Source organism: Diadema setosum, chromosome 17 (genome assembly GCF_964275005.1).
Source record: "Diadema setosum chromosome 17, eeDiaSeto1, whole genome shotgun sequence".
Taxonomy (NCBI): Eukaryota; Metazoa; Echinodermata; class Echinoidea; order Diadematoida; family Diadematidae; genus Diadema; species Diadema setosum.
The window spans coordinates 20926597-21035978 of record NC_092701.1 but is presented as its reverse complement, the minus strand read 5'-3'; the positions used below and the strand labels follow the sequence as shown (position 1 = coordinate 21035978).

The following is a 109382-nucleotide window of genomic DNA, read 5'->3' as shown; positions in this document are numbered from 1 at the left end:
TGTTTTGGATATCGCAGCCATTTCAAAACCAATTTTCATCAAATAAATGCTGAATTCCTCTTAAAATTACATGCTCCTTCATATTTTATAAGAGGTTTTACATTATCTCACCAAGAAAAAAAAAAATTGTTAAAAACCTGAAGTAAGGTCTCAACCAAAACAATACAATCCCTTTAAATAGGGATGTTATGGCTTACAATAGTGCCTTGCTGTCCTCATGACATATTGCACATTGCTCACAGCTCACAGCTACAGTGCACTCCTGTTCTAACAAACACAGTTATAATGACATTTTGGTTACTACAAACTGAAAATTCAGGCTGCAACATTATCCGCTCTCTGTATTTCTATTGTTTACTTGTTTGGTTATAACAAAATTTCGATAAACAAAAGAAAACTGCCGGTCCCAAGCACTTTGTTATAACAGCAGTCCTCTGTTTATGTTTACAAATCTTTCTGCATTCACAAATCCAAATAATGTGTATTTCAGGGGGACTCCCTCCTCAACTAGTATACAGTGTACACTTTATTTGATTCTACACATTTGTTTTTCACACAAAATTTCACTAATTTTTAATTTTCTCAAATATTTTGGCACAGACAGTATTTGTCCACTATTGGGACATGCAAAATTGTATTATTCTTACTGTACCAAGCACAGACATGGAGAAAAATTTTCTCCTGTGAATCATTTGTGTGACTTTTTGTGTACAAATGGAATACAGAGCTCCTCCATATCTACATTGCACAGAGTTGCCAATTTGTCCTGCTCTTAAAACTTAAAAAGTTGAAAGCGTTTTTTTACTGTCTATTTTTTTTTTCTCAAATTGGCACTTCCCTACTTCTCTGATTTTTTCTGTTTTAATACAAAGCAACATCACGATGGAATTCCCCTTTAAAATCCAAGATTACGCAACTTAACTTTGCTTCAGATGTCTTGCTGGAAATGACCGGGTACAGTTGCATGCATCAAAAAAATAATACAGTACTGTACATTCTCATACAGCGTTGCCATGCGACTATATGATTTGAAATCACAACACTATCTCACTAGTCAATATCAGAAAGGGCCAAGAGAAACAAGGATGGTGGAATGGGAACAATTTCAATTGAAACAGGAAGAAGACGGATAGAAATAGGAGAAATGTTTTTTCAGTCTGTTAAAGTAAATATGAAAGTGCCTGCTAATGGGGAGCAATATTTTGAGTGCTGATTAAAACCATTGCATTGTTAAACTCCAGACATAACAAACTCAAATGTAATGAGAACCTGCCAAATCCAAGCTAAATAGCCCAGTCTGAAGGGCTGGTTTCTGTCTACAGTTTATTACCTGCTACTAAGTATACGTCAGTTTTAAGAAAGAAGGTATTTGATACTTAATAGTAACAGGTGCACTGTTTGGCCATTTGTTTTTCTCCAATCTTGCAGTGTTCTTGCAAATTTAATACTACCTGTATTATTGTTGTGAATTCACTGCAGTGTACTCCAAGGTTTGAATAACAACAATGCACTTTAAATCTTTAAAGTGTTTCGACAAAAATAATATGAGCCAGGGCCTCAGTATGAGTCGAGCCTTACGAATACTTCCTCCCACTTCACATTATATCGTCTAAATTTAGTAAAGAGGATCACAGAAAAAACAATCAAACATGATTCCACTGAGAATTTAACTGCTTCATGATTGTATGATCAAGACATAGTGATCGGAAATCTCCCCCCACCCCTCCAAAAAACAAACAAACAAACAAACAAACAAAAACAAAAAAAGCAAGCTACACTTACAGGTTTCCTGTATGGAAAGAAAAAAAAATGTTAAACACAGCAAGTTTGCTGTAGGAGCTGCAGACAGACTTTGTCAAGACTCACAGCCAATGTAGGGCACCTGGACAATATATTAGCCATGTTTTACATCACACATCCTTGGACAAAGAAAGCAGAACATACAATGTAGTGGGTTGTCTGAATATTTGAAATGCTATCATGCATGAAGTAACCACATACAGCTTTGAGTTTACATGGAACACAATACTATTTGTCCAATAAAATTGCAAATAGGAGTAACCCTGCATGAATTATCTACCCAACGCAATAAGCAAGTTTAATGAATAAGCAATGTAATATGATACATCCATCCTGCTCTACTGTGGACAGAATACAAATGAGAATGAATCAATGTTCAAAACTGAATAGTAAACACGTGGCTAGGACATGAAGTAATTGTGGGATGTTGAATGTCAAGATACCCAAATCTATGCTACTAGGAACACCAAAAATATTACTTTGTGCATATCTGTCAAAGTTGAAATTGACTGTAATGAACTCCTCTGAGTAAAGGGATATAAACACAACAGTATACTTAAGCGTTGGGATGGATAAAACTATGAAACGGCAAAAACAAGTTAAAAAACTTAGCAGTGACATAGCCACACGACTTGCATTGCTGAGACAATGAGATTTGAAGATAATTTCATGAAAATCAAGTTTTTAAGACACTTCATGGCAGCATGTCTGCATACGTACGTGCAAGAACATGTTATAAACCTTGATAATAAACTCTCATATTTTATGGGAACCACAATCAATACTCATCTCATACGTAATCCCGCAATCTAAAATTCATGCAGGAAAAGAAAAATTTGTTCATACTATGCTGCACGTCTTTAGAATCAACTCCTTGCATAAGCTGAAATGCCACTTCCCTTCAAATATTTAGAAGAGGATACTAATTTCTCTTACAGCATAACATGCTGGTTAACATCATATCAACCAGTACTTAGTGATACTCACATAACACAGACTGTAAAGTATATGTGAAACAGAACAATTAATGGCCACACCATTCTACAAGCTCAAATTCAAGCAGGAAAAATCATTCTCACATGATACTGTATGTCCTTGGAATCACCTCTCGGCTAAAGCCAAAATGCCCCTTGCCTTCAAACATTCACAAGAGGATACTTAGAATGATGAAGCTAGTAAAATCTATCTATATCCCTTCATCATCTTAGGGTATCACTCTCCTTTTCACAATAATATACTTTCTCTTTAAGTTTCAACGGCTCCTTACTTTGCATTACTTGTACACACAATTTCAACATGATTGGCGAATTGCTACGTATACCAGTGTCTGGATATTCTTGATTTGTTATTTTATCTTGCTGAATTAATTGTTACCACGTTGCAGGGCCCATCAGAACATCAGAGAATACCCTGGGTAAAGCATACAAAATAAATAAATGAACAATTAGACACCCAAGTATCGCAAGTGCACCTTCCACGCATGAGTTAAGAAATAAAAAGTTTACATTTGAGGCAGAGTAATTTGTTCACATTTTCAACCTGCAATTTCTTGAAGGAAGTATTGTTTTCAATGAGAAGCTCCAAGGAGAGATCAATTCTATACACAAGCTTAAGAAATTTCGCTGTATGGTATAATAACAAGTACAAAGCAGCATGGGTCAATAGACAAATGAGACGAGGCTCTTGTCCTTTTTTTTGTGTCCATATCCTTCTATGTCACCCTCTTGTGTTCACTATCCACATATGCTCGTGAAAAAAGGACAAGGTAACTTTTGCACCACCCCTGGTTCTAATGAGGTTCATTGTCCCCGCCCTGTGGTTTGTCAGTCACGCGCATAGTGTCCAAATATGGCTCACGTGTACATGCGCTCTTCATGCTTTACGTGTGGTACATGTAGGTCACGCTTGGTACTGTTGACAGGCACTTCAGAGAGCCAATGAGAAATGTTCCTGTAGAACTTGTAACTGCCCACGAATATTATCTGCATTGCAATCTTGATGCAAATTATCCAAAATGTACTGGGTGGTATTTGAAGCTGCCCTTTCTGTTATTGAGATACAGAGGGCGTTTATTGCTAAGTGGGGGATGGAAAATACTGCCCAGGCAGCGGGCTATAGACACATTGACTCTGTCTGGTGCTCCCCACTTTCGACATTTTGACATTATCAACTTACACAGTACATAAAAACTGCATCGCAATCTTTAGCCTCTCACAAGGAGTACAGAATGTTGTTAAAGAAGTACGCTACATGTGGGGGAGTTCATTCATTCCCACTGCAATAGGACACTGTACCATTACACTATCCTTGGGTCGAATGAGAAATTGCACCATTATTGGACTCCATTCTTCAGTTCTTCTTTATACTGACCCTTTCTGAGCAAGGGATTTTGGACAGTGTGTTCTGTGCTTGGGATTTTCTGTGCCTATCAGCTTGGCACACGAAGCACACGAAAATTAATGGGAAACTCCCCTTGACAGCATTCCTGCAGATGAGCACCATCATGTGTGGATGAAGCAGGAAGGCCATTCTGAAACTTGTACATCTCTAGCTGAAAGGTTACAGCAAGAGAGCGCATCACACTACACAAGTGCAATGTGCTGTTTAGATGGACATAATGCTGTGTTCCAAAGCTTGTCACCACTAGTCCTCGTCCTGACTGAGAGGTTGAAGTGGCAGGTCCTCTCTTTGGCCAATGCTTCTTGCAATGCACTCATCAGTGACTCAGGGTATCAACCACTAGCAGCAGACATTTGTGGTGGAATCAACCCTGCATGCATTCTGATGGGTGGTCCGCTTGTCTTCTACACATGGAAAAGAAATTCCCCAGTTCATTCTCTCTGTAAAAGGCGTAAATTAGGGTCCACCTCCTGCATCAATCGGACCGCCTCCCTCCCCTGGCTGACCGGTATCAGCTCCGAAGGTCTCACCAGGGGCTTGCAGGCCTCAGTGGCCGCAGCAATGTGGTCAAGTTTCCAATGCTTCTTCAGCAGGGCATTGTCGAGACTGAATGGACCGTCGCGTATCCTCCGGACCTGGAGTGCCACGGCTGATGACTTGAGCTCCTGGCCAATGTCGTGAACAACTTTCCGAAGGTACTGAGCAGAGTCAGCATAGCTGTGTATTTCTGGCAGAAATATACAGGGAAAGAAAATAAAAATTCAATTACCCTACCTGTGGAAATTTTTGTAGTGTGGTACTTTGCATATTGTACTCTGTGAGATACCACTGCAAAAATGAAGACATTGTACAAATCACAGTACTTAATTTACTATAACATGTCTACATACACTGTAAATGTATGCTATTGCTAGTAAAACAAATGCCAACATCAGTAAATCTAAAAGTACACAGACTTTGTCTAACAAGATCGAGAGCAAAAAATCAATCTCATAAAAATTTTCACTTTCACAGTGAATGGTAATAATTTTGCATGAAATGGACGGAAAACAAGGCACCTAAGGATGGGCTAGTTGAAAGCTTGGACTTACCTAACTCAAAGTAGGGAGGTTCAAACATGGTGCAACTAATGTCTGTGAGTAGAGGGTTTGTCTCCCCGACAGGGTGTAAGAGGCCTCTCACTGCCAACTCGTAGGCCTCTTGGCTCTGCATGTCTACCCCAGACTGCCTGATCAGCTCCCGCTGGTAGCTGCGGCAAATATTGGATATGACCCAGTCCAGCTTCTCCAAAGTGATGTGGTCTGTGGCAGGACAAATACAACAAACATATCTGCAGACTATTGAAGCGACCGCTCCTCTTGAACGCCCATGCAAATGAAGAAGCAAACTAAAAACATCTTAAATTTTGACAAACATGTGATACTAGCCACAGACAGGATGTATAATGGTTTAAACTAAGACAAGTTCCACATTAAAATTCATGAAATTCTTCCGTCTAGATGTTTTCATTGCAACTGATTGACAAATTGCCCTACATCCACGTAAATAAGCACTGAATTGATCAGTGTTTTAGTAGTAGCCATGATAAGAAATCATGGGTGATAAAAAATCCTGCTCGAGTATGTACGCCCATGATTTTTTATCATGGCTACTACTAAAAAACTGATCAATTCAGTGCTTATTTACGTCGATGTAGGGCAATTTGTCAATCAGTTGCAAAGTTTCACATTGCTGATTACAATTAATGGATACTGTTCACGCAAAAATAGGTCAAATACAGAAGCAATTTGCCAAAATGTCTGGATCCAAATTCTGTTATTTCTAAATTACATGTACAGTATCTTGAAAAAATACTAATCATGGACTGGAAACACTCAAAGTATAGATACCGGCATGCCTGATGACTTTGTGTCACTTACCATAGGTTGTCTTCTGCCAAATCTTGCCCTTGTCATCATGGGAATCTGTAGCTACTCCAAAGCAACCTCTCACTGTGTATTGCCGTGGTAACCGGGCATCCTGGTACTGACTGATAAGCTTGTTCCCATCTCTCACAGCAAGAACTTTGGAGAATAACCGTCCAAACAGAAAAGGCAATGAGAGGAAACTATTTAGGGTTTGATATTAAACAAAATTTGTGCAAAAGTGCCGAATGAAATGCACCCTGATGTATTGTATTTTTCCAACATGGAATGGCTTCACTTAATGATAAGTTGAAAAGTTTTGAGCAATATGGAATATATGTAAAACATTTCAAGATGAATATACCACATTCCAATTCATACCATTAGTCCAGGCGCAGCGACCCAGAAAAAATGACTTCGTTCAACCCACCCCGCAGAAAAGGTTTGACTGCATGGGGTGGTCGGTTGGACCCTCTGGAACACCCCTAGGTAGTATGTGATATCAAATTGTGGTATCAATGAAATTTTACAGGCCATTTTAGTTGCGACATGACCATATTCTTAGAGGAAGCGTCTGCGCACACTAAGACTACTACACGTACCACTAGCACTGCTACAGGCGCCAATGCCAGTGGTGCGTGTTATAGTCTTAGCGTACAAAGACTTTTTCCGCAACAAACATCGGTTTTTGCCTGCAAACTAACTTTTCACGCTAAGCTGGGGTCGGTGTAGTGTAGTTTCCAGACGTTTTTATTTCGTCTTTATTTCTCCGAGTTGAAGCAAGCCAAGTGAGAGTGCATACCCAGCGATTGTGACGCCCGAACCGTTTTTTGTGGCAATCATTGAGCATGCACCCTCACTCGGCTTAGCGCAATACAGCGGGCTTCTGCACAATACACAAGCTGTAACTCAGAGAAATAAAGGCGAAATAAAAACAGCTAGAAATTAAGACTAGGGTCGGTAACGCTTGTCGCTATTGGGGCACTGAAAATGACAAAATTATCACAGTTTTTGCATTTATTTCACGAAGGATTCATCGAAATGCATTAAAACTATGTGCATGTTGCTATCTAGATGTCAGCAATACAATGGGATACATTGTAAGGTATAATATTGTGCATGGTTACCATGGTAACCGGATGCCTACAGGTGATTGGTAACTCCCAAAAATATCTGGAATTTAGACAGGTTTGTTTCTTTTGCCTTTCGTGCACATCAGTCATTGTAGATGAGCTCTACACTGTAAAATTAGTCTGGATAAAAATGGAAAAGACTCCCAAGATTTAATTCATTACTGCACGTTTTGAATAAAATTTACATATCATGATATTTCATTTTATTCTATATATATATATACATGTTATGTATATACATATACATATATATATATATATATATTCCTTCTTTAGAAAGGAATTTATCGGTATTCTTGAATAAACTTCCTTTAAGAACATAAACAATCAATTGCTTTCCTCTGCTCTTTTCCAGGATTGTTTTGAATAACCATCGCTCTGTAAATACTCGAAAGAGCTACTATAGAATATTGGCTTTGCTTTCTGTATTCATCTTATTTTTAAGGGACATTTGTGTCCATACATTATTAAAAACTATATACATTTGCCTATGCTTTGAACTCAAATTTGTGTTGAAAGTACGACGGATGCAACTTTTTAATGCATTAATACTATTCGAAAATGATATCTTTCTTTCAATGGCCGTTTACTAGTATTATGCCTTTGCTACAAATTTTGCTGTAACTTGAGAATGCTTCAACATATTCTTCACATATACCTGATGCCGTACACTTTATGCAGAAGGAAGGACATGCTTATTGGGCTTTTTGAAATTGTGGGCTTTAGTTTTTGAGTTATTGACAACTAAATTCTGATTGGATAATACTGGTTGCCATGGCAACAGGGAAAACTCTTTTAACGAAAATCAATAAAAAATTGTGTGCTTTTTTTAATTGCATCTATAAGATTAAAAAAAACACACCAATGTTTGCAGCAGCAGGAGGCATTTTGAGGGTTACCAGTCACCTTTAGGCATCTGGTTACCATGGTAACCATGCACAATATTATAACCTACAATGAATCCCACTGTATGGATGACATCTCTAGCAACATGTACATATATACTTCTATGCAGTTTTGATGAATTCTTCATGAAATAAATGCAAAAACTGTGTGAGTTTGTCGTTTTCAGTGCCCCAAATAGCGACAAGCGTTTATCGACCCTAGTCTTAATTTCTAGCCGTTTTTTTCGTCCTTATTTCTCTGAGTTGCAGCTTGTGTATTATGCAGAAGCCCGCTGTATATATTGCGGTAAGTGGAGTGAGAGCACACACCCAGTGATTGCGATTCGGTCGTCACAATCACCAGGTATGCGCTCTCACTCGGCTTGCTTGAACTCTTGAAATAAAGACGAAATAAAGACGGCTAGAAACTACACTACACCGAACCCAGCTTGGCGTGAAAAGTTAGTTTGCAGGCAAAACCCTTGCTTTTCGAAAAAAAAGTATATGCGCGCTAAGACTACTACACGCAGCACTGGCACTGGCGCCTGTAACAGTGCTAGTGGTGCGTGTAATAGTCTTGGCGTGAGCAGACTCTTTTACGTTTGTTCCAACAAATCATGATGAAAAGTGGCCAGTAAAATTCTACTGACACCACAATTTGGAACCACATACTACCTGGGGATGTTCATAGCGGTCCCATCTACCACCTTGTCTGGTCAAACCTTTTCTGCGGGGTGGGTTGAACGAACTCCTTAATTAAGCCTCTTACAGGAATTAGCGCCTTGACTACATTGCCAGTGCTTCATTATTTCATTTGTTGACAAGCGCTCATTTAAAATGACTTTCCATCGTTCATGTAGGTCACTTTTCTATAAATGATTCTGATGAATGCTACAGTTACGTAACCTGGAAACAAGGAATGAATTAATATTCATTTATCTCACACAAGGTTTCATTTAGAATATCATGAGAAAGAGCTTAATATCATGCAGAGTCTAATGTCTACATCATCAAGATCAACAAAGAAAAGTGGACATTATCAAACTGATTTAATGTAATACACAATAAACTTTAATATCTCATAGTGACCTTTTCCTTTTTTCTGTAAAATCACACAGGAATGCTGTCATAATCAAATTAGAGGTGGATCTTATCATTGATAATACAGTCCGACCTCGATTTTCCAGCCCTCTCTTATCTGGAATTCTCTATCAACTGGGTGCATTCACACTGTGAAGATGAAAATGATTTCAAACTCACTTAAACCCCTTTGAAAACTCACAAGATTTACCTACATGTACATTTGTATAATATTCCCAACAGAAAACTATGATACTAGGTAGGCTAGCATACAGTATTCAACAGTTGCAGTGTGTGCTACCTTCTTTAAGCTACCACTGGGTGGGCCTACAAGTTGTACATAATATACATAAACTTTATTTCTCCCATTACCGGCAAAATGCCAGTCCGAACATGGCCGGATAACTGAGATCAGACTGTATCACTACTGCTGATCTACAACTAGCACCAAACTGTAGAACTCTCACCCATAACTCCACAGGACTTCCAGTCAAGGCCACGGGACACAACGGACACACTGATGTTGCTGTATGATGGACCCTTCACCAGAGGGTGGTCAGCAAAGCTAGGTACTTCCATCACCTTCAGTGCACCTGGACGTGCAGACGTGGCGGCTACTTCAGATGCGGCTACTTCAGACGCGGCTACTTCAGACTCGCCTTCTGGCACAAATTTGACGAGGGTCTTCTGTGGCCGTTGCTTGAGGCTATTCAGCTCTGATGACAGAGGTAAAACAAAATAAACCAAACTGAAAAGTAAAAAAAAAAAAAAAACAATGTCATGATGCAGTGTCACATGTGTGGGACTCTCAATCCTCAGTATTTCAGGCATCATCATTTAAGCAAATTCATCCAACAACAAAATAAATGAATGGTACTGGTCAGAAACCTTGTGGTCAAGACACACAAAAGAAGTTTGACTGCACTTCTGAAATATCCTTTGGAGAATAGAATAGAAAAATAAAAGTTTAAACCTTGCACTTTACAAGTCTGATACAACACATCACATTTGTTTTGGGTGTCCTCAAAATTAATCTGAGAGTCTGGAAGTTTCAGAACATGATGAAAAGTTGGTGGAATCTGTCACATAAATAGACATTAGTGGTGGCTGGATTACCTTCTAGGAGAGTTGTCTTGATTTTGTTTCTCACTCCTTTGATAGTGTGACCAGCTGGCTTGTAGACAGCAAACATGCCATTGAGAGCCTGCCATGCCTTGTGTGCATGCTGGAACCCTTTGCTACTGGCAGACATCTTGCAGGCTCATAAGAGATTTCTCCTGTGGTATACAGAGAAAGGTTGAAAATATGGTTACCCTTGGCACTTTAATATTCACATACACTTATCTCAGTATGTAAACCAGGCCATGGTGGTCAATGAGGGGCTGTAGCATGCCAATTAGTAATGTAAATTGTAATATACTATAGGTCTAGGGACATAGGGTCTATACATATAAACTATAATTTAACAAATTTTAACAGCAACATCCTACAAACAATGTGCAATGCATAATGGCAATGCATGCTCCATACTTAAAGTAGAACCCCCTAAAAAGGTGTGTGTTTCTAGCATTGCTAGTCTATTGCCATTGATTGTGGGCATTTCCTTTTTTTTGAGAGAGAGAGAGAGAGAAAGAGAGAATTATATTTCTAGTAAATTCTTCTAGTAAACAAACGGTTGTTCAATTGTGGTACCATGAAAATATCATTTACCGCTGACCATGTCAGTGCCTTCAGTAGATTTACTTTTATTTTATTTATAATATATGCCCTATTTGTAAATTTCAAAATAACTCTCCCAACTACCAAGCCTTTAAAAAGTACCTGAAGTGAAGGTAAATGAAGAAACAGATCATAGGATTGCAAAAAAGAAAAGAAAAAAAGGTTAACTACCTAGACTCTAGTCATTTCCGCAAATGGAGATTTGGGTTGTAATTTTCTTGTGAATGGTCAGGGCCATCTTTTAGTTTTGTAATCATGACACTATGTATGAAAGTATCATGCCGCTCTTTTTCTCTTTCTCTAGACCCAAGACATCTGCTACTAGTGCTAGATCTAAGTCTTATTACTTAGATCTACAAATGTAGTCACAATACAGACTGAATTAAAAAAAAGGGGGATATTACAGTTAATAGATCGCACATATGCATAGACTCAGCCATGTCGCTGCAAGTTACAAATGCAGTAAATTTATTACTATGTACGGTAGTATCGTGCATAACCCAGGGGGGGGGGGGGGCGTTTTTTTTTAAGACGGCACAGATTGGGGCATGGCGCGTGTTAAACCTATGGGAAAAATGTTGGGTTAGGGTTTTTGGTTATGGTTAGGGTTAGGGTTAGGGTTAGCCTGACCAGACACTGTGCTGAGCACAGGGTCTGACATGAGTTAGTGTTTCAACGTTGTAAACGACCGTCACTATTGACGGCAAAATCACATAAAATACCTTTTATTTTGTATGATTTTAAGAGTAAGGCCAAGTAAAAAAAGAAACCAGTTTCTCGTCCTCGCGCGCATCGATTTTGGCCGCCGCATCGATTTTTTTACTATTTACTATTTTCAAAATGGCGCTGAAAATACCAAGAAATTCATAATTTTCGTCCCAGCCCGCTCCCCACCCGCATCGATTTTCAGTTGCCGCATCGACTTTTTTGATATTTACTATTTTTCGGCCGCCGAAAAAAAAAATCGACAGTTCACCTACCAGTACCAATCGTGATGTACTAGTATACGCCTTGCGTCCTCTACTTAGCCGTAGTATAGCTGTAGCTTCCGTAGTGCGTATGTAATAACGCATGCATTTCATACTGCGAGCTCGGCAAGAAGGAATGACGCACAAATCACAAAGCAGTCGAACTGTAGTTGGAAGGGCGCGGGCGGGCGCGGGCCTGGGCTGTGATGGATACAGCGCACTGGGTACGTCGTGAACGCGATAGCAGCAACATTTCTTCGAACAATTGCTGATATTCCACGCATATTTCGCGCATTGTTCGTATTTTCCCCGTTTCTCATATTTTAAGCGGATGAATTGTACTGTACAAATGCTTGTGAGGATTGTATCGAGTTTGATGTTCGTGTCATTGTGACTATGTGCATGTGTGTGCAGTGTCGAGGTACGGTGCCAGTGCACCGTGGCCGTGCCGGTCGCGTATGGCATGCGTGTCTGCACTGTCTATAGGCCATCCCCTGGCCTGTCAGCTGTCTGCACGCACGCATGAACACAGCATGCGAATGTGTAGAAGCCCGTACACTCAGCTCTGTAACGTTACATCTGACGGCGATGACGGATTTGTTCTATTTTGAAGAGAAAATGAATGCGCTTTTCCAGCAAATGTAGAATTATTAAATGGGTGTATCCACAAAATAAATAACTTTTCCACGGATTCTGGTTTGTCTCGTATTTCTGCGGGATACATGTACTTTTCTTTACGATGTAAATTCAAGGACACGGCCGTGAGTCGTATCCCCTGTCGTGTGGTATACAATATCATTCATCAAAATGTCTAGAACATGAAGAAACATCTTTAAAGGTTTAATTCTATAATGCCATATCAGCAAGTATCATTTTGACATCCATCTGCAATATTGTACAAGCCAGTTTCCAGTTGAATGTGCTACAATATATTTGTACTGTGAAGAGATGCAGATATATACATACCAGCTGTGTGGACACAAAAAGTCACAAATACCAATGATAGATAAATCAGTGTTTTGAATATCATGGAATTTATTTCAGTCGTACATTGGTATTTTGTTGAAAGACATATTTTATACCTGTTTAAATTAATAGCACAACACATCAGAATTGCAAGCTTACACTGGTACCGGGTATCAGAAATGCCATTACAACACTAGGCCTAGATACCATTATTAAGATGTTCATTTTCCCTTGACATCTGTTGTGGAAAGAAAAAGCACATGTAATTCTGCATGCATGAAGTTTCATTTCAAGTATGGTAGTATATATCTATTTGTTTGAAAATGCACAGAGTGCAGGCAAGACATACACTTGGGACCCGGTCTCTCATAACACAGATACCAGAGTGATAGTCATTTCATAAATTGGATATAGAAAATAGTAAAGCCCTCTCTCATTACCTTTCTCAAAATTACCGGACGAGAAACACATATTACTTCCATTTTGACAATCCTCGAAAAAATAGTAAGATATCAAATAGTAAGGACCTCCCTCATCGCCTTGCTCAAAAAACCCGGACGAGAAACTGCTTTCTTTTTTTACTTGGCCTAATATAATTGCAACACTTATCTACAGCATATTTTCCTGATTGTTGAGTTGAATTCGGCGTTTTGTTGGTATCCAGACCTTATTGTTGAATTTTTCGGAGTATAGATCGTGCGGTGGCATCTTTTCCTTCGAGAGCTTCAAAAAATCAACAAACTACCTACGCCCGTGCGTTTCATGTGTTACGTAAAACTTGTAGTAGATCCGCGCGTGCTGCACCGGCAATGATTTGACCTTTTTTAGTCGGGGTCACCCGACTAACTTCGACTACCTACGTTGTAGTATACGAGAGTGAATGCCATTCATATAACACGCAGATGAGGAGTGAAGCAGTAAGGACGTTTACAGACCTGATTTCAGCCATAGATTTCGGTAAGTTTTAGACGTAATTAAACAAAAAATCGCATACCGGTTATTGAGTGATGGTCATAGATTACGATAATTCCTTATATTTTAGTTTTCCACGATTAATAAAGATATTCATGAAGGAAACAGTGAACGATAACAACGTCCGCGAAGGAATAGAGGTGCAGCGCTGTCGCGATTCGCGACAGCGGCTGCGTGTAGTTAGGTTAGGGTTAGGGTTAGGGTTTAGGGTTAGGTTTAGGGTTAGGGTTTGATGGTTAGGGTTAGTTAGGTTTAGGAATAGGGTCCCCGATAGATTTTTAGTTTCCCCAATCTGTGCCGTCTAAAAAAAAAAACGCCCCCGGGGCGCTCCTTGTACACAGTTATACTGTGGGAGCTACGCGTTGGGGCTGGTCGCAGCAGTTAGATCGCGCAGTGTTAAAGGGAAGGTAAACCCAAAGAGCAATGTGGATTGAGTGAAAGCAGCAATATTAGTAGAACACATCAGTGAAAGTTTGAGAAAAATCGGACAATCGATGCAAAAGTTATGAATTTTTAAAGTTTTGGTGTTGGAACCGCTGGATGAGGAGACTACTAGAGGATATGACGTATGAGTGGACAACAATACAAAGAAAATATAAAGGATATTCAACAAAAATTCACTTTTCTAGAATTATGAAAGAGCAGTGGACCAACCGCTTTCAGAAAGCAGGGGGAATAATTGCTACCCTTAACATATGTCAATATCAAGTTGATGGAATTTGTAATTTTCATGAAAAATGGATTTTTGTAGTATTTTCTTTATATTTTCTTGATATTGTAGTCCTCTCATACGTCATAACCTTTAGTAGTCTCCTCATCCAGCAGTTCCAACATCAAAACTTTAAAAATTCATAACTTTTGCATCGATTGTCCGATTTTCTTCAGACTTTCACTGATGTGTTCTACTAATGTTGCTGCTTTCACTCAATCCACATTGTTCTTGGGGTTTATCTTCCCTTTAACTGGTACAGCTGGTGTCATGGCCTGACACAGCACAAAAATCAACATATGGGACCACAATGCGATCAACAACTAGAACATGAACACTTTTGTCTGATTATGTGACTGGACGCTCACTCCACCAAATACTGCCGATTATATACGCATTTACCTCAAAATAGATGGTGCCAAAATTCAGTCATTTCGTTGATATCCACTGAATACCTAGATTTGCACTGTCTAACATCGCACGAAACGCAATGCACCACACAACATTTCACATCAAACAACTGAACCGAGGAGGCAATTTTGCATTGTATAGTAAGGGTACTAGGTCTCGCGCAGGGACCTAATGATCGCGCATAGCGTAACTGCGTATAGCAAGCGATATTACGCGTAGGACTAAGCGCAAAATTTGCCGATACGCCCATGGAATAAACATACCTGACTTACCGCTCAACATGAGAAGGAAGCAGGTAAGAAATTTTGATTTCCAACAAATTTTCCACTAAATTTCCAATTTTGTACCTTGAACAAACCTACCTTCCCTTAAAATCTGTTCTAAGGATGTTGTAGCCTAGACGTGTCGTCTCGCTTGTCTCGTTCGTAGTCGATAGAATTCGTAATTTGTTCGATCGATCGTTTACCACGTGATGTCATCATACACCAGAACAATGTATGCTGCCAGCTACGCTGAAATACTGTTAATAAATGTTGTTTTAAGTCAAATTTTAACACAACGATTATAATATTACAAAGGAATAAATATTTCAGTCTATCGAAGTTGAAGTGTGATTTTAATTTGAATTTGCTTGTGATTTCTTGCGCTAACTTGTGATATATTTGTGACAGGGGAGGGCCATAACCATAATGATACTGAAGAAAACAAATTAGATGAGAGTGTGACAAATGGGTGACGAAAATGAGAGGGTGACGAATGGGTAAGCACACACACAAACACACACACACACACACACACACACAATATATGTTCATAATTTAATTATTTTACTTTTTTTCCATTTTATATTACGTGTATATTATTGGTTAAAGTGATTAGAAATATTGTAAGAAAACTTTATAAATGAAAATCATTAACGATTATGACAATATCAATGATGAAAATAATGATAATAAGAATGATAAAATGATGGTGGTGGAAGTGATAATAATAATGAAAATGATAATGATGATAATAATGATTATGATGATCGATGATGGTGGTGGTGATAATAGTAATAATGATAGTAATAATGATAGTAATAATGATAATAATAACAATAATAATGATAGTAATAATAATAATAATAATAACACATATAATAATAATAACAATAATAATGATAGTAATAATAATAATAGTAATAACACATATAATAATAATAACAATAATATACACAAGTTAGGTAAAACTGCTGTTGCTTAACAGGGACAAATTTAATATCAAGTGAAAAAAGAATATTTTTGCACTTGATATTAAATTTGTCCCTGTTAAGCAACAGCAGTTTTACCTAACTTGTGTATATTATTGTTATTATTATTATATGTGTTATCATTATTATTATTATTATCATTATACGAAAGCCGGAGCACGTTACAGCCGCAGAGGGGCAGACACTTTCACGCATGAAACTACAGAGGGCAGCTGCGCGATCTTTACATACCCCGAGAAATAGAACGCATAAAAAAAAGTCCGACATACAAACGGCGACAGCGCACTACTCCGTCATCGTATCATCAGGAGATTCTGGGAGGTGATTTTTCTACATTTTCGTGATATTCATTGAGAAATTCAGGTACGATTATGGAATAACTTCTATTATAAGAGCATTTCAAATTTTCGTGCGCGATATCTAGACCCCTCAACCATACAACTCATTTTGCAGGATACTAGTAGGATATATTATAAAAAAAAAAAAAAAATTAAAATCCATTATTTAACATTTAAAACTTAAAGAAATAAAAAAATCTATCTTATTTTACATTAAAAAAAATATTATTTGAATAAAGGAAAAACAAATAAAAATTTCTAGCCCGTACCCGACCAATTCAAGTCAGCCACTATTATTTTGATATCTAGTACTCCGTACTCGACCTCTTTAATTCTGCTGCCTTCACAATAGTACACGTGAGGCGCGATTTCAAAGTGTCGATGCGATGTTCGGTGATTAGCTGGGTAAGCAAAGATCTATTTGTCACAGAATCCGGGTCTAGGATTGTCGACTAACTAGGGACAATGATCAAGCGAGGACCTACGAGAATCGTACTAAAGTTAGAGGACTTGGAGGAGTTTGATAATGTCAAAAAAGAACTCGAACAGAAACGGAGGGTGGAGCAAGTTGTCGGGTTGAGTCCCACGGAAAAGGGAGCACAGTCGAACGCGTCCAACGGGGCCGCAGCCGGGCAGGAAACCGTGGTGCCCGCTGGAGAAATCGCTGATCCACGCGCCCGGGATGAGAGGATTAGAGCGAGAATTGGATTTGATCCGAGACCAGTTCCAACTACATCGCATCGAATCGGAGAGTTTCGAGGAGGTGAATCATGATGGTATCGTTGATTAATTGCAGATTATCATCATTAGATTTACTCTTATCAAAATGCATGCTGATCGATGCAAGTGTGAATGCATGCTCTCCTGCTGATCCCGCGGGGGAGTCCCCGGCATCAGCACTCCAAGCATCTCCAGCAGCGACATTCAGTGTGACTCTGCTCGTGACTTCAGATGTTCGACGAGAGGGTACCGTGCTTGGCTGCGTGACAGAGACCGTCATCACTGTCATTCTTCTTGCGTATGCACCACAACAAATGTTAAACTGAGATCTGAGTCAGTAAGCCACTAACTCATAACTCATTAACTGTTACCACCAGCCCGAACGCAATTGTGTACAATGCAGCACTCCAAGGTTAGTAAGCCACTACTAGCTCAACATAAATTTACAAATTACAGCGTCTGTCATCTCTCTGCTGGGTTGCGAAAGCTCTGTGTGGTGTTTTGAGGATACAGTGTCAGTATGACACTCTCCCAATCTCCAAGTTCATTTATGGCTGTACCTTCTGGTTTGCTTTCCTGCAACACCACAAACACAAGATGAGTAGTGCCTCAGTCCCCTGTATTCTGATCAGCCAGTAACCAATCCAGACCTAGGTTGTTTGAGTGTAACCCCAGTGTTTGTTGCCATTTGTTGCTACTGGGAGCCCAGCCTGTATGCTTTAATGATGATGGGAAGCCAAGATGTCTAGTCGAGTCTCATCGGCAGATGATGGGAGGGTTTGGCGGAAGCGTTCATCCAAGATGGAACTCTTTGAAGACTGGTGCTGGAAGGATCTGCTGCACTTTTGATTTCACCCGGTGGAATGGGAAGATCATTCTACAGAACATAAATCATTGGCAAAACATTTCTGAGGGAAACACAAAGTTAGGCAAAATTGCATGCATTTTACAATAGAACCTCATTATAAAGAGGCATGATTTAACATCGCCCTCCTGTAAAATGGTAATAAATGTAGGCCCAACTCTGTATTGCTTTGTTTTTGTACCCTTAAATAGTGAGGAGCCTGATATAACAAGGTACAAGTAATTACCATGGTGTTAGCTCTTTGTTATAATGACGGTCCTCTGTATGAGTTTAATCAAATCAAGTTATTCGCTGTCAGGGCATTTGTGTAAGCCTCTGACCATGTACAGAAACCTGATGCAACCTAAACAGTGTAGAAGCTCTTATGGTGTAAAATGCCTGATAACTACCAGACCAGTAGGGCCCTATACCATACTAGAGCAATGTGTTTGCATGTTTGTGTACGAGACCGTGCAACTTGTGTGTGAGTCTATGACCTCTTTGTTTTTTTTTTGTTTGTTTGTTGTTTATTGTTCATTGATTGGCACAGACTCAGAGCACTCTATTCGCTGATTGGCATACATTGTAAATGTCTGTAAACCACCTGATAACTGTCAATGGAAAGGATTACCTAATTCCCTCATCCCTGTTGTGTCCCCATGGCCATTCTGCTGGACCTCAAGACTCACTGACATGCCTGAGTTGGCTCCCTAATTTTTTTACCAAGATCAAGTTTTGATTACTGGATGCTGATGAAATAAAAGCTTGATGCTTTAAGTGAAGTGCCTGTGCATATTAAGGGTTATACACTGTATAATGTGATAAAACACAACATGCTCTCATTACAAAGAACACTGATTTAACAGACTTGTTGCAACACATTTTTTTTTCTTGCTTTTAGTTCAAAGCTTCTGTCTATTTTATTGTTGTTTTTTAAAAGCCTGATAAAAGTTTGGATGCAAAAGAGAGATTTCACTCATCCCAAGGATTTTTGTTAAATGTGAGCCTGCTGTATAGAGCACTCTGGCATGATTGGAACATGTGGTACTCTTGTTGTGATACTTGTACAGGGAATTATAAATAGTGATTTTAATATACATGTGTAGTGTACAAATGTATTTGATAACACTGTAACTTCATAAATACTGGATATCTTAAAAGATGATGAAGTGAAATGCTGAAGCATACTGAGTATATTGTAAAACCATAAAAGGTGTTCTTTTTCCTGAATAATATTTGACGTTAGATTACATTAAATTGCAATTGCAGGGAGGTACAACCTTGTATATAGGAGAAATACTGTACTCCCCCTGCTTACTGTTCCTGTTAAAACTGACATCAAATTAGGCAAACCGGTCTCCTACCAATTAGAGAACATCACAAACTGCATGTACAATGTATTTGGTGGAATTGAGAAATACAGCCTACTTGCACTTTCAGAACTGCTAAGCACCTCCCATTGAGCGCAAGCCAGAGTTATGTACATGAGACTGAAGTGTCAGTGTCAATGCCATTTCAAAATACATATGTTTACATTGTAAATCAATGTCAGCTGTTAAGCTGAAGTGAGTGTTGCAAATGGTACTCCATGTACACTGTAAACCTTTATCTCACTGTAAAGAATCTTGAATGAGACATTTGCTTCACTTAGTGGGTGTCCTGTAATTTGGTGATTTTGTTTCACAACAAGAGAGAATAATGTTCTGCACTTTTTAATACACAAACCTTTCATTTTGATGGTACATGTAGGCATATCAAACATGAAATATGGCTTACCCTACTGTTTAATTAAGTATATTAAAATGGTAAATGTACCCCTCCAAAATTATAATGCTAAATTCTCCATGGAGTCTCTTTGAAAAATGTAACTGAGTGGTGATTATGTAGTTTGATTGTACAGTGTACTGTATCATGATTCAAGGTGAATGAACTCCATAAGTCAAAATGCAGGTCTGTTACGCTGTACCTGCTGTGAAACAAATAAGAATGCCAAAACAAAAGAATTAATTGTAAAGAAAGGCAAATGCATCTGCACTCTACCCGTTTTGTGTAACTTTAAACAGGGAAAACTGTGGTCCCATCTAATTTGTGTGCGTGTGTGTGTGTGTGTGTGTGTGCATAATGCATGTATTATTATGTACCTGTAAGCAGTGGGGGCCTGTGGCATAGTGGATAAGACTCCCGACTCCCAATCGGAGGACCCAAGTTTGAATCTCGCCTGGTGCTTATGCCCTCCGACAAAGTATTTTTACACACCATGTCCGTTTGGACCCAGGTGTTAGTCTGGTTTCCAGACGCTCTGCCACCTGAACTCCTTTTACAAAATGCGCCCTCCGCGGCAACGAAGTCGCCACCTGCTTAAAGGTCGCTGCCTTTGTCGAGAGACCATCCAGCTAAACTACTACTTCTTTTGTCGTTAGAGGGCGTTAATATTCGAGGAAGGAAATAACTACAAGCAGACGGTCTGCAAGCCAGACAATACCCATCTAGGTGTAAGAAGGGGTACCTATATAGCAACGCCAAAGGTGATGATAGGCCTACAGTGAACCCCCGTTATAACGAAGTCCTCTGAACCGGCAGTTTTCTTTCGTTATATCGAAATTTCGTAATAACCGAACAAATAAACAATAACAGAACATGCAGAACCGATAATTTTGCGACCTGGATTTTTATTTCGTTGTAACCGGAATTTCGTTATAACGGGCGTGCACTGTAATGGCATGGCCCTCTGTAGGCCCTATCAATTATTGATTGCAATTGATAACTTTCTGCACGATTAAATACTTTGTACAATAATACCGGTATTTCATTCCGCGCCGTTCGTGTGTAGACCATTACACATGTGATACAAGCAAGAAGCCCGCCCGTTTTGATAATGTAATTTTGACTATACTGTATACAGTATTATAATTATGGAGTTATACAAATGCACGCTTTTTCCAAACAGATATATTGCTTGCAATCATCATCACATCGTTCAGACATCAACGTCTGTACTCATCCTAGACATTGTGATCCATCACCACGTTTTAATCCTTTATCTTTTTTAATCACCTTGAATAATATGCTTGTTCCAGTTGGCGGCTTCAATCATGACAAAGCGGGATATAGCTTGCCTTTAAAAACAAAACAAAATAAAACAAAACAAACAAACAACAGCAACAACAACAACAATACCAACAACAACAACGACAAAACGAAACTACATAATTATGAATGTAAGCAAACTATGGAAATATAATTATTTCGGTAAGGCGCGCGCTGATACAAGTAGTTACTTTCTATGCGTGTTGAACATACCGCATTTAAAGACTAAGAGTCTCTCCCTCATAAAAAATAATAATAATGTTTTGAGAACTACACATGTAAATCAAGACGAGCATATGCAAGTGAAACGTTTGGTGTTGATTTTTTTTTTTTTTATGTCATCGTGCAACATGACTCGAATACAGTATGTAATGATTTTTTTTTTTGATGTGTGACACTCAACTTTGTTCAAATCCGCACACACCCAGCTCCCTACCCACGAGGCATTGTTTGCTGTATGGCAAGGAACGTGCAATTGTATAGCGCCATGTCACGCCCTCTTAAATGTGGAATGAGGTCATTATGACTTCCCGTAGACTGCCTCAGGCACACATCTAGCATAGCTCTCGAGGCTGATTTTATCCCCTGTGTCGGAGGTGTGGCTTCGTCACCTGCACTGTTCCATTATCGCCGAAAGTGCTCGTATACAAAATTTGTATCGATGGCTTGATAATCCTACTAGGAGGCAATATTGTTAGAGCGTGATTTCTTCGAAACATCAAGAGCATTGCATAATCAATCAATAATATTAGCGTTAATTTCGTCGAAACATCATGAGCATTGCATAATCAATAATATTAGCATTGTGATTCCAAAAGATATATGATCGGCGTTCCAAAAATCACGTTTGATGACTGATGATTAATCTCACTTGAGCCAAGGTTAGCGTTAATATATACTTAATTATATTTATATTAAAGGGATAGTACAGTATTGGTAGAGATGAGAAATGGGCTTTTGACTTTTTGCGAGATACCAAGAAAACACATGAAATAGTACAGAGCATACCATTTTAAGAGGAATTCAAAGTTTATTTGATGAAAATCGGGTTTGGAATGACGGAAACATCCAAAAACAAAGTAAAACAAAGCAATCGTAATAAAGTGTGGGTCCCACACTTTTTAGAATTGCTCTTTTTTGATATCTTAGCCATTTCCAAACCAATTTTAATCAAACAAATGTTGAATTCCTCATAGAATTACATGCTCTTTCATATTTCATAAGAGGTTTCTCATTATCTCACAAAAAATGTTAGAAACCTGAAATTAGGTCTCAACCAAAGCTGTACAATTCCTTTAAACTAAAGCATCTTTATTCCCCGTTAATTTCAAAGGTACAAAAATAAAGCACGATCTTACAGATAAGTATCCCTGTAACATGTAGTAATCTTCAAAAAGTAATAGGTGATGTGGTCGAAAATTTAACGGACTTATTGTTTTTCAGAATGATGGTACTCTCCCAAGATGTACGCGATATTCTATCTTTTCTAATCTTGCAGTCAATATCAGTTTCTGTGCTATTGATACACGCAGTCACACTCACAAGGAATCATATTCAGATAATATATAATTATGTATGTGTGTATGTATGTATGTATGTATGTATATCTTGAATATAGAATATTTATAATTACATGAGCAGAGAAACAAAACTGGGAAATATTTCTTTATGCAGTGTTTGTGTGTGTGTATTGCCCTCATTTCTGTGCTAGATAACCTCAAGTTCAAGGTATGCAAACTGCTGATAAAGCTGTCAGTATACACTTTTGAAAAATAGAATGTTTGTGCAGTATTGTGTGATAGACATAAATACAGATTGCTATATACGTGTATCCCTATCTCCCTCTCTCTTAACTCTCATTCCTTCTCCATTCCATTTGTCTCTTCTTCTTTTTTTGAATTTCCTAATATTTCGGTATTAGTAATTGCCTACGTATTACATCAATATGATTTGTGTTTGAGTAGTGCGGATGTCCTATATCTCGTTTGTGTTTGAGAGTGTTATGTTTTGTTTTCTTGTCTCCTGCATCTGTCCCTCGCTCCTCTCTCTCCATTCCTCTCCTCTCTTCTCTGTTTCTCTCTCTCTCTCTCTCTCTCTCTCTCTGTAAATCTGTTTTTGTTCTTGTGTATGTGAGTATTGTTTTGTCAAAGTCAATGCAAGGCCTTTTTTATTTTGTTTTTCTTTCTGTTCTTGTGTATAAGAGTATTGCTTTGTCAAAATCAGTACAAGGCCGTTTGTATTTTTTTTGAAGAAATATACATTAATGTTTTCAGACAGCATTAAAAAGTGCAGTCTATAATGTGGCAACATCTAACATGTTCAAAAGTCACTGGTTGAGCCGCTGCTCCAGTATGGGATCTTTGTTAGGAAAAGTTGCAATAGTTCGTGATGATCAGAGACTGTTGTGAAATATACCACTGTTGCATCATTCGCATTACAAACACTAATGTCATCACCACAGCATTCATGTCACGGACACTATTTACTCCATGATACAACATACCAGAAAAAAAAAATCGTCTCGTAAAAGAACAATAAAAGTCATTGCCAAGCGGACCATTCTACGTTCTTATTTTGTATTCATATAATGTCAAAATGCTACATTCACAAGTGGAAGATTCACAGAAGAGCTTGATAAATGTTTAAAAATGAGTCAAAAATACGATATGAATTTAGTCCATGTAGAAACTGGGGAGAGCAACAAAAATGTAACAGAGTGAATAGAAACTTTTATTTAGAAATGCATTATCAAAGCAATAACTTCATCTTAAACGCATGTTATACAGTTCGAAAAAAGTCGAAATTTGTAGCATTTTTATTCCAAAACAAATCATTGATCAACCTATTTTCCTGAATAACAATCTATTACAATATGCATTTCTCCAGACTCCATTGAAATCCATAGCACGGAAGCATTGATCTACCATTTTCTGCTTATACAGAATATTTATTGTTCGTTGACATAGAAATGTAAAATTACCTTCTTTTATCCGTAAACAAAATCTTATCTTATGTGCAAAAAGCAGTTATAAGAGCAGTTTCAGAACAAATGCCCGACACTTCGATGCTCCATGCCACCTACATGAGATAGTACTTTCATACTTGCAATATTATTATTTTTTCTTTCCTCACCACCCTTTATATATTATACATCTAAAATTTGGTTTGAAACATCTGAGCATTATTCTAACTATAAACGATAAAGATTTTTTTCTATACTGCCTTACTCGAGTATCGATCATGTCGATGGATTACCAAGGCTTGTTTCCCTTCTAACGTTTCATTACGAAGACAAAAGTTTGATATACTACTGCAGTAGCACGCCCGAATAGTTTTTAAAAGGACACATAACTTTTATCAAAAACTTACACCATTCCTTTTGATTGGCAGTGCGTCATTACGCCACCATTCCAAATTGTTTTTGCAAACACATTAAAAGAGGGCGTTGCTCATCAACAACTGTTATCAATCAGCGAATTTTGCATAGTGTGCCTACCACTCGTGTAGGCCTACATTAACTTGGTCAACGTACTGTAGTTAAGTGTTCACATGTCATGATGATATTCGATGGAACTTTCACGTCGTCATGAACATAAACAGTGACATATTTTCTCCGACGTTTGATATTTTTCTCTCGATGGTCCTTAATTTGTGTTGCTGGTAACAATGTAAGACGTAAGCGAAAATCATACATGAGACATGCTTCACAAGTGTAGTAGTAGGCCCTACCACAAAATAGGCCAATCACGCATCCTTATTTTCAAAGATATCTACGACACCCACTGTGCATAAGGCAATTAAAAGCGCTTTGAATACTGCTTACATAGCAGCATCACACTAACGGCTGTTATTTTTACATTTACACATATTTTTTACCAATTAAACAAGACACTCCCTCAGTATCAAAATTACTTTTTTTTCTTCAATAATATACACGACATAAAGCGATATACAATCGTATGGCTGCGTATGCATAGAGAACATAAATACCAGAAAACAATTGGTTTGCTTTCCATGTCAAGTAAAACTGAACATATATCTTGTTTTACAAACTACACTACAAAATGAACGACAAGTGCTGATCTAGAGAAGGCTCAAAAGCTCAACATCAATTACTTTTAGTGACAAGTACACTAACTGATGGACAATCATTTGTTCTATATGGCCGAAAAGTTATCATTATCAACGATTTCCACGGAATATTTCAGACCAGTGTTACTTCGTTTCGTTTCGACAAAGAAGTGCTCAGATTTTGCAAATCCCCCTTTCTCTAAGACGGTTAGAGTAGCTTTTAACTCTGGTTCTTTTTATGTTTTAGTGAGAAATAGAAATAAGAAATGACGTTAGGGAAAGATGGCTTGTCTCTCCAGCTTTCATTCACCTCAGTTTCTGGTGTTCATCGATCTACTGACTGTCGTAGTCTCATACTGAGTCTGTCTTGTCGAACTGCCGGTCTCCATAGGAGAGGTGCCGCCTTCTCTGACGTTCGGACTCGTCATTGTTGACAACGAAGACGACGACGATGTAGTGTTGACATCAAACTGCGAAGACGTGTCCGATTTCCTAGTCGGAGACGTCATGCTGCCCGCTACTTTCAGCTGTGTCGGCTCCGTGCTGATGCTGACATGCGATCCGGAGGATGATGTCGTCATCTCGACCTGGTGAGAGAAATCTCTGCCGGACACGACGGTGAGTGTTTCCGCCTCTTCGGTCAACGGACGCGCCGATGCCATCGCGGTGTCCGTGGAAGGTTTGGCCTGCGCCATGGTGGTCAGCATCTCGGGACCCTCAAACTGCGAAGTCGAGTCCTGGACCGTGAACGACGCCGTGCCCGTGCTCATGTTCGAGATCGTGGGGCGTGTTTGGAACGAGGCATCGAGAGATCCGCTAAGGACCACCGGTGGAGAAGTTCCGTTTTCTCGTGCGTGGGCCATTAGAGAGAAATCCAGCTGAACGTTCTTGGAGTCAAAAAACCTCACTTAGAGTCAAAAAATCTCCTTGATTGACTACGCAGGCGTTGATTATGAAAAATTTGATTTCGAATCTTATGGTCGTCGCCTATGTCTGCTCACTCTTTCCAGAGTGACGCTTGAGGAGACAAGTGTCCGACTTTGCATAAATTTGCACTTCTTATTTCAAATCTCTCACCGTCTAAAAAAGGGCAATTTAGAGTGAAACTGCAAAGTCTAAGTTACTGAAGAGAAGATGCGGTCTTCAAACACACTGAGTCAGCTCTAAAGCGATCTCTGTTTGAAATTAAATGCAGGTCCTGATGGGAGAACGTCTCGGTCAGTTTTCATTAGCACCTTTTGGGACCTGTGGGCGACGCCCAGTCTTTTCATTTTCAAGGTACCGGGAGAGTAGGCAGTTTTTAACGAGTGTTCTCAGGAGAATGAAAGAAACAATATTTGGATAGTGAGATGAGAACAGACTCGATGAACTCACCAAGGTCGGACCTTGATGGCGCTATTGTGTGACTAATTGTCTTGTCCTGTCCTGATATAGAGTAGTGTGATACACGCAGTCAGCAAAGGGCGGTTTCAGATAAAGATGCCCTTTCTTCCACTCCTAGATTTCTCTAGTTACCTTTCGAATCCAGTGATTGTGGTTTAAGAAACAACATACCACGCACCTGCTTGGCAGTATACAATGGTGTAGATATCATTCTTTCACGTTTCTTTGTTGTAAAATGTCTTTTACTGCTAATAATTATTCGAATGTTAGCAAAACTTACAGATAGGTCACATCCAAATGATGTTTTTGTGACTATAACAATTATAATAACATGCCATCATTCTTTCCTATGCAAGAATCTCGAGTCACTATAAAAACATTCACGATGATTGACTTGGCATGAATAAGTAATATCGGTATGTTTGTTTGCTTGTTTGTTTGTGTTTTGTGTTTGTACGTTTGTGTGATTGTGTGTTCATTCTGATCAGACAGATATCGGGTGTTTTTTTTTTTTTTTCTGGGAGGGGGGGGGGGGACGCAATACATAATACATAATACATAATACATAATACATAATAATTACATCTTTTGATCATATACGATGGATGGCTGCGGATTATTTAAAGTATTGTCGTATTGCCGTTGAAGTATTCATCTATCCCTGCGCTCGGGTGATTTACAACAGCAGAGTACTTTGATTGTAATGTAATAAATTGATTTATGATGTATTAGCCCCGATAGCGAGTGTTTATAGTAACTATTTACCCCTTTGTCAAATACTCTCAACACTTTATTATTCTCGGGGGCTCTCCTAAAGGTTTATATGGGGTTGGTGTAGTGATCTTGAATACATGTGTACAATTTCAGACACGGGAGTTTATCATCGTCAATTTTCGCGATTGGAGTTTGCATCCACCAACATCACGAAAAAAAAAAAAACCCACTACAGTCAGTGACGATGCCACCAGCATGCTTTACATTATTTAGATGTAATTACACTTAGCAAACTCGGCTTGAATATTAGCTGATCATTTTATTCAAAAAGCGATGTTGCAGACATCAGCAGATGAAGAGACGGACGCGTCCCCAATATTCTACTTCTACCATTACTACTACTACATGTACTATTACTACTACTACTACTACTACTACTACTACTACTACTACTACTACTACTACTACTGCTACGTGGCTACTACTACTACTACTACATGTACTACTACTACTACTACAACAACAACAACTACTACTACTACTACTACTACTACTACTACTACTACTGCTACGTGGTTACTACTACTACTACTACTACTACTACTACTACTACTACTACTACTACTACTACTACTACTACTACTACCACTAATACATTGCAATAATTATCATATTTTACACCCCCCGTTCATCATGGTGTGTGTTTGTATGAAAATGTAAAGTGTACAGTAGCTCTACATCATCTACATGTGCATTATCATAAAAAATCCTCAGTCCTCAAAAACATTTTGAACCTCGTTTAGACGAAGAAAAAGATTGAAATGTGAATGACATTTATTACTTGTATCCTCCAAGACAACAATGTTGATCCTGTCAGAACTACTGAAGTTGAATTGTTCTACATGTAGCATTATCATTATAATTTTATATAATTTCACATAATTTCATATCATGTATCATATCCTATCATATGATAGGATATCGTTATCATAATCATATCATATGTCATATTATATATCATATTGTATCATTCTGAGAATTTCATTTCGACGAGAAAAAAGATTGAAATATGAATGACATATCCTCCAAGACAACAATGTTGATTCTGTCAGAACTATTGGAGTTGAATCGTACTCCCTATATCATCATCATTATCATATGATATATTATGATATGATATGACTTTATATGATATGATAATAACAAAATATACCATATCATATCACATAAGAGCAATCATATAATCCTATCATATCATATCATATTATATATCATATCATATCATATCATACCATATCATATTTCATTTCATATCTTATCATATCATATCAGATCACTTTATATCATATCATATCATATCATATCATATCATATCACATCACATCACATCACATCACATCACATCACATCACATCACGTCATATCATACATCATAATATTATGATATCATATCATATCATATCATATCATATTATATTATATCATATCATATCATATCATATCATATCATATCATATCATATCATATCATATCATATCATATCATATCATATCATATCATATATAGGCCCTGTGAGTAAAGATGGAGATTTTGGAGCCACCAGTGACAGATTTAAGGCCATTCATATGGGGGTGATGTGGCATGTAATTGACTTGCTCAAGCTAAACTGCCTTCTCTTCACCCTCCTAATGCTCTTCACATTTTTTTTGAAACTCGCCTAGCTGACTTATTGGTGTAATTTCTTTTGCTTGAATGGAAACAAATTTCTTTCGGAGAAAGGGTTTTATGTTGTTTTGTTTTGTTTTGTTGTTTAAGCCTACATAACAGTGGAACTGACTGTAGACTGTCAGGCCAAATGCCATCATATTGCATACCAAATCGTTTGGCTGATCTTATCGAAATGAATGTAAAGCTGGTGTATTAATGAGTAAAAAGATGACCTGTTCCTGCGAAAGACAGCGGTTTCATCGACTCACAAATTTTTGTTTCACCAAATGAAAACAAAATAAAACAAAACAAAACAAAACAAAACAAAACAAAACAAAACAAGAGCCTACCACTTTTTTAGTCTAGAAAAGAGTTTACCGGACGAAATTTTGGCATGGGGTTGCAGGTCTGACATAACAGTCAATATCCAAGGCAACGGCTCATACAAAAGCCAAGAATTCCTGCCGCAGCCAAACAAGCGTCACCTCGCTTTTCTTTCGTCCAGAAAGTGGGCGAGAAGTTGGCATCTAACAAGGACACATTCAATAAAAGATTCTGTGTTTTTTTTTTTTCTCTTCCAAAGGTAGAGAACGCTGTCGCAATATTCAATAACATTGGCCACACAAAAGCGCTGGCATTTAATTTCGGTGCAGCACAATGGAGGCAGTCGACGGGTTCATGGCTGCGATTGAAAATACGAATGCCTGCAGGATTTTGCCATATTTTTCTGCCCTCCATGACTCTCTTCATGTATATATTGAGTACAGTGATTTCTCTGGTGCTGCAATGTGTGATAAGCAACCGGTGTTGTGAGCTGACACCATAGGCGCGACGCCATGGACTGTGGCATGCAAGGCCAAAGCCCTTTACAGCCAGCCTCTGTATAAGGTTAGCACCCTTCTTATGAAGCGAGGGAATCAACATCGGATTAAGAAGTGTTGAAGTTTACACAATGATGTCCTCATGTTACGCGTTGAGAAGTGAAAACACTTCATAAACCTCCCGTGCAAATACAGGAGTAGTAAAATTCAAGAGAGAGATTGGTCAAACATCATAGTTCATAGAAATCGCAAGATTAAATCACAATCTCATGTCCACTGTGTGTATACTCTGAAAGGAGAATTATGCCCACATAAATATATGAGAATTGTGTGAATGCATGCACCAATAAATATATGAGAATTGAGTGAATCCATGCACCAATAAAAGAACAATCAAATTAGTGAAGTTTTAGGAAAATCGGACGATTCATTGAAAAGTTATGATTTTCGATGGCGTCATCGCCGGGTGAATTCCCTGCTGGAAAGAACACAGTGTGAGAAACACAGTGTGAAACACAGTGTGAACACAGTGTGAAATCTCTTCACACTCTTAAATTCGAGCGTTTTAACAGTGTGAACACAATGCTGTGGGCCATCAATTCACAGTGTGAAACAAATCATTACACTATGTGAACACTCTGTGAAAACCACGCCACAGTGTGAACGAGCGTTTTCACATAGCCGACTGTGTGAACACACAGTGAACATAATGTGGGACACTGTGTTCTTTCCAGTAGGGAAATGACTATACAACATTTCGTGACGTCACCCCATGTCAATAATATAAAGAAAATATGAAGATGAGTAAACATGTTTCCATTTTTGCTAGCATTTTGGAAAGAAGACTTATCTTCCCTCGTTTAGAAAACAGTGAGTAACATCAAACCCTCAACATCATGTCAGTATCAAGAAGAGGGAGTGTGTACTTTTCATGTAAAATGAAAGTCTGTGAAATTCTCTTTAAATTTTCCTTACATAGTCACGTTCGTGCCGTTACGAATTGTGGTAGTCTTCTCATCAGGAGATGGCGGCACCAAAAAACTGTGAAATTTCATAATCTTTGACGGATCGTCCGATTTTCCTCTAACTCCACTTATGTGTTCTACTAATCATGTCCCATTACTCACTTTATAGTCTCAATCCATGTGGGCTTCACTCCCCTTTAACAACATTGACGGGGGGGGGGGGTAAAATCAAGCTGATAACAAAAAGGAAAAAAAAAAAGCACGAACTAAGAAAATGCCCGTCAATTTTAAAATTCACATGTGTAACCTATGTCCACACAGCACACAGATATAAGAGAAAGACAAAAGAAAAATATATAAATAAACTGCCAACAAAACGTGCAAACACTCAAGTGGATTTCAGTACTCTCCCTCCTTCTGCTTTAACCGCTCTTCCAATAAACAGGTTCATAATGAACGTCGCATTTTGTGACGGATGACTTGTCCGTTTTACATCACAACATATTTACAAGAAGCTTAGATGACTGTTTTAAGAGTTCTTTGGTTCTCTGTAATCTGTTTTGAATATTAGTTAACAATCATTTTAATTCTTTGGAAGGGGGCATTGAGGTCTTTGTTTAACACACGCATTTACACACACACACGCTTTTTTGTTTTATGATATTCTTTATTTGAGTTTCATTCAATATCAGGTCCATGTTGACAATGAAATTAATATGAACAACAACAAAAAGAAGCAGCTGTATTCTTCTTTCTGGTGCTGCTAAATCATTTTTTCCAACATACAGTACAATATATTTTGGTCTTTTTTTTTCAAATCATACCATGTTTACATAAGAGAAATGACATGAAATTCTGCATAACTCTCAGAAAAAGCTATCTTGGTTAACCTAATCAAGCCAATCCATATCTGCCTTATTACACACACAAAAAAAAAAATAGTTGTGCTGCTAAATCACCATAGCTTTCTTCTTTTTTTTTTCAGAGCACACGCTATATACAAAAATTATATCAAATTAAGCATAACTCTTAAAGAAAAAAATATCTTGATCAACTTGATCAAGTTAATCAATATCCGGTTCATTACATAAACTCACTTACACTCCTTTGAGAATACAGCATTTCCCAAAGCTTGTCATAGACTGAAAAGAAAATCATGCTTAAATTAACCAAACAAAATTCATCATTTTTATTTAACCTAAACCTACCCACTGTACAAAAGAAAAATAACCATATGTCTATATTATGTCCTGTCGAGACATACGCACGCACACACGCATTCACACACGCATTTACACATACACACGCGCGCGCGCACACACACACACACACACACACACTTGTAGCCATGCCAGAAAAAAAAGGTAGTTATCTAAAAATCTGAAGGAAAAAAATTACGATCCACACAGATCTTGTGCGTGGGTTACGCCAAGACTTGTTGCTAGTTTATCCCAACAGGGAAAAAAACAAAAACAAAAACTTACATGCGACGACTTGGCACATTAAGCTCGCAGAGAGGAAAGAGTTTCAAGGGGAAAACCAGTAGTGCCGTGAAGTAAGAAGGAGAACATGAAATTCAGAAGTGAAATATGACGCATGCGTGCACAAGGAGTAAAATGGGCGTCGCGAAATTCCACGCAGCGTGTCACGTGGAGGCTAAACTGTGACCGTTCTTTGGTTACCGTTGTTGTGATGGTGATACAGATGATGATGAATGGTGATAATTGCTATCTCCTTTTTTGTTTGTTCTTCACTGCAATGCCTTTGCTGGATTTTTTTTTTGTATCTCTTTTCTAGTCAAGATTAAACAAACAGTCTCATGGGACCAAACCCTAACATGATGCATTGTTACTCACTGCGTGGGTGGAACAACCTTGCAAGAATGAACTATTAGTGGAATGAATAGCTCGAATAAGTCGTTGTACAAGCTAGAGGGTTTTTTTTCGGTTTTGTCAAACAGTTAACGCATCATTTATTATGTAAAACCGCTCACCCATTCTTATCTTATTGTCTTTGGAATCCATTTCGCTCGCAGCAGGGCTCGTTCATGTAATATGAGTTCATGTTCGACATCATGGGGATTGAACTAGTGCAAAGAAATGACCTGTTTTCAAATACATTGTATTCAATTTGCCCAATCCAACTTCTGTGTTACGACAAGACTTGCCAAGATAAAGTTGCATACAAGTGCCGTCCATAGTCCCAAGGCTTCATGGTCTTGGTCAGTTTTATTACCATAAATGAAACAGAATGACATCCAGTCACCAAGTTAAATATTGTCTGCCTTGATGATTTAGATTATCGGCACGATTATGTCCTGTCGACAATGTTTGCCGTTATCGATATAGAGAGGAAGAGGCGGGGGGGGGGGGGGGGTGTTGAGAGACTATGAACTTGCACTTTGTTGTTCAGGGTGACGTTATTGATGATACACCCTGGTCTAATCGATACGATTTTTCATTCGTTATTCTTCCCATTAACGTCTATAATGGCTCAAACGGCGAGCAGTGTCAGCGCCGATAACTATGTCTTGGCTATTCCACGTGTTTTTTTTTTTGGTTTTTTTTTTTTGGGGGGGGGGGGGTGTGCGGTGATTACAGCAAATTCAGTTGCGTAGGCATCGTTTTGCGATTGAGAACTAAGCACACTGACAGACGGGGGTTAATGCGCCTTTTTGCCATCTCGTTCATGCGGACTCCATTCAGTTTTTCACGCTTGACTTATGCCGAATGGTTAACATATCGTATATTGCTTTTCGTCAACACGTGAATGTTTTGATAGGTGCAGAAAAGACGTTTCCTAGTCTTTCACTGATATCATTTGATAGCATGTTTTCAAAGAGTCCTACCTAGCAGACAAAAATTTTGTAAAAGGCCAGCCCAGTATTGTTGCTCTTAGAAATAACCTTTTTAATGATCATCAAAGTATGCCAAGTTGTACACTAATTGTACCATTGCACTCACTTGCAGTGAATCTGAAGATTTCTCCTCGTATCATCTCCTTTTCACACCCAGGAGAAAGCACACGCTCACACTAACACACAAACACCATTTCACTCACACACGAGCACACAGACGAAATACACATATTGACACACATATAACCATTATACATACACACACATATACACACATAAACTTATACAAACACACACACATTCCTATAATTATTCATAAGTTCGCAACACAGATTAAAACCAAGCAAGGCAAAACTACAACACCTGTATGTGTACGGAGGTAGACCCTTTCCGGGCATAGACATAATATCTGCCCTCTTTCGTCTCCCTGTACTGAGTAAAGGACAATTCTTGACGCTTGTATTGCGTAAGACTGTTGAGAAGAATTCCTTTCTATGCAAGTCTTTGTCGATATGTTAACGACAGAGTGTTGGCATGGCAGTCACACATACAGAAAGAAAGAGAGTACCAACTAAGGCCAACATCTCGGAGCAGTTTTGCAAAAATGTTGTGACGCCTCAGGATAAGCAATACGAGGCAGAAGAATAATAATATTGCATGTGATGTCGTTGCGTTGCGAAATTTAGGCACATGCTTGTCAATAGATTTATTGCTCGTTATAGAACAGTACTTCAAACTCATTCACTGCTATTGACTCATTTCTCCACCCCAACTCCTCCTAAATGCAGCGAATGTTTGTCCTAAATGCATGGAGTCTTGGTTACAGAAATCGCATTCGATACCTTTTGACTAAAACTCAAATTCTGATAAAACAGAAAAGTCTATAGCGGTAGGCCTACTAGTTAGGACATCCCCCTTTCGCCATAGAATTACCAACAAGTGACATTTTGGCCATGTCTGACTAAACGACCTCTCTCAATGGAGGAGACGCTGACTGCCGCGAAAGTGGTTTGCGCTCTCGTCAAGAAAGCGACTTCATGGAGACGTCTGAGACGTCCTCCAAACAAGATGACAACTTATTCGCCAGGAATTAGCGGGGACATCGCCGCGACGTCTCCGAGACGTCTTGTCAGTCACGGAGACGTCTCCACGACGTCTCAACATCGTTGCCGGCAGGTCGCCATGGGTCGATCTCCGCAAAGTTAACGTACGCGTCTCGGAGACGTCGCGAGCAAAACAAGTACATGTATCTGCAACTTGGCCGCAACTACGGAGACGTCGCGGAGACGTCGCGGCAACGTCGCGGCAACGCCTGCGAATCCAGCTGGAGACTTGATAAAGTCTGAAAAATTGTACATGAATCATGATTCCCTCACCACTTCTCTAGAAAATGTCTCCAGAGAGACTCGTGTCTCCACTACACGATTTTAAGACTGTGATGCATTTTTATATTTCATGAGCAGTCACTCATGATACCGCATGTGTTCTTATGTTTCCTTTGGTATACTTTACTGTAGATGTACGATTGATGAAAAGCGGGATTTGTTGAAAAGTTGAAACATTAAATATTTACTTCAGCCGTGTACCAACGCCTGAGGCATGGGTGATAGATCAAGCTCTTTTAGCTTCTATGTCCAAACTTGCCACATTTGGGTTGTTGTGTCATCTTGTTTATATATTGATATCATGTGTATACTGTACAAAGTAAATCTTGATCGGGAATCTTTTGCGAACGTGGAAAATCAACCCAAGTGTGCAGAGAAACATTTGTTGTGACTATCTATTCTACAAAGTGTTTTATCAGTGCCAATCTACACGATAATGCTACCTCGTCTAGTGTTTGTTGGGTGACAGGAAAATATTTAATCCTATTCAATCCTCTTCATACATACTTCAGTGTAGATTTAACCTACATTTGAACATATTGCTAGAGGTGACTCTTTTTTTCCAATTCACTCCGAGGTTGAACGGTAACAATGAAGGGTCGCTCTATCCTAGCACTAGATTCTCTTTCTCTCTCTCCTTTCTGTTCTTTTTCTTTTTCTTTTTTTTTAGTCCGCTAGATTCACAACACTGCTTTGACATTTTTTTTTTCTGCAGCAGTGAAATACGCACGGCAGTACCTCCAGCGTCTCCCCCTTCAGCGCCTTCAGTGTCACACTCGGTTTCTGATTGGTCAATTGTGCAGAAGCTACAAGTCCGTCTCGGTAGCTACCGAAAAAAAAAAGTCAAAGAACCTTCGCATTCGTATTGACAGGAGCGTGTACGCCGTCCACAGACAGAAAGTGCGACGAAACTCGGGACAGTGTGAAGCACGTACGGAGGCACGTATACCTGTGAACACATCGCCAGTCAAATTGTGAACTTGGCTGCGGTGGAGGGACCATGGACCAGACGTAACCCAAAACCATGGTACACCAGACCCGTCCTAGACAGTCGAAAGTCCACAGCGAAAGTTTTGGAGGAATGCAGTAAAACCGTGTCTTCTTCTTCGATCTTGGACAGGTTTAGCCTATACTGTTAGGCTTGGTCCCCCAAACTGACGCGATGCCTTCTTTTCAAGTGATCAGCACAGCGTAGAACAGATTGGTTGACATCTTAAAGAGAAAGGTAAACTCATGATTCTCATTATTCATCTATTTCTATCACTGTGTATATACTGTTATCTTTCAATGATCAATGCTCATAATCAATGATAGCACAACAAGAACACGGGAAGCATGGAAATAATTCTAAAACTTTCTCACAAAGTGTATTATCTGAAACTCCCGTGTATTGAAAGCCACCGAGTACTTATTGCGGGTAACCCCTTTGCACTATCTCACTGATGTTGACATTTCTTGACTTTTTTAAAACCTGTTTTTACATTGGAAAGGGAGAGAATTTTTCCATGTGAAAGTATTGATCCGTTGCCGGGACAATAATACATATTGGAATATACTCTGGACCTTCAATGTAACCTGATATCATCCTTATTTGGGGAAAGTGATCGTGCTTCGAGAAGACCTCCAGAGTCGCGTCCTCCTCCTCCCCTGTAGTTTAAAGCCGAAGGTTTTACTTCTTACTTGTTTATCTGCTAAATAAAACCATACGAAACCATGAGTGTGATCAATGCCATATGGTTTATGAATTGATTGAGTGATTGATTTTTATTTCTGCATTTCTTTGAAATGTAACACACAGTCAATTGAACAAAGTTGAGTATTGCTGAATGTAACAGTCGAAAGAGCTAAGTGATTAACTTTAGTTATTCCACGATGATACAACATGCAGAAATCAAGCCGAACTATACCGTATGTGTCAAAGAATGTGGTGGCTGTGATAACAGAGAGATCTATTTTTATATTATTATGAAATGAGGAGTGGCACGAGATGACGAGCCGCTGTGAGAATCTCGGACAAAAGACTGTCACGTTCGAATTATTTGCTCTAAACAGTGTGGAAGCGTCCTCCAGCCAGGCCACATTTGCTTTTGAAATCTGTCGCTGTCTGGAGTGTTTACTTGAATCATGACACCCATCTCACCAGAGAGAAGGGGGGGGGGGGGGAGTGAGAAGGAGAGAGAGAGGGGGGGGGGAGAACAGTGACTACTTCAAACTCAGACACGTTATGCTGTTTGTGTGGGGGCATATATAACATAATAATGAAGAATGAAGAGTTTAATCGCAAAAAGGATTAAGCACAATTTTTAAACATTTTAAAGAAAACCAATCATCATATGAAGCAAGTCAAACCTTTCTAGTGGTACCTCACTTGTTACATAACAAGGAATATTCTTGAAGTTACAAGCAAAGATGTATTTTCTTATTATTTTCTTTCTTTTCTTTTAAATATATAAATATCTCAATCCAACAAGAATTGAGCTGCCTTGTTTTTGCGATTAAATTTGTCATGTACAAAAAAAAATCCTCATTGTAGTGTCTTTTTTTTTTTCGTTTTCAATGAGTAATCTTAGTAGATGTAAAAGGAAGTATAAAACATACAGAAGACATTATGTGTAATTATGAGTTTCTTTGTGAAGGGAGTTATGCCATTAGCGTCCCCCGGGAACTATCTATGAAAGTTGGTTTCATCTTTAAGAGGGAGAGAGAGAGAGAAAAAATCTTCACTATAGATTGTTTTTATTATTTGTCTTTCCACTCTTCCGGAAACATGCCACATTCCTTATGGGTCACATCCCACCTACGAGCAAAATGCATGCTAAGGTTCAGTGTGTTTCATTGTTACAGCATTTGCATGAATATGTCGTCTCAAGCGATTTAATCACAGTTTCTATTTAAATTCAGGCTGAATTTTTGCTTTTGACTACAGCTACCTCATACTATATAAACACCCAGTACACGAGCAACATATGCACCTAACCACTTTGGTTTTTATTTGTTTGTTTTTTAAATTCATGTTTGTTTCTCCCTGCCCAGCAAGTCAGCATATTTAGAGATCTCATTTCATGAGCACACAGACAGCAAAGAAAAATTGATATCAATGCAGATGCGAAGAGATTGTGAAGTATCATACTTGCATGTATGTCACTTATAAACATGCGATTTCGGGTGCGTTTTACACCAGCTTCAGTCATCTCCAGTATCAAATCCAATAAATCCGCGTTACAAAGTTTTGGGTATCAGATCGACGCACTGCTTGATGATACATAATTATGTTGGCATGGTTGTGGTGACCCATAATTTCTCCTCGGAAGAACTTTGCAAACAGAACCGCATATGAAACATTCCACAGTCTCAGAAAAATAGATTCAACTTTGCACCTTTACCAGTGTCACACACATGCAGGGAGCACCTTTAATGGTGCAACTTTGGTCTTTTCAGACCAGTGTCACGATGGGAGATCCTTTAAAGGTGCATATTTGCACCTTTCTGGTTTGAAAGCTATAGGTGCAAAGTCGCACCATGGAGCTACTAGCTCGATGATTGCACACTCGTAAATGTGCTCTCCGTGTGGCGCAGGTAATTAAAGGTGCAACGTTGAATCTGCTTTTCTTAGAGGGTAGCGCCGACCAATAGAGATGTGTAAGTCTGTGCAGTCAGTGGTGTAATTGCAACGATGAGAGATACAGACAGAAGAAGAAAGTATTGCTTAGATGTAATAATCTGATCTGAACCAGAATATCAAACTATTTCACGCCATGTCGAATAAAATGCAGGGGAATGACCATGTTTCCTTGGAATTGATTGGGAATTTGCTGAGATTTTTGCTTTCACTCTCTTTGGCTGTAAAGAAAAGTGGACATTTCATGCTAAATCGCACAGAAATTCTACAGTTAGAAATCAGAGATCACTTTTCTTTGTACTGTATAAATCTATATTACTTGAGTGAAATCAAAAGCCATTGTGGCCCGACCTTGTATGTCAATACATTTTTGATACTATATAGGTCCTATATAGAGGAGTCAGATTGAGATACTTCCCTGGTGTATGCCGAAAGAATATATAGACCAATCTCCATTTCCAAAGAAAAGTGAGTCTGCTATTTAAAAAAAGAAAGAAAAAAAAATGCCATATACTGGTCACTGGTTATTGACCGTAATGAGCAGTGACCGTGTCTCCGAAAAGGTGTTGGGGAAGGATGAGGTAGTAATAGTGGTGGTGGTGGGTCGGGAGGCGGGGGCTGCTATCGTTATTGAAATACATGTAAAAATGATAATAAAAAGAATTTCATGATAATTACAAAACTTGTTTAACCTCGTGCTACCTTTCAATGATAATAATAATAGTAACGTGAATTGGCTGAAACTCAACTTAAAAAAAAATATTCTAATCAAGGTAAATTGTGAACTATTCGGATCACGTGGAAGAATCACGCCTCGTGGAATTTCTATACATTACAACACTCCTTCATGACATATATCATCTACTGCACTACCATACTTCAGCGATGGCAATTCATGTGCATGCGATGAAAAGTTCGAGTTCACAAATTTCACCTTCTAATCATTGTGGCGAGAATGTTTCCCAGACATACAAACTGGGAGCAATAGGTATATGCACACTCATCGATTCCTTGATCCGCATGGGGGGAGGGGGTGGGGGATGGTGGCGCGACTGACAATAACCTCTGACAAAAAAAAGCTAATATTTGCTTAGTTCCATGTAATGGACATCTAGAATAGCCGCGACACAGTTAGGAATTGTTAAAAAATAGAGACAATTTAAATTCAATACCATTTCACCCCATTTTCAAGTTAAAATAAATCAAATGAACAGAATGATAGCATTTTCTAATCAAAATTGGTTTTAGGAGAAAAAAAAAACTCATGACGGAATCTTAAGGTTTGCCAGGTTTTCAGCGAATACAGTGATATTGCTCGCAAATGATATACAATCTGGCTTGGGTTACCTGGTCGCCAAATCACAACACACCGCAACTCAGAGGTGTGCATAAAAATCCGTAAAAGTAAGGTTTCGAGTCGATATTAAAGTTAGCAACTTTAAAGGGGATGGCTAGTAACTGATCAGTGGGAATCATGTGTGAAAATTATTTGATTCAGAATGGTCTCATATTCAAGTAATGTGCAGTTTAATACCCCGTCACTGTACAGGTATGCTAACCTTACTTGAATATGAGACCATTCTGAAGCAAATAATTTTCACACAACAATAGATATATAATGTACTCTTGAATGAATCCCACAAGGATTGGAACAATCATCCCCCAGCATTCTCACTGATTCCCACTGATCAGTTACTAGCCATCCCCTTTAAACTTTTCCTCAGAGAGACATCCGTTCAAGGCAAATACAACACGAAACCGTGTTTCCTTTTTAATTTCATGTCAGAAAGGGACATTGGCAAAGATCATCGTGTGGGTGAATGGGAAGCGTATGAAGCGATGCCATCAATACCCCAAGTAGCCCTAATTGGAAAATAACCGACACCTAACTGATGGAAATTTTTAGCTTCCAATATTTTGTGCACTTCATTTTCTGGGGGGGGGGGTGTTTCATAAAGCTATTCTTAAAGTTACGAACGATTTAAGAACGATTGGTGATCAGTTCTTGTGCTGAATTATTGAAATTCTAATAAGTATAGCACATCAGAACGTGTTTCAGTCGTTCTTAAGTCGTTCGTAACTTTAAGAATAGCTTTATGAAACACCCCTAGGTCTGATTCTGATGAGACGTCTCTATTATCATTCTGCTTGCATGATATTACTACTTTATCAAACAATACCAGCTTGATGAAATGGTGGGGAACCGCATTTTAAATTGTTATGTGAGGCAGTTGATGTGTCTTATCAATATGTGAAGATGATGCATTGACCACAAAAGTACTGGTTTCTGCAGGATACATAGTTGTGATTCTTCATTGAAGAAGGCAAGCGATTTGACGACATACCGTGCCGAGATTTTGGCTCGAATCGTGTCGTAGATTTTTTTTTTTCAAAGTAAACTAGAAGGTTGTCCCATCTCAGAATGGCCCAATGTGAGAATTAGGTGTGCCAAGACTGAAATATTATTCGCAAAGTAGTACGCACGTAATACTTTTGTCTCCTGTTTTAATCTGTGGTAATCTGCTTGACTCACGAAAAAAAAAAAGAGTAAAAACAAAACAAAACTAAGCAAAACAAAACGAAACAAAACAAGACAAAACAACAACAAGACTAATATTCAACATCGATTATATGTGAGAACAATATAGAAGTAAGTGCGCCATGAAGGTCCTGTCTACAGAATAGAGACCCCATCATTGATAGGTCAGTGTTTATGTGAGGGGGGGGGGGGTGTATAGGCAGATGTAAGAGAATTTGAGACATATCATACCAACTGCAGGTTACAGTCATCAGGAGTAGCTGTACTATACACGTTATCCACCCTCACAGATCCCGGTGTAGGATAGTTGTCATGGTAATTATACACATTCCATAAACATACCCTTACACAATCGCAGCCTTCTCCCATGCCGTCTATATTTACCAGTCACTACTTCTTCTTCCTCTTCTTTATTTCTTTTGTTGTTGTTTTTTTGTGCGAAAAAGGTCGTCATAATGTCAATAACACTGACTATACTCCCTCACATCTAATATCCTTGCTACTATATCTCACTATCTGAACAAGTTAAACGAAGGAGCGCAATGGACTGTCTTGTGTGCATATTATCCAATTATAATAATATGTGACATCTAAAAGAATCGGGTAAAGGAGAAATTATCGTTCCCTTTTCCAGTGCTTCTCGATGAGAAAGCTGCTCATAATCATCTAATCAAGCCAGAAGACCTCGTGCAATAGATGCTACTTGACGTTTGGAAATGTGATAGGTCTCCAAAGTTGCGAGGAACAAGTTTGTCAAAATGAGAAACTACTTAATTATTTTCTCAGAAGAAATTTCATACTCACTGGAAACGGTATTCATTCACGTTACACGTTTGCTCTCCCAAACACTAACATTTGCACGTGGCATAGTTGCTATTGTTTACTTTTGGAGCCTTGTGTCAGTTGTATGAACAATGTTTCTCAATACCACAATAGAAAGCATGCTGTAAAGTGCCTGTTTATCCTTTTCGCTGGGATAAAGGGAACTAGCTTAGCACAGTCGTTAGCATGGGGAGTGATCGTCAACCAAGGCCAGATGGGCTTATGATAAGATTCAGATGTATTTGCGGAATTTACCCATAATAACGTCGCATTCATCTGCCATATTGGCACGATAACCAATATTCTAAAGGTTCTGACTTTCCAACTGATCGAGACTTGCGAAAAAACTGGTAGTCAGGCAAGATTGCACATTTTTATTACGCCCACACCTCTTTGCATGTGATGCATATTTATATAGACAGTGTGGAGTGACGTATCCTCCGTCCTTCTTTGAAGGGATCAATCTTATAATGGTTCTGGTTCTAGTTCTGGTTTGTTAATGTAATGCCCTATCTTTGGGCTATCACGTTGCAGGTATTACGTATGTAGCCTACGTTTGTTATGACCATTGTATGCATATTTACCTGTATGTATAAGCATATCTGTATGCATCAAGAATAGATCATGAAAGGTATAGGCCTACATATATGCTAGTAAGTTCAGTATAGGCTCTATGGATGTTTTGTACGATAGTATACACTCGTAAACGTATACATTTCAAATAATTATATATGCATCTCGCCTTTTCTAAAGAATACAATAATTGATTTAGCTCTCACTATTGTTTTTTTTTTTGGTGCAAAACTGAATTTTTAAACGCTTCTATGTAACATTTTAAGGAGAACTCCTGGGCATTGTATAGCGTCTTTACGGATGCTAAATCCAGCAAATATTTTCAGTCGTTAAGTGGTTGAAATGTCTAAACACAAGTTACCGTCTTGTATTGACTTGCTGGCAAAGTGCTATATAAGGGCGACAAAGGAAATTTCTTTGTCGAAGGAAAGTCTTGAATACGCGGTGTTTTCGGAAGGGGGAGTAATTGCTTGGCTTCAAGCCTTGTTCATTACCTTTAAGAATAATATAGACATTTCAGCGGGTAAATACCCTACGAATGTAGCCCCTCCCCCTCCAAAGAATCTCTTGAGGCGACTAAGACGTCCTAACTATTTTGATGGGACAGTAAACAAGAAGAATAAGCTGCAATCACGCGGCGATGGATGGGAGTCAACCCTCCAACACCGATCCACTCAGCCATGTCAGCCGGGGTACTTCGGGCATGCAGGCTCAGGATCAACACTCGCATTCAGAACCTTGGTGTGAAACCCTTGTTGGACATGAGCGCAAGGTTGTTGTCCCTTTTTTTTTTGTCTCTTTTCAGAGCGCCGGAAGTCGGTCATTGATTATTTCTTTTTTCAGTTGTTTTTAGAAGCTCGAACAAATTTCTAGGAGTATACACCTCTAGTCTTTCTTTATCCCTTTCCCTCTCCGGTTTCTCTGTTTATTCCTGACATTTTATTTACCTTTTCTTCTCACAATCATCACCTAAAAATTCTCATATTAAGTTTCTCACGAAACAAATATGAAGTGCTTTTCGAATATGTCTACATTGAGGTTTTTGTTTATTTTTTTATATAATGGTATAATTCCTATAGTGACTAGTACACAGTGATGGAGCAGGATTATATTATGATATACATAGTGGCAAAGATAGCTAGAATGATAGGTGAAAATATAGATGAACGAATGAATTGAAAGAAAATATAGAAATAAGAAAGTGAAATGGCGGAGATTAGACGGGGGATTAAAACGGCAAATGACGCCTAATCGCATGAATGCTTTTTGCACAGTTTGTCCATTTTCTATAGTATCTATCAAAATAAGGAAGAATTTATCTCAGCTCTCCTTCCGGAGAAGATCGTTTTCAATCTAGTAGTCATCATTTTCCACTCCCATAGTGGAGACCACTTCCTTGCTGTCTTTAGACTTAACCGTCGCTAATCATAATATTATGTGCTAAATACAAGAAATCACATCGGAGTGTTTGTATAAAGAAAACAATTTAACCACTTGTCGCTTTCGTTGCCAAGTGAATTGTTCCTCACTTTTCTACAAGGAAATGGGAGTTTCGTTCTATACTTGAGCGAGACAACAAAGTCTTCAATAACCGAATGGCTCTTAGTACAAACAAGTTTGTTTCTCATACAGACAAATCCGATTACCACTCGTTAGTCCTTATAGACAGGCATGCATATGGGGCCATAGCCAAGGTAGCGAAAATCAAGTATCTCTAATTGAGTTCACCGTTATAGCAAGGTTTGAGAAAGCTCTTTGCGGATGTTTGCGGTCGTTTAATCCTCTCGCAGAAGTTGTTGCGATTCACAAAGTTCTTTCGCCCCCCTCCCCCTTCTCGGAGTATACAAAAATATACGGACTTACCAACGAATCGGATATATCCCTATCGTGGTGTAATAATGCCTTGAAGGGCTCTAGAATATCATTGTTTGCCGCATTTTTTTAATCAAATAACACCTACATTAGTACTCTGGGGAATACCATATAAGCACCATTGTGTTTTCACTGGCTTACACAGAATTATCAAGGAAAAACTGTAGTTCATAACTTCGTTGCATTTTTTCTTTTCATGACGCCATTTTTCCTCCGTCGTAGTAAACATTGACATTTTTTTTGGTCAATCATTGCCAGTTTGATATGTTTTCTCAGGCCTTTGTTAATTTTCTAAAACGAGTATAGGGGGCCACAGTGATTGATTTTGTTTCCCCAAGCCCCGCTAAGTCAGTCTGCTCCCTTGATGTACGGATCCCTTGCAAAATTCTCCCTTCTTATATCATGGAGAAAACGTCGAATTAAATTCTCCCCAAGCTTGATAAACCGACACTGCAGGTTTCATTTATCAATATGTGCCACCGGTAGCACAAATTGTACGGGTGAGGATCCTCAGTCAATTTTTTTCATATCTAAAGGTGACATAGGCGATATACTAGGTTCAAGGGTTTCGTCACTGCATAGCTAGATTCTGCCGCTGCGCCCTGTTCTCTCCAATCTATTATGTCCAAGCGTTTTTAACCCCTGATGGCCTCACGTTTACCAATCGTACTATTGGATTCCCAAACAAAGGTGTGCTTCTTTCTCCTGAGGACCATTTTCCTTTCGGGCAAGAATAACCTTTATCTGGCTTTATTTGGGGGATTTGAGACCCCACGATGTTACGAATACTGCCTATTCATTATTATTATTTGTCGTCGCTTGCTAGCGAGAACAGGGTTTTCTGCATCCATCATCGAAGATAGCTGCTTATAGGGAGATTAATTGCGTCTTCACTATACAAACATAAAAGTGTTGTTGTTGACTGAACAGAAATTATTCGTGCGTGGTCTGGGGAAAGATTTGTTCATTTAGTTTTTTTTTTTTTTTTTTTTTTTTTTCTGAAGTCTCGATTTATATATTGTTAAAGCGCACAAGTAGGACACTTTGTACCACTTTGTATCTTTCCACGCTTTCCACTTCGAAAAACCGTTTGGCGAAACCGTTTTGTTAAAAGTGAAGTGGCCACCAGCACTATTTACCTTGTAAACTTGAAACCAAATCAAAACTGATACAACAGTGTTGCCTAATTGTGGAATGATTATAGACTATTGTACAAGTGTTATAAAACCATTTAAACGTGTGAGAAGGTCAGATCACCCCCCCATAGCGCTTATTGCTCTCTCCTGTCGTCTTTGTGAAAGAATCATAATGACGTGTTGTGCGTGCTGTATTAACAGGACACAATACCCCCTAGTGATCAAAATGTGTCAACACGTAGCTTTGGACTTGATTCGTAATTGTTCACAAGCACAGGGTACGACTACAAAGACGGCACAAGTAGGCCTACATACTATAGCAAGGCTCAAATACCGATTGAATGTTTGTTTCATGGTTTTAATCAAGTTTTTGTTACTCTGATTATAACATTTGCTCGTCCACCTGAAGTAGTACATTGTATATGACAACTGGATGACGATATTCACAGTTTAAACCAAGTTTTCATCACCTTAATTGGCGAATGCACGATCGTTCATCTGAAGCAGTATATGTATGCATTCACGGCAGTATTGGGTGATGATGCATTCTGATCTGAAGATAAGTGTCACTCCTACCCTGGTATCTTTATGCTACCAAGAGAAAATACTCAACAACAACAACAACAAAAAAATGGCTGTATTTCATCCTATATCTGTAATGGGTGATGTTGCCAATTTCAAAGTCTGTCTGTCACTAAAAATGAAAAACTAACAGCATAATTATATTCTGAAGAGCTTTAATATTTGGATTCCGAATGCTTGCTCCATCACGAGTTCACTGAATAAAATTTGAATGCCAGATTATTCGAATACTCCCATACTACACACGCTGGTAATTAATGCACCTATAGGAACAATTTTTTTCCATGCTGTCTAAGATTAAGCCTTTCAGGTGATTTGATGTTACTTTGATCGTTCCAAGATTCCCGAAACTGTCCTTAGGCAGCATAGATTCAATTCAATATTTAATTGAATTCACTTCAGTCATTATTTATATTCATCCAACAAAAGATTGAAACAAAATACATAGCATCTCATATGACACAAATCCTGTTATCAATTTGTCAAAAAAAAAAAATGCACAACGCAGGGTTAATCATGAAGTATATAATAGAAGGTATGTGCAATTAGGTAAACTAAATTACCAAGAACAGCAATGCGTAAATACATTGCAAGTTTGACAGAATAGGTATGATTTTAGTCGTTTTCACGCGAGTATAAGTTTAGGAGTTTGCATCGATGTTTGTTTAAGAAAAAGAAGAGTGAAGGATCTGAATACGGCACAATATCACAATGACTACTGGAAAGATGGGTCGATATGAAGTATAGGCATAGGCATAATAGATATTTGGCAGAATGGGGCTAGAGAACGACAGCGGTGTACATAGTGTCTTCCAGAAAATCGGCGACAAACATCAAAACGGGTTCGAATATGAAACTTTCTATAGGTCCTATGGATTAGCACCTCCATGGAGCTAGGATGACGCTATTGGGAACTATCATGTTCACTTTTCCACGCAATGATATTCAATGTTCATTCAATTACAGAAATACATACAATGATCATATAACACATAGATAAATTTATATATTTTGTTAATATATCATGTATTATCTTGAATCATATCATATTATACAATATATACATAAATATGTATATATTCATATGTATGTGTGGGGTGTGCGTATGTGTGTGTGTGTGTGTGTGTGTGTGTGTGTATGTGTGTGTGAATATGCATACATTGTGCTGCCGCGTCAGTGTTAACCAGTTGCAGCAGTAGAATCAAAACATAAATGCCTGTGCCAAAGTCCTAATGATGGTAGGATCTTTTAGAACCATTTGAAGTGCTATAAACTACTTATAACGTGCTGTCTTCCCCAAACTAAGTGTCTCTTGGAACCCGCTATGATAGATAGCCATATTATGTTTTATATATTGTTGGATATTCCAGCATTTTCCAGCTGAGTGATTCCTAAATGTGTGGGATTGAAATTTGATGTGTATGCTCATTTGCCCGGAGAGAAAAATCACAATTTTGCGAGATACAGGCTTCTCTAAACAGTATTAACGTTTCACAATTGGTATCCTATCTGCCTATAAATCAGGGCTTCTAAGTAAATAAAGGTGCGATTGTGGTGGCATGCATGTTGCAGAAAGAAAATCGCCAACAGAAGAATGGGCAGGTGGAATTTCAAATATGTTTTTTTTTTTTTTGGAAAACAGACGCACTCTCTGAAGGAGAAGTTTGTGTGCAAAATGTGGGTGAAACGAAATGACGCGTAACAGTTATTCATCGTGTTCGTTTGTCATGACGGATCAAGTCCGTCATCACACCTGCTGCATATACTTGTGTGTGTTTGTGTTAGTGTGTGTGTGTGTGTGTGTTTGTGTGCGTGTGTGTGTGTGTGTGTATCGTTTTTACGTCAGCATGTTAATTTACAAGTTGCACTCTGAATTTAAGTGTAATGGTCATAATACCAGTATTAAGGTCTACAGGCAGTTCCCCATTTAACACCTGTTTTCTCGATCTTGCTATATACGTAGTTGATATACCTCTCCGCATGAAACACCTTAATGATGGACGTTTTATGTGCTGTATTTACATATTATCACAGTACATGATATGGTAAGAGTGTTGTGACTGATAATTTTCTTGAACGATTTCAATGACGATTTTTATTCACTATGTCAATACATGTAGCTTTCGCGACATTTGCTCATGGCGATAAGATTCTGCCATCCTAAACAATAAACATGTTTGAAGAAATTCTTATTATTTTCTAATACAATTGTAAATAGGGGTTTATTTAATAACAATAATGGCGACATTGTATTGTATCAGTAAAATGAATAACAAGTCTCTCCTGATAGAGTCATCTATAGATCAGATGACCACACCTTTCTTGCGTATTACGTATCCAACGATATTAAATCATTTATGAACTGCCATTAATATCACATTTTCTCTTCAGATTCATTTAATCACACTGACAATAATATCATTCTTGGTGATATCACAAGAGTATTGATAGGTTTGTACAAATCTATTGATTAAATAGATTAGATATCACATTTTTATGTTCCTGTCTATTTCAGGATCTAATTACTTTTAGATGTATGTCGTCACATCCGCGTGACCAAGGCAATTGTTCTGAGTGGTTCAGTCAGACACATATGTGGGCCAACGTACCGATGTCAATATGTCTGAATTTCCGCTCCATTGTACTTAAACTTTGACTAAAACTTCCCTTCTTCCCTTTTAAAATCAATCAAAAGCAGTTGCAAAAAGTAAACTTCAAGCAATATCGTACAATGAATTTCAATTCGATATATTGTTATGCCTACTGGTAGACTATTCCCGCAGTCCTTTTCACCTGACAGGGCAAAAGTTAACGACTGTAGTTCGGCTAACCATTAACAACATCAACAAGTTGCTGTCCGATAGTTGGGTCTAACATAAATGTGAAAAGAAAGGTAAAACTTATATGATAGAATATTCCTTCTGAACTGAACCTCAGCCAGAATAATGGAAGAGTTAAACGAAACGGACGATAAGAGAAAGAGAAATGCAAAACACCTTGGTAACACCGTACCACACCTTTGAATTCCTACTCTTTGTTCCCACGGATGGAGGGCGCCTTCCTAACTGGAGGTGGGTGTTAACTCTCAGTGACAAGTGTGTGGGGGTGACAGGGTGTCACACCTAACTATTTCAATTGGATACTTTCCTGTCACAATGTAGCGTGTTGTTTCACGTACAATGGAATATTCAAGCGTAGGCGTCAATGACAGCACTGAGGTGTGACACGAAAACGAGTGTGTAGTATACATGAATGGAAAGAGAACTATGAGAACTCCGTTGAATGACAAAACAAATAAACAAACAAACAACAACAAAACGAAGAAAAACAGACATAAGAATACCAAACATTTGCCAAATGACCATTGCTTTTGCTATGTATTGAGACGCAAGGAGTGATATTTCGTGTGACCAAAGTTGACTTGTTTTATTTGTAGTGGCATTCTTCGCTCATTGAATGCAAGTTGTACTGTTTTGTAACTGTGATGGGCTATGATAGTTTCTCACGCAAGACGCTTGACCCACGAGAGGAAACTAAGTGTTAAAAATTGTTCCTATCATCACACGCAGACATACTCGAATATGTTTATACTGGCCTTTCTCTGTAGTGACAAACACACAAAATAGATATATCTTAATGCCGATATATAGATGAAAGGGACTTGAAAGGGATATGTTATTAAATTATTGTAAATTGCCATATAACGGAATGATGATTCCATGAGTTTATGCGTTATTGAAATACATTGAGCAGTTCCGTAAATATCAAGAGATAAATTAACACTTGAACATTCGAAAGGCTGACACCTTTCATATTGAAAAAAATGTTAGATTATTGTGAAGACTTATTTAACCAATAATTTTCCCATACAGAAGGCCAGAAAGAAAAGATATAATTTCATTCTATAGGGCTGTCTGATTTTATTTCGTTTCCACGAAAAGAGTATAGTAATCAACACTGCCTGTTGAAAACGTGTATCACACAAGTGCGAAAGGATACCGAATAGCGTAAAATCAAACAATCTTGTATTTCCGCTCAAAAACACAAAGAGTGTTATGTTTTTATCCCTCTGTTAAATCGTAATGATTTTGTGTTCGTAGGATTTAGAATACTCCACTATAATTCAAGTGACTCAGACGGTTACGGACCCTGGCCGGCCATCTTTTCAAGCTATGCTTACAATGGCGGCCCTCTGCATTATCGCTCCATAATTATAATTGTTGTAATCCCCGCTGCATAGACATGCATACTGTATATTGTATCATTAATTACCTTTTATATCTTTGTTTACGCAAGTCAAATGACTCTGTTTTGAATCTATTTTGTATATTTCCCACATGTTCATGATCATGTGCCTTATGTATATTGATTTGCTGATTGATTTGTTGATTTGCAGAAAATAAAGTATCTATTAAACAAAATTTGCATCAAATAGTTAAATAGTGTCGTGGTATGAGTCTATATCTTCGGTAAACAGAAGTCTCTCAACACACGGTATGGAAATGTTTTGCATATTGACAAAAGTGACCTTCGTCAGGAAGAAAATATTCCGATTTTTCACCTCCCGTTTGCAAACAATGAAATAACCCGATGTATAGAACAAACTCGAGACTTTTTTCCCCGACTACACGACACATCACTGGAACAATATTGCGCCTCTTCACAATCCCAAGGTGTGAAACAAAGTGCCTCTGAGAAGTAAATTGGTAAGGAGTCATCCCTGCCCTTCAGTGGTGGAGTCGATGTGTACAGTGACAACAAGATGTCGTTAAAGTCAAGGATATGCCCTTGATCTTTTACGGGTGACGCCGCCCATATTCTAACCTGTCTAAGACGTTGACATCAAGTATTCAAGCAATTGTCGGAATCGAAATGAACTGGAAGGATAACCAAAAATAGGTGATCTTATTCATCTCAGGGAAACGTTTTTCCTAAGCTAAAAGCGATGTTTCAATTGAACCAAGTAACTCTCTTTTTGTCAGTCTCTAAGAATATTACTCTAAGGTTATCATTGAATATTGCTTAGCAGCAAGCGTTGACTATTCTTTTCTTGATAAAAATACAGTAAAATAATCCCTTCGATTACAGTGTGGGAATGATTTGTTTGACGTTTGCACAATAATTATCTAAATCAAGGTGTAAGATTCAGCTGTACTGCCTTGACAAGATATAACATGAATATGTTTTTCTACAGAAATGATAAATTAAACGTTTTAGAGTATGTTTCGGCTAGTCCAGGTTACATAGCGACCTGTAACTGGATTTGCAGTTCTAAAGATGTATGCTACAGTTACATACAACCTGTATTCTTACATCAATTTTATTTTTGCGACTCTGCTGCCGCGAGAATAACTGCTTAAATCTTACTGCATTTTTTAAGCAATGTAGGATATTTCTTTTCTTTTTTTTTAATCGGTTAAAGAATAAAAAAGAGGGAAAGTCTACTTTCACTTCGCGAAATATTTGTTAGGTACATTCCACGAAGTGAACAAAACCGTCTTTGTGAGTGATGACAAACGAGTGAAACGACTTTTGCGATAGACGTAAATGCTGTGGTGGACAAGTCGAGCTCTGCATTGCTCACTTTACCTCACAATTAGATTATTCAAGAGTACGCTGAAAATGTTAACTTTAGCTGCATTTGAAAGAGAAATATCCTTGACATGCAGGGTTTGGGCTGTTTTTAAAGTCAAAATCTTGTTAGATGCTGAGATACCTTCCAAATGACTTGTACCGACTTTCGAAACGTGAACAGAATCTTTGGTGCCAAACTGCATTCCGGGAAAATGTAAACGTACATCTTAAAAGGCTTGAATGGATTGGATTTTGAATAGGACATAATGTGCATGGGTGTAACTCGAAATTTCTGCTATTTCAGCGACTCGCTCAAACGAGGAGTTGCTGTGGTTTAGCGGATAGAAGACCACGCACTAGCAATCACGTGGTCCCTCGTTCGGGTCCAGCCGCTGCATCTGTTTTGCATCCTGGCAAGGTACTCTCTCGCTCTCCTCATTTCCTAGATCTTTTTTTTTTTTTTGGGGGGGGGGGGGGCGACTTAAGGCGAGGCTGCTTTCAATGCTTCCTCCAAGACCATGCACGCAAAACATATCATAATTTAAATTAAAATTCAAATTACATTTAGAGACAAATTGTCTTGATTTGAGTGTAAAATACACACTACATAGCAGCTAGTCGTTGCTACATCATAAGTCCAAACCTAGTATGCGTATATTTAAAATAAAGGGGAATCCTATACTGTGATTTTAACATGTATTGGATTGAACGCTGCACACTGACTGAAATTATTGTAAACGATTGGTTTTGTCTGGGATATATTCTTTAAGATTCTTATCGTCTGTTCCATATGATACTTTATGTTAGTTAAGATGGCATCTTCAAAAGGATTTAGAAATAGAATGTACAATCTTATACAAACTTGTAACATTCTTTGTTTACCCGTAGAAATACACGTTTGTGTGAGCTCTTTACAAATAAATCGCATAACGTTGTTGTCATGGCACCACCAAAGAGGACATCTTTATCGTCAATAGCTGTAAAAATAGATGAGTTTTGAATTAGAAATATGAAATAGTGTAATGAGGAACTCACCTAAAGTCTTTTTTTAAAATTAATTCTTATTCATTTTTGTTTTCCCGAAAATTCCTACTTCTCCGCCACTAACTTTGCCACAAAAAAATTTGATGTGTGTAAAAGTCGGTCGTGTTGGTTGTCATTGATGTATGATACTGCCTTGATTTGCAGTATTGGCGCCGAGATGTCTCCTACACATATTTCAGTAGCCTTTTTTAAAGCAGTGTCACTGTAATGAAAGTGCATTTTTCATTGAGTGTGTGTGTGTGTGTGTGTTTGTGAGAGAGCGTTTCATCAATGGAGATTTTGTATGCTCATTTGCAGTCCGTCCATTTTCTTGCACGCATTCCCGATGTCGGTTCTCAGTGTCCATTTAATCACTAGCAATTCTTTTCACTCGTTCAGTACTCTAAACCAACTCGAGTTGTTGCACTAATATGAAAGCGATGAGCTTTACACTTTCAATAGGGTATGAATATATTTTGCGAGGGTGAAAGGCGTAAAAGAAAATCATCTTAATCCATCTAAATCTCCGTCAATGCCCTTCGACGTAGAAGTAATCTTCTTTGCCTTCTAAGTATGAGGATTAAATCAGTGTTGTGTAAACTTTACTTCTCATCTTCATCGCCTCTGTATGTAGTTTCGAGACTGTTGATTCGGTTGATCTTTCAAAAGCTCCTATTGAATATTTTAAAGGTATTTGTTGCAGTATTTCTGCTGCCAACATATTTTTTTCTTTTTAATTCCAGTTTTGGCTTTGTTTTGCTTTTTGTACACCAGATTCTCTTCTTCTAAGTTTGTAAAGATTAAGCTTCATCAAAGAGAACGCTGCACCAAGAACGCGCGAAGGATGAGCCTGATAAAAGAAAGTACTTTCAAATCGAGAAATGCCTCCTGATTTTATTCTAATGAATCAATTTCCGAATATTTACGTGTTGCAAACTAATACATTGTTTGTACAATTTAAAGAAACGCACAAGTTGAGAAAAAAATCCCCCAAAACAAGAAAAGCAACACATTGAACCTTAAGCATTTGCAGTGTGGGCGTTTAATTGTAGGCTTAATATGTATCTTCATGAACGATGATGACCCGAGATTAACCTAGAATTTCAAACCTATTATCTAAACTGTTTTATGGTTGGTGTTTATCTCTGAGTCAAGACGTCATGATAAAAAATATCCAAGCTTCATGATTAAAGTGGAATATGTGCGTCTCGTTGATGTACGTCATAGGCCTATATAATCCATATGATATGCAGAGAGAGGGAGAGAGAGAGAAAGAGAGGAGAGGAGAGAGAGGGGGAGTTATTTTGGGGTGGATGTCTGCCTTTCGTTTAGTAAGAGGATGAAAATACATTAACATCTCTCGAGTCTTTTTAATTTTCTTTTCAATCGTAGACGACCTTCTTATTTGCTTGGCATTTATCAATTTTTTACACTCTTTCGTGAGTCTTTGGATTAAGTAATTTAGCTAACCCAGATTAACACCAAAGCTGTCTCCGCAGAATATGCTAATCTTATTAGACATCTTAACGTGTTGATAATATCTTTGTTTCAGCTGTAATTCATAAGAACTTATTTTTATTTCTTTGTCTGTTTCTCTGATTTGAGTGAAAAAGAAATAAATATTACGTTTTTGTGCACCAGGTAAATTTACACCATTGCCAGCCCATTCTGGTGTTAAGTTATTACTCTGATATCTGGGCATTCTGGTCTTAGATCTCCCCACTTGTGCTGTAGGAATACAAATAAGGAACTATAGTCAAAACTGAATTTGTTTTAACAATGCAGAGGATCTATGTTTAACGCAAACAAACGTGATTCCAACATGACGGATCATGTCCTTAATGCAAGTCCCTGCAGATGAAGATTAGTGACCTTCAGCAGTACTAAAATGCAGATCCCGTTCGCGCAAAACTGGAGTTGGCATTGCTTTTATAAAAGAGAGGGTTTTTTTTTTTCATAATCGATGTGATATACATTGAATAATACCAAAACAACATATCTGGGGGGTGTTTCATCAACGCTTGTCAGCGCTGACAATTGTCGGTGCTGACCAATTTCAGCAAAATCCTTGGTTTTGATTGGCTGAGATGCTCTGGTCACTGACTGTTACTATGGTGATTCAAGTTGTCAGCGCTGACAAACGTTGATGAAACACCCCCAAAACTATCCTTGATATCTTTCGATCAATATGAATGTCGATTTAGCCAACTGCAAAGATGGATTCTGTATTTTATCAAATTCTTGATAACTCAGGTAAGGTAAATTCACGATCGCCCTTTAAACTCCGCTACAACGTGGTGGAGTGCTTTCTTCTACAATATACGCCTTTGAAGTGTAGAATGAATTGTCGGGAGCACTGCGGGGATGTAGCATTCGCTACTTGTCTCCGATTATCAGCGTCTTCATCATAACAAAGACATTGAAAGAAGTCTGCTTGAATTTGCATATTACGGCGATACACCCGGGTGCATAATGGTCAGCTTCACGATGAATACCATGCCAGCCCACTTCAGAATAATATCACCTTTTCTCGGAGGAAATGGTTTTACACTGCTCTGGCATGAGAGCAAATAAACCGCTGTTCTATAAGGGTTTTCCACATTCCATGTAAACAGACGGCCTGCATTGGAGTGCAACATGCATGACCCAATGCGCAACAAATACGGCTCAGACTAGGGACTCGCCCACAGATCTTTCTTACGTACAAGTCCTTTTGTCCAATGTAACGCCTGCGTGACGCCCGTCGTAGGTATACAGAGCTGCGAAACTCTGCGCACTGATCATGTGTAAACGACTTTAGCCTTGCTTCTTTGAAGAGACACTTGTGAAGGCAACTGCTGTAATATCCTCCTTATTTGTCGCCTCTTCGTTTTCCGTCTGGATTAAATTATCCATATTATTATACTGGCAGAGTCATACATCCACTGTTGCTGTTGTTGTTGTTGTTGTTATTGTTGTCCTGAACGCACTTGACTCTGCAAGCACTCTCCCTTTGGCAACTGAGCAGGCTAAACCCTATATTGTTTGTTGATAATCAAAACAAAAAATGTGTTTTCTGTCTACTATTGGGGATTTTAATCGATTTATGTAGCATGATTTGAAAGACTACAAGAGACAAGACAGACGTCGTCATACATTAATGATGATCAACGCCTTCCTCACGAACACTGACCTCTCGTCTTAATTCCTGCAGACAAGTTTGTTTTCAGTCTCCAACCAATCTCGTTTTAAGCGCAAAACCAAAATGCCATTGGTACCTGCCAACATTAATCTTTCATAAATATTTATACTTCTGCAGCTATGACGTCAGCATGGCCCTTGGCTATTAAAGAAAGCTATAAGGTAGCATTCACTAATGCTGCATAGTGATCAGCTTTACGGTCACTTTTTTGCCATGATATATTCGGAAACATGCCCAGAAACGTACATTTATGGAAATCATCTGTAGAAATATACAGTGCACATATGATAAGCCTTGTAAAACATACAACACATGCCTTCAAATTTATTAAAAATATTTTCTTTCCATGTCTGTCATGCAGGACCTGAGACAATGGTCGCCTGAGAAAGTTCTTTGAAAGAAGCATCGATCTGGACCTCCGCTCTTCAATCATGGACCAGTTGCTCAAGTTCCTCATTGCTTCATCACTCCTTCTTGCCTCCACGCCTTTGGTGGCAGGACAGGCCGGAGCATGTCCCACGAACGTAGTCAGCACCGGAGTTCTCGTAGGATCGGTGGTTGCAGCCTTCATTGCGGCCATCATTCTAGAGACATCTGCCATTCTGTGCTATAAACATTGGTGCAAGAAAAGACCACCAAAGTTGCAACACACTTTCATCACAAGCAATGGCGAGGAGGTCCACATTAAGGAGAGAGTCCCCCCTGTGGAGGACAATAAGGTGGCTCCTCCTTTGAAGAAGGAAAAACGGCAAGATGTACGAAAGGAAAAGAAGCAGGAGGTGTTCAGTGTTTCTGATAACACTGATACCGAAAGCAATCTCTACGGTCCTGCCCTCTATCGGTACCCAATCGCAGCTGACAAAGATACCGGAGATGGCATCATGAACGGACGTCACACGTATGAGCCTGATATGACCAGCAACTTCCTCTACTCAACTGGATGGAAATCTTCCAAAGATGATACGACTGACCTTGATAGAGTTCTCAGCGGCAGTAAAGACGAAACCCCTATTCTCCGTGGTCTCAAGAAAGGTGCTGATGTCGATGTTGACTTTTCCTCTGCTAGATTTAAGAAAAGCATGGTTCGTCAATCCATGCCCCGGGAATGGACAATTGGTATGGCTACGACTGATGATGACATTATGACCTACCGTTATCACACCGGCTTAGGAGGTAAACAGCGTCGAGCATCTTCCCCAACACTAGGACTCGACAACCAAGGCTTCGTCAGTTCCAGACCTAACAGCCCGTCAAGGGGTCTCAGGGATTCTACTGTTGTTCAAATAGAGCAGCAACCGTCCACATCTGAGGCAAGAATAACTATTGATGATAGCTTTGTGCTCGCTGGGAGTAGGCCAAGACGAGGGAGTGGTTCTCGGGCTACACTGAGTTCAACGCAAGGGTCAGTACGGGCGTATGACGACAACTTCATACTGCGTGACCCGCAACGTTCAGATAGCAGCGACGAGGACCTCTATGACTATGGCGACAGCGAGCATTCATGGCAAGGCTCATATTTTGGAACAGGTCGCTACCGAGCTGACATGGGAGGCATACCGTTGAGCAGACACGGTGGGGGATCCCCAACCAGTCCCCGCAGCTTCCGCTATCACACCGGACTTATTAACCCCAATAGTCCCGATTTGGGTGATTCAGAAACGCGTCCCATAAGGGTAGATCCAGTGTATGCCATTCCACATCGCAATTCAAGGCAAGAGCCGCAAACTATTGGATCCATTAAACTCATTCGACCGCATTCTGTCGAGAGAGATAGACACATTGGAGAGACCACCTTCTCTGTTGTGGACGAATCTCGTTCTGATACCTACGTCCAGAGGAGGAGTCCAACAGTGACTCTTCGAGACAGAGGGACTCAGTGTGAGCTGCTTGCGCCGAGGCACATTGTATCTTTCGGAGACCGATCGTCGCCACTAACTTCACGAAGAGATCCAGGAGTTCCCACAATTGGTGAGCCTACATAAACCATTCTGTGCAAACGCAAACGAAGAATCGTCAACTTGTTTAACACAAAGAAAATTTAATTATACTTTTATGAAGTTATTGACATCAGAAGCATCAATACGCTTACTGAATAACACACATTTGAAAGAGATAACTTATCAGAATTAAAGACAACCCAGCTCATAAGACTACGAGAGTATTTTTTGTGTGTGTGTGGATTGATCTCACTTTTGTATCATTTGTTTACCTATTGCCCAAATCAGGTATCATAAAACTGGTGAGCAACCAGTCTCTTCGTGAGCAACGTCAACGCAGTCCCGACCGACTGTCGTGGAGCACAGACGACGAAGAGCCGAGTTCTCGATCACAGAGTTTGCCGAGGGAGTGGGCAACCTATTCGGAAGTGTCTAGAACAACATCGGAGAAGATTCGCAGACCCCGACGCACGAGATCTGCCTCTCCTGTTCGACGGTCACGATCCTCCTCTCCAGTCACGAGATCACCGCGAGGACGTTCACTTGGTCGACGATCTCCGATCCAAACGGTGGGTGTAAATATGATAGCGATGTTTATTTTGTAGACATATAATCAGCTTCACGGTAAGGGATGTATATTTGTACTTATAGATACAGTTAGATTTGATGTCGTTAAGGGGAAAACATAGTTCTCATGTGCCCGCAAACCTGTCAATCTTCATAATCGATTAACGATACTCGACAAATCGGGCCAGAGCCGTATCCTTTGCTTTCTGCGCTTAGAGTGAAGCGCATGCAGCTTGCTGGAAAGGATTGCTAGGGCAGGATCGATCATTACTGTGAAGAGCGCTTCAGGAGTGGAAGTAATGTACTGCTATCGACATTATTTCACACTTTGGATCTCAAAATACACCAAAATATTTTAACATCTTGGCAAATTGCGTCAGCCAGGCAAGTTTCTTGGTAGACACTCTTGATTGTATTGAAAGCAAATCTTACAAGGTGGAAAATGAATTGTGAGCTCTTCTAGGAACCATGCTTTGTCTTTTAAGCTTCCAGAAGTCATCATGGTATGAGCCGTTTGGTACATCATCTCAGTTTGATACTCTCGTCTTTTGAGAAGTGAAAAAGCAATCGCAAGCAATTGCGTCTCTGTTGACAGCGGTTGCTTTGAATTAAAATTAACGCAAAGTGGGATGATAACGGAATAAATTGATTTCTAAATATTTTTCTTCAATTTTCATTCCATTTTGACTATTCAAATGCAGTTATGCTCATATTCTATGGTATTGCGTTTATCCTATCAAAAGCAACTTGATCAAGGACTCTTCAGTATTCAATAATTCTCTCTCCCATTACAAGCAACTTGAGATCTGTGAAATGCACATTTTACTTCTGTTTATTTCTTGTTTATTTGATGTTAAAAGAACACAAATCAAACGGAGAAGTTGTGTGTGTTTTTACAATCAGTGGTTTTAGTAGCGACTACATGTTTAAATTGGCAGATATAATGATGTGATCACCTGACAATGGACTCATTGGACGTCCAAAAATCTTCGATAAATTTCCCTTTTCTACGTCAAATTGATAAGAACAAAATATGTACCATACGCATCAAATTATTAGTGTTTTTTCATGGCAATTTTGTAAAATACTTCTGAGACTCTGTTCGTTAAAATCATGAAAAAGATCGAGTCTGACTTGTAGGATTTGAAGTCATCAAATTAAGATAATGTGTACGTTTACTCTGCGCCTCTATAATTTTGCAAAGTACTATGTGCAACTTAACAGATAGTTAAGTTGCAGCGGGTTCAAAACACGTGTGCAAGATTGATTTGTAATCTCCCAAGATTTGCTCATGTTACACCACTTCTAAAGGAATTGCACTGGCTGCCCATTCGCCAAAGAATTGATTTCAAGATATTGATGCTGGTTTATAAAGCTCTTAATGGTCAGGCACCTGGTTATATCAGTGAATTATTGAACTGTAAATCTCAGACTCATAGCCATAATCTCCGCAGTACATTTAATGATAGATTGACATTGCAGATACCTCAAATCAAAACAAAAGTTACCTTAGGTGACCGATCATTTTCTTGTGCAGCCCCTAGGTTGTGGAATAGATTACCATTAGACATTCGGAAATGTCAGACTTTAAATAGTTTTAAATCAAAAGTGAAAACTTTTTTGTTTTAGCATGGGCTTATTTCTTTTTGTACTTCCCGCGCAGCATTGTGCAACATAGGAACTTAAGAGCTCTTGAAGCGCAGTAGAATATATAGACATAGTTTCTGCGCTTAATAAATGATTTATTATTATTATTATTATTATTATTATTATTATTATAAAGAATCTTGCTTTTCACAAGTGTCCAAAGGAAGTGAATGCTACAATTACCTCCCATGATCTGATCAGAGTGCGTATGTCGAGGAATTTCGAAACTCCATATTGGTTTAGAAGATACAATGAGGTAGAGGAAAACACCTATCAGTTTGTATTTCCATAGACAGCTAATAGAAGGCCGCAAGTAGTGGAAACAAAGTGAATGACAAATAAATTGAGTGCGCGAAAAAACATAAGGAAACATGAATTGATTGAAATCAATTTCCTTTCGTTTTTCAGACTTCTTCTGGAGGTATTCCAACTATTGGAGTTATCAGACTTATATCACGCGATGGTACTAGAGGTCCACTAGAAAGAGACGACGAGAAAGACTCAAGCAGCGGTATCAGCATGGGAGATTCCACTCCACAGATACGTCGTTTGGCTTCCACATCGCGGGGAGAGTCCCTCTACCACTATGCTCAGCAAATTCTGGACGAGGACGAACAGGTTATCCAGCGATTATCACGAGATCACTCAAAACCTTCGGATGACGGGATACCTACCATCGGGGTTCTTCGGCTTGTGTCTGATCGTAGGCGTCCAAGAGATTTGGAGAGGAGAGTGAGTTGGGCAGGAGATGAGGTCGATAGCTACGAGAGATCAAGTAGTTATAGAATGCGGGATGAAAATGAAATACTAACTAGAAAGACCTCTCAGAAAGGAACGCAGGAAGTTCCCTCTCCTCGCCAATCGCCCCATAGCCTGCCAACAATTGGAATTATCAAACTTGTGCAACCTGACTTTGCACAGCGGCCTGTGTCGGAAAACACTCAGCAATATGCCCAACGTTCGTCTGATATTAGTGCCAAGCGAAACATTGGCACCCAGAGTAATATTTCCTGGCCAACATTGATACAGAGGATGGAAGAATCAATAGAGGAGGATGTTACTAAACGGGTACTACGACAGACACAATCAAGCAAAGAACCCAACACTATCGGCGTCATAAAGCTGACTACTCCCCAAGTAAGTTCCGAAAAGGGGCGACAGGAATTGTTCGAAGAGATGGACGTTAGAAAGTCTCACAAAACAACATCTAGGAAGACGCCCAGTATGATTGACAGGTCCACTGAACCCGCTATAACCTGGCCTCAGCTAATCCGCACTGTTAGAGATCTCGTAGAAGAAGAAAGGACACCGACATCACGCAAAGATGAAAAGCGGGCTTCTGTACTTGGTATTTTCAAGTTAAAGTCAACAAAAGACAGAGCTCCGAAAAAGCACGTTACTGACCAAGGCACAAATCCTATCCAATCATGGAGTAATCTCATGACTTCTGTCGAAGAAGAAATGGAATCGTCAATAATCACGAGACAGAACACGATCTCGGCTAAGGACAAGTTCACAACAACAGGTACGCAACCGGAACTATCCTGGACTGACATGATGAACATGGTACTGAATGTAACAGAACAGGAAGTTATGAGAGAAGTGATGGAAAAAGAGCAAGAAAGAGCAGTGAAGAAAGAAACCCCTACGTATCTGGGATCTATTCAGCTGAAACAAGAACCTAAAGCACAGATGACTGACAACGCAACTGAACCTGAATTCACGTGGTCTCAGTTGGTGCGTATCATTAAAACAGAAACAGAAGAACTGATGATACAACAACAAACAGGTTCTTCTGTTCACACAGACGACAAGTCAGTGCAACCTGAAATTGATTGGCCTCAAATGTTACAGTTAGTCCAGCAGGAAGTCCTGAAGCAAGTGAAAGAAACTACTGTAACAGAGAAGATCTCGCAAAAAACTGACAAAATACCATTAACTGTTGTCAAGTTACTCGGTTCAGATGAAAAGAAAATACCAACACAAGACGAAGGGACACAACCGGAATTCACCTGGGGACAGCTCGTGCGAATGGTTCAATCAGAGACTGAGGAAATTATCCGGCAGAGGACAGTGAAGGCGGAGGAGAATGAGCAAAAGGACACTGAAGAAAGTGGAACTGATCCTGAACTACCTTGGCCTCTTCTCGTGCGCATTGTGCACGGGGAAGTTGAAGAGATTTTAAAGCAAAAGATATCGAGAAAGACAGCTGATGCTGGGACAATGCCAAACATTGAATGGAACACAATGATACAGACTATTGAAGATACGGCAGTACAAGATTATATACGGGTAACCAAAGATTCGAAACCAAAGACTAAAGAGCCAACCATGGTAAGCATCATTAAACTGAAAACAGAAGAACAGTCCACAATTCCAACGATAGAAACTGTGGATCAAGGAACTCAACCAGGAACATCTTGGGAACGACTTATTAGCAGGATTGAAGAGAATGCTATCATGTCAGTAAAGAAAAAGACTGTGCAAAAGAAAGTGCAACCAGCAGAGCCAACATCACTAGGAGTCATCAAATTGAAGGCACCCGACATAACCGAGAAAAGTGAGAGCTACACACAGTCTGAGAGGCCAGATGTTTCTGACAATTTCACTGAACCTCGAAGACAATGGCGAGATCTGCTTCGAGGTCTGAAGGAAGAACTAGAAAGTGAATACATTAAGACCATCCGTGAACTGGAAGCACACTTGGCTACCCAAGAGGATGAGCCTGACTATGCACCAACAATAAAGTCATTAGGAATTTTCACCTTGAAGGCGCCAAAAGAAGAGACTAGATCAAAGCGGAATACTTTCACCCAGTCATTCATACCAAGTACATCCAATAGCTTCACGCAATCTGAAAAATCATGGCCAGAGCTAATGATGAAAGTTGAAGAAGAAGCTGAGACAAAATTGAGACGAAGAATAAAAATACCCAAATCAGTGCAACAAGGGTCACAGACTGAAATAGACGAAGAAATTCCACAGCTGTTCATTAATGACATGATCGAACCTACAGTGATAAATGAAGAGCATGCCTCTCCAGTTACTTTGAAACAGGATTCATACGTACAAGCTGAAACAGATACGACGGATGGCTCTTCCTCGCCCATGTTGATTAGAAGAAGTACAGCAGAAACTCACACTAAGCCTGATATGCTGGATGGGTCATCGCAATATGAGCAACACCGGAGTAGTGTTGCAACTCAACTGAAGACAACGGTGACGGAAGTCGGCACTGAGACCAAAACACCATCGAACAATGACTCAGCTTCACAGACAATGCCAATCCCGGTTGTCACTCAAGAGCCACCAATTGTTGTTGATGCACAGCCTCCTGCGCACATGAAATTACAACAATTACCTGACAAGCCTAATACAAACGATACATCTACTTGTACTCCTCCTGCACCGAAAACTAAAGATGAATCTTCTGAAATCACATGCATAATGAAGGACACTGGATTTTCAGCACGGAAAGTATCAACCAGGAGTTTTTCGGCACAATTTGACACGCCACTTGTTGAGACATCCAGTTCTGCTCAACAGACAGCCCTTTCAATTATCGAAATGGGGACATCACCCTTCAAAGACATCCCCAATTTTGCTGGTGTGCAGGTTTCGCCAACCTATGAGACGCGTAGTACATTACAAGAGCGGCCACAGACGTCAACCACCACTGTGCAAGTTTCTATGAAGGCTGAAACAACGGAAAATGGCACAAATACAATCGAGAAAGACATTAATGTGATGCACGTTCAGGCTACTGCTGAGGTATCTGAAAAGACTGTTTCGACTGATACCCCACGCACACAGGATGCTAGTATTTCAGTTGACTTATCCAAGAAGCAAGTGGTCTCATACTATCTGGACCAGCTAAAGAAGAAACCCAAAACGCAATCTGTGTCAGTTCAAAGCGAACCTCATCCAGTACCTGAGACAAGGAACGCTGAGACAGAGATGAAACCAAAGACTCTCAATCAATTTTCACAGGTTGAAACTGCTCGAAATACGACCAGCACTCAGTATGACCTAGTCCAAGAGGAACCAGCAATTGTCACCGAAGTTATTGAAGTTCCAGAAAATGCTGCAAATGATATGACCTGGAGTGAACCTCCGCCGATGATTGAAAAGAAAGATAAGGGTACGTTAACAGCAATGCCAGGAGTGGATGAAATGACTGAAACCAGACTTCCTGTCCAGGAAAAACAAACTGCAACTCTGACTGCACAGATGAAGCAATTCTCGATCCAATACCATAGTTCAGTCGATGATTTTACTCAGCAAATGGCGACTTCCCATCTTGATAAGCACACAACAACAGATTCTAGCTCTCCTAGAGACGCGGGATTCCAGATAACTCCTGTTGCCTATGCACATAGTACCCAGATGTCTTCCAGAAAGTTGGTTGCCACACCTGTTCAAGTTAGGCAGAAAATGACCGATGAGTGGACAAATACGCCAATTACTACACCAGTACAAATGTCGTCACAAGCGACTCAAGCTCTTCATGATGTGCAAAATGCCGGTGTAAATACATATGTAGCAGAGCAATCTCATAAAGAATGCGAGGTTGATATTGAAGACCACAGGGAAGAGGGTCTCCGTTATATCACACAGTCTCTCTTGGGATCAGCGACTTTTCAAATGCCAGACACCGCGTTTGCCGGCTCTCAGACGCAGATCGCAGTCTCAAACTCTTCGACTCAGACTGACTTCGCAGTGAAAATCGCCGAAACGTCTAGCTCTTCAACGAACACTGACAGAGTGAAGACCAAGGAAGCATCTTCTTCTTTCTCTGTGAAAGTTTCTGTTGCAGAAACACAAGCATGCATCTCAAGCAAAGAACATGCAGTTAATACCACAGTGCTCGAACAAGAAGACGCTTCAAATATGACGGATAACATAATTCCAGAAACATCATCTATAGGTGAACAAGTTGATATCAAACAACCAGTTAACAATCAGATTATCCAAACGTCCAGACCACAGAGTCGATCACTAGGGAGTAATACAAAGCAGAAACCTTCCACGGAGAGCACGTCTTCTCAAGTAAAGCCCTCAATTGCAACGGTATCTCTGACAGTGCAACCAGAAACCAATGACTTTGAATGTACTTTTCAACCAAAAAGTCTGGACAAGCAAAGTCAAGTTGTCGTTCCTGTCTCAACGATCGGCGCTAACACAGACGACACCACCTACGAAAACACTGACATTGTTAAAGATATGTCAACATATGAATTTTCGGTAATTGTACCTGAAAGAGTAGTACAAGAGGAAACTGTTCCGGAAAGAGCTCGAATTCTTTTGCAACCTGAAAGCTGTGATAGTGGGGTTCAATTTCAACCAGAGCAGCAGGAAATCAGTACAAATACAATACAGACAACTCTGAAAGACTCTTACTCACAGGTACTTGATTTGAAAACCAAAGACTCAGAAGCACAAGCTCAGCCAACCGTGGCATCCATGAAATCGTCAATACGTCCAAGAATGGAGGACGCATCATCCACAACATCTGTTGCTGTCAAAGACTTTTCACATCAAGCAGAGATCCATCCTTTGGGGGAAGATGTTGGTTTGATCACAGACAGAGCTGAAATTACATTAACAGGTGTCAATACAGTGCCTATTGACGTTCAAGCAACAGGTGTAAATACATCTCCACTTCCAACAAGGAAAGACTGTTCTGCCCAAATCGCCTCTGAGCAGAAGAATGTAGGTGCGAACACTCGCTTAATCACGGTTACAGACTCATCAATACAAATAAAACCAGTTATGACGTCATCCTCGTCATCCACAGCATATCAGCCCTGTGAAGACATAGCAATCCAATCAGTGTTTGAAGCAAAGGATTTTGCTCAGCAGATAATGATTGAAACTGCACGTTCTGAGACTGTGCATAGTGCTTCTCAGGTTACTGTAGATATGTCAGCAGCCGCGATGATGGCCAAGCCGTCCGTGTCAGATGGAAGCATCATCACAACAAAAATTGAGAATCTTAGTACTGAAACACAGTACGAAAGCTTATCCATCAGCAGTTCCACAAATACAGAGGCGAGAGAGGTGCTGGACAGAGCGTCACTTGCTGTAGAGGCTGTAAAGGTTGAAACAGAACAAATCATTCGGCAAGAAGCACCAGTTGTGCAGTTTGCTCCTCCTGTTTTTTCACCTCAAATCAGTGATGCTGCAGTTTTGGTCAAGCCACAGGAGAGTGAATCTAGCACTAATACCACATTTATATCTTTGAAGGATTCTACCTCACAGGTGGCATCTTATGCAACAAGAAACTCTACATCCCAAATTATGGCTGATCAGCGAGACACGGGCAACAATACAGAGGTTCTGCGACTGGTAGATGGATCCAGTAATACCAGATCAACCAGTGTGAAGGATGGTATGAGCAATACATCTCCACTACCAAAGCGAGCCAACATTTCAGCACAAGTTAGCGTCCCGATGACATCATCATCAATGATGACAAAACCGGACGCGAAATCTGGGAGCACATCTCCAATTCTGCCCTCGAAACTTGATCGATCTACACATGCTGACATACCACAGGAAAGAAGTGAAATGATTGTTCCCGAAGTTACCACTCCAGTAGAATTTGCTCCACTCTACAAACAGACAGAAATGAAGGATTCTACAGCTCAGGTAGTGGCTGATCAGCGAGACACTGGCAACAATACAGAGGTTCTGCGACTTGTAGATGGATCCAGTAATACTAGATCAACCAGTGTGAAGGATGGTATGAGCAATACATCTCCATTGCCAAAGCGAGCCAACATTTCAGCACAAGTTAGCGCCTCCATGACTTCATCATCAATGATGACAAAACCGGACACGAAATCTGGAAGCACGTCTCCAATTCTACCTTCGAAATTTGATCGATCTATACATGCTGATATCCCACAGAAAACAATTGAAATTGTTGTCCCTGAAGTTGTGACAACAGTAGAGTCGACACCACAATACAAGCAGAAAGAGGTGAAGGATTCTTCTTCACAGGTGGTATCTCCTGCAACAAGAGACTCTACCTCCCAGATCATGGCTGATCAACAAGACTCGAGCAGTAATACAGAGGTTCAGCGACTGGTAGATAGATCTAGTAATACTCGCTTTATCAGGGTTTCAGACTCATCAATACAAATAAAGCCAGTTATGACGTCATCCTCGTCATCCACAGCATATCAGCCCTGTGAAGACATAGCAATCCAGTCAGTGTTTGAAGCAAAGAATTTTGCTCAGCAGATAATGATTGAAACTGCACGTTCTGAGACTGTGCATAGTGCTTCTCAGGTTACTGTAGATATGTCAGCAGCCGCGATGATGGCCAAGCCGTCCGTGTCAGATGAAAGCATCATCACAACACAAATTGAGAAACTTAATACTGAAACACAGTACGAAAGATTATCCATCAGCAGTTCCACAAATACAGAGGCGAGAGAGTTGCAGGACAGAGCGTCACTTGCTGTAGATGCTGTAAAGGTTGAAACAGAACAAATAATTCGACAAGAAGCACCAGTTGTGCAGTTTGCTCCTCCTGTTTTTTCACCTCAAATCAGTGATGCTGCAGTTTTGGTCAAGCCCCAGGAGAGTGAATCTAGCACTAATACCACAGTTATATCTTTGAAGGATTCTACCTCACAGGTGGTATCCCCTGCAACAAGAGACTCTACGTCCCAAATTATGGCTGATCAGCAAGAATCGGGCAGTAATACAGAGGTTCAGAGACTGGTAGATGGATCCAGTAATACTCGCTTTATCAGGGTTTCAGACTCATCAATACAAATAAAGCCAGTTATGACGTCATCCTCGTCATCCACAGCATTTCAGCCCTGTGAAGACATAGCAATCCAGTCAGTGTTTGAAGCAAAGGATTTTGCTCAGCAGATAATGATTGAAACTGCACGTTCTGAGACTGTGCATAGTGCTTCTCAGGTTACTGTAGATATGTCAGCAGCCGCGATGATGGCCAAGCCGTCTGTGTCTGATGGAAGCATCATCACAACACAAATTGAGAATCTTACTACTGAAACACAGTACGAAAGCTTGTCCATCAGCAGCTCCACAAATACAGAGGCGAGAGAGGTGCAGGACAGAGCGTCATTTGCTGTAGAGGCTGTAAAGGTTGAAGCAGAACAAATCATTCGGCAAGAAGCACCAGTTGTGCAGTTTGCTCCTCCTGTTTTTTCACCTCAAATCAGTGATGCTGCAGTTTTGGTCAAGCCCCAGGAGAGCGAATCTAGCACTAATACCACAGTTATATCTTTGAAGGATTCTACCTCACAGGTGGTATCCCCTGCAACAAGAGACTCTACGTCCCAAATTATGGCTGACCAGCAAGAATCGGGCAGTAATACAGAGGTTCAGAGACTGGTAGATGGATCCAGTAATACTGGACCAACCAGTGTGAAGGATGGTATGAGCAATACATCTCCATTGCCAAAGCGGGCTAACATTTCTGCACAAGTTAGCGCCTCGATGATGACAACATCAATGATGACAAAACCAGACACGAAATCTGGAAGCACATCTCCAATTCTACCCTCGAAACTTGACCGATCTACGCATGCTGACATACCACAGGAAACGACTGAAGTTATTGTCCCTGAAGTTGTGAGAACAGTAGAATCGATACCACACTATGAGCACAAGGAGCTGAAGGATTCTTCCTCACAAGTGGTATCTCCTGCGACACGAGACTGTACCTCCCAAATTATGGCTGATCAGCAGGACTCGAGCAGTAATACAGAGTTTCAGCGAATGGTAGATGGATCCAGTAATACTAGATCAACCAGTGTGATGGATGGTATGAGTAATACATCTCCATTGCCAAAGCGGGCTAACATTTCAGCACAAGTTAGCGTCTCCATGACGTCATCGTCACTGATGACAAAACCAGACACGAAATCTGGGAGCACATCTCCAGTTCTACCCTCGAAACTGGACCGATCTACACATGCTGACATACCACAGGAAAGGAGTGAAATGATTGTTCCCGAAGTTACCACGCCAGTAGAATTTGCTCCACTGTACAGGCAAACAGAAATGAAGGATTCTACAGCTCAGGTAGTGGCTGATCAACGAGACACGGGCAACAATACAGAGGTTCTGCGACTGGTAGATGGATCCAGTAATACTAAATCAACCAGTGTGAAGGATGGTATGAGCAATACATCTCCATTGCCAAAGCGAGCCAACATTTCAGCACAAGTTAACGCCTCGATGACGTCATCATCAATGATGACAAAACCAGACACGAAATCTGGGAGCACATCTCCAATTCTACCCTCGAAAGTTGATCGATCTACACATGCTGACATACCACAGGAAACGAGTGAAATGATTGTTCCTGCAGTTGCCACTCCAGTAGAGTTCACTCCACTGTACAAACAAGAAACATCGGATACGCACACGCAGGTTACTGTAGAACAGAGTGATTCAAGCACAAATACCAAGCGGCTTCTGTTGACAGATTCATCTTGTCAAATTGAAAGTCCTCCCAGCCTGAAGGAATCCATGACTCAAATAGAAGTACTTCAGACACATTTGAGCAGCAATACCAGGCTAGTCAAATACAGAGATTCCACTTCCCAGTTTGAGCGAACGACGTTACAGAACTCCTCAGTGCAGATTCAACCCGATACCGTCTCTTCAACATCGACTGTATTACCAGAGAGTAATGATGTATCAACATACGCGACTGTTACTGGACTGGACTTCTCACATCAAACTTATATCAGTGACCCAATTCCAGAAAGAATGGATAACGGTTCAAACACAGAGACTGATGTTAAGGACTCTGAAAGCAATACATCTCCACTTCCAAAACGCGCAAACCTTGCTGCTCAAATTGCTGTAACGATGGCTAGTGAGTCAATGATGACACATCCTGATGTAAAGGTAGGAAGTACGTCACCAATCTTTGTCAAGAAACATGACCAGTCTACTCTAGCAAACATAGACGTACCAAGAGAAGAAATAGTAAAACAAGAAACATCATACGTTGAACTTGGTGCGCCACTTTTCTTACCTGAAGTTAGTAATGCGGAATCTCAAGTAAAGCCAGATCAGGTTGACAGTGGAAACAACACAATCAGGCCGATTTGGAAAGACATGACCTCACAATACGAAGGCCCAGACCTTAGTGAATCTTCAACTCAGCTTGACATACAGCAGCGAAACATGGGTAGCAATACACTTGCCACTGAGTTCATAGACACATCAACTCAACTGGAAATGGTTGAGAGAAAAGAAATCACAGCACAAATACATCCACTAACTTCTGAGATTACGGCGATTGTCAAGCCAGTCACTGAGGATTCCTCAACATTGGCAGTTTCAACGTTCAAGGATTTTGGTCACCAGGTTAGCCTTGAAGAACCATTGCCTGACAACATGGATGTCGGGTCGAATACGCCCGAAACGGTTTTGAAGGATAATGTTACAAATACGTCCCCGCTACCCAAACGTGCACACACAAGCGCACAAGTTAGTGCACACACAACAGACGACAGTACATCGCCAATACTTACAAGGAAGTATGATCAGTCGTCCTATGCCAATATACCTAATGAGGAAATTGTCAAACAAGATGTGGTTCCTGTTAAATTTGCACCACCTATTTTTGAAGTTGATGTGGTGGATACGAGTTCCCAAGTTGAAACAATGCAGATGGAGTCCAGCACCAACACTAAGGTTACATCTATCACTGACTCTACTTCACAGTTTGAGAGAGTGTACACGAAAGATTCCGTCGCGCAGGTGCGTCCAGTGACTGACACTACTTCAACAACTGCAACTATTGATGGCACTGACTTTGCACAACAGACAGAGTTACCCAAAGCAGATGTTGAAACCACAGGCATCAATACTGATGAGAAGAGTACATGCAATTTCTTTGTTCAAGTAAAACCTTCATCAGCAACAAAAACATCCTCGGCGAGACCGGAGGTTACCATGGCATCAACAAATACTTTGCTTAAGACAAGCAAAAGTGAGATCAGCATGACTAACGCTCAATACTTGATGAAAAGCTCTGTTTCGCAAGTAGATTTTACATCCACAAATATATCATCCCAGGTCATATTCCAGAGTGCCGATTCATCAAGTCTCGCTTTGCCATCAACACAAGACACGAAATCTGACCCTATCATCGGATTGCAACTTAGTCGTCATACTCAGTACGAAATATCATTAGCAGAAACATCAGTTAATACGGAGGTTGTTCATATGAAAAATGCTGCATGCGAAGCTAATCTTACAACACCTGAGAAGGACAAAGTAATAGAACAGAATGTTGAAGAGGAAGAGCTCTCGCCAGTAGTATTCCTTCCCGATTTAGAAGATGCTGGCACCCAGACGCTCTCTGACCAGAGTGAAACGGGAACAAATACTACAGTGTGTGAATTGCGCGATACAACATTTCAAGTTGCACCAGACACTACCCATACCAGCAGCAACACTGTTCCTAAAATCGTTTCCGTGACAGCAGTCAACACATCAGCACCAGCTAAAACATTCGACATGAGTTCGCAGAGTGCAATTCGAACTTCCTCGGCTGCAATGATGGCAAAGCCAGTGGTTCGTCATGCAAGTACGACGACGTCGGCACGGTATTCGAAAGCGCCCAAAACTCATGAAAAGTCGGTCAGCACGAAAATGGTGAATACCATACCAGTCCAAAGAGTGGAAAAGGCTTGCGAAGCTAAGATGCCAGATCGAGTTGAAGAGGTCATACTGCCTGAGAAGAAAGTGGAAGAGTTTGTCCCTCCTGTCACTAGTAAAACGCTAAAGGATGTCAGATCTCAAATATCTCCTGAAATAGCAGAAACAGCCTCGATTACTGTATCTCCAAAACTGACAAACACAGAATCACAATGTGTCGTCAAGTCAACTCCAAAATCAACCAATACAGCTGAACGCCCACGTCACGTGGACTCCACTTTTCAAGTAAAGCCTGTAGTAGGTGAGGCGGCAACGCTAACTCAGGTTACTGGTCGGGAATTTACGCAACAGAAGGTTTACGAATCTGTAGCTGTCGAGATGCACTCTATACCAACAAGTACAGTGCCACAACCAAAAATGAGAGACTCTACCTCACAAGTGAAACAAAGTTTTTCATCGGTGTCCACGTATACACGACCTTCCGTAAAATCTGAGTCAATTACAGCAAGCCAGGTTACAAAAACAACAATAACGCAGACGGAGAGACGGCAGGAAGAACCCAAATCTGTTACAAAGACTTCAGACACTGGTGCACAGACGAATCCTGTTACCATCATCGACTTTGTTCCTGTTACTGTCGACTCATCTGTTCAATATGAGCCAAAGTACTTCTTCACTGGCATGCCCATCCAAGCCACTACACCAGTGGTCAACCAGGAAACAGGTACTGTGCTAGACGGGAAGTCTCAACTTACATCGACTATTTCAATTTCCACTCGGCAAATATCAAGTCAAACAAAGAATTCACCCGAAAGCAGGGACAGTGCCGAAGACCCTGTCAACAGAGATGTAGTGCACAAATCGTCCCAAGCAGAAGAGCTTCGACCACGCTTGACAGATGTCTATGTACAGCATCAACCAAAAATGGGATCTCACTTTCAGCAAACCGAAATGAAGAAGTGTGACAGGGTTTCAACCACACATATCGAAAAGAAGACTGTACACCATAGCTCTCAGTTTTCCACTGAAACAGCGGGTGTCAGTTTGCAGTTTGCACCGGATATCAGTAGTGTCTCTACAGTTACAGATGACAGAGAAAAACAATACAAAGACTCGTGGCAACATCCCAGAATCACTAAGACAAGGGAAACAGATACTGAGATAGCGCCACACACGACAGAACGTGAGACTTTTATGCCTAAATTTCAATCGGTCAATGCATCAACTCAGCACAAACCAACAACTAAGGAAATAAGCATGCAAGCATACATCGAGCAGCTTGAAAAAGCAACGATGGAACAATACCAAATGCTGGAAGAGAGTGGATTTCAGTGGAGCACAGAGAGATCAAATTCAGGTTTTCAGATCGCACCGAAGATGAGTGAAAAATCCAATGCTGCTGCTCGTGTGCAGTCAAAGGCAACTGGGGCTAAGGCCGGAGCTGATGTCAATGAGAACTCATCCATGACTGACTTGACATTAGAAGACATAGAAGAGATGCTCACTGTTGTGAGACGCGACATCACTGCTACTGTCAAAGAGGAATTGGTTCAACCAACAATTACAAGACCAGAGGAAATGTCGTTAGACTTCGAAATTGAGACCATGGACACAAGCATGCAAACACTTCTTGATTCTATCTCACGAAGTGCTTCCCCTATTCTCCAAGAAATGAAAAATATCGCTATCCAGTACGAGAAGACACACGAGATGAAAGATCAGCAAATGACAGTCATCCCGAATACAATCGAAAAGGCAATCAACACTGCTCGTGACGAGCTTGTCTCAGTTTTGACACAATATGAGATGAAGTCAGATTTGAAGGATGCTGACGTCCAAGTGCAAAGAGATGTTAGGGATAGTCCTACAGGAATGCCTGAGAAATACTTCAAAGACCAGGATTCTCAGTATGCCTCTAAATATGCTACGGGACAGATCCAAGCATCACCTCTTGTAACTGACGTAGGAGTTGCGCTGCAACAAGAGAAATGTAAAAAAGCTACAACACAGACTCATATCAGGAGCTTCCAACAGGGAACTCAATATGAAGCAAAGACGGGCATTTCATCAACACAAGTGACTCCAGATATTGGTGAAAGGAGTAGTCAGACAGCTGAAACTAAACACCTTACTGACGAAACAATCGAAAGGGAAGAAAGAACAGAACTTCTTCGCGTTCCTTTGACTCCGGAGTCCGTGACAATCGAGATACAAACTGATCCTGTTATCATTAAGTCATTCGACGACGACGACGACCTAGATACTGAGTCAGATGTTGACAGTGGAATCGAAGCTGACATGCAGACTGACCCCGTGGTTGTACTTACAGAAGACGAGTATGAATCTTTGATTTCGAGGCCAGAAGTCGCTGAGTGTTCATCTCAAACATCTTCATTGCAAACAAGACACTTCAACGATCAGTTCATGACACTAAAGTCGTCTGAACCAACTCAAACAGAGGCGATGAAGTCAGACACATCAACAATGTACACGACGGCGGTGTCTCGTCAATTCACCCAGACCTTTTCTCCAGTGAAATTGGAAAAAGATGCACAATATGAATTCAAAAAGCATGTAACAGGGACGCAGACCTCACATATGACGTCCGATGGCTCGACGGCAATGCCACGGGTACGCTTTGGAAGTACTGCCCAGCAAACATTGCCAACGGAGAAGACGTTCCAGAACAAGCACGTGTATACCATGAAAGATGAGAAGTTCGACCAAGACGTGCAAACTAGTCCAAACAAACTCAGTGACAAAGGCAGCTCAACTAAACCCATTCCGGGTAAAAGTGAAATTACACAAACGAGCCCAGTCAAGAATCTGGAAAATTATACTGATCCTCTGGATGCAGAAGTGTCCTTTGCAGAGTCACAGACACCAATAATCGACAGAAGCGATCAAACTATCCAATTTTGTGTGGACCGAACAAGTATAATGACTGAGACTGCAACTATTGATTCGACATCTCTTAGTACAAATACAGAAACGGGTGGAAAGGTGGACTTTGTTTCCCAAACAGCAAAATCAGATGTTTCTGATGCTGTTTCCTTCACCGGGCACATACAAATGACAGAATCTACAGCTCAAACCGATGAACAGCCTACGGAAGTGATAAGTGAGGTAGTCCATCTGCAGCCAGTAGAGCCCGTGTCCTTCTCACCAGCTGATTTCATGCCACAAGAGAACCAACACGATTGCCAGACACAGACTGAAGAGGTTGTATCGGATATTCTTGATAAACATCCGGCAGAAGTTGGCTCAGTTGAAACACAGTCATCTGAAGTGCGTGTAGTAGACAGAGGCTCAAGTCCAGTATTTGTAAAATCTCCAACAGAAGAGAAGAGTGTTCAACTCGGAGTAGCAAATAAATCGACAGGTTCGCAAACCAACGGCAAGCAATTTGTCACAAGAAACACATCTACCAAAAAAGTTATGAAAGATGTGGCCGTGCAAACCGAGATTCCCCTGGTCACAATCGTTGAAGATGCTGTAAAACCAGTTCAAGCCACGCCTGTAAGAATGAGTCCAAAATTGTGGGATAAAGTTAAAGATGTTACTGATTCATCATCACAGACACCTCACATTGAACTTTCGGACAGACAAGCAGCAACTAGTCCCGTAACAACATCAGAAAAATCAATGCAACATGAAACTTCTTCGCCTACCAAAGAGCGATACGTTAGCACGTTCCAAACAGCTCTCCTAGAAAGTGTAGATGCACCCATTCAGGCTACTCCGCAGACCAGGACTATACCTCTGCAGGCATCACGGCAAGCACTACTGGCAAGTGTAGTTACTCAGGCCAAACCAAAAACATTCGAGGCCAAATTGCAAGTTGTCCCTCTAAAAGTGCAGACGCAAAACTCAGGTACACAACATGACACTAAAATGCCAACAATGGACAACTCCATGTGCCAGACTGACTTTGAGGATATTCCCTACGAAGAGATTATCGTTGTTTCTACCTCAGATGTGGACACCGAGCCCTTCTTCCATGTTGAAGAAACGTCTGATTTTGCTTGCCAAACAGACGTTTCTTTAGAAGAATTGGCGTTGAACACTGACTTGATCCCATTGGATGACATTCAAACGCAAACATTTTCGCCGAAGTACAGTGAAGCATCATCTCAGTATCAAGGGGAACTACATGATTCAAAATGCCAAACTACACCAAGTTCGGTACCAAGATCAACTTCACCTGTTACACCAATTCATTCTAACCACGAGTCCCAAACGCAAGATGGCAGTACGACTGTTATAGATAGTTCAAGTCAGCATGAATATCAACATGAAGATTCCCTCACTCAAACAGCATTCACCACTATTATGAAAGCTGTATCTCCCATACTTCCGCGGAAAACACAGAGAGAATCACAAACGCCTACAAAGAAACCAACGCCTGTTTCCCATAGATTTACCCAAGCTTATATCAAGCAACGTGATTCCGTGAACCAAGCTGATGTCACTGCCGCTCATCGAGCATCATCACCGACTAACATTGTTACTTCAGCTGTAAATGTCCAGACTCGATCTGCTGAAACCGTTGTGTTAACTGATAAAGTCACTCAGTATGAATCTTCATTATCTCATTCTGACAATCAAACCGTATCAAGTTCCCAACTACACAGGTCTTCATCCCCAATACCTGTCGTGCGTGATGCCCTGGAAACTGCAGGAACGCAAACCCTTATGGACACAATAACAAAAGCACTGTCACCCATCCTCCCTCGTTCTGCGGCTCGGTCAATGCAGACACCCCTTTTAAGCCGTCAGGAAACAAATGAGTGTTCTTCTCAGTATGATCGAAATGAAAGGGACATCGATTGTCAACACGATGTTCCAGTAACAGAAAGTATATCTTCTCCTCTGCTTGTTCGGAAATCAAATGACAGCAACCAAACCATTCAACCAGAAAGCAAATTTACAGCGACTCAACATGAAGTCATGGGACAAGACAAGGCCACACAGCAGAATGTGACCGGAAGAGACGTTGGTTCCTTAATTGCGCCAAGAGGAGCTCACATTGCCACGCATGTCGAGAAGACGTTGCAAGAAACAGGATCACAACATAAAGTGGCACTTCGTGATTCAGTGAGTCAATATGAGATGGCTATGCAGGTGAATGAGAGCCAAACAACTCTGCTTACAGGGGAGCGAACGACCTCACCAATTCTTCCTCGTTCAAGAGCGAATGAAAGCCAGACTGATAAACAGGAACCGATAATTGTCACCACACCAGTGATAGACGACTTTGCTCCAATCACTCCTGAGATTGTTGCCACCGAGTCTGAGATTCCTAGGATTGTCACACGTACACTTGCCACTCAAGCCAGTGTATCAGCAAAAGATACCGAAATCCAGGCACTGTCACAGAGTACAGAGAGAGGTTCATCCCCCGTGCAGTTTAGAGGAATTGACGAATCTATGCAGACACATTCATATAAGCTCACAGAATTGTCCAGTGGAGCTACCCAATATGAAAGAAATGTCGCCGATTGCACCACACAACATTTTCTTAAGATTGACAGCAAGACAAGTCAGTGTGACACCAAACAAGAACACAGTGTCTGCCAGACAGCAATGACTACAACGGAAAGGGCATCTTCTCCACAGGAGAGTGTTACCAAGGAAATCCCTAGTCAGACCACATTCCAAAGCATGCCACGCGGTTCCTCACCTGAGAGAGTGAATTCAACCAGTCATGAATCACAGACAGCAAATGTAGAGGTTAAGCACGTGACCAGTATGGCGACGCATATCAGCATACGCCAACATGCTTCGATCCAGCATGAAAGGGAGTTATTTGACAAAGTCAACCAGTATGATCAAAAGAGAATGCAGGCCAGTGCTTCATCACAATGCGATAAGTCAGAACAACAAACATTCACTCAATATGAGAGTCAACAACAGGATGCAGCTTCGCAGTATGAAGTGAAGCAATATAATCGGGGGTCAGATTCTTTAACTCGTACTCTCCGTGAGCGGGAATCTCAGACCTCTGACATGAAACAGGAGAAGGCAGATGCGGTAACAGAATGTGACGTGAATCGAACAGACAGCGCAGTGCAGTTCGAAGACAAGGTCATTCGCGAAGGATCAACTCAGTGTACTACAGTGCAAGTTGAAAAATCCAATCAGTTTAATGTGGACAGTAACAATATTCAAACTCAAACACCCATTGATGAGGTCCACGTTATTTCGGCAAAGATCACGCCAAGTCTCGTTGCCCCAATCACGCTGTTAACAAGTGATAATGCTGCACAGTATGAAATAGAGCGATCTGAATCATCAACTCAGTACAGAAGGGAGGGAGAAGATAGCTGGACACAGAACGTTGTTAACCAAAGGGACGCTGCATCTCAGTATGACGGCAAACCGCGTTCTCTGAGTCAGGCTTCCTCACCCATTCTACCACGTGTTGAAGGCCGGGAAATTCAGACAGCAAAGCCCGTGCAAGTTCTAAAGAGCAACGATGCGACACAGTATGAAACAAACCTGGAAGACGTGTCTACACAATATGATAAGGGCAACACTTCTGTAGACACGCAATACGAGAGACTTGATAGAGATGCCACAACACAATACATACAAGCAGTTCAACAACGTACGACACAGCACGAACTTGAGGCAACTGATGGATCATGTCAAAGTGAGATCAGGGCAGAGGAACGGGCGTCACAGTACGACTTCAGGCAGCCAGAATCAGCCATTCAATACCAGAAATCGGAACAAGATAACTCTTCTCAATACACAATTGACTCGATGGAACGAGATGTACAATTTGATGTTGAGACTACGTCAGTTAGTTCACAAACAAAGGCTAAGCAATATCACGAAGCTTCATCACCGATCATTCCGCGTGTGGACCATCAGGCTCTCCAGACTTCTGTGGTGGAAATGACTAGAAGAGATCAATCAGCGCAGTATACGATAAAACACGAAGCAGCGTTTACGCAGTTTGTACGTGGGGATACCAGCGTGTCTACACAGCATGAAAGTGAGGCAAAGCAAAAGTCAAGTCAGATGAATGTGGCATTGACTAATAAGACAATCCAACACGCATCTGAACAAATTGACATGTCAAGCCAAGATGAGTATGAAACGGAAAATAAATCTGCGCAATATGACATCCAGCACCCAGCATCATCCACACAGTATGAGAGGTCAGACAAGGACGGATTTTCACAACATGTCGTACATCAACAAGATGCCGGAGCCCAGAACGAAATGAAACAACAATCTTTTGGCAATCAAACTTCTGCTGATACTGTACATGAAGCATCTTCACCGATTCTTCCACGTGTCTCTGGCCGATCGCTTCAGACCTCCACACCAACCGCTGCTGCGACAGTCGACGGAGCAACCCAATATGTGTTAATGCGGGAAGACATATCGACATTTGTTGACCGCACAGAGACTGACGTGACGACACAGTATGAGAAATCTATCAGTGATACGTCTACTCATACTGATGTTAAATTGACAGACACTAGCACTCAACATGTCCTGAAGCAGAGAGAAGTTCACGTCCAAGCCAAAGTCAAAGGTACTGGGAAGGGCTCAACGCCTGCAGAGATTGCAAAGATCAGCACGAATACGCAATATGAACGAAAGCAAGCCGAAAGCTGTACCCAAGCTGATGGCATTAGCACTCAGGGTCACTCGACGCAATGTACCACATTAACTGAGGAGAGAACCTCTCAGTATGATCTTACTGGTACCCATGAGGAAACGCAAACTCCAGTCGAAGTACTTTCAAGTGCTGATACGCCAATAGTCGAAGCACTGATAGTGCCTACTGCTGAACATCCCTTGACTAGGGCTGTGCCTGAAGATATTATCTTGCGGAGTGACAGCCACACCCAATACACTACAGAATGTGTACAAGCTCACACGCAATATGACCAACTACTTACCAACACATCGACACAGTCAAGTGTTAGTGTCGAACATGTAACAACGCAGTATCATGAGAGTGTCTCCGACAGCAGCATCCAGTATGAAAAGACTGCTCATGAAAAATCAACCGAGTGCTTTACTACGCATGAAGATTGTGCAAGTCAGACAAATGTAAACACCCAAGACCAAGTTTCTTCTCCAGTCCTTAAGCGAGTCTCTCAGCAACAACTTCAGACTGCTGTGCAAAGCACAGTCGCCAAAACTCAGACTTCAGGGCAGCAAAATGTCTCGATCAGTGACAAAGTCACTCAATCTTGGAATGAAATGACAGATGGTATAACCCAAGTTGATATTCCAGTCCGAGAAGTCTACAGTCAATACGAATCTGTAGAAGTCAGCGAGGAATATACCCAGTATGATATCAGACGTGGACTTCAAGTAAGCCAGACAGAAAACAAAACCATGGATCAAGCGTCATCGCCGGTATTGCCGAAGGTTTCCAGTAAGGCGTCACAATCTGAAGCTACAAAACACCCAGTATCAGAGAATTATGTCCAGCATGACAGCAACACGCGCAGTAATGGAACATCACCTATTACTGGCCGTACTGAAGATGTTTTGTCACAGACTCCTGAGACTGAAAGGACTTTGGTACATTCTCATAGTCAAGTGAAGCTTGTAACATCTCATCGTGGAGTATCCCCGGTCAGACTTAGGATAGCAAGTAGAGCCCTGCAGACACCAGAGCGTTCACTCTCAAGCATGACTGATTCATACGTACAGCCAGAGAAATACGGTGTCGATAACTTTACACAATACAAAGTGAAGGCTACTGAAAGCGCTGCTCAGTATGAAGAGCAAGGACGGGACTTTGGACTGCAAATGAATTCACAGCAAACACACATCTCTACTCAGTATGTTCTTGGGGGTACGAGTGAAGGCAGTCAGTCTCATCTTTATGAGCAGGATGGCACTACCCAAGTAGAGATAATTGGAACGGATGTTGCGTCACAGTATGAGTGGAAGGTTCTGCATCAACAATCACAGAGTAATAATCCAGTAAGAGAAGCATCTCTCCAACATGGTGCTGTCGGTTCCCATCAAGCGACATCCCCTCTTCCACGACGCACTGCGGCGTTTGTCTCGCAGACATCTCAACCAGTTCAGTTGTCCGAGCAAACAACATCTCCCGTTCTTCCTGAGATATCCAGCAGAGAGTCACAGACAAATGTTGTGAAATTTAGTGATGTTGTAACCCAGTCGAAAGTGATGCAAGCGCATGCAGAGTCTCAGTTTGAGAGACAGAACCGGGAAAGTTCTTCTCAGTATGAGAAAACCGAAGCTGACAGCTCCTCGCAGTGTGAAAAGGAAGTAACAGAAACTGCCTCTCAACTTGACTTCATGTGTACGGACTCTTCTAGCCAGACGCGCTATCTTGCCGTTCATCAGGCATCATCACCACTACTGGTACGCTCATCTTTGAGAGATCAAGCGACAGATTACCAGAGGGAAGACCACGATGCCAAAACCCAAATTTCTCTCGAAGTAACCGAAAGTGGAAGCCAGAACGTACCTCAACAAAATGATGTGGATTTGCAAAACTCTGCAGAAACACTCAATACGGCATCGTCACCAATTCTTTCCAGATCTAATGCAAAGCAGTCAGAGGCCGTTGTCGCTGTATCACATCAAGCGCTCTCGCCAATTTTGCCACGTGTTAAGCATCAGTATCTGGAGACAGAACTACAAAAGACGACAGCAGACACGTCAACGCAACTAAGTGCCAGTACAGGATGCTTCGGAACTCAGCACGAGTCCATTGTTACTACTTTCGACAGTGCTACTCAACGAGCATTGGAAGTAGAAAGCACCGGCATCCAGTATGAAGGAATAATGCGTGAAAGTACCACGCAATACGAGAAAGGATTCCAAAATGCAAATATCCAATCTAGCTCAGAGGTTGTTGATAAGTCAACACTCATGTCAGCAGCAATGTCTATTCACAAAGTTAATCAGACCGAACTACTACAAACACCTAAATCAGATGAAGCTTCACAAAGTGTACTTGTTCTTCGAAATAACAGCACCCAGTCGACCCTAAGCCGAGAAGATAAGTCGTTCTCTACGAAGGCAGTAATTTTGAACAATCAAGCCTTGCAGGCATCTATTCAAGATGTTGCAAAGGTGCATCAGAACATGCAGACAGCTCAAGTGATACAACGGATTACTGCCACTGCAACTCAATACGAGATTGAAAAAAAAGATTTCTCTGTACAACGAGATGTAGAGGCTGAAGATGAGATGACTCACACTGAAGTACAATCCAAGAATGCAGGAACACAGGACATCATTGGACGAGCCGACTTCCAGAACCAAACAAGTACACTGGTAACACCGCAATCATCGCAGACACCAAAGGAGGAAGCTAAAATCAAGACAGAAATATCGACACAGTACGAGACCAAACTAGTACATCACATTGGTCAAACAGTCAATGAAAAAACGAGGGTGCTAGAACGCGGAAGCCAATATGAGGTTACCGGAACTGAGTCTTCCACTCAGTATGAAATGGAGAAGCACGAAGTTCCTACACAGTCCCAAATTGAGAAAGGCGATCTAGGTGTCCAAGTGCTGCATTCTGTACAGCAACGAGCCTCATCACCAATCATCACACTGCAGAGAGGACAGGAATCTCAAACTCTACCTCATCCTCAATCCTTGGTGGATGCTGCCACAGACTCCCAAAATGTGCAGATTGAGAAAACGACACAGATGATGCCAACAAACCGGGCTGAAGCAACCCAATATGTAGTAAGCCACTCTGATTCAGTTAGCCAGGCGACTGCGAGAAGTCTAGATCAGTCTTCATCACCGCTTGTGTCAAATGTTTCAAATCGTGAGTCGCAAGCAACAGAACACATACAAATTGCAAACGTCACCACCCAATTTGATATGCAGTCCAACGAATGTCATACCCAAACACAAATATTGCAGCCGGAGATTCAAACTGAACAAAAAGCATCTTCGCCTATCCTGCCCCGGGCGCTTCATCGAGACTTACAAACACCAGTCAAGGATATGACTGAAAAATCTTCTCAGAGTAAGAGCGTGGGTCAAGATGCATCATCCCAGGCGGTTGAAAATAAAATATTAAGTGAGCGTGCAACAGAAACTGTAAAGGCCAAATTAAGACCAGGATTTACACAGGTCAGCAGTCCTGAGCTGATGAGCAAATCTCTCCACATCAAACCACTGTCAGCAGACCAAACAACGGAAACGAGCGTTAGAAGGCAAGAAAGTAAGCCTACACAAGTAATTGTCAAACCAGTTTCCCAAGGCACAAAAACTGAACGCAGAGTTGTGGCCAGTACTACAACTCAAACGGATACACGAAAGGCAGTTGTGTGTGAAGATCGATCTGTTTTCACCTTACCTGAAAAGAAGGCAGAAGTCCAAGACATATCAATCCAGCATGCGCTACCTTATCCAGCGTCTGATAAATCATCAGAAATAACCTATGAGTCTAGGGAGGAAGGGACTTCCGTAATGATTCCTGATATGAGTGACAAGTCCTGTCATGCGACCGCGGAAGAATACATAGAAGAAATAGTGCCAGCAGTTGTACAACAAGAAGAGGTTACACCGGTCTCGTTTCTAAGTACACAAATGAAGGAGAAAATCATTGAAACAGATTCCAACGCTATGCTGGACAGATCTTCATCGACCACATTTATAGGACACGATGAAATATCTACGCAGACCGTGTCCACAGGGATGGAATCAGTAGAAGTGCAAGTTGAAGAACCCGACTACGGCCCCATGTACTTGAGTACAGTCAGTTACATTCTTGACGGACGAGAGAGACAAACAGAAACCATAATTGAGCAACTTGCTAATGCACCGGTACAAACAGACGCCTTCTTCCAAGACGTGCAGCTGCAAACTGCAGCAGACAATGAGGACGAAGCGACTGAAACCGTAACGACTGGTATCGACTTCGCTGGGCAGTTTCAGCCACTGGCAATTGAGCAAGCTACCATAACACAAACAAATCAACTGGTTTCAAATGAAGTTCAAGTGAAAATAGAGAGTCCTGGTGCGATAAAGAGAGATACAGCTACGCAACATACAACAGCTAAAACAGCAGATTCACTCACGCAGGCCGAACCACTGATGATTGATGAGGGTGTCGTAACGTCTGTGGTTTCAAAGAGCACAACAAGCGCCCAATACAGCCCTCCACCTTCTACATACACTTCTCCTAGGCAGGAACGTAGAGTCATGACAGCAGTTTCAACCAACACTCCGGGCAAGTGTATACACACAACGAATACACAAACATCTCGACCTCCATACGTAGAATCACACGCTCAGGTGAAACCAGCGGTGAGAAATCAAGAGTCACTGACACAATTTTTGTCAAGTGTAAGGGACCATGGAATGGTTGCAAAGCCTGAAAGTTCCGACGCTGATTTGCTGGCCGCTGTAGATCATATCGATTCACCTGCTCAGTGCACTAGTACAGTTGAAGATTCACCCAGTCAATATGAATCCACTGAGGCTGCAGATATGTCCGTTCAGGTGATGCCGACAAGTGCTGACCTTGCAAGTTCTCCAATATTCAAGAGACGAGAAATGCAAGTGTCTTCTACCCAAACCGATCCGCTGTTTGCTGACTTTAGTGATGAATATGAAGATGTGCCTGATCTGTGTGATCTGCCGGCAGACCGCATTTCACTCGAGGACTTTACATGGGATACATACGTTGATAGTCTCGTAGAGACAATGGAAAGACCTTCGATACAGTCATTTGAAGCCCCGGTTATGCAGATAAGTTTTGACCAATCATATGCCACACCTCAACGAATTTCTGGGGTAGATGCGTCTATACAGAATCAACCAATGATGCTTGATTGCGCAGCTGGCCCATCAGCCAAATGGCAACAAGATAGGGGCATACAGATTCATACTACCCAGGCGACACACTCAACTCAGAGTGACCTTACCTCTAAAATCATTGTCCATTCGGCTACTCAGCATACAGTCGATACACAAGACAGCTCCTTGCAGCATGATACCATTGTCTCTTCATCTGACAGAGCAAACTCTCCCATTCCTGCGGAGGCCAAGCATGTTCAAACACAAAGTAGACCCACGATGTCAGATGGAAGCACGATGATGACTGCTTTCAAAGGGAAAGACTGTACTACTCAGGCAGCACCTTTGACGATTGATATGGCAAGCTCACCAATTTTCAAGAGAAAAACTGACAATGTGTATGTTCAAGTGAGCAGCGATACGACATCTACAATGAGCTCTCCACTGCCGATGAGGAAGTTTACTGCAAATGAAGGCACAATGATGACACCAATTGAGTCAAAGGATTTCTTAACTCAATCAGCTCCCTCCACATCAGAAAGTATGTGCTCTCCTGTGCTGGTGAGAAAAGCAGCTGCAGATGAAAGTGTGATGGTGACACAAAGAGCTGACAGCTTTTCGGTACAAGTCAATCCTGCAACTTCTACTGCCGGGACACAACTTGAACAGAAAACCACGTCCGAAATGAAGACATCACCCATTATGACTAGGAGAGCAGTTAGTGACGTCAGCACGGCTATTTCTCTGCCAGACGCACAGGAACTTGCTACCCAATCTTCACCTTTAATGGGCGATATGCTCAGTCAACATGAAACCTCCAGAAGTGACAAAGCAAGCTCCACATTACCATATCAGCTTGGTGATGATGTCACTGTCCAGGTTCAGCCAGCTGTGCTAGACAGAACATCGTCAATGAAAAGAATTATGTACGCTGATGGATCAGCGCAAAGTCAACCTGATGTTCAGCACCAAGCTTCCCAGCTCTTAACAGAAGCACTGCACAGAGGAACGACACCATTACCTCAGACTGCTAGTAACGCTGAATGCCAGATTAGAAGTTCGAGTGTTCATGAGAACGTAGCCACGGTTGAACGTGCTCATAGGGATACCACGTCTCAAGCGGCACCGGAAACCTCAGACGGTTCAGCACAACACCAACAAGTGCTTATGACTACCACGATGACCTCTCCTATCTCGGCACAACGGCAAACAACTAGCGATGAGGGCACTATGGTGGAACTGAAGAGTGGAAGTAATGCCATATCTCAGGCCACTCCAGCAACATCTGAAAAGATAAGCTCTCCTCATACTCTTAGGAAGCAAATGGTGGACGTGAGTACAGTAAGTGCGCAACCAAATAGCACAGACTTTGCATCCCATGTAATACCCCAAACGGCCGATGAAACATCGCAGTCAATTGTGCTTGGAACAACGGAGAAATCAACATCACCACTTCTGGCGCCAACTGAGTCGAAAAATTTTGTTGCCCAATCAACTCCTAAAACAGAGGAAAGCATGAGCTCCCCTGTGCTGCTGAGAAAAGCAGCTACTGATGAAAGTGTAATGGTGACCCTAAGAGCTGAGAACTTTTCGGTACAAGTCAATCCCGCAACTACTGCCGTGGAGACACAACTTGAACAGAAAATCACGTCCGAAATGAAGACATCTCCCATTATGACTAGGAGAGCAGTTAGTGACGTCAGCACGGCTATTTCTCTGCCAGACGTACAGGAACTTGCTACCCAATCTTCACCTGTAATGGGCGATATGCTCAGTCAACATGAAACCTCCAGAAGTGACAAAGCAAGCTCCACATTACCAGATCAGCTTGGTGATGATGTCACTGTCCAGGTTCAGCCAGCTGTACTAGACAGAACATCGTCAATGAAAAGAATTATGTACGCTGATGGATCAGCGCAAAGTCAACCTGATGTTCAGCACCAAGCTTCCCAGCTCTTAACAGAAGCACTGCACAGAGGAACGACACCATTACCTCAGACTGCTAGTAACGCTGAATGCCAGATTAGAAGTTCGAGTGTTCATGAGAACGTAGCCACGGTTGAACGTGCTCATAGGGATACCACGTCTCAAGCGGCACCGGAAACCTCAGACGGTTCAGCACAACACCAACAAGTGCTTATGACTACCACGATGACCTCTCCTATCTCGGCACGACGGCAAACAACTAGCGATGAGGGCACTATGGTGGAACTGAAGAGTGGAAGTAATGCCATATCTCAGGCCACTCCAGCAACATCTGAAAAGATAAGCTCTCCTCATACTCTCAGAAAGCAAATGGTGGACGTGAGTACAGTAAGTGCGCAACCAAATAGCACAGACTTTGCATCCCATGTAATACCCCAAACGGCCGATGAAACATCGCAGTCAATTGTGCTTGGAACAACGGAGAAATCAACATCACCACTTCTGGCGCCAACTGAGTCGAAAAATTTTGTTGCCCAATCAACTCCTAAAACAGAGGAAAGCATGAGCTCCCCTGTGCTGCTGAGGAAAGCAGCTACTGATGAAAGTGTAATGGTGACCCTAAGAGCTGAGAACTTTTCGGTACAAGTCAATCCCGCAACTACTGCCGTGGAGACACAACTTGAACAGAAAATCACGTCCGAAATGAAGACATCTCCCATTATGACTAGGAGAGCAGTTAGTGACGTCAGCACGGCTATTTCTCTGCCAGACGTACAGGAACTTGCTACCCAATCTTCACCTGTAATGGGCGATATGCTCAGTCAACATGAAACCTCCAGAAGTGACAAAGCAAGCTCCACATTACCAGATCAGCTTGGTGATGATGTCACTGTCCAGGTTCAGCCAGCTGTACTAGACAGAACATCGTCAATGAAAAGAATTATGTACGCTGATGGATCAGCGCAAAGTCAACCTGATGTTCAGCACCAAGCTTCCCAGCTCTTAACAGAAGCACTGCACAGAGGAACGACACCATTACCTCAGACTGCTAGTAACGCTGAATGCCAGATAAGAAGTTCGAGTGTTCATGAGAACGTAGCCACGGTTGAACGTGATCATAGGGATACAACGTCTCAAGCGACACCGGAAACCTTAGACGGTTCAGCACAACACCAACAAGTGCTTATGACTAGCACTATGACCTCTCCTATCTCGGCACAACGGCAATCAACTAGCGATGAGGGCACTATGGTGGAACTGAAGAGTGGAAGTAATGCCATATCTCAGGCCACTCCAGCAACATCTGAAAAGATAAGCTCTCCCCATACTCTTAGGAAGCAAATGGTGGACGAAAGTACAATGGGTAAGGAGCTGAAGAGCCAAGATTTTGCATCCCAAGTGTTACCCCAGACAGCAGATGAACAATCTCAATCGATGAAATGTAGAGTAGTAGAACAATCAAGTTCACCCATCTTTGAGAGGAAACAGACGACAGAACAGAGCACAATGATGTTACCATCGAACCTTAAAGATTTCTCGAGTCAAGCTGCAGTCTTAACTATCGATGGTATTTCCCAACATGTCACTACATCGTCAGACAAACAAAACTCTCCTATAATGAAGAAGAAGCTTGAATCCCACACATCAACAACTCCGACAGAGGGTAAAGATTTCCCAGCACAGATATCGCCAGTCATGGAAGCAACAACAACTCAGTACGATAAACCACATGGCAAAGATGCGAAGAGTTCACCTTTGATGACAAGGAAAACGCAGGACTCCGAGTCACTGGTAAAGCCAGATTCCCAAGAATATGGTACAGCTGCTATGCAGACAGAATTTAGTGACAGAACCTTGCAGGTTTGTCCTCAGAGTCAAAGTCAATCATCTCAATGTACTAAGCTGCAAATCAATACTGAGGCAGGCATACAGCATAAAGTGGATATGCGGGAGTCAACATCCTCGCCGGTTATAACTGAGCTCCTCGATAGAGGAGCTCAAATACACCCAGTTTCTGCAGAAGTATCAGTGCAGTCAAAAAGACATAAATCAAAAGACGAATTTAGTCAAACAAAACCTGACCGTGATGAACAGGTAATCCAAGTCGAAGAAATGGTCCTTCCAACTGCGCAGCAATATCAAGAACTGGTTCCGCTCCAACAGCCAAAACCTTCGATCAATTTGGAAGAAAGAATGAAACTGCGGGATGAAATTCGCAGAGAAGCAAAGGAAGAACTGCGGAGAGAGATCAAAGAGGAGCTAATCGAAGAAATCAGAGAGGAGATCATAAACGAGGTTAGAGATGATGTGAGATCTGAGTTACTAGCATCTGTGTATAAACAAGATATAAAACCATTAATGACCAGTATATCAACAGTGCCAGAGCAGGTTATGGATCATAAGTCAACCTCGCCTGTTGACCATAATGTCGACGATAGAAGCATCCAAGCTCAACCAGTCTACGTAGAAAAGATGGATCAGACAGATGTGGATAAAACGGATAGTGGTAGTCACCCTGACTCATCATTGGTACAACCTGCAGAGCCTCTGCGAGAACCTCCTTCTCTGTTCCCGGAATGCCCTGATATAACATCACAAAAGGAGGAACGAAATGATGTGCTCGTAGACGAGATCAGACATGAAATCAAAGAAGAGGTCGTAGACGAGATTAGATATGAAATCAGAGAAGAGGTAGTTGATGAGCTCACGGCTGAATTGACAGCAAGCATACGTGACCAACTAAGCTTAGAAATGAAAGAAGAGTTCAAAGAAGAACTCAGGGACACCGTTATTCATGAACTCAGAGAGGAAATATATGATGATTATCGGGAAGAATTAATCGTCGAGTTTGCTCCACGCATTAGGCATGACATAGAGGAAACTGTGCGAGAAGACCTCGAAGTAACTCTGCGAAAAGAACTGGAACCGCGCATACGGGAAGAGATTAAAGAGGAATATATCCAAGAACGGGTAAAGGAACTTTTAGTGGAATCTCTTAAATTCGAGCCTCCTAAGGAACCGGAGGTTAAGGTTAAACCTGTGACAGTCGAGCGAGGTACGTTGCCGCGTGTTATTGCACCTGCAAACTCATCAACTCAAGTTAATGTGAGTGTGGTTGACATGAGTGTGCAAATTGAGGAAACAAAACCAGTTCAGATTGATGAGATATGTCAAACCCAAACCCGCTGCAACACCAGAGGTACGTCAACGGACCGATCAGATAAGAAGGATACAAAGACACAGGCTCAACCGACAACGAGTGATCGAGGCACCACCCCAGCTAAGGCAATCAGCAAGCACTCCTTTTCCCAAACTGATATAACAAATGTGTCTCATATCGGAAGTCAACATATCTACCGGCCACAATTACTGAACCAATCCTTGCAAGCTGAAATGCGACCACCACAAGTGCATCAAACAGTGCAGGCTAGATACGCCAGTGCATCAAAGGAAACGACAATGAAGCTGAAACAACATGGGCCTGCTATGACACAAACAGAGTTTCCTAGAGGAAATCAGCAGTCACAAACATTTATACCTCAAAGAGAGTATGGAGTTCAGTACAGATACACAGAACCAAGTGTTGACGTGCAAGTTTACGCCGTACCTAGTAGGCTGCAAAAGGAAACGAGCCCAGAGCAAAGAGTGTACGTAACCAGACAAGTGCAGTCCTTTCCTTTGAACCAAGCACACGCAGCAACAGAGGCTGATAGAAGTATTGGTCTTGAACATCGAGCATCTCAACCTGAAAAGCGTCCCGACGTCACAGATCATATCGTCCAAATTGGTCCCCTGACAAGGGAAGGTGCTAATTCACCCGTGTACTTTCCCGTGGGACGGCAACGTACATGCGAGCGAGCAATATCACCAGTGTCTTACTTGCCGAGAACAGATGTAGAAGCTGCTCCTCCAGGTTTAGAATCTCTATCACCTAGACGAAACATTTCGGTTGAACACATCTCTGACACGCCTCAAAAGAAATCACCGAAGAGGGTAACCATACAAGAAATACCTCGCCAAGAAGAACCTCGATTGATGTCCACCAGTACTCAATTGCAAGCACGAGAAAGTCGTGCACTTACCAAACTCAGTTCTTTGTCATTCAATGAGTCAAGCGCGACAGTGCACAAAGTGATTATGGACAACATGCCTCCTAGGTGTAGCATGATTCTTGTCCAACAAACAACAGCTGAAGCTACCTTTACTACTGCGATGACGACAAAGTCCTTTACTACATCCTCACTCTCAACAACGTCAAGTACATTCTCCACGAAGAATTATCTACCAATGCAGGCACTTCATAGATCACGTACCGACGATGACGGTGACTCTTCGGAGCTCTCTGAACCTGACTCGCTTATCGATAGTGAAAGTGCGCACATTGATGAGCTTGAAAAAATAAGACGCGACCTACGCTTGTCACGGGTCATCGTTTCTGAAGACCAAACTACATTGATCAGCTATCTCGTTGATGACAAAGATTCGACAGAGCCAACGGGAACGCCATTCAAGGCACCACGGACAACGCCATCTAGAGAAGCCTTTGGTACACAACGCTTTGTGCGATTCGAGCACGGACCGCAATTCGTCCCAGATGTAGATGCTGGTGAACCATTGTCGAAGTATTCGGAGGATGTCACAAGTGAATGGTTTAAGAAGGAAACTTCCGCTTACAAGCTCGGTATACCGTTTGATAAGAAAGGCTCTCCTGCTGGTGGTGCTCGAATACTTACAGGTCCAGAACATGATCCGAGTCCAGATGGCGCAACATCACTGAAGCCGTCCACTTCAACTGAAGTGGAAATGAAGCCAACTCGCCTCATGTACAGACGAACCCGTGATGAATATCTAGGTTCACCTCCAATGGTTACTCGTTTTGAAGAACTGTACAGGAAATCTCGACCAACGTCATACGCAAATTATGGCTGGCTCATGGAAAAATCTCCAAAGAAACAGGAAAGTGATGAGTACGAGGTTCCATCTGTCCAAAAACTTAAGGCACGGTTCTCTAGACCTAAAGACGGACCACCTGGGCGTCCAGCAGATGAGTCACCTAGTGACGTTGAATCGGAGGTCAGCACAACAGACTCCGAAACTGACTCTGAGTCATGGCAAGCAGTGATGGACTTCTCAAGTCCTTATCTTCACGAAGATCCAAGGTTTTGGCCATATAGCTCCTCCCATAAAGCACCAGGTGAACCGAGTTCAGAGTCTGAGGCTTATGATTCTGACGATGACAACCAGACGGTCTGCAGTGAAGTTGATCTGACTATGACGAACCTTGACTCTTCGTCCTCAGACGAAGATACACCGGGAAAGCCTAGGAGCCGAAGGTCGAGTTCATCCAAATTTAGGAGCAGCTTATTGCGGAAAGAACTCTCCCTCACCGGCATTGTTGACCCCCGGTCACAAACTTTGCTGACAAGCTACCAGAGTTGTCCACATGTCGACCACAATCTTCTTGCTAGTCGACGAAGCAGGTCCGAGCCAGACCTCACTTTCTCTCCAACAACCACGAGCCCTGCCTCGTCTGAGGTTGGCATAGGAATGGCCCGTGCTGAACTCATTCAGTCCGATGCAAGATATGCTCGTGTAGTCCAGAGAGTAAGAGACAACAGACCATCATGGGGCCGCTATTCGAGACTGTCAACCTCGGAAAGTGATCTATCTAAAAAGTCTTCCTTGCACGAAATTGGAAAATTCTAGGAAATTCATCTTACTTTGACATGCTCTTGCACTTTGTCGTCGAAATTGTAAATAAGTGATTTATGGATCATTGACGTGGATGCAGCGCACGACTCGTCATTTTCATAAATGTAAATAAGATTGACTTTGTGTACTTGTTTAGCTTTCAAGGCACAACTGAGCAACATATCACGAGGAATGTTCGGAAATTTGTTATCAGGATATTACGACAGCCCGTGGTAATACAATACATCTTAGTATGTATAATTTAATCCTAGCACAAACGAATCTTAAAAACATGTCTGTAAAAATTATGTCATTGTATATGAATTTATTAAACAGGTGTTTAATTCAGCGTTTTAGGACACAGTAGACTGCCACGTTTTGACTGAAAGTTTGTGATTGTTTGGGAGTTGCGTTTGCCCCGGCCTTTCAATGTATTGTTGCTGTAAATACATTTTACTATACTATTTCTGTTATTGATGATGATATAAAATGTTTTTGGTTATGGATCGTTAGGTTACATCTACTTTCTATGATTGAATGCCTATAGCAATTATAGCTGTAAATATATTGGTATGTTTGTTGTTGCGTCAATCTTATCAAAGGTATTTCATTATCATATATATGTTTATCATGAGGATATATATATATCTATGTAATATAGGCATCGTTATGTCAAGAAATGACAGTCAGGCAATGGGCCAGTCGCTTTGTGTTAAATACTTTGGTAGTAATTTTAAGGAAGTCTAAACAAACTGCAGAATACAGTTCTCTATTACTGTACAAGCCGAATGATTGTATAAGCGTTTTTTTTTCACATCCATGTTCATTTAAATTTCACCTTTATCTTTTTTTTTCATTGCTCATTTGAAAAATGTGATAGTATCAAGGATGATGAATAGGCTGCATATTGTTATATTTCTGGGTTAACTGTAAAAAAGAGAAGTAAAAATGACAATGGTTCCAACATATTACTTCAAAGTGGTTGTGGCCGTACAAAAATGTCTTCCATGACAGTGGGAGACACGGGCACTGTTTTGAGATAGAATGTGATTATATATGTATATATGTATAATATACAATACATAATGACATATTCATAGGAAAGTTAATCATGTATCCTTCGTTATGATATCGGGTCTTACATTGCCTTTACGCTACTTTTCACTTGCGTGTACATATTTCCTGTTATATTTGATCGACATAACCAAAGTCGTAATCGTAGCACTTCTGAGAATTAATGAGCCAAAACTTATTACCGTAGTCCTATTATTAAAGTGTGCTGGTTGCAAGAACACAAGGAAAAAAAAGAAGAAAGAAAATAAGTACCTAGTATCATGAGTATTGAAAGCAATTGCTCTATGCATCTTGTAATGATTTGGATGTGATATGCGTGTAATTCATTATATCTGATACTGTATCTTAGAAAGACTTATGATCTATATTCAGTGGCTTGCGTATTTACTTTGCCTATGTTATTATTAAACTTATTTCACATTTGTCTTTTTTATTTAGAAATGAAAAGATAAAAATTTAAATCTGGCAGTCTCATAATGGCAACTGCCCATGTTTAGATACTTACATGTAAGTGCGCTTGCAATGATATTGAAACGATTATGTCTGACATGTTTTGAGATGTGTAAATATTGCTATAAAGTCGTATCAGGGTTTTTTCCAGCTTGTCATCATGTAATGGTATAGTTTAATTTATCTATTAACACATATTTATGACGGTAACAAGGTTTCCTACTATTTCGATTACGTTTCGATGTAATACATAAATTCATGTGTTTACTAGTTGCCTAAAAACGTCAATATTCTAATGCTCAGGTTTGAAGTACGATTTGAAGCACACCAACCCAATTCCGTTTTGACAATAAACATATCAATAATCCTTTAATGGAGATCGTGGCATAGCCCACGTTGGTGACCACGTGAAATTAATCATTTCAACTCACTACCGCGCTAGTACGCTAACCTTGCCGTAGTAATGGTGTTAATGATATTGACTTACACAATTTGTATCTCCCAAAGACCTTTCAGTAGATGTCGCGTGGATACCTGTGGCTGTCATATAGCATAAAAATGTTTGGTTAAACCAAACGAACCGTGGATAAAGTCTAACCTTCGTTGTATACCATTTATCTATCAATCGTTTGCGTATATTGTTAAAGAGACATCTGATGTTAGTAGAATAAAATGCTGATTTTATCATTATTCGTTATACATTGTATGTTAGATTTACTTTCTTAAATGAGAATTTCATCAACTGGCGGTATGTAAAATATTTTGAACTCAGTGTAAGCAGTGGAATGTACGTGTGGTACCAAGTGTACAAAATGGAATATAGAGACGAAATTGTGAAATATCAAAGTGCGTCTTAGACTTTAGAACATAAAAAAATGCTATCAGGTCATACGAAACACTACATGCTATATTTATGAATATGTACAATTATTTCTGATCTATAATGGACGGCTCTGGGTTGAAACGCCTAATAATGACCGAGTCGCAGACATTGTATCACAATCGAAAACGTGTCCTACAGACCTGTGATAATTATCCGAATGCTTTTAGCTTATATCTACGTCAAATAACCTGCAAATGCAATTTGTTCTATGTTCCTATGTTTACTATTTCTCGAGGTACTACGAAATAACTCTTAGATTTTCTTATGAAAAGCGCAACTAATAATAGCTCATAGTTGTTTCAACGTATGTGTAAAAAAGTTCCTTATATATTATTGACGAAGGAAATGATAGTCTGACCAAGCTGCTTAATAAACGCTTCAAATAAATAAAAGATAAATGCGTTTCCACGAGTGATGTGTAATTCACTGCATGTTCAAATTTATTGAGGGTTAGATTTTATATTTGCTCCAGAAGTGTTTGTGTATTTGGAGTGGAAGTGTAGAGAGTAGATCAGTTATCAATCAATACCTACAGTCTAACCAATATTTCATATAATTTATATATATGTAATGTATAAGTATATGTATATGTATATGTATGTATATATATATATATATATATGTATACGTATATAATGACGTCAAAGCTACGCACCAATTTCTCATATCTTTCTCATATCTCACATAATAGTTATTATGCAAAATCAATTTAGGAGAAGCCAAAAAGCTGTTCTAGCGGTGATTTCTTTCGCAAAAATATTATCCCAATTCACCGGTACGTGAATCTCGTTAGAAGATCCAGGTGAGGCACGCGGCTGGTTGTTATTCAAAACTCTCAGCCCCAAAAAGGAACATGCGCATAAAGAGTTGAAGGGTTGGTCCGTGGGGTAATCGAGCTTGGGTCTACCTGAACCGCTATGACGTCTCCGTGGCCGAGTGGTTTAAGGCGTTGGCGTTCCATGCCAAAGACCCGGGTTCGATTCCCGGCGGATACCAATTTTTCAACTCTTGCACTTTTCCGAAAAGGAGAAACAGTGAGAGTAATAATGATGTCAAAGCTACGCACCGATTTCTCTTATTTTTCTAATATCTCACATATGTATATATATATATATATATATATATATATATATATATATATATATAATATTGCATTATAATATATATATATATATATATATATATATATATACATATATACACATATTTATATACATATTTCTATCTATAGATAGATGGATAATGAAGATGATTATGAATATAAAAAAATAAACATGGATAAACACAATAACATGCGTGTGTGTGTGTAATATGGTGCTTACCTTTACATAAGCCAACTCTGAATGCATGTATTTGTCTCCACTGTATTTTCATACCATTTTCTAGTTGTGTTTTTCCTATTTATTGTTATCTTCCTGTGGAGGAAGGGGAGGGAAAGCGGTATTTGATTCATGACGAGAGCAAAGTGGGAAGTCAATGAAATGATAACATAATTGTACACGCCACAATAATGGTGCTTCAAAAGTTATGTTAGAACAAGTCTTTTTCACGAAGATCTTTTAATCAAATGACTATTAACAGTGGTCAAAATACTGCCTATTGGAAAGAATGGTATGACGGTGTCGTTAAATGCATCAGTGACGAATCTTTCACTACGGGGCGGTCGGTCTTGGAAGATGTGCGTTCGAGGAATATCGGCTCCCTAAATGTTTAAAAAAAGTATGATATTGATTACATAATTCCGATTTCTATCCGCTTCCCTGAAAACTGTCATTTTTTTTTTCAATACAAATGTCGCTATCTTGGAGTACATTGTGAAAATGTACTTGAACACATTGCACGCTTTTCATAAACAACAACAACAACAACAACAACAACAAAATCATCGGAATCTGGAACCACAATGAGCCTTGGGACTTTTGGCTCACTATGTATGCAGAAAAAGGTAGATATGTGTATTCATATCGATGGATACATCGATACATCGATACATAAAGTTACATATTCTACATGTGAACTTACATTCTAAAATCTTGGCTCTCTGAGTGTGCATTTGTGTGCTCTAGTGTGTTGGATTTATGTAGTATTTAAATAGATATCGATAGATGAATAATGCACATAAATATCTTCTTTTTTACGAACGCTTTCAGTGAAGCTGTTTACTCAAATTTCCACCCTTGCACGTACTAATTTTCGAAGCAGTTTTCACATTAACACATCTTATTTGTTTCTACTTTGGATAGATTACTACAATGAAAATTATCGGACTGTATCAGGGCAATTACCCCTTGAGGACAATTATATCATCCCCCGGCTAAATCCTGGTTAGTGATAAGGTAAGAGTAAGAATATAGACTCAGGTTTAGGTTTACGGTTAGAATTTGGGTAAGGACTAGGATTAGGTTCATGATTAGGATTAGGGTAAGGGCCAGGGGTAGGGTATGGGGTAATTGTCCAGGGGGTAATTTCCCTAGAACCGAAAATTATAAATAAACAAATGTTCAACATTTTTCTCCCTGTCTAACGAATGCTGTCTGAACATGCTCTTTCCTTAGCTTTTTTTTTTATTTGTTAAGATTCCTTTCATGAATGCTCCGTAGACTGCGTTAGTCATCTCCTTCATCAGAAACCACATCAACATGATCATATAATCATCTCGATCAGAAGGTCACGTGTGTATTTCCCGAAAAGATTAGGTACCCACTCAAGTTTAACATACATATTTTCTCCGCGTATGAGTGCTGGTGTGCTTACGTTTTGCCCATTTACTTTTTTCCCCTCTCTTTTAAGGCTGCCGTATCTTCAAGCTATACACTTATTTGACGACACTCTTCTGCATTCACACTCCCAATACATGCGTCATAATTCAGTCAGATCATTTGATTCACTATATCCCGAGTGGTTTTGAAAAAGACCACTCGGGATATTTAGATTCCGATTCCAATTCAGAACTTCCTTAGTGGTCCATACGTGAAAATTGAGTTCCCTTTTGCTTCAGAAGGTATTACAAAGTAATACAGTAAAAAAAAATGATATGAAATACTTTAAGCCTAGAAAAAAAAAAGACAAGAAAATCTAGAAATTCAATAAATGGTGGTGACCCCTTTAATGTGTAAATGTTCTCCATTTTGCTCCAGGCTGGTATAGTTGTGGTCAGTATTCTACTACAGTTTCGTCATAATCACCCTTGCCAACAGTCATCAACATTGTTGGCATCAGTTTAATTTTGTATTCTGCAAATTCAAAACGTTAACATTACTCTTGTGAAAAACAGTGAGCTCATTGCTTTTTTTAATGTACTTGTGGTCATGGGCGTAAATCCCGGGGGGATGGGGGGGATATATCCCCCCCTGAAATGGAGGAGGGGGGGATGGCCTGTACAATCATCCCCCCCTGAATTTTGAAGAAAAAAAAATGGAGGAAGCAGAAATGTGATTGTATCAATTTTGGCATATTGCATGACGTTTGTACGCCGGCCTTCAGACAGGTAACAGAGCTGAACATTAATATTATTCTATCTTGTAGGAAATCGAATGCATAATTTTCTCAAGCGCTCGCTCGCTTCGCTCGCTCGCGGATATGGACATACACTGTAAGGTATGGCTCAGACGTTGACAACGTCAAATAGTGTAGGCCTACATGTAAACATGCTAAGACGAGAGTAACTTGGGACCATCTGCAAAATATGTACGAAAACAAACAAACAAACAATAACAAAACTATATTGCCATAATTGAACCCCCTCCATTTCCTGAATCATTCATGAGGAACGACAGTGACTGATAATTCAGTCAAGATACATCTATGGGTATACCCAGGGAAGATCAGGGGCGTCGAAAATATCTCGGGGGGGCAAAGGGCATTTGCCCCGCCCCTACTTAGGCAGGCAAATCATTTATCCCCCAAGCAATTTCCGAGATGAGGACAAATTTCGAACTTTCTTAATGGAATTATTGTCCAAATACCGCCAGAACTATGCACCAAATCGTTGAATTGCAATCATAAACATGCAAAAGCTCCGCTATACTGGATCCCTTTCGATAAGTACACTGTTGAGATTGACGTATATTTCCCTAATTTGTCAAAGAGTGTGCAGCATATCTTTCACTTAACAAAAGCTCCCTCATATGCAGAGGCGTCGATGGGGGGGGGGATGGTTCCCCCATAAAAGTGGGACAAACCAAATCGCAAAAAAATATAGCTAAAAACGGCAGTTTTTGGGGTGTAAAATGTCAAAATTTTAAAGCTCGCTCGCTCCGCTCGCTCGCATTTAAGCGCTAAGCCATTCCCCTGATGTTGCTACCAGTGATTGACAGCAGTTGCGCCCGGTGCGCCCCTCCCCCCTAATCTCCAAAGCAAAAAATATAGGTACAAATGGCAGTTTGGGGGACTGTAAGATGTCAAAATTTTTCAAGCTCGCTCGCTTCGCACACTCTCATTTAATCATTATGCCATTCTCATGATGTTGCTGCCATAAATTGCCAGCAGTTTTCGCCCGGTGCTCCCCCTTAATTTCCAAAGCTAAAAATAAAGCTACAAACGGCAGTTTTGGGACTGTAATAAGTCGAAATTTTGAAGCTCGCTCGCTCCGCTCGCTCGGATTTAATCATTATGCCATTCTCCTGATGTTGCTGCCAGTAATTGCCAGCAGTTTTCGCCCGGTTTGCCTCCCCTTAATTTCCAAAGCGAAAAAATACAGCTACAAACGACATTTTCTGGGATTGCAAAATGTCAAAATTTTAAGGCTCGCTTGCTCCGCTCGCTCGCATTTAATCGCTATGGCATTCTCCTGATGTTGCTGCCAGTGATTGACAGCAGTTGTGCCCGGTGCGTCCCCTTTAATTTCCAAAGCGAAAAATATAGCTACAAATGGCAGTTTTGGGGACTGTAAGATGTCAAAATTTTCAAGCTCGCTCGCTTCGCACACTCGCATTTAATCATTATGCCATTCTCATGATGTTGCTGCCAGTAATTGCCAGCAGTTTTCGCCCGGTGCTCCCCCCTTAATCTCCACAGCGAAAAACATAGCTACAAACGGCAGTTTTGGGACTGTAAGATGTCAAAATTTTGAAGCTCGCTTCACTCACTCGCATTTAATCATTATGCCATTCTCCTGATGTTGCTGCCATAAATTGCCAGCAGTTTTCGCCCGGTGCTCCCCCCCCCCCTTAATTTCCAAAGCGAAAAATATAGCTACAAACGGCAGTTTTGGGACTGTAATAAGTCAAAATTTTGAAGCTCGCTCGCTTCGCTCGCTCGCATTTAATCATTATGCTATTCTCCTGATGTTGCTGCCAGTTATTGCCAGCAGTTTTCGCCCGGTGCTCCCCCCTTAATTTCCAAAGCGAAAAATATAGCTACAAACGGCAGTTTTGGGACTGTAATAAGTCAAAATTTTGAAGCTCGCTCGCTTCGCTCGCTCGCATTTAATCATTATGCCATTCTCATGATGTTGCTGCCAGTAATTGCCAGCAGTTTTCGCCCGGTGCTCCCCCTTAATTTCCAAAGCGACAAAATACAGCCACAAACGACAGTTTTGGGGACTGTAAAATATCAAAATTTTCAAGCTCACTCGCTTCGCTCGCTCGCATTTAATCGTCATGCCATTCTCCTGATGTTGCTGCCAGTACGAACTGCCAGCAGTTGCGCCCTGTGCGCCCCCTTAATTTCCAAAGCGAAAAGATACAGCCCAAAACGGCAGTTTTTTTTTTTACTGTAAATGCCAAAATTTCCAAGCTCGCTCGCTTCGCTCGCTCGCATTTTATTGTTATGCCATTCTCTTGATGTTGCTGTCAGTAATTGCCAGCAGTTTCACCCGGTGCCCCCCCCCCCCGCCTTAATTTCCAAAGCTAAAAATAAAGCTACAAACGGCAGTTTTGGGACTGTAATAAGTCAAAAATTTTGAAGCTCGCTCGCTCCGCTCACTCGCTCAATCATTATGCCATTCTCCTGATGTTGCTGCCAGTAATTACCAGCAGTTTTCGCCCGGTGTGCCTCCCCTTAATTTCCAAAGCGAAAAAATGCAGCTACAAACGACATTGTCTGGGATTGCAAAATGTCAAAATTTTAAGGCTCGCTTGCTCCGCTCGCTCGCATTTAATCGCTATGGCATTCTCCTGATGTTGCTGCCAGTGATTGACAGCAGTTGTGCCCGGTGCGTCCCCTTTAATTTCCAAAGCGAAAAATATAACTACAAATGGCAGTTTTGGGGACTGTAAGATGTCAAAATTTTCAAGCTCGCTCGCTTCGCACACTCGCATTTAATCATTATGCCATTCTCATGATGTTGCTGCCAGTAATTGCCACCAGTTTTCGCACGGTGCTCCCCCTTAATTTCCAAAGCTAAAAATAAAGCTACAAACGGCAGTTTTGGGACTGTAAAATGTCAAAATTTTCAAGCTCACTCGCTTCGCTCGCTCGCATTTAATCGTTATGCCATTCTCCTGATGTTGCTGCCAGTACGAACTGCCAGCAGTTGCGCCCTGTGCGCCCCCTTAATTTCCAAAGCGAAAAAATACAGCCCAAAACAGCAGGTTTTTTTTACTGTAAAATGTCAAAATTTTCAAGCTTGCTCGCTTCGCTCGCTCGCCTTTAATTGTTATGCCATTCTCTTGATGTTGCTGTCAGTAGTTATTGCCAGCAGTTTCACCCCGTGCCCCCATTAATTTCCAAAGCGGACAAAATACAGTCACAAACTGCAGTTTTAGGACTGTAAAATGTCACAATTTTCAAGCTCGCTTGTAGTAGTTTGTCAGAAATATATCACTCTCCTCCCACTTTATATTTCATGCAAAAGAGTGAGACATCCGATCCCTGTAAAGTGTGTGTGTGTGTGTGTGGGGGGGGGGGGGGGTTACCAAGCTTCTCTCACACCCCCCCCCCCTCCCCCTCAAGGCTGCGCCGGTTTGGTTATGGGCTTGTAATCGTGGTGATGGTGACTATCGCCGATCATCCCCCCCACTCCTCAGTATGGATTTACGCCGTTGCTTGTGGTTTTATCATACCCTGTCAATAACATGTTTATTACGAGTTGAATTCAAGAATGAATAATGCGCTCATTTGCTGTCTTTTTCTTTAAATATTGCACCATCGCCAATGATCATTCCTTAAAAGGACTAGACAATGTAACCCTTGCTTATAGACTACGAGCACAGCTGCTGCACAGCGAGGGAACTTAAAGGGTGTGTACAGTTCTGGTCGAGGTGAGGATTTAGCTTTTAACATTTTGCGAGATCTTCAGAAACCACTCTATGCGATGTCAAAGAGCATGCAATTCTAAGGGGTATCAAAAGTTTATTTGATGAAAATTGCTTTTGAAATGGCTGAGATATCCCAAAACAATGTGAAACAAAGAGATCCTAATAAAAGCGTGGCCTGTCGCCTTTTATTATTATCATCACTTTTTTGGATATCCCAGGTATTTGAAAACCAATTTTCATCAAATAAACGTTGAATCCTTCTTAAAATTGTATGCTCTTTCATATTTCATATGAGGTCTCTCATTATCTTACTTAGGAATGTTCAAAACATGAATACCCACCTCAACCAGTACTGTACAGTCCCTTTAACCATAGACCTCTTGATTGATTGATTGTGTGCTGTTATATCCAACTAGCAACAACAGCTTTATCAAAAGATGGCACAATATTTAGCGTATACAATAATATGGAGCTAACTTTGTCTTGTGAAGTAAAGAGAGGGAGAGAGAGAGAGAGAAGAAACACTGAACATGACGAAATGACTGAGACTAGAGCCACGGAGTGATATGGGTCTTTAACATTTTATTATATCATCAGGCCACAGTGAGATGCATCAGCTAGCACGCACTGAATCCTGTGCGAGGGGAAATAATTATTAATTCCCCCTGATAGTTAATTTACGGGTGAAATGATTGATCGTCTGCGATCGCTTGGGGAACCGTATATCGAATCAGAAAGGTAAATATCACACCCTGTGTAGTGCCTATGGCAAGAATAGGACTAAATTTCGGTCACGCGATTTTTTTTTTACATGTATTTTTAGCGATTTTTTTCCCATCGCAGCGAAGGACCAATGTTCCACTCTATCACTTAGACATACAGTCATTCCCTTTGGCACATAATACTGGCATCGTAAAGGAATGTAAGCGCATTTAGCTAAAATTACTGGCATTTTATCGTGAATTGACTTTACTTATTTAATTAATTAATTTACTTTAAGTTAACTAGTGTTAACTTTAATATCATTATCATATTGTATTTATTATCATTGCTATTATTGTTAAGTAGTTGGAGTGGCACATATACACTCTGTAATTATCCCTTTTCTCCCTTTTCCCTTTTCTCCCTACCCTTCCCTATCTCTCTCTCTCTCTCTCTCTCTCTCTCTCTATCCCCTATTCTATCCAGAGTAGCTAAGCATAGAGTCTCCATACCGTCAAGCCTCGGCTTACTTTGGAGACCCTTCTGTTTAAGTTTCCTAAGCTGTTTGTATTTGTCTTGTATAATTGTACTAAAAACTATGTGTCGATATACTGTTTGTCATAAAAATGACGAAAATAAATGTACATAATCATATCTGTTGTAACGGAATTAAGCAGAAATAAATCAAATCAAATCAAATCAAATCAAATCAAATCAAATCAAATCAAATCAAATCAAATTTACCCAACGTTTATTGTGAATACTTAATTGAATAATAGCAGTTTTAACAATGGTGATAGCAATTATGTATGTTAATATATATATATATATATATATATATATATATATATATATATATATAATATATAGAACATATAGGACAAGACAGGAAACGGTGCGTAGCTTGAAATTACCATTCCTCTTACTGTGTTTTTTTTTGAAAAATAGCAGGAGTTGAAAACTGAGAGGCGATAGAGAGACGCAACCAACATAAGGACGATAAAGGAAAGGGCTTATCTACATCAAATATTAACGTGCAGAAGGTGTAGAATTAAAAACACGTCTAAAAGAAATTTATCTTACATCGGAGTAGTAATCAATGATCAGACGGTTGTTGCCTTGTTTCTTTTGTTTGTTTTACCCAAGATGATTTGATTTTTAGTATTCGGATGGCAATCCAGTAATGGATTTTTTTGTTGTTCTTTGTAATCAAAAGCCATCAATCAAAGTAAGTACTTTGCGTCAATATTTGCGTCATATACAATGTGTATAATATATATATATATATATATATATATATATATATATATATATATATATATGTATATATATATATGTGTGTGTGTGTGTGTGTATTGAATGTCACTGATTCTCAAATTCATTATGCTAGATTAACTGAATGAAGAAGGCATGATTAGCCCGAGTGCAGTTTCCTTTCACGAAAAACCGAAGGCCGTTCCCCATGGTGAAAGAGAAACGCATGAGGCTGTTATAAAAATTATGCTGATGGAAACCTTGGTTTTATTAGGCCATTAACAAACGACATTGTATTTGTGATGATTCACAGCTGAAGAATAATTGAGCAGCATCAATTGCGGAACAAAGAGGTAATGAAAACACGACAAACAAAACGCCTTTTGGTAAAATTTGATGTCAGTGTTCAGGTTGTTTGGAAGGTATGAAAAGTACAGTGTGGTCCGTTCTGATAAAAGATTGATATTAAATAAATTTCATTAACTGGTCTCTCACCTGGTCTCTCACCTAATCATACGAATCTGTGAGAGCTACCCTCTTCTACTTTTGTCATCTTCCCTTTGATGGATGTATAGCGCAGACTATGATTAACTCGCTTAAAAGCTTGGCTAACAGATCGCCTAAAATTTATGATTTGATTTTCGGAGACGATTGTTTACATCTCAAAATGGCCAGATGCTAATAAAGTGTTTGACTAATTTAAGAATTCATTCGTTGCTCTTGACTTTAACGCTTACTGTTCATCGATCATCTTGATACTCGCTGTACAGTGGATTCATGTCTTATCGATTAGATCATATCATCACATATTTTTTGAACCCGCTGCCTAGGTCTTTTTGTTTTGTCATTTGATAGCAATTTACCCCTCCACCCCTGGCTGACGAAATCCACGCGTTGCTATCTACTTAAAAGCTGATTAATCAAAACCCTCGCTCGTTTCACCCTGTGCCTCCTGAATTCCCCCATTTCCCTTTTCACTCTCTTCTTTCCATTTTTCTTGTCTCTAGCAGCCTCTCACCCTCTCTTGCTCAAACACCCAAACAAACACACACTAACAAAGCACACACACACACACACACACACACACACACACCTTCATCCTTTACCCCATTCTTTCCGTAGCGTTGTTCTGCGCTCCTTCCACAATACGTTTCACTTAAACGCAAAACACAAGATTAGCTAATTCGTGCATCCGTGTAGTTGCTACTCTGGCCGTCGACCGCTTCAGACCTCACTCTGTCCCCTTGTTCAAATTCAGTGTTCATTGCTGTGTGTGGGACCTCGGTTTACGCGTGGAAGCTGATTTTCCCCTCGATGACAATTCGTGATGGGGACGGTCTCGGAGAGCCGGCGTGTGGTGGCGATGATGACAATGTTTTGGTTAGCACTAACATGGAGAATTCATGGAACTACCACACCTCCTTACGACGTGGGTAAGTTCTTTCTCCATCTCTCTCTCTCTCTCTCTCTCTCTCTCTTCACCCCTCTCTTCTTTCTCTCTATCTCTTATGTTCATATTCCTTTTCATCTTCCCTGTTGTTCCCACATTTTCCCTTCATAACTCAGAGAAGTCCTTTTTTCGGCCTACTTGTTTTGAATCTTCATTTTCTAGCCAGATTAATAACTTTGTTGTAAAAATACGGAAAACCCGTCCCCTGCCTATCAATATTCAACGGAAGCTTATAAACAGGTCGTTTCCCCTTGATATCCAGGTAATGAAATTTCTTGTTTGTGTCAACTTGTCAAGCTCACTATACATTTCAGTATTCCGTCAGATTGATTTCGACTAACTTGACTTGAAAATTAGCGGATATTACATTTTACTCAAGTACACTGAAACCAAAGAGGCAAGTATAGGCATCTGTATATTTGTATAAGTATAGGTCTACATGATGTGACCGTGCATCACAAGAACCAACAAAAAGTTGCTCATTGATTTTGTGTGAAGACTCAAAATAGGTGAACTGTTCAACTTAGTCAATCTTGGGTATTTTGTATGTTCTGAACATTGCTGAAAGAGCAATACTTTTACATTATTGTAAACATTGGAACGGGAAATTGTGTTTTTAGCAGTTTTTCTCGAACGATTTTTGAAGAATGGTGTGTAAGATGTGTCTTCGAATTAGAGTCCACTTTCGAATCTCACATCTTTGAAAGAATTATGATACTGCTTTGAAAGTTTGTATTACTCATGGATAGAATGTGATAATAGAACATGATCAATGTCAGCTTTACTAATTTGATAAACAGCTATGCGGTTTTACATCCTGTTAGTTTTCATTCATTGCACAGAGTACAGCGCAGTAAGATTAAGCGCTATACTTCTCTTTTCTCAATACACACTTTCCCAGAATGTGTGCTTTCTATTTCTAAGGTTTAGATAGGTTAGGAGAGTACATTTGAATTGAGTTACACAACATTATAAAGCTTAAAGTATGTTCTTTCAGAATCTGCCCTTTATGTCTCGCGACTTTTTGTTGGTTTTGTAATGTAGGATCACATCATATTCATGATTACCATGTATATACATCATGCGATCATTAATAAATATGATTACATTATGTTTGTATGTGTGTGTCTGTGTGTAGGTGTGCATGTGTGTACATACAGATCTTAAAGTTAATGATTAATACAGTCTACCCAAAATGAAGAGATTTCATGAGAATCTAAAATAAAAGCAACTTCAAATTGCTATGGTGAGATTCAGGTCGTTTGTTTAGGCACCGTAGGTTTAGAGAACAGCCTTTAGTAGCCACAGTAATAAGTGAAAAAGAAGAAAGAGAAGAAAGAATTATATCTGAAATCAGAAAGTCAAGGAATGACAAAGTTTCACACGTTTTCTCAAATAACATCTTACTAGAAAGCAGATACATCCCCATACAAATTAGCTAAGGTATTCATATTTTCTCATTCTTTGATTTTTTTTCGACGGAAATCAATTTAATACCTTCAGCGCATTAATCTCTGAAAGCCATCATCACTGTGTTGCAAGGCAAGTACACATAAACACACAAACCCTCACTCACGCACACAAATTTTTGTGTAATTCATGTCATTTTCGTATCATTTATTCATTTTCGTTTTCAATCAAAGAATATAAATGTACAAACATATCATGTTAAAAAGCAATATACATATTATATCGTGAACATACATATCACAATTTAGCATAATAACACAATAGATTGTGAAGTCAAGATAGTTACACAATGATGCGAAAAATGAAGGGAAAGCTGGAAAGCAAGATTGTAACATGCATTCCTCTTAAAGGTAGGGGATACCTTTTACAGAACTCCCCAAATGCAGCAAAACATTAAATATGAACCTCAGGGGACTTGTTTAGGCCACTGCTTAGAAATTTGGAAGTCAACAGTTATCTACAATTTGAATAATGCACAAAACTCAACTACTCAGTAGCTCTGTGTGTCAGCCACACTTAAGCCTTTTGTTGCAGTCTTCTGTATTTTTTCTCTATAAACACAAATATAAAAGTATAAAAGCTGATGTAATAACATATAGAGTGTGTGGCAAGAATGTATATAGAAATGTTTGTAAGTTTTGATGAACTTTATTCACAAAATATACATGATGGACACACATGCAGTGCATGGGTCTGCAAAGGTAGCCTAGTAATGTACTGGAATTTACGGTGAGCCCCGAAAAGAATTCAGTTCAAAATCTAACGGTCAATAAAAACGTACTAAATGTTACCTTCCACTTTCAATACTTTATGGGAGTTTCTAAAATGATACTCTCTTCAACATACCACTGTGTTTATACAACTCTTCATTTAAGGCATGCAAATGGGATTCCCTACCTTTAAAGCCATTCCGTCGTTGTGATTACTTACTTTTTCTGTTGCCATGTCAAAGTGTGCATTGTTTCTTTTTTCTTTATAATACCATTCGTGCATATACTTTATATCGTATTCAAAGAAAAAGATATCCTTATCAGATGAATGAAAGACAAATCGACAACTTGTACCGCTTTGAATCCTGTCTTTTTTCTTTTTTGATGATGGAAATAAATAAACGATTGAATTGAAAAAAAAAGTATAGAAAAAAAAATGTAGACTTCAGAGAAACGTATGATATCCCCACCTTGTCAAATTCAAATTATATGGTTACTTCTGATATTTCCGTTCGGTGTATAATGTGTGCCATTAATTGTTAAAGATTGTACTGTAGTTCATATTTGATGAATAGAAATTGTACTTCCTGTTTTCTTGGTATGATTAAATCAGTACTGAAAATGGTGGGGACTCCTAACAACTGGCCGTGCATTTGAAACAGAAAAGCTCATACGTTACGTTCTAAAATTTGACAGATATGACAGAGAGCATTATAAGACACAGATAGAGATGATTACCTGTATGCACACTTCAAAGTAAATGCATGTAGGGAACGTATTTTAATTCCTTTTCGAAGAACTTGGATTACAAATAGTATACTGTCACGTATTTGTTTTGTCCCTGCTGTCCTGAGACACTTACAGAGTAGATTTTATTCATATTCTGCATCTATTTCTCTCTATTTTTCTATATTTTCATATCCTTTTCACGCATCCCATTATTTTTTCGATATAATTCTGTCGAGGATCGCTGGATCTGTTTTGCCTTTCTGTCCGTTGTATTGTCTTCCTGTTATGTTAGTCTTGTCTCGTTCTGTCATGTCTTTTATCCCCCCTTTATTAGCTTTGTCGTCCCAGTCTCGTTTAATGTTTATTCGCCTGTGTACGTGTGTCTGCCTGTTACTCTGTCTTCTTAGTGGGCTTCAAGACTTTTTTCTGACTTTATTCCCAGCCTTTTTCCCCTTTTTGCATCAGTTCATTTTCTATTGACATTCTGTGCCTGAGGGGCCCACATTCTACAAGCATTGTCTTTTTAGTTGGTCCCTCCATTTTTCGATGTTTTGCCTGTTGTTATATCGTCTTTATCACTTCAGTCAGTCAGTTTTCATTACAACGTATTTGTTACCCCAAGGTTTCACAATTATATTTTTCTCAATTTACTTTGTTTTGATTATGTAACCTTATTCTCTGTTACCAAAGAAAGTGAAATGTTTATGTTCTTTTCAAAAAATGAAATAAAGTTTGAATTGGATTGAATTGAATTGAATTGAATGTGTTACATTAAGATTTATTAAAGGTTTATAAAATTCCTATCTGATTATCTCACAATCGTCCAAACCTTTCAATACCATCATTAACATTATGTGATGGAATTTAGTGAGGGATTATGACACAAGTATGACCATTATTGTTTTTTTTTCTTAATGTATCCGCATTTCCTTAACTAGAAATGTGTCAAAGCCATTGAAACCTTGACCTTTATTCTCATAATGTGTTGGAATTTAGCAAGGAATTGTTACATAGTAGTCAGATATTGTTTCACCTATCTTTGATCTTGTTGATATTGTGTCCTATATCTGGAATGGGTTTTCAAATTCCTAAATCTCGTGTACCCGCAAAGTAAAAGTGAGTGTGAGGGCCAATGGATCGACCAGCAAAAATTAATTACAGAGTTATACTATTCACACTGCAGTTTGAAATTCAAACAAATTATGTCATTCTGCGGCAAAAAAAAAAGAAAA

The 109382-nt window shown here is 40.3% G+C and overlaps 4 protein-coding genes across 5 annotated transcripts in view; 3 read left to right on the top strand and 1 right to left on the bottom strand.

The window, feature by feature from the left end:
* Positions 1–3212: 3212 nt before the first annotated feature.
* On the bottom strand, positions 3213–15045 carry LOC140240738 (pseudouridylate synthase TRUB2, mitochondrial-like). 2 transcript variants are annotated; one of them, XM_072320501.1, is made up of 6 exons: positions 14938–15045; positions 10318–10478; positions 9669–9917; positions 6120–6263; positions 5292–5501; positions 3213–4927 (listed from the first exon to the last, which is right to left on the bottom strand). In XM_072320501.1, the coding sequence occupies exons 2-6, from the start codon at positions 10451–10453 to the stop codon at positions 4632–4634; spliced, it is 1035 nt and encodes a 344-aa protein (XP_072176602.1). In that variant the 5' UTR covers positions 10454–10478; positions 14938–15045; the 3' UTR covers positions 3213–4631. The 2 variants fall into 2 exon arrangements, with proteins under 2 accessions (XP_072176602.1, XP_072176604.1); XM_072320503.1 differs by having other exon boundaries at positions 4637–4917.
* Positions 15046–16930: 1885 nt separating this feature from the next.
* Positions 16931–20213, top strand: LOC140240699 (anaphase-promoting complex subunit CDC26-like). The gene has a single exon (XM_072320457.1). It carries the CDS (start codon positions 17002–17004, stop codon positions 17308–17310), a length of 309 nt encoding a protein of 102 aa, XP_072176558.1. The 5' UTR covers positions 16931–17001; the 3' UTR covers positions 17311–20213.
* Positions 20214–56442: 36229 nt separating this feature from the next.
* On the top strand, positions 56443–92244 carry LOC140240520 (uncharacterized). The gene is made up of 7 exons (XM_072320287.1): positions 56443–57979; positions 58237–58517; positions 60571–61124; positions 61305–75944; positions 76011–87003; positions 87094–91187; positions 91293–92244. Exons 1-7 carry the CDS (start codon positions 56443–56445, stop codon positions 92242–92244), a joined length of 33051 nt encoding a protein of 11016 aa, XP_072176388.1.
* Positions 92245–105118: 12874 nt separating this feature from the next.
* Positions 105119–109382, top strand: part of LOC140240445 (uncharacterized) — an 18531-nt gene continuing 14267 nt past the window's right edge. The window contains exon 1 of the mRNA XM_072320215.1: positions 105119–105224. Coding sequence (XP_072176316.1) covers positions 105119–105224 — 106 coding nt within the window. The remainder of the gene's footprint in view (positions 105225–109382) is intronic.

Coding starts and splice junctions, on each gene's coding strand:
- LOC140240738 (XM_072320501.1), bottom strand. CDS start 10,453: ATGTCTGCCAGTAGCAAAGGGTTCCAGCATGCACACAAGGCATGGCAG. Junction 6,264..9,668: donor GAAGTCCTGTGGAGTTATGG/GTGAGAGTTCTA, acceptor TATTCTCCAAAG/TTCTTGCTGTGAGAGATGGG. Junction 5,502..6,119: donor TTGGCAGAAGACAACCTATG/GTAAGTGACACA, acceptor GTCCTGCCACAG/ACCACATCACTTTGGAGAAG.
- LOC140240699 (XM_072320457.1), top strand. CDS start 17,002: ATGATCAAGCGAGGACCTACGAGAATCGTACTAAAGTTAGAGGACTTG.
- LOC140240520 (XM_072320287.1), top strand. CDS start 56,443: ATGGACCAGTTGCTCAAGTTCCTCATTGCTTCATCACTCCTTCTTGCC. Junction 87,004..87,093: donor ATGAAACATCGCAGTCAATT/GTGCTTGGAACA, acceptor CCTAAAACAGAG/GAAAGCATGAGCTCCCCTGT. Junction 91,188..91,292: donor GAGGATGTCACAAGTGAATG/GTTTAAGAAGGA, acceptor ACATGATCCGAG/TCCAGATGGCGCAACATCAC.